At 40.5% G+C, this 138,276-nt stretch overlaps 1 long non-coding RNA gene across 2 annotated transcripts; it reads left to right on the top strand.

The window, feature by feature from the left end:
• Positions 1 to 21,785: 21,785 nt before the first annotated feature.
• LOC120398829 lies at positions 21,786 to 98,227 on the top strand. Of its 2 annotated transcripts, XR_005594730.1 has the most exons (9): positions 21,786 to 22,249; positions 57,993 to 58,172; positions 59,729 to 59,780; positions 67,798 to 67,909; positions 70,682 to 70,792; positions 73,116 to 73,232; positions 73,641 to 73,722; positions 74,401 to 74,554; positions 97,703 to 98,227. It is a non-coding gene; the product is annotated as an uncharacterized LOC120398829 (long non-coding RNA). The 2 variants fall into 2 exon arrangements; XR_005594731.1 differs by lacking the exon at positions 59,729 to 59,780.
• The last annotated feature ends 40,049 nt before the right edge of the window (positions 98,228 to 138,276 follow it).

Raw genomic sequence — 138,276 nt, 5'->3', positions numbered from 1 at the left:
CCCAATGATAATCCAGTTATTTTGTTATTGCAGTATCACACCATGTCCAGCATCTCTTTTTAAAGTCAGAACTTTGGGGGATGCCATTACTACATTAGAATGATATGCTGTATAAAGGGGTAAAAAGTGGGGTGGCCTTAGATAGACCAGAGTGGTGGGTTTTTTTACTTATGCTATTCTACTAGTAACTGTTATAAGATTAAATGTACTACTCATCCTACTTAAAGATGCTGTTGCTGAACTTGCTGGAAATGAACGTTTTACATTATGTCTTGGATTCTGGAGACTTTTTCTATAGAGATAAGCTGTATCCATTAGTTGTTTGACTTCTTGATCTGTCACTGGGCCAAGCATAACTTGGAATGGAAGAAATGTCACTGTGCAATGATAGCTCCATTATGAAAGATATTTTTACCTTAATCAACCAATTCTTCCTGCTGATAGAATGAGGGGTGAGGGGGATTCTTTAGTCTTTGCTGTAGGAATGCCAGTATGAATATGGGAACATAAGAAAAGTCTGAAAAACTTATCTCAGAAGAAGAAAAGAATATATGTATGAGTTAAGTTCTCTGTCATGCATTTACTGCAGGTGCCAGAAAGGATAGCATATTTGGCTGTTCTGACTATTTACATTGGGTCAGTTACGTTATTTATTTTTTCAAAGAGAACAGGGGGAAAAAACAAAGGTCTTTTTGTGCATAAATGTGAAATTAAAAAAAAAAAAAGAAATAGGCCTCTGCTTCTAACAGTTGTTACTAGGAAAGCCTGTGAGAGGCGTTGGCCCAGAATTTATCTGTAATAATGAGTATGGTATATCCCCATTGCTCCTTGCAGAAAATAAGGGAAACAATGAAGAAGATAGATGGTATGTGAATCATTCCACAATGTTTTCCCCAGTTTGAGTACTGGATACTAGCTCATAAGTCTGCAAAAGGAAAGGAAAAACTTTTGAAGATCTTCCAATAAAGTAAAGATAGTTTATTGAACTGCTTCTGCCTTTATCAAAGTATCTCTAACCTGAATTATGTCAGAGAACACATACACCATGCACTTGGGTGAGGGGTTGAGCGGGTGGGGCAGAAACAGAGAGAATGGGATGTCTTTAGATTCCCACACTTCTGGAAATTTTAAACCAATTATTGACTAATCAGAAGTGCTTTTTATGTCATAAGCACTGAGAACTCTATTGTGGCCTCAATCTAGGCCAAATGTTACCCTCGATGCCTCAGCCCAACCCCACATCTCTGGGCATGAAAAGCCACAGAAAGCCCACCCAAGTGGACTGTGCATATCTGAGCACTGCAGAGCTCTGTTCCAGAGTCTGTCTCTCAGTAGCACTGCAGGAGGGCTGGAAAGACTGATGGTGAGTTGGGGGAGGTTTAGCAATACTGATTAGTTGATCTGCCACTACAGGGATTGCAGTGTTGTTGTAGCTGTGTCGGTCACAGGACATTAGAGAGACAAGATGGGTGAAGTAATATCTTTTATTGAACCAACTTCAGTTGGTGAGAGAGACAAGGTGAAGAAGAGTTCTGTGTAAGCTCAAAAGCTTTTCCCTCTCACCAGCAGATGGTCCAATAAAAGGTATTACCTCACCGACCTCATCACTACAGGAATCCACAGGCCCGAACCCCCTGTGCAAGTGAAAGCAGGTACTGGGCTACTATTACAGCCAGGGGCAGCTCTAGGCATTTTGCCGCCCCAAGCACTGCAGGCAGGCTGCCCTCAGTGGCTTGCCTGCGGGAGGTCCCCGGTCCCGCGGATTCGGTGGCCTGCCTGCGGGATGTCCGCCGAAGCTGCAGGACCAGCAGACCCTCTGCAGGCAAGCTGCCGAACGCAACCTGCCTGCTGCCCTCGCGGCGACCGGCAGAGCGCCCCCTATGGCTTGCCACCCCAGGCACACGCTTGGCGTGCTGGTGCCTGGAGCTGCTCCTGATTACAGCAGTGGGCTGTAATAGTGGCAGCATTCAGTTTGTGCAAAGACTCTGTGCCAAACCACCAGATTAGGATTTGGGATTTTTTTCCCACCCTATCTTGGAATTACATGCACAATGCTCATTTACTATGCAAGGGAGAGGCATGAACATTTGGTTCACTGCATGTGAAACTCCCTGTGGCATCAATAGAAGTACATTGACATGAAACAAAATATGGTACAGGTGGCAAAGCGGTTTCTTTCTCCATGACCGCTTGTTTTCCTTGTGAGACACAAGCTTAGCTAAGCCTATACAGAAATGTAATACTATTATTTTACATTGTAGTTGCCATTTATTTCCAGAAGATGAAAAAAATTAAGAAAGTAGAGTAGGACACGGATAGTTCAGAAGTACTTCTAGAAAGAATCACTCAGTCTCTATGTGGCTCCAAGAATTCTCAAACACTTTGACTTTCCCAGATGTGGTATCAACTGGGAAAACATAGCAGTTGCTGGAAGAACGTAGAGGTTATCAAGCAATGCATGTTTGTATGGTTCAAGGAAAGGAAATGATGACAGAGCCCTATATTAGTGGGAGAATTTCCTCCCTTGAATATCCTGACTTTCATTCCCTTTTCCCAAAGCCTGATTAGTGATGGAGGAATCCAAGAACCATCAGCAATGAAGAAGGAAAATATCTTAAAAATAAACACAGTATAATATTAATAAAATTATTTCCTGTCAAATTTAATTTTAATAACAAAAAAAATGCCCAGTCGCGGTGGTGTTTTGTCATGCAGCTGTCTTTCTTCAATCTTTCCGCCTTAACTTTGTTTCTCTTTTCTCTTTTTTTTTCCATGGCCTTAATTTCACATTTTTCTTCTTTCCTTTTTTTGTGTGTATATATTTTTTTGCATTGTGTCTCGTTCCCATCCTTTTTCCCCCCCCAGATGATAACTCATGCTGCTTTTCCCATCTGCCAAGCCAGGAAATCTCTCAGTTGCCGCCATGATCTTCAATGTTAAATGCTCTGAAAACAGTATTTTTGTGGTTTTCATCAAGTAGAGGCATAGTCTCTGTGCAAAAATAGCTCCCATGAATGTTAACAGCCATTAAGCACAACATTGTGCTTTGGATCAAACCTGTAGCTGGACAGGAGCCACAGTTTTCAAGGCAGGGAAAGTGCAGGGTAATTAGACCCATTAAATGCCTCGATTCCAAACAGTACCACGGGCTCATCACTGTTGCCCATCTTCTTCAAAGGAAAGTTTTGTTTTGTTTTAAATGTTTCATTTTTAACCTGCTTTTGTTGGCTTTCTTAGACCTTCTTTTCTAGGAAAGGATGGTATTTCAGCACCTTCCTGTGTTGGCAGGAATACAGCAATGCTGAGACTAGGAGAATATTTTCTTTTGTGATAATACAATAAATAAATAAATAAAATACATGAAGTGTACCCTTCAAAATCTGAAACAGTTCTGGATTTGTGTTCTCTTGAATGCCAGGGAAACATGTTTCAGAATGAATTCTGTCACTCACTCTATATGGGGTAAATGATTTACAATAGATCCAATTGTACAATATGCAACACACAGAAGTGCAAGGAGGGATATGCCCAACAATCCAGACATGTCAGTGATCCAGGGTATCTGAGGATGCAGAAATCAAAACTTTCTTATCCAGCCATGGATGAAAATTATTTTTTTTTACTTTTATATGATTTAATAATGCCAAATAATTAAGACTGGCATAAACTTGAATTACAGAGCACTTTGGCCACTCACCGTCTCACTCCCTCTGGCCCCTAGCCTACCTTTTAGTCAAAGACTGTGTAGGACTGTGTAAACTACATTTCTAATGCTCCAAAGGTTCACCCCTTTTACAGGCCATGAACTCAACAGGAGCTGTGTAAATAGGCCTATCGGGACAAAACCCACCCCACATAATCACTGATGCCAACTCTGATTTTATTTTGATATTTGGTGTTTTTTTCTTGAAGCCCCAGCTCCTGGAGTTATGTGTATAATGAAAACTGAGATTTTCAGATGAAACTAAAGTTTCTAGCCTTCATAGTTGTGGAGAAAAGCTGAAAACGTGAACCCTAAATGCTCAAAGACCATAAGCCAGACAGACTCCAAATGTATTCTAATGATAAGTCAAGCTCATGAATTTTGAATGTCTGTGGTTAGCAAATCTGTAATATGAAGATACTTTTTAAACATATTTTTGCTGAAAAAATGGTATAAATATAATATTGCAGAGCAAACTGCTGCAGTTTTAATTTCCTTGTATAAAAGTAAGGTGATAGGGCCTGATATCTTTCCCTGAAACCAAATATTTACAAATATTCAAGCCCATAAATTTGAAGTGGAAACCGAATACAGAATGCAGTACATTTTCTGGTAATTTTATAGTCTAATTTTTAGTGGTTCCCTACAGAATGAATGCAGTTCAGAAGGCAATTTTATAAAGTACTTTGTGGATAACTATTATCTGCTAATTATTAGAAATTGCATGTAGTTGTTAATTGCATAAATAAATTGTTTTATCTGAAAGTCATTAAAAATGTTTGGTGTTTGAAGCATATATAGTTTTGATGTTCCTGTATAAAACATTTTAACTGTTTAACTCTAAAATAATGGCACAATGCTCTAAACCAATTTCATACATTAATGCATTAGAGGGGGAAAATCCCAAAATGTGTATTTTTAAAGTTTTTTTTCTGAGTGCTTAGTTGAACATTTCCATCCACACGTAGGATGTCGGCTATGTTTTGGTTTAAAAAAATACTGAAGCCATCCTCTGAATTGAAGTCAATAAGAGTTTTGCCTTTGACTTCACTGGGGCCAGGATTTCACCTTGGGAGTTTAGTACAGCCAGTTGCATAAAAAATCCCAGAGGCCTCCATTCCTTTCTGTGCCAGCCAGTAAAGCTGATGTGACCCAAGGGGAAGGCACACTTCACCCATTTAAAGGGTGTAGCCATGGCTGCTGTTGTGTGTGCTCCCCCAACACTCGTGGAATCATAAGGGTTGCTGTTGTGAATTTGGCGTGAGAAGGGTAATCATTCACTGTTTACTAATATTAATAGTATCAGAGGGGTAGCCGTGTTAGTCTGGTTCTGTAGAAGTAGCAAAGAATCCTGTGTCACCTTATAGACTAACAGACGTTTTGCAGCATGAGCTTTCGTGGGTGAATACCCACTTCTTCGGATGCAAGTAGTGGAAATTTCCAGGGGCAGGTGTATATATAAGCAAGCAAGAAGCAAGCTAGAGATAACGAGGTTAGATCAATCAGGGAGGATGAGGCCCTGTTCCAGCAGTTGAGGTGTGAAAACCAAGGGAGGAGAAACTGGTTCTGTAATTGGCAAGCCATTCACAGTCTTTGTTTAGTCCTGAGCTGATGGTGTTAAATTTGCAGATGAACTGGAGCTCAGCAGTTTCTCTTTGAAGTCTGGTCCTAAAGTTTTTTTGCTGTAGGATGGCCACCTTAAGATCTGCTATTGTGTGGCCAGGGAGGTTGAAGTGTTCTCCTACAGGTTTTTGTATATTGCCATTCCTAATGTCTGATTTGTGTCCATCAGACACAAGTCCATCAGCTCAGGACTAAACAAAGACTGTGAATGGCTTGCCAATTACAGAACCAGTTTCTCCGCCCTTGGTTTTCACACCTCAACTGCTGGAACAGGGCCTCATCCTCCCTGATTGATCTAACCTCGTTATCTCTAGCTTGCTTCTTGCTTGCTTATATATACACCTGCCCCTGGAAATTTCCACTGCTTGCATCTGAAGAAGTGGGTATTCACCCACGAAAGCTCATGCTGCAAAACGTCTGCTAGTCTATAAGGTGCCACAGGATTCTTTGCTACTTCTAATATTAATAGAAGTCACTAGAGTTGTTTGAAGATGTGGCAAAGAGGTTGCATTTCTCCATATGTGTAAGGAGGCAGAATCTTGCTTGCTTAGATACAAGTTGATAGGGCACTTTAGATATGAGACAGATAGAAATGCTGGATTCTAGAAAGATGTGTTGCAATGGAGGATGCTGGAACCTTCCCTTGGCCTTTAAAATTCCATCTACGCTGCAGAGAGGGAGTGTCTTTTATGTAGGAACTCATTGTCATTCACTGGAATTTATCCTGCAATAGTGGCATTCCCTGTAGGACTGCATGGATTTTAAAGAGCCAGGAATGTTTAACAGAGCTGTTGTTGGGAATATGTAACATGCCTGAATGCAGCAGGATTTAGACTGCTGCATAGAACCCAGACCAAAGTGCAGTTTAAAAATTGTGTTCACAATGGTTGCTGATGCTTCCTCTGCAGCTGCCTCCCTGGGTCCTTGTAGAGGTGCAGACTTACCCCTGCAGTGCCTCCTGCTGGTGACTTCGGGGAATTAGCTCATTCCAGTTCCGGAGTGCCCTCTGAAGGCCTGTGATCTGCCTGTCCTCTAGCCCCCATGTCACTCCCTGGTCCCCAGTGCCCCTTTAACTGGGGTGCTGCTCCCTGGTAGTACCCCACCAATCTGGGTCTCCCCTCCCTGGGGAACCCCCAACCCACTATCCCCAGTTCACCTCAGTTTTGGCTACTGCCCGGTCTCCATCTACCCCCCGTCCACTGGGGCAGATTGCAGTATCAGCCATTCATCATAGGCAAAGGGGTCTGGACAGGCTGCCCCTCTGCAAGCCCAATACCTAGGTGGGCCTAAAACTAGGCCCTGCAGCCTGGGGAGTTGCTGGCCTAGGGCTTCCCAGCACCTAAGGCCTTTCCCCAACCCTGCCTCACTCTAGGTCCCCTGGGTGAGTTCCCCAGCAGCCAGGCCTGTCTCCCTCTCCAGTCAGAGAAAAACTGCCCCCTCTGGCTTCCCTGGCATTCTTATAAGGCCCTGTTGCTCAGTTTGGGGCGTGGCCCCAGCTGCAGCCACTTCCCCCAATCAGCCAGGGTTTTACCTTGCCCAGCCCCAGCCCTCTGCAGGGTTTTTCCAACCCCTTCCGGGCTGGAGCGGGTGGTCACCCCGCTACAGTCTTCCACAGTGATTCTTATGTAAGTCACATTGCCACCATTAAAAATTATGAGTATTGGTAGAGCATAAGATAAAAAGTCATATTACAATTGATGTAATCTACAGTTATATGGGAATTTTCATAAACTATTACAGTATAGTGGTGCCTGCTAACACTACTATAATTAATTTAAAGGTAACATTTTCACTGAAACACCTTATTTTCAGGAGCTAATGCATATGATAATGCATTATTATTGATATTGATATTAATGTTAATCATTTTAAATATATTATTGCTTTGTTAAACTATCTATTTTTAGATACAGAAGATGGGAAGATGGGCCCAAGTGATACAGGTTAGATCCAAACTTTCCCTGGATCACAACTGCCAAGGTTTGTGCAGCTCCATGAGTGAGAGTTTTCCATGGTGAGAAGAAAAAATCATTAATCTCCCCAAATGGTCCATCTGAGCAGTGGGACCAGGCTCTACCTGAAGTTCTCTCACCAGGCCAGACCTACTCCAACTTCTTCTTGAATGGAGATTATTTACTTTCTCTTAATATAACAACTGTAGTGCAATCTCTTTATCATGAAAGTTGAACTTACAATTGTAGACTTCTGTACAAAAAAACCTGCATTCAAAAGTAAAACAATATAAGATTTACAGCCTACAAGTCTACTCAGTCCTACTTCTTGTTCAGCCAGTCGCTCAGACAAACAAGTTTGTTTACATTTGCAGGAGGTAATGCTGACAACTTCTTGTTTACCATGTCACCTGAAAATGAGATTAGGCATTCACATGGCACTATTGTAGTTGGTGTTGCAAGATATTTATGTGCCAGATGTGCTAAAGATTCATATGTCCCTTCATGCTTCAACAATCATTACACAGGACATGTGTCCATGCTGCTGATGGGTTCTGTTCGTTAAGGATCCAAAGCAGTGCAGACCAAGAAATGATCATTTTCATCATCTGAGACAGATGCCACCAGCAGAAGGTTGATTTTCTTTTTTGGTGGTTCGGGTTCTGTAGTTTCAGCATCGGAGTGTTGCTCTTTTAAGACTTACGAAAGGATGCGCCACACCCCATCCCAATCAGATTTTGGAGAGCACTTCAGATCCTTAAATCTTGGATCAAGTGCTGTAGCTATCTTTAGAAATCTCACATTGGTACCTTCTTTGTGCTTTGTTAAATCTGCAGTGAAAGGATTCTTAAAACGAACAACATGTGTTGGGTCATCATCCGAGACTGCTATAACATGAAATATATGGCAGAATGTGGATTAAAACACAGATTAGGGGGACATACAATTCTCCCCCAAGGAGTTCAGTCATAAATTTAATTAAAACATGTTTTTAACAAGCATCATCAGCCTGGAAGCATGTCCTGTAGATTGGTGGCCGAACCACGAAGGGACATACAAAAGTTTAGTATATCTGGCATGCAAATACCTTGTGATACTGGCTACAAAAGTGCCATGTGAACTTCTGTTCTCACTTTCAGATGACCTTGTAAATAAGAAGTGGGCAGCAATATCTCCCGTAAATATAAACAAACTTGTTTCCCTTTGCAATTGGCTGAACAAGAAGTAGGACTGAATGGACTTGTAGGCTCTAAAGTTTTATATTTTTTTGTTTTTGAGTGCAGTTATGTAATAAAAAATCTACATCGTAAGTTGCACTTTTGCAGGTAGAGAAAGGAGTGTTTATGGTTAATGCAGTAGAATGCTGTCCTGTGCAATTGAATTCTATCCCTGCATCTGCCATAGATTTCCTATGTAATGCTTGTCAAGTCACTTAAACCAAACCTTTCACAGGGACTCACTTAGGCTATGTCTACACTACAGAGTTAAATTGATTTTAGTTACATTGATGATGATAAACCACTGTAATTACATCACTTGGGCATCTTCACACTATGTTCCTTATGTCAGTGAAGAGCGTCCTCAGTTGGTGCTCTAGCACTGACAGAGAGCAGTGCACCATGAGTAGCTATCCCACTGTACCAATCGCCACCTTCTCCCGCTAGGAATTCTGGGATTGGATCGCAGTGCATTATGGGGGTGGATCATCACCCCATGATGCAGTTTTCTTTGTCCCATAATTCCAAGGGCTTCTGACTATGTTTTGCGGCATTTTTAAATTCCCCTGTAAACTTTGCACCCATCAACTCTGCCAGAAAGCATGGATCCTTCACTGCTTACGAGTCTTGTGATTAGCATTACGAACACAATGTGGCTGACCTGTGGTATTTCATGAGTTGTTAATCTGAACAGGAATCCATGCTGCCTGCCCTGCTGTGTGCCACGGAAAGAAACAATTCAAGACTGATGTTGGCATTCACAGAGCAGCTGCACATGGTGGACCATTGCTATTGGACTCAGGAAGCACATGCTGAATGCAGGTCTGGGATGATGAGCAGTGACAGAACTTTTGTATGTGCAAAGCCTTCTTCATTAACCTGTGTGCAGAGCTTGCCCCTGCACTGAAGTGCAAGGACACCAAAATGAGAGATGGGTGAAAAAGCAAATCGTGATCACATAGTGGAAGCTGGCAACTCCAGCGGTCAGTTGCAGATCAGTTTGGAGTTAGTAAGTCTATCATGGGGGTTGTGGTGATGCAAGCATTCAGGGCCATTAATCACCACCTGCTACAAAGGACTGTGTCTCTGGGAACTGTGCGTAAAATAGTAAAGGGCTTTGTGGCAATGGGATTCCCTAACTACAGCAGAGTGATAGATGGCACACATATCCCAATTTTGGCCCCAGATCATCTTGTGATGGAGTACATCCACAGAAATGGCTACTTCTCTATGGTATTGCAGGAGGTTGTGGATCACTGGGATCATTTCTGTGACATCAATGAAGGGTGGTCAGGGAAGGTGCATGACGCACTCATATTCAGGAATGCTGGCCTGTATAGAAAGTAGCATGCAGGGATTTTCTTTCCAGACCAGAAGACTCCAGTAGGAGATGTGGAAATGCCCACAGTGATCCTGGGATACCCAGTCTACCCCTTACTCCTGTGGCTCATGAAGTCTTACACTTAGAAACCTAGACAGCAGCAAGAAGTGGTTCAACAACACGCTCATCAGGTGAAGAATAATCGTAGAATGTGCATTTGGCAGATTAAAGGGTTGCTGGTGCTGCCTTTTTGGCAAGACCTCAATGAGGAAAATATTCGCATGGTCACAGCAACATGCTGTGCTCTGCATTACATTTGTGAAGGCAAGGGGGAACAGTTTCCCCTCAGGTGGAACGTTGAGGTGGATCACCTGGCTGGCCAGACACCAAGTCTATTAGAGGGAATCAAGGGGGACTATTCGAATCAGGGTGGTTTTGAAGTAGTATTTTGACAATGAGCACCAGTAATGTGTCTTTATATAATGCATTCAGACAGGCATTGTCACCTTGAAAGATCCTTGCAATGATTCCTGACTGTTAATTGTAGTCTGCAAATGTGCCGATTGCCACTGTGTATGGTTTCTGCTGCAATTACCATGTATAGGTCACAAATAAAGAATCATTGTCTTTGTAAGACTAACTTTTTATTAAACAGCAATACAAAGATTAACATTTCTTGCAAGGGAAATGACAGTGAGCAACATTCTCTGAAATGAGGATCTCACAGCTGTCTGTAAGTCCAACTGTCGTTATGGAAAATGTCCTTATGGTAGAGTGCAATGGGTACTGCGACAGGCTGGGAATATGCGATGAATGTGGTGGGGGAAGTTTGGGGAGGGCATGGAAGGCAGTTCTCTGGATTGCAGGGGGAGTCGACCATGCATGTGTTCTGCCTGCTGTGCAATCAAGGACCCGAGTATCTCTGATTGGTCCTCCATGAGCTTTATCATCCACTCCTGACCCACCATTATCCCCTCCTGCCTCTGTCTGTCCTGGCTATCCAATTCTAGTTTTTTGTTTATTTTCTCTCTCCATTCTGTGACACATTCAGAATACTATAGTAGTGGGCACCATAGAAAAGCCCATGAGGAAATTAAGAATCCTGTTTTCAGAACAGGTTCTGAATAGTGTTCAGTGAATAAAGCATGAGGCCACACACTGAAAAATGAGGAGAAAACAAAACATTGAATACCTAACCATTAAGTGAGCATTGTTCATCCTGTGCGCTGAATGAGGCAGGGATACTGTGGAAAAACTAACATATGGTCATATATTAAAGACTGTCTCATAAAGAGGGGAATTAAGGTTATACAGGCAACCTTAATTCTGGCATTTCCTAACTTCTAAGTGCTTGAGTTTGCAATCTTAATGATGTTATTTTAACATAGTTTGTGTGTGTGTGTGTGTGTGTGTGTGTGTGTGCGCGCGTGTGTGCAGACATGCATGTAATACAAAATAGTTCCAATGATTAATGTAATTGGTATGCATCACTATTAATTTAGAAAGATAGGTGGCTGTGATGAGAAGTTCTTTATACTGTATATAATGAATTTGAGAAGACTGGTTTGGATGCAGTGAGGATCATACTGAACTAACCCAAAACATTTTGTAATTTGGAGAACTTCAATTAGTATTCTTCCCCCAATGCTTATTAATTTATGATGACTTTGGAGTTTCCACTTCCTGATGTACCTGGTACCAAAAATAATAACAAAGGCTACTCTTGTATTCATGCTGGATATATACTAAGGTAGATTGGAAAATTCACAAGAACCTGTCATTATGAAATTTCTGTCCCAGACATGCTGACCCAACAAGTTCAGATATTTCAGAGGCTGTTCAATTAAGTATTTTAATATTTCATGACTATTAGAAATTAACCAATGTTTCTCAAGTTTTGAGCTGTATACTTGTGAGTGTGTGTGTGTGGGTGCGCACACGTGCAAACCAATACACAAGATATTAGCTCAGAAATGAATATTTTGGTAAATATGAGTAAGATTCATTTTAATAACAGTATTCAAGAGGGGTATGAATATAGTTTTCCCATGATTGGAAAATTTTCAGATGCACTTAGCTCTCATATCAAGGGTCTGATTCTTCTTTGATTTCCACTGGAATAAATTAGGAATAACTCAATTGAAATCAAGGAAGTTACTCTGGTGTGAGAGAAGAATTGAAATGAAATGTTGATTTGAAACAACATGCCAATATGAAATGTTATTTCAAAATGAAATCATGATGAAAAATATCATTTCAAATAACCATTGTGTTTCAAAATATTGATTTAAAACAAGATTTCACAACTAAACAGTTTGATTCAAACTGAAATGTCAAAATGGTTTGTTTCAAAAATGTTGAAATGAGCTATTTTTACCATTTTGAATTTTTTCCCTCTCATTTCTTAGTTGTCCGAAACTGCATTTTTTTGTTGGTTTTTTTGTTTTTTGTTTTTGTTTTTTGGTAATTCTACTATTTGACAAAAAAAATTACTCAGTTCTGCCTGGCACAATTATCTGTGCCTTTGTCACCTGTAATGAACTGCACATGGGACTACACCTTGAGACTACTAGGAAGTTGAAACTAGTGCAGAATGCTTTAGCCCACTGACTAACAGAAGTTACAAGTAGGAAGCACATTAGACTAGTACTACATGGTCTGCATTGCCTTCCAGCAAGCTTCTGGATAGAATTCAAGATGTTGATTTTAATCTATAAAGCCTTAAATGGTTTGAAACCAGTTTACCCCATCCCTGTGATATACAGCTACAGTTGAGATCAAAGAGCTGTAGGAAGGGTATTATCTGTGAGGCGTCCTTAGTTTTAAAACTCACTCCTTGCATTAGTCCAGAAGAGCCAGGATTTCTTAACCTTCCAGACGCACTGCAAAGCCTATCTTTTTTTCTGTCTTCTGTAAGATGCTGAGGTGGAGCTGGTTTGGGGTGAATATATTTGTGGGCACTCCTTTGTTCATTTTGTGATTTCTTAATTTATTGCCTAGGCACACAGAGCACAAGATGAGCTCCTATAGTTTCATTTTAGAAATGTGAAGAAATGAAATAAAAATATACATGTGTATATTTTCTCCAGAAAAGTGGTCATAGAAGAGAGTAGCCCATTTCTATTTATCAGCAAGTTATGTAAAGAATATTCTCTCCATTTTCCTCACACTACCATACAAACTCTACACCCATCCAATGATCTCCCTGCTATTTTGTGGCTGAACACTCTTACCACATAGGTAAGATTCAGCTTCCCTCTCACCTATTCAGCAGAATATTGTGATAATACCACCACCTGAGCATGGGCACAGGTCTCTTTCCATGGGTACAGGGAAGGAGTACAAATGTCATCCCTTTGCTCTTGCATCAAGTCCTATAATTGTAATTTATATTTAGGAAAGCAAAGATTTTGAATGATAAAAATGGTATTATACCACACTGCCCAAATTACACAGAATATTTCCAGAAGCTTCTGTAGCTTTAGCATTACAGCAGTCATAATATCTCTCTAAACTAGGTACCAAGAAAATCCCAGTATGTTTTTTATTCGTTACAAAAAATAAAATCAATGAATAACAAACATTGATTGGTTTAGAGAAACCACCTAATTTTGGTTTAAGAAATTGTCTGAGACTTTGCACACATTGTTGTTGATTCCAAAGTGAGACCTACTCTACATAACTGTGCAATGGAGCAATTTGTGGATGAACAGGGATTTACTGAAAGAATGCCAAGGTTTCTGACTTGCATAAAACACTCTGGTCACAGTCTTGCTGTACATGTTGATAAGAATCAGCCTTTGTGACTCTTTCTTATAGGACAAGGCTCTTTAGAGATTGTTGGATTGAGAGAGAAATGACAGATGTTTCTGCTCTTGCAATTGCGGAGTATAGCTTGAACTAAAGAATTGAAAATAATATTCAAACTGTGGACATTATATAAAGTCCTCCTTTAGAAGAGGACAGAAAAGTTTATTTGCCTAACAGAGAATTTGAACAAGAACCATTTCCTGTCAAAATAGACTGAGGATTTGTACAAATCAGATGATTATTGGCTTATTTAACCTAACATTCAAATATCACTCAGCTATCCTTCCTTCTACACTCACTCACCTTCAGGTACAGGCAGATTTCTAGACTCTGTAACGTAATAAAGGGGCTAATGGAGTTTTCTTGAGCAGAGGAAGAGACTACGTTGAAATAGTGCATAAAAGCCAAACACTCAAATGGGCAAACATGATTATGAATATGTTATTATCATTATTGCTGTAAATGTTAGATTGATATAGCCGAAAAGGAAAATTATAATTTAATTGGATGACTCTTGGAAGGATTGCTGTCAGTCATTGTACATGGGATTTTCAAAAGCCCTCTCAGCCTTGGCCTAACTGCTCCCATTGTCATCAATGACTGTCAGAGAGAGTGGCATTTTGCCCTGACTCCGAACTACTTTGTTTTTGCAGAGTATGGTGTGGCTCTGATCCATATTATTTTAATTGGGTTGCAGGTTCTTTTGGATTTGAAATGGGTGCAAATTTTCAAACAGGGCTTCTGGAATACACTCCCATTTACGTGCAAAACATATTTGTGTGAGTAAATGGGCATTGGAGCACAAAGGCTGAGTAGATGGCTGAATGCCTCTATAAACGTACAAATGTAGGTTTGGCAAAGGCAAGCAATAGTGTGTGCAAAACATATAGGCACAACATTAGAGACAGGTTGAGGCAACTTTAAAAATTTGCCCATCGTTACAATGTGCTGTGTTGGATTTAACTTTTCTTTGATTTTCAGAGGGGCGCACGCTGTAAAATTCAGTTCTGGATCTGAATTTTGCATACTCCAAAGTCCAGGAGTCTTCTGTTGATCCACTCCATTGGCCAGTGTTAGAACCAGGTATTAAGCTACTGAGTATCTCTTATTGACTTATGTGAATGTAAGGAAGGCAGATGTGGTTCCCTGAGCAGAGGGATCTATGCTCTGCTACCCTATGGAAGGATTCCTAAGAACAGCAAATCTTGAGTTGTTATTTACATTGTGCCATTGTTATTTACTTTGTTAACAATGCCAAAACCCAGGTAGTGGATGTTTGGATTGTAAATAGTGTCCATGTCCTCTCTTTAGACCAGGATCAGAACAGGGACTAATAAAAATCATGCCACCTGCAACCAGTATAAGTGACCTTTTGTATCAGATACAGGGTTTTATGACTGCTTGCCTTGGAATGAGAAATATTCAGGGGGCATTATTGTTGTTTTTCCTTCAAATAAATAAGTAGGAAGATATTTTAGATTTAAACCAAAGTTGTAAATTTAAAGCAACCTCTCTCAGTAATGAATTGTCAGTTACTTATTGATTTATTTAGCTACACATTCTGTAAACATTTCAGATAAGTGCATCTTGTCATGCTGTTCCCCAGCTCAAAGTAATATTTAAAAATAAAAAGGGAGTATGCAAAAGGTTCTAATCTAGGTGCTACTGTGTGCACAGAAGCTGCCACCAGCTCCACCCCTTGATCTCTACAAGTGCTGATAGGGCAGAGGCAGGAGCAGGGTTGCAGATTTGTTTCACTTCAGCTAGACGGCATTAGCTTATCATTTTAGTCATTTTTGCCCTTTCCGTCTTCCCCTGCACCCAAGAGGTCAAAATGTGAAAAGCACTATATAGTGTAAACATCACTGTGAAATAGCTAATTTGCCACAGTGGCAGGGGGTCTCATTGCTACTCCTCTACCTCCTTTTTCTTTCAAACATTTGACAGCACTTCCTCCTCCTGCCACCTCCTGACCTAAATCAGGGACACAACATGTGATCATTTGTTCATCAATTATGTAACAGCAGCAGGATAGGGGTTTGGGGTTTTGTTTTGTTTTGTTTTCCTATTCTTTCTTTCCTAATTTTATAAGCTATAATCATAAAGCAAAACAAGTACAATTTAAAAAACAAAACCCAACAATCTCATCCAGAAAGGAAGGATTTACAGTTGGATGGAGAGTGAGGGAGGAAGACTAAAAGAACTAATGTTTGTATTCCGAATCTTTTGGAATGTGAGTGCTTATTTTCCATGTGCAATCTGAACTCTGTTGAAGCAAAGTCTTCCTGCCAGCTCTCAGCCCTCTAGTGCCTGAGTTTTGTCACATCCACAGTTTTCTTTCTTTTCCTTAAGCTTTTATGTGACCCCCTAGCTCATAATATTCCACACGCTGAGTGTCAGCTGAGTCCAAACAAAGAGACCTTTCTACTCTGGCAGAAATTCGTTAAAGTCTCCGGCATCAGAATTTACGGCAGCTTTCTTTTGAAATGCTTGACATTTCCTCACAATTTCTTAGATATACTTGGTGGGTAAAGTGCGTCATCTTTGTTTGAATTTATCACACATAATAAGCCATTTTCTCCCAGTTTAATGTCATCCCCTCGGTAACCAAGAGGTCGGAGGCAACAACGCAAAAACAGCAAATTTGTCAATGGAATGTGTAAAGCTTAGTATAAATTTATCTTGTCCTAATCCCTTGGCCCCTTTTCATACCATGATTTTTCATATGCATATGAGAATTTTCAGAGTATTGGTTTCTCACACATTTCACTGCCCATGGACAGAACTGAAATACAGGCTGAGCTGTCAACTTCCATCAAGGCAAATTAAAAAAAAAAAATCCTATACAGTAAACTCTACTTCGCCCTCCCAGCTTCCCTTCTGTTTGAAAATGAACAGTGTTCCCTCTATGTTTTTAATTTGTGCAGCCCTCAACCAGATTCGCTATTGAAATAATAAATAAATAAAACCAGTCAACAACATTTTACTGACAAATTTATGTGAGCTTTGCTGAGGGCCAAAGACTTGGTTGCTAAAAACATGATTTAAACAAAAAAAAAGAAGGGGGCGGGGAAAGGAATCTTAATCTGTGCTTCAAGTCATACAAGAAAAGACTTCAGATAGCAATAAAACTTCTCTTTCTTTGGGGGCACCCCATAGCTGCACCTAACTGTTACTCTTTGGCATTTCAAAGTTAATAGCCTTGGTAGCGGTGGTTGCCTAACTATTTAGTCTTAAAATAACTTTGAAACTTCGTCCTTTTTTTTCCCTCAGAAATTGGAAAAAGGTCAGTACTATTATTAAAGGGATAAAGAGCTAATGGTAACACTTAAAACGAGCTATCCGAAAGACATTTACTGTAACCAGGAGTTACAGTAAATTTTATTAGTCTAATTTTGTGTGTTAAAGGAATATTGTGAAGTGGTTGAGGCCCCAGATTTAGGCTTGAGATAAAGGATTGACAACACCTAAGATAAATAGGAATGATTCTATGTATGGATTTTTTTTAATTGCAACAAAAATAGGATTTGGGGGCTTGACTGTTTCCTCACAGTGCGAGTAACCAAAACACAACCACTGTATTTGTACACTGGGTGTTGTATATGCGAATTGGAAAGTGAAGCTGACTGTAAACAGAAAGTGGAAAAATAGCCATTCTAGTTCTGGTGTTGCTGCTCAGGACCTGCATAAGTACAGCTTTGCTGATATGGAGCCCTATTAAATTCACAGAAAAAAAATTGGCATCATAAATATTTAAAAGTACATCAGATAGTGTACATTTTTTCACTATTAATAATATAAGGCATTATAACTAACAATGGTGATGAAACTTTTAAAATACATATATATTTTTACATTAACAGTTTCCCTTTAAATGAACAACAGCTGATTATTCATGACATGTTTATTTAGGTTTAACAAGCATGTGACAGATGCACATCTTGATACTTAACTGTTAAACCTCCAATATGTTTTGTATAATCACATAGTATTTATTATATGGTTTGCTATTAGGAAAGGAACAGTGAGAACAATGCAGTATTGTTTTTATTAGTGAGGACGAATGAAGATCAAGAGGTTTGGAGGTTGCAGACTTTATCGAAGCTCTCTGATCCTTTTTGATCTGCAAACAAGTCTGGAAATCTCACAAGAACTGGCCTTCTTGCAGTACTTTCACATTTTTGTTTGTGATTCTCTCAGGATCTGGGAAAGCAAAAGCATGCAACAATTAAAAACAATGGGGGGAACAGTTTAGCAAACCTCAAAAATCTTTGTTTTGTGTTTCTGATGTTTGACTGGCTTGGTTCTTATTTCAGCTGATCACCTGTTTCTGCTTTTCACCCTCTCACATCATAGGAGGCCTAGATGACATTCAGTGACATTAAAGAGCACTATATTTAAAAAAACAATGAAAGGAAATGTTTCTTTACGCACAGTACAGTCATTGTGGAATTTGCTGTCACTGGAGGCCATTGAGACAATTACTGGAGCTGGCAGTAGAAAAGGACTGGATAATTTTGTGACCACTAATAACATTTGTGGCTATGTAATCAAAGCTAATGATATGGTAGTCAAATCTTATGCTTCAGGGGATCAGCTGATTACCTGTGGGGGTCAGAGATGGATTTGTGTCCATTTACAGCATTGTGCAACTAACTGGATGCCTTATGGAGGTTTTTACCTTTTTCTGAAGCACTAGGTACTGGCCACTGGAGGTCACAGAATGCTAGAATAGACTGACAATTAGTCTAATCCATTATGGCAAATTTAAGTTCCTATTAGGGAGTGGCCAAAGAGGCAGTGTTCCAACTGGATCAGGGTAAGGTTAGGTTTCTCCTTCTTGGAAAATCTTTCTAGCCATTAATAAAAAGTATTATATTTTTATATCTAATTAATTTAATTGGATGGCACAAAATATTTTAAGAGATTGGCCTTTTTAAATTTTTTCTTGGGTTTTTAGAGTAATTTACATAGAACTAATCCTATTGCATTTTACCCAACAAGTTTAACGCCTATTAAATCCTTATTAAATTGTATATGATTTTTCAACAGAATAGGTTTATACCAAACCAGGGATGGATAGATTGGTTCAGGGTTTCAATTCAGCGAGATGTCCAGCTTTTCCCTGATAACTTGTGCAGGGTAAGTACCATACTCATTTTCATTGTCAATACAAACATCTACAATACAGTGACAATTTAAAATGTGGAGAGATCATTTGAAAATAATAATATGAATTTAAATAAAGAAAATGGCGCTGATTATACAAGGTGAGCAAGTCAGTGAAGAGGTGAGGGCTTGTGAGGTTGTGTTAAATAGTTCATCATTCAAGTTTAGTATGCTGCATGAAGCACAGTATGTGTGCCTCTGTGTTATCCTCTTATGAGATCTATATCAAATCTTTTGAGACATTCAGAGGAAAATTTTCAAGGCAGAAAATAGGGGTGCTAAATCTCCATGGGCCAACTGGAAAATACAGTGCTGCCCCCTCATGTCTTGGAAGGCAGATGAGTTAATTCATGATCACTCACATTTCCTGTGAGTTCATTTTGGTATATTTGGCATATTCTCAGACAATGAATAATACTAAGTGCCACACTTCCAAGCTGAGGTAGCTTGTCTGTAATGCAGACATGACTGAAATAATACTGTTGGAAACATTAAGGCAAATAATAATTATAAGGAAACCAGAGAGTTAATTTTAGTTAATTGATGCATTCACGTATAGTGATAGTGACCTTTTAGGAATGAGCACAATGATAAACATCTAACCCATTATAGAATATTAAACAAATACCTGAAGTTACTAGTGTCACTGGCTAGGACCAGCAGTAACCAATTATTACATGCAATGATGTGTGTGTGTGTGTGTGTTAGGTGGAGAAGGAGTTACCTGTTTTAAGCACTTGTTTGGTTTAAAGTCTCAGCATTTTTCTTTCTTTCTTTAGACCTTTGTCCTACCTGGTCTTGTACTATCTGATTTTCTCTTTAGTCAAACTAGAACTTACTTTTGCTGCATCGGCTTGTGAGCTCTTTTAAAAATATGAAGAGCAAAGCTGGAGAGGCTAGAACTGATAAAGTACCTCATTTCCTCCTTCTTACAAATCTCTTTCAACTTGATTAAATAATTTTAATACATCTTAAATGTCATTGTCTATATGTGATATTTCAGAAAGTAATAATTTAGCATCAGTATTACAGGCTAGCCTTTTGTATTCTGGAAATGGTTAATTTGCTGACACTTTCTCTTCTCCCCCAGGTTCCTGCCATATGATTGGGCTTAGAGGACCAGATTCTTATCTTATTTAAACTGGGGTAAATTCAAAGTAACTCTACTGAATTACATCGCTAAAATTGTGATGGTAAATTGACTCAAAGGATTGTTAGTCAAGCAACTGCTTCCCAGCACTTCTTGCACTGAGACCTGATCCTGCAATGTGCTGAGCACCAACTTAAATTAATGGAAGCTGAGGATACTGTGCACTACACAAGCCTCTGTTTCTTAAAACCATTGCAGTGTCCAGCCTCCTGGTCTTTGTGTTCCCTGAGAAACTTGCATTAAAGCCTTAGTAGATTTTAAAGAGGACATAGACAAATACTCTATTGCATTGCATCACATCTTCATTACAGCACATGCTATTAATGTCAATGTTGAGATCATGCAAAAAGTTATTGCTACTGCAGGACACAGAGGCACACATCATGAGAAAACTCTTTGGTTGAGCTATTGATGACATTTGCTGAAGGGTGAGTTCATCTTCAATGAGCCTGAGAGCTGAACTTGAACAAAATATTCTGAAGCATTCATTGCAGTGGGTTAGGATAGAGGAATACATGACTGACTGGTTGCCACAGAGGTCAAGTATTTACATACAGCAGCTGGGGGGGATGTACCATGACCTCATTGCTCCACTTGAGACCTTGTTGAATTCTCACACTTAGAGATAAAGTTCTTAAGACTTAGTATATGTTTTCTTTGGTCTTGAGCCTATTTGAAGTCAGAATTTTCTCCAGCAAGTTACTCATGGGTGTGCAGTTCTGTTGCTCATCATGAACTCAGGCAGAGTCTTAAATCTGTGCCAGTTACACTGAAATTGATTTTTCAGTAAAGACAGGGACTGTGGTATTTCATACACATAGTGGGAAGATTCTGTATATAAAGTGGGGATGTGCTGCCTCTGCAATAGTGTATTTATCTGTTCTTCATTTCTCCGTGGCAAGTGAGAAAATATCCACCATCTGTAGAAAGACTGTATTATCTGAATAGTCGGAATCATTATAGTTGTGAACAGCCAACTTAAATCTTCTCTAAAGTAGGTAGCCTATTTTTTAAAAAACAATCAAAGATTATTTCCCACAAAGGTTTTTCAGATTGCAGTTTAAAAAAAACAAACAGCTCAGGTTCTGACTTAGAGCAAATATGGCCAACTGGTGCCTTGGCTCCTGGTTGCAGCTCAATCAGGCAGTCATCATTCTGATGTGGTAGGATGTTGGCATTCTTCTTCTCAAAGACATCACAATAGGCACTGCACTGGGGGGGGGCAGTGCTGAAGTCAGCTCTAGTGGTAAATTTTATTAGTCTAATTTAGTGCGTTAAAGGAATGTTGTGAAATGGTTGAGGCCCCAGATTTAGGCTTGAGATAAAGGATTGACAACACCTAAGATAAATAGGAATGATTCTATGTATGGATTTTTTTTAATTGCAGCAAAAATAGGATTTGGGGGCTTGACTGTTTCCTCGCAGTTTAAATATATGTCTACAATGGTGAGTGAACAAGAGTCCAAGTACTTCTTGTGCCAGAACTCCTGTCCCATCCATATATAAACCCCAGAAACATGGTTTCAAGGCGTACATGGGGCAAGCACACTTCTCAAGCCATGGCACGACCCTGTTCCCATGCAGTTTGGAGTGTGGACAGAGATAAAGGACATGTTCTTTGTTCTGAGTTCAATAGTCCTCTAGTTCCGTTCTCACAATGCTCTGAACTCTGACTCTGGCCCAAATCTATAATGATCCCTGTCCCCCTGTTCTCACCTTCACAACAGTTTTCCATTTTGTTCTTCTCAACAGTACACGTGAACATGGAACGTGCTCCATGAAAACTGGTCATCTGAGTTTTGATAAATGGGTGGCTGTAGTGTACTATCCTCCATGACTTCTCCCACAGCACCAGGAACTTGTACCAGGAAGTTTTGGGGAGGCTGGCACAAGTGGGCATTCATGGTATTCTGGCCCACTGCCGGGAACAGATAAAGTACTTGAGGATCTGGTACCAGAGGGCAAAAAATGCCAGAAGTCACTCTGGGAGTGGTCCTGCAACATATCCATTCTTCAAGGAAATGGACCAGGTACTCTCCAGGGCTCCCAGTACTGAGCCTGAGGTCACACATGAACACCTCATCAACCCTGCCAGCCTCATTGTCTGATGGGGTGCTGATGAAAGCCAGGGCGTGCAACAGGCTGGATCAGGGAGGAGCAGACCCAGAAGACCTGAAGGAGGGGGCTCCAGAGGATGAGGAGCATGTTATCCTGCACCACTACCTGAGAAGCTAGTTCATCAAGCCCCTCCTAAGGAGCCAGATGTGGACCCCAAGACTCAACAGGAATAGCAACCTGAGGCTGGTGAGTTAAAACCCCCACATCCCTACCAATATCCCTTCCCTCCTTCTCCAGGGCTGCATGCAGGACGCCTTTCCTCCCTCCATCCTCCCTTCCCCCACCACCAATAGTCCCTGACCAAGACTCAATTGTAAATAGATTCCTGGCAGTGTCTGGTCAGATGTACCGACTGGACACTAAAAGTCCAGTCACCGTGAGGGTGGGAGGGAGGAGAAGTGGCATTCTGTTGCCCGGTGCTAAAGTGGCAGCTCCTACAGCAGCACGCATGTACCTCCTCGGCCCCTTTGAGAAGCATGGTTTGCAGGGCTGCAGCAGAGGATAGAGTGTGGGGGCCATGGCAAGCAGGATAAGGGGCTCCCAGTGGGTATGAAACATTCCCTGGGAGGGAAGGAATGCAAGCTGCTCTGCCAGATGGTGCTTCATCAGCCATGTTCTCAGGCAGGTCCAGAATAGGGAGGGCTCGAGCGGGTGGGGAAGATGGCTGCTGGGCAGGCAGCACACAGAGAGGCAGGGAGCTGCCATGCAGGAAGGCTCATCCAAGCTTGCCAGTGGGGCTGCCTGGCAGCTCCCAGTTGATCGCACCGCTCTTCTGACCTGCACTTCCAGGCGGCCTGCTGGAGCTGGAGTTTGCAAGTGTCTTGGAGCTGCTCATGCTGTAGTTGAGGGGTAGAGCAGTGAGTGAAGGGGGGACGGGAGGAGAGAAGCGAGCAGGGGGTGGAGCCTCAAGGGAAGAGTCGGAATAGGGGCGGGGCCTGGGGGAAAGAAGCAGAGCAGGAGGCAAGGCCTCGGGGCGGGGGAGGGGAATAAGAGGAGCAGGGATGGGGCCTCGGGGAAGAAGTGGGACAGGGGTGGTCCAGTTTTCAGACATTAGAAAGTCGCCACCCTAACTGTCACTTCAGCATTTTATTGCATTACCATGAACTACTATAAAGCTTTTGGCAGAAGCTATAGAGCAGAGTATCAATGAACAGCTATATTCCCCTATGGTCTGTGAGTTTGTCAGCCAACAGTTTGACAGTGAGGGAGGGGGTGGAAAGGTCCATTTTGGGGACAGGACATTGGTACAAGATTAATGGTTCTCCAAAGTTACTGCTGTTTTTTACTCCTTTCAAGATCACAAACTTTCACTTAATTAACTCTCCCCCCCACCCCCATTACGAATGGGAGCCATACCGAAAGGGGGCTTGGTTTAGTATCAAGGCAAAAAGGAGCAGGGGAACCTTTGCTTCTCTTAGGAATGAAACAGTGGTCCTCTGTCACAATGCAAATGTTTTCAAGCATTCCCAGGCCCTTTCCTACTTGGAGCCATCCTGCACAAGTCTCGAGCAAGGTAGCAGGTGAGAGAGCTGCTCTGGCCATTGCACAAACACAATGTCGTGTCCCTTTGCAGTGAAGAGGTGAGTGGTTAGTGGTCTTGATCAGAAAATTCATGGAACACAGTACGGTTGCAATGTCATTCTTTCTTTCCCTGTTTTTTGCTCCACTCTTGGCTTGAAGAAGGGGTTGGATTTCTGATGCTACAGGGGCTGGTTTGGGGAGGGGTGGGCATTTGTAGTGGTTCACTTCTCCATGCACGCTCCATCTGAAAGCTTAAAATGTAGCCTCTCCATTCAGATTGCCTCCTAGTCACATAAGCATGTCAGCAAATTGCTAGACCAGCAGAAACTCCAGTTGGTTTGTAAAGTTCAACAGAAGTGCAAATGTGCTTAAACACATAATTCAGAAAACCCCTCCATTCAGTGATATGTAGCACTGTAACAAGTAGCACAAATATCTCTCTGGGACAGATTTCTGGATCTCCATCAAAGGACTGGAAAGCCACCTCCCTTTTCCAGTCTGATATTTCCAAAACTGCTATGTCCTCCAACTGATGCCCAGCTTTAAAAGAAGAAATTGATAACCCTTAAAACAATGCCCAGAAGACTGGCTCATAGGCAATGAAGTTTTAACATTCTTTGGGGAGTGTGGTCCATTTTGTTTTCATTCACAGTTCCTTTTTTTAAAATGTTCAGCATTATACTGCATGTACTAGTTTCAGTCAATGTTAATTTCCTTTACTTATGAGTGGACCATTCATTTGGACTGTGGGGAAAGGATACATTTCCTCCCCTCAATTTGGGCCCCACCAATTGATGCCTTCAGTCATGTAACTCCAGGGGCAGAGAACTGCAAGGTCCTTTCTGTCTCTTCCAGAACCCATCTCCTTCACCTCCCCCCATCCAGGTATCTGTGAATGAAAGTAAGCCAGAGACATGTGGAAAGTGCAGTGTGCACAAAAATAACAGATAACTTTATTAACTTGGGGGGGAAATGGAAAAGGTGGACCAACTTCCTTATGGGTTTGACAACACAGAGAACAGGAAAAACAAAGTGAACTGTTCCATCATACACTGAACAGCTCTAACATGGCCACTTCTGGACCCCCACCCCTACCACCCCAAAACCATGACTGCTTTGAACCATGGGAGAATTCACAATTAAGAGCTGGTAAGCGTCCTTATCCCAGCACACAATCGCAGTGGCCAGAAACCATTTGTAAAATTCCCTCCAAACCCTTCTATCAACTGTTCTCAAGGTCCTTCAGACACTGAATAATCTCCCCAAACTGCAGTCTGGCTAACAGTTGTGGACATTAACCCAAAATGAAAGTGAAATTTAACTGGGAAGACACCCTCTGCAGAACAATCACAAACTAGAAGGTGTTATACATGTGGAAGCACCCTGCCCCAATTACCCATAACGAGTCATTACCTCAGTGACTAGCTAGTGACAGTCAGTGGTAGGGAAACTACACTGCGTGTTGAAACACAAATGAGTGGGAATGTTCCCTGAAGTTTTTACAGCAGCTGCAGGTGTGGTGCTTTGTTTGGGACCAGGCTAAGGTTATCCCCTGTAAACCCGCTGTTTCAAGATATAGGAACAAATTGCATTCTGGATTTCCCTGACCTACTGTGATCCAGCACCAGTATGAACATTTGCTGGATCAGGCTATCTGTAAAGGCTTTGCAAGCCAGTCTTGTCTTGTGCCCACTCTATTTTAAAGTACTCTTCTTTAGTCTCACAAATGTTATGAAAGGTACAGCATGCCACAATAATGTGAACAGTATTAGCGTCCAACTGACTGTGTAGAAATTGCCAATAATCCTTCAGCTGACCAAAGGTGCACTCCATTACCATCCTGCAGCTGCTTACTTTGAAGCTGAATTCCCATTTTGCCAGGTTGTTGATTTTGAGATTGAGTTTCATTAGCCAGGGTAGGAACAGGTATGCACGATCCACCGAATAATGTTTGGCATGGAGATGCTGTACAGAACCATGTAAAGTCCCTTCCTCCCACTTCAAGTACAGTCTTGATTCTCCTCAGCACCCTGACATTATGAATCTTTCATATGTGTCCAACGTTAGTGTTCATAAACCTGCCTTTGTGGTCCACTACGCCTTGAAGAACAAGGGAGTAGTAACCTTTTCTAATGACATATTCCCTTGTGCCTTTTGGTGGGCAAAGTATGGGGATGTGGATGCCATCAATGCTCCCCACCCGTTTTGGACACCTCATTGCCTGGAACACAGCTATAGTTTCTGAAACTTTGGTGCTGACACCCTCCCATAGATAGAGCTTTGCAAACCTGCATCACCACAACCCCACCAGTGGACTTCCTAGCCCTGAAGTGGTTTGTGACTGATCAGATGCTGTCCAGCATTGCCAACTTCCAGAGGGTGATAGCCACCCGCTTCTGCACCAATATGGGTCTCTGGAACTGAGTGTTCTGCTGCTGTAGAGTTGGAGCCACTCCACACAGAGCTCCATGAATGTCTGTTTCCTCAGGGCAGGTCCACACTACCACTAACTTACGTTGCTCGGGGATGGGAAAAAGCTATCCCCTAAGCAATGCAAGTTACAGCGACCTAAGCACTCTCTACACCAGCGCTATGTCAGTGAAAGATGCACTCCTGCTGACATAGCTTCCGTCTCTTGTGGAAGTGGAGTAATTATGATGATGGGACAGAGCTCTCCCATCAGCATAGAGCATCTTCATCAGATACGCTAGAGTGGCTCAGTGGCATTGGTGCCACTGCGCCGATATAGCACTTCTAGTGTAAACTAGCCTTCAATCTGAAGATCTTCAGACTTTGGTTGTCTCCCATATTCCCAAGACAATGTGATCCCACCATGCTATGCTGGTTCTCCTGGTGCAGAAGTATATTTTACAACCTTAATCCTGTTCCCATGGAAGTTAATGGCAAAACTTTGACTGGCTTCAATGGGAGGAGGAGACAGCCCTAAATCATTATCTGGGACATTAATTTAAAATGGGTGAGTTTCCTAACTTCATATCCTGTGTAAGGGTGTACAGCAAGGAAAAAAAGGAAGCAGTGAAGTTGTACAAATATTGGAGACTAATCTCTGCTTCATTTTTTATTCTCATGGGTTTCACTTTGAGTTTCAGGTGCTAACAAAACCCATAAAAAACTAACACCAACCTAATCCATTTCCCCTCAAATTAGAAGGTTCTTTCTGTAGTTAAGGCATTGGACAGGGGTTCATGAGATTGTAAATGAGAGTGATGATAATAACTTTCTTTATCTTTCCTTTTATCTTACTTATCTATTTAAATTGTGAACTCTTCTGGGTGGAACTATATCTTATTATATGTGCGGCAACTAGTAAGAGGTCCCAATTTCGGCTGGGACTCCAAGAATACTCCATCTTTCTCTTATGCCTCTCTGTTCCATGAGGAACACAGGGTCTTAACCACTGCCTTCCATCTTTACTGGACTTCTGCTGCATGCTGTTTCTTCCCATGTCATTTTGATGGCTTTCAGTTCTGCTTCTATTGTGCATTTCTATGTTATCCTTGATCTACCTCATCGCCTCTTGCCTGCAGAGTCCAGTCCAACACCTGTCTTATTGTGTTGTTTGGGTCTTGCCTCCATGTATGTCCTAGCCATTTCCATTTTGTTCCTTAATTACCTGTCCTATCAGTTTCTGTTTCATCCTTCTCCAGATTATTATTTTGTGTTTTTTTTCCTGGCTATCTGATATTGAGGATTTATTTACAGTGACTATTTATGAAAATATGGAGCTTAGATATTAAGGTCAGTGCCATATAGTAAAACTGACTTTACAATGGTGTTAAATATTTGAAGTTTAGTTTGGATTTCGGTTTCTCCAGATTGGCTTTAGAGTTACAAAGGCAGGTCTGGCTTTTGCTATGCTGGCTTTAATGTTTTTGTCTGTTCCATCTCTTATGCTTTACAATGCTGTTAAACTGTATGAAATATCAGACCTCTACTAGGTCAGTCCCAGAAAGTGATATTGGTATTTCTTGTTTTGTATTGATTCTCATAGTTTTAGTTTTCTCCATGTCTAGTTGGCAGCCGGTATCAAGTGGGGTGCCCCAAGGGTCGGTGCTGGGGCCGGTTTTATTCAATATCTTCATTAACGATCTGGAGGATGGTGTGGACTGCACCCTTAGCAAGTTTGCAGATGACACTAAACTGGGAGGAGTGGTTGATACGCTGGAGGGTAGGGATAGGATACAGAGGGACCTAGACAAATTAGAGGATTGGGCCAAAAGAAATATGATGAGGTTCAACAAGGACAAGTGCAGAGTCCTGCACTTAGGACGGAAGAATCCCATGCACTGCTACAGACTAGGGACCGAATGGCTGGGCAGCAGTTCTGCAGAAAAGGACCTAGGGGTTATGGTGGACGAAAAGCTGAATATGAGTCAACAGTGTGCCCTTGTTGCCAAGAAGGCTAATGGCATTTTGGGTTGTATAAGTAGGGGCATTTCCAGCAGATTGAGGGAAGTGATCATTCCCCTCTATTCAGCACTGGTGAGGCCTCATCTGGAGTACTGTGTCCAGTTTTGGGCCCCACACTACAAGAAGGATGTGGATAAATTGGAGAGAGTCCAGCGGAGGGCAACAAAAATGATTAGGGGGCTGGAACACATGACTTATGAGGAGAGGCTGAGGGAACTGGGATTGTTTAGCCTGCAGAAGAGAAGAATGAGGGGGTATTTGATAGCTGCTTTCAACTACCTGAAAGGGGGTTCCAAAGAGGATGGATCTAGACTGTTCTCAGTGGTAGAAGATGACAGAACAAGGAGTAATGGTCTCAAGTTGCAGACGGGGAGGTTTAGGTTGGATATTAGGAAAAACTTTTTCACTAGTAGGGTGGTGAAGAACTGGAATGGGTTACCTAGGGAGGTGGTGGAATCTCCTTCCTTAGAGGTTTTTAAGGTCAGGCTTGACAAAGCCCTGGCTGGGATGATTTAGTTGGGTTTGGTCCTGCTTTGAGCAGGGGGTTGGACTAGATGACCTCCTGAGGTCCCTTCCAACCCTGAGATTCTATGATTCTATGATTCTATGATTTTCAACCCTATTAATTGTGCATAGATCTGGAGATCATTGGTTTTGGCTTGCATATCTCTATGGCTATGAGATAGCAAGCTGATTTCATCAACAAAGTGAGGGTCCTCTAATTGCTCTGTTAAAACCCTGTTTATGCTCCCTGGTTGTTCTGTGGTCTCTCACTTCGTTCAATTCACTACCAGTAAAAAGATCATGAGTGACATAATACATCCCTGTCTGATGCCCATAGTAACCTCAAATGGCTTAGTCAGATCACTGTTATGTATTACTTGACATGTCATATTTTCGTAGCAACTCTGAATGATGTTCACAAATTTTGGAGTGAGTCCATAATAGTGTAGTAAAATGATTCTATCCACCACCTCAAAGGCTTTTTGGAAATCTATAAAATCATATATACCACTGACTGCCATTTGATCAACAGTTGTATGATGATACATAGGGTTACTATTTGATCTACATGTGATTTCTCCTGCTTGAACCCTGCTAGCTTTTGTTGTAACCTTGAATCTATTGCTTTCTTTATTCTGTCTATAATAAAACCTTACATGGATAAACAATTTTTACAATGAAATCTCCTTTGTTTGACAGCTTCACTCTATGACAGTCTTTCCACTCATTTGATACTTTTTCTTCTTCTTCCATATCTTTAGTAAGGGACCTATCAAAATGTCTACTTCATTCTTCAAGTCTATCTTAAGGCCCTCAGTTGGAATGTTATCTGGATTTGGTGCCTTTTGACTTTTTAACTGATTGACTGCCATCTCTACTTCTACTCTGGGGATAGGTGTTAGCTCGAGGTCCAGATCTTCCGTTTCCGCTATATCTAGGAAATTGGACATTGGCTCACCATTCAGTAATTAACTCAAGTGTATTAGTCACACAGTCCATAAATGTAATTGTTCTGATATCTTCATTGTTAAGTTGTCCATTGTTGTCTTGCACTGTTTTGTTTTTCTTCCTGACAACCGTTTAATGATGTTGTATAGTGTCTTGATGCCATTTTGTACTGCAGTGGTCTGTGCATCTCTTGCAATTTTGTCTATAATGTCTAATTTGTCTTTCCTAGCCTCTTTTTGACCTCGTTGTTCTTTACAGCATATTTCTCCTGGAGTCATTGTATCTGTGTTCTTTTTCTTACTTGATTTACTCTGTTTAATTTTGTCTTTCTTCTATTTTCTGCTGGGTATTCTCAGATAAATATTTGTTGTGATGTTTCTTCCTGAATCTCAGCATCTTTTCTCAAGTTTTAGTGTAAGTCTTATTGACCAATAGAGGAAAGTTGTCAGGATCAGGACATATGGTTATTTTACCATAGCAACATGTAGGGTGTTATTCTCACAGCCCAGTATTGGAATGCACCAAGGAAGAGGACAAGACATCTGATATCTACCCTAGTATAAACCTAGGAGGTGCCTTCATGACCCTGGGTATTTGGAATGCATTTGTTTAGAACAAAGAGATAAGGGGTACACCAAGATACCAGAAAAACAAGGTAGAAAGCTGATTGGTTAAATGTAGTTCAGATGACATATACACTGCCTTGTACTTGTAAACAAGTTGGGTATAAAAAGATGGCTTTAGGAGCATAACTCTGAGAGCACACCTTTTACATAAGGAGAATGTAATAACATGGCAGGAGATGGCTTCGCAGAGACTGGTATTGTATAGAACATTTTTCCTGGGCTATATGATTATTGGCTCATAGCAATAAACATGGCTGACATTGATTATTTGGTCTCATGAGTATATTCCATAATGAACCAAAGTGTGGTCAAGCAATTGACTATACAATTTATTAACGTTCTCCTTTACCCATTCCCATTTGACTTCTGCTGGTCTATTATCTTCATCTTCAAGCACCTGGTATCTATTTGCTAGCACAATTCTAAAACTCCTGTTGTGTTTTCATCTGTTTTAGTATGATGATGTTATAACATGGGCATCTCTGTTATTCAGATTTATTCTTTGTTCTTATTTTTATTTTCATTTTAGCTATTACTAGTGTGTGATCAGTTCTCACTTCTGCCCTGTTCCTGCTATACATCTCTGCTAAACTTCTTCTCCATTTGTGCCCAATTGTTAGATGGTCAGTTTGGTTCCCTGTTTTGTGATCTGGTGACCTTCAAGTTATCCTATGAATAGTACAGTGAGGGAAGTTAGTTCCTCCAATGACCAGGGCATATATGCCACAAAAATCAACAAACATTTCACATTTTTTGTTCATTTCACTGAATCTTTGTTTCCCCGTTATTATTTTCCTGCCAGCATTGTTGCTCCCTACTTTAGCATTCATATCCCCAATTACTAGTAGGACATTTTGGTATCTTGTCTATTATGTTCTCTAACTGCATGTAAATGTTTTCTTTTTCCTCTTGGCTAGCTTGATTTGTTGTAGCATTGCATTGAATAATGGACACTTTCTAGAACTTGGGTGTAAATTGTACTGTTAGAGTCCTTTATGAAACTAGTGTCCATTCTATCGGGCTTTTGGTTGCCCTTTTTGGTAGTATCAGACACATGCCATGCCTGTGTATCCTAGGCATTTGATAGCCCAGAATATTGAAGGATATATTCAGTTGACAACGTTATTTGTCCTGATGTTACCAATCTCACTTACACCTAGTATATCTAGTTTATATCTGTCTATTTTATATCAGAAAGAGGAAGCCTGCCAAAAAATCAGTGGGGCTACTGGATGGAACATCCAAAGAAGACAAGGCCATTGCAGAAAAGTTAAATGAAGTCTTTGCATCAGTCTTCACTGCGGAGGATGTGAGGGAGATTCCCACACCTGAGTCATTCTTTTTAGGTAACAAATCAGAGGCTCTGTCCTAAATTGAAGTGTCAATAGAGGATGGTTTGGAACAAATTGGTAAATTAAATAGGAGTCATCAAGACCACATGATATTCACCTGAATGTTCTGAAGCAACTCAGATATTAAATTGCAGAACTACTAATGGTATCTAACCTCAAGCTTAAATCAGTCTCTGTACCAGAAGGCTAGCAGATAGCTAATGTAGCATCATTTTTTAAAAAGCTCCAGAGATGATCCTGGAAATTAGAAGCCAGTAAGCCTAACATCAGTACCAGAGCAATTGGTTTAAACTATAGTAAACAACAGAATTACCAGACACATAGATAAATATGATATGTTGGGGAAGACTCAACACAGCTTTTGTAAAGGGAAAGCATGCCTCATCGATGTATTAGAATTCTTTGAGGGGGTCAATAAACATGTGGTAACAGATAATCCAGTAGATATAGTGGACTTTCAGAAAGCTTTTGACAAGATCACTCATGAAAGGCTCTTCAGCAAAGTAAGCAGACATGATATAAAAGAGGGAAGGTCCTCTCATGGATCAGTAACTGGTTAAAAGATAGGAAACAAAGGGTAGAAATAAATGGTCAGTTTTCATGGTGGAGAGAGGTAAATAGTGGGGTTCCCTAAGGATCTGTACTGGGACCAGTGTAGTTCAGTATATTCATAAATGATCTGGAAAAGGGGTAAACAGTGAGGTGGCAAAGTTTGCAGATGATTCAAAATTACTCAAGATTAATTACTTAAGTTCAAAGCAAACTGCAAAGGGATCTTCCAAAACTGGGTGACTGGGCAACAAAATGGCATATGACATTCAGTGTTGATATATGAAAAGTAATGCACATTGGAAAACATAATCCCAACTATACATATAAAATTATGGGTTCTAAATTAGCTGTTACCACTCAAGAAAGAGATTCTGGAGACATCCTGGATAGTTCTTTGCAACATCCCCTCAATGTGCAGCAGCAGCAAAAAAAATACTAACAGTGTTAGGAACCATTAGGAAAGGGATAGATAACAGACAAAATATCATAATGCCACTATATAAATCCATGCTACAGCTACATCTTGAATACTGCGTGCAGTTCTGGTTGACCCATCTCAAAAGAGATATATTAGAATTGGAAAAAAGACAGAGAAGGGCAAGAAAATGATTAGTGGTGTGGAAAGGCTTCCATTTGAGAAGAGACTAAAAAGACTGGGACTGTTCAGCTCAGAAAAGAGATGACTAAAGGGGATATGATAGATGTCTCTAAAATCATGAGTGGTGTGGAGAAAAAATTATTATTTACCCTATCACATAACACAGGAACCAGGGGTCACACAATGAAATTTATAGATAGCAAGTTTAAAATAAACATAAAGGAGTACTTCTTCACACAATGCACAGTCAACCGGGATTCAAAAAAGAATTAGATAAGTTAATGGAGGATAGCTCCATCAATGGCTATTAGCCAAGATGGTCACGGATGCAATCCTATGCTTTGGGTGACCCTAAGCATCTGACTGCCAGAAGCTGGGACTGGACAACAGAGGATGGATCACTCAATACATTGCCCTGTTCTGTTCATTCCCTTTGAAGAATCTGGCACCAGCTCTTGGCACAAGATGGGATATTATGCTAGATCTACCATAGGTCATAATAGGTTATAACATCCTTATTTCTGTTATTACTTGGACAGTTTTACCAGGCTTACGTAATTTCTGCACACTCCATGTACCAATTTTGGTAATGGATTTAGGAAAGAGCCAATTCATCAGCAGAGTAACTTCCTTGCAGGTTTGGTCACTTTTCATCATCATCGCTCATCTAGGTCTATTTGAATAGATTTGAGTTGGATTGAGTGTTTTGAATAGAGCAGTATTGCAGGTTTGTGTAACAACTTTGTTATTTACAGGAGCAGCTTCTTAGCCCCCATCCCTACCCACTACCAAGGTGGACTGCCTCTAGTATGGAACCTACCCTTCAACTTGTCTGGCATAGGTGACCCTACTAGAAGTTATGGTCCCACAAGCCTTCCTGCCACATCAAGGCTTAATCCATGGGGACGGCCAAGGACACTACTGAAAATTAAATAATAATAATATCATGTGAAACCACTGGTTTGCATGCCTTTTTTTTAACATGAAACTATAAATTTGACCTTTTTTTCACTTGACATCAGGTTGGACTCAGGTTCACTTGAGGGATTGGTTATCTGGCCTGAGAGATGAGATTTCAGTGTAGCCTGAAACCAGGCAATTTGGGAATGTGTAGTGAGGAGGTGTAGCCTCCCTCAGAAATAGACCAGGAGGGATCACAACCTGCCTCTTGGGCTGCAAAGCCAGGAAAGCCAGGCCCACCCGCCCCTCCAGAAGCTGAGGGGTGGAACAGGAAGTGGAAGTATAAAAGACAGGCCCTGCAGCTCATTTGGGCAAGGGAGACAGACACCTCTCCCCCCTCTGCTGGAGCCGGACATGGAGGAGGACCACTGCTGCCATGGGGACTGGCCAGAGCTTCCGGGGCTGCCACCTGACCAAGATGCAGACGAACTGTTGGAGCTGTTACTGACCACTGACCCCGGGAGATGGAAGATATCCACAGCATGCAAGGAAACTAGACTACCATCTGGTTGAGTGTTGGCCTAAGACTAGGTCTATGTGTGGTGGAGGGATCCCCACTGACCCAGTGGCAGACTACTTTACCACTGTTAGAGCCCTGGGCTGGGACCGGTGGAGTCAGGTGGGCACAGATTTCACTACCCCATACCATCCCACCCCTGGTGTGGCAGCCTCCCCACCTTAGGCCAGGAGGCCTGTGGTGGTCCACTGTCTGCTGAGCTAGGAGGCTAGACTGTTTGGTGCTCACCCCTGCCTGAGCCCCTAAACTGCCTTACCGCTCTGCCCTGACTGCAGTCCAGAGCCCCCTATCTATTTGCTGCCCTGCCCTGATGTAGGGTCCAGGCTTATAGATCTTGTAGTTCTGCCCTGACCATAGGCCAGAGCCCCTAACACTTTGCTGCCTCACCCTTACTGAGCGCTGGGGCTCATAGACACTGTTGCTCTGCCCCGACTGTAAGCCAGAGCCCTGACTGTGGGTGCTCCACCTGGGTCAAGTGGCCTGAGCTTTATAGACTGCTAATTCCCCTCCTCCCCCAATTGTTTGCAGTGCTAAGGGCATGATTGCAAGGACTATGGCCTCCCTTACAGATAGACCAGGAGGGATGGCCACGCTTGCTTACAGCATGTTTTCAGATTTTATTGCAAACATTTTGCAGAGCTCTAGCTTCCACACAAGGATGATCTTGGCATGGTAAAATCCCTGCAATGAGGGAGTGTTCATTGAATTGATTAGCTGCTTAGACTTTGTTCCTCATTGCCTATATTTATACCCTTAATCTATTTTATGTGTTAATATATTTTAAAACTGTGTGCTAAAGGGCTCTTTAACTGAGCAAAGAAAGACATATCAAGAACAATAACTAGAAGCTGAAGCCAGACAAATTCAAATTAGCAATAGGTGTTTATTTCTAACAGTGTAGGTGATTCACCATTGTAACAAATTATCAAGGGAAGTGATGATTTTCCAACTCTTGATGGTCTTCAAATAAGATTGGATGGCTTTTTGGAAGATATGCTTTAGTTGAAACACGAGTTATGCTTTAGTCAGACACGAGTTATTGGTCTCAATACTGGGGGGTAATGGTGACATTTAATGGCTTGTGCCATACAGGAGGTCAGACTAGATGATCTAATAGGCCTTGAGCTCTATGATCATATCAAGAATGTATTATATATTCACTTTGTCCCTGGTTCTGCTAGGAAACTCCTTGTCTGCCTTATTCATTTCAGATTTTACTTTTGTGGTAACAGGATTACTTTTGTCAAAGGGGAAGGGCAGAAGAAGTTAAGAAATGTGAGTTTCTGAGCTTCAGACGTCTTAGCGGTAAAGTGCGGGGGGGGGGCACAGAAGAGAGAGAATAGATGCTAATAAATTTGACCCTATCAGCCTCAGATTTACAGAAAAGAAGAAATTAGGAGTAATTAAGTGTTACGCTGTTTTTGTTTCTTAATCTTGGGAGCAGCCATTAGCCGGCATTTTTATTAAATGAAATGAAAACAAGGAGTGAAATAGGACGCTGAGAATAACCAACAAGCTTCCGCTCTCATTCAAGTTTAATAATGATACCTTTCTTTCTTCTCTGTGGTGTTGTCTTTCTCCTTTTTTTGAGTGTATGAAGGAGCCTAGGACAGAGAGCTAGCATCAATGTGATACCATGTTACACTAATATTGTTTAGCCCAGAATGTATGATGAATGGATTCTCCTATTGATGCTGTCAACTAGATTCCTCATAAATATTTCCTCTTTGGGACACTACCCTATACAAAGACTTTAGGTAATTAACAGATTAATAAAGAGAGAGGGGGAAAGTAATTTTGGTCATGTCATGTATGTTTAGTAAAACAGTTTTTCCAGGAAACAGTCTTTAAACTGTTAGTTGCCTTTTCCTTTTGCACCTATCATGAGATATATATCTTAATTTCAAGGATATAGCTTCCTATTCTCAACAGGGAAAGGAGGCGGTGGGAGGGAAAGATGGATTCATATCAGACAGCGGAAAAACAATCATATTTTTCCTTGAAGCCCTGAACTCCAGATATGCCCTCCCTAGCCAGCTGTATATAGAAAATATAGCTGCAAATGACCACCCTAGCTTTGTCAAATCTGCTTTAGGGTTTTGCCTTTTTATTGCTATTTGTAGGCTTTCCTTTTCAATATACTTTGACAGATGTAAATCGGATTATATAGGAAGTTGGCAAAAAAAAAGAATTACAGTAAAACAGAAGAATCTCCTATGCTTTACTGAAATTTTCATCAACACCCTTTCTCTGACTTTGTATACATCACACTTACAGTTTGCTCTTCATTGGCTGCCTGAATATATTAGTTGTTACAAAGAAAGAGCCTAAATTTAATTTTTAGCGTAAAATTCATACTATCAAATCAATGGAAATCTCATATTCTACCATCTCAGTAACCAAAGAAGTGGTTGAAATAGATAGTGACACTGATCTCTTCCTCTCTGTTAACTAAGTCATATAAAAAGTAATTTTTTTCTTATATGTGGTTGTCAGAGCCAAACCTGCACTCATATGGGCGGCTGAAAGGTAGACTGAGAAAGACGGGGAAAAGATATCGGACATTAAAAGTCAGAAAATGCCAATTTTAAATCCAGCTTTACAAAACAAAAATTGTTCCACATGCTGTGAATCTGGTGGAATTGACAATTACACTTTTTCACAAAAATATTGAAAAGTTTTTCATCTTTTGTGTGAGTCATGGAATTTGATTTAGGTACAAGAACACAAAAGTTATTAGGACCAAAAAAAATCAAATTCCAAGTTTCAGTAAAATTTGGTTTTAATGAGAACATAAAATAAACCAGTAATTGCCAGTGGATCTCTGGGACAAGAGAACATGCAGCTGCAGGATAAACAGGTTGGTTGTTAGAAGGGTAGTAGAAGGACATCTACAGAGCAATCAAGCTGCAGGTCCACTAAAAGCAAGTGAACTAAGTTAGAGGAGCATACTGCCACATCTTTTGATGCCACTATGCTATTCCCCCATTGCCTGTTTAAAAAAAAGTAGTCTCATAAAAATGGTAGAGGTTAAGTGCTTCTGAATGACTGTTTGCACCTTATGTCAACTTCCCCCCTCTTCTCAAAACACCCCCTGAAAGTCAGCATCTGATGTGTGAACCTTCTTCAGCCTTGACATGCTAGATATATCAGAGACAATTTGATGTATTTGCAATAAAAAGGAAACTGCAGCAAGCTTGGAACCAGTGAAATTTACTGTTGTGAAAATGATGGCATTTGATCCTGTGCAAATCTCTAGCCCCTGCCCCTATCACCCAGTATGGCAGAAAAACACTTGTTATCTAAAGTTTATGGAGGCTTTGGAAAGCATCGGTAGCATCTGTGTGCTGTAGTACCAGGCAGACCACTCTTTGTGAGACACCCCCACTGGCTAAGCAGCAAACCCCAATACATCTAAAATACAGAAAAGTTAGAACATTGGAGTGGTGCTGGATGAACATAAAATCTATTAGAGGCAAAAAATATATTTTTTTATGTTTTTTCTCCCTGGGCATTAAGATTAAAAGTGGGGGAAAGTGATTAAAAATTTGGGTAAAAACACAAACACCTTCGTTTTGGGGCAGGATGAATGTAATCAATGAACAAAATAAAGACCTTTGAAAAATACCTCTCTTTAAGTGAAATGTCCAGTAGTATTGTAAGCCTAAGTGGGACTCAGATCCAACCCAACTAAATCCCAGGAACAAGTAAAGTGCTCCCGTGCTCCTGGCTCCTTTCACTCCCAATGTCAAATCCCAACACTTTCTGGTGTTGCATTCCTCACTATTCCAATATAGCCACACATTGTGGGTCCATGAATCCTGCCTTAATGCTCCCCATAGGGGCAAAGCTATTCCAAGAGTAAAAGGAACAAGCAAGTTGGTGCCAAGAACTAGGGCCAGATTCTGCCATACTCATTCAAGCTGACTAGCACCTTAGGCAGTGGAACTATTGCAGATTAAGATGCTACTCAACATGAATAAGAAGGGTAGAATCCTAACTTACACTAACAGTGAAGTCCCACACATCTATCATCTTGGACTGACCACAGAACAAAAAAAGCTAAGCTAATAATGAATAACCATTTCAGTGAAATGCACTTTACTTTCTTTTCACGAATTCCCCATGAGCAGACTGAGCTTTTCATTGAACTAATCGCAAAGGTTCGAAATTATTCAATGAACAATTTCTGCAAATAATTTTTGGTAGCTTGCGTTAGAGGAGTTCATTGTGAGTCTTTGAAATTCAAGCTGTTTTCATGGGATACATTGGTTAAAAGACAGGTCTCCATTCTCGGACTGGATAAGTGGGCCTCAGAGGCTTTGACTTTCAGGCAACTACTTACATCCTTAAAGGTATGTACATGCTTAAGCAATTTTCTGAATGGGTGCTTTAGTCAAGTTTCTAGTCCAAAATGTTCACAGTTAGACTAATCCAAAATCTGACTGCATTAAGGGCACCCCCATGTTTGTGAACTAAAGCCAAGCGGGAGGAGGAAATTAAAAAACAAAAGTCAAAGCAGATCTTCCTAGCATCTGAGAGGAGTGTAGAGCAGAGTCTTCCAATCAACAGGCAGATCTAATTTACTTATTCAGTACTTAGATACTATAGTGATGAACCCTCAAGCAAACCTTAGATATTGTGACATCTTACTCGGATAGTCCCCGTTTTACCCCTCTCAGCCTCAGCAAGTGAGAACGTTGCTGCTGCTAAGCTGTGTGGCAGCTCCCTGACATACCAGATTGTCTGCCTTGCCAGCAAACTCTTCAGGAATGTCAGTCCAAATCTTGCATTGCAGGTAACAATCAGTGAGCCCAATTAGCTCCAGAGATGTCTCTCTGTAGGGTCCAATCCCTCTCGTGGACACTCACAGATGTTGCTAAATTCGCTGCCTCCAAAGAGACAGAATGCATACCAATCTGTTTGGCTAGCTGAGGACTTATCCCTCAATTTAATACACAGCACTGAGATGGTTTTGTAATAAAACAAGAATAAGTTCATTAACAAATAACAGAAATTGAAGTAATAGTAAGCAAGAATAAAAGAGACAGGTATGGTTACAAACAAAACAAAACACATTGTCTAGTGACTAAAACTTAATTAAAACCTGTGTCTAAGCAGGTTTCTCACTTACATTAAGTCTCCAGCAATTCTTGTCTTCCAGGCCAAAAGGATCCAGCTTTCATAAGTTCAGTGAGTGTTGTACTCTATCATCCATGAAGAAAAGGATAACTCAGATGTCTCTTCTCCCACCCATATGACCCAAAGTCTCTTGCCTCTGTTTCAAGAACCAGGAAGGTTTCCTGGGGTACAGATTCTGTCTTCTGGTGTGATCATTAAGCAGTTTTCTCTCCCACTTGTTAGCTTTGTTTAACTTATTGTAACAGAGTGGCACTCACCTGTCGCAAGCACCCCCTGGTCAACTGTGTGTTTGCACTCTCTCTAATTGTGGTAGGTCTTCCGTGAAGCAGCCCTTCAGCTATGTCCCACACAATCAGTATGTGAAACACAAACAAACCCCTTCTGGGGTAAACAATCCAACAGGGACCTATTCCAGTACCCCTCCATTAGTCTGTCTTCCCAAAGCCCTCCCTGTACTCAGTCCTTATTCAGTTCCACAGCCCCTTCTGGGCTAGGCTTCAAATAGTCCCTAGACCCTGGTGTGGGGCCCTGTCCCCATGACTTCCTCCCTGGAGATTCTTCGCTCTTTCTGGCCCCAGCTCTCCAGCTGGGCCAGTAACAGTTCAGTTCTCCTTCCAGGGGTGTATCACAGTTTAATATTTAGGCCACTTCCCTGGTGACTAATGCGGGGGACCTGGACCTGCCCCGTACTCCAGATCTCAGCCAAGAAACCCTACAAATAGCAACCACTCACTGCGTCCCTTTAACAAAACTGCATTTCTGTTCCTTGGGCCCCAGCACATCCTCAAATGCTTCACCCTTACAGTAGAGCAGAAGTCTTGTACTCAGTCCCAGTCAAGTGCTCCTTCTTGCTCCCCTAGTCACTGTCTTTTCTCGGACAGAGCAGTTCTGCTGCTCTTTCAGCCAGCCAGGAACACCACTCTTGCTCCTCTGGCCTTAGGCAGCAACTGACTGTCTCTAGCTCTACAGCTCCTTTTATATGACCCTGTATCCTATCTGATTGGCTGCTCCCTGCAACCTCTGTGATCAGCTGCTTCCCCCCGCAGCTACTGTAGGCATTCTGGAGGACATTTATACTGCTCCTTTCTGGGGAAGGGTGTTTTGGGACCCTGCAGCTTTCAGCAGGGGCTCTGGTACACCTCATCACACTATATGTAAATGTACTTCCACTGGTCTTGGCCAGTGAACAAGAGTCAGACATTCCTTTTTCTAGAGCAGGCAGAGGATTATGTGCTGCTTCCCAAACATAGCTTAAAAACATATTTCCAGCATATTCCTTTAACTCTTTGTATGCAATCTATACATACCTCATGTAGTGATTTTGGGGGGGGGGGGCGGGGTTCAGCAGGTCACCAGTTTACACAGACAACTTGGGCAAGATAATATCTTTTATTGGGCCTTTTTCTGTTTGGTGAGAGAGACAAGCTTTTGCGCTTACACAGAACTTTTCTTCAGGTCTCAGAAAGGTACTTAAGAGTGTCACAACTAAATACAAGGTGGAACAGATTGTTTAGCATAAGTACTAAATACATATTTCAAGGGATCGTACAAGATGCAGTCGCCCAATAACATCTCTCCAGTCATAGGGGGAAAGGAAAAAAGCTGGTTAGTTGTGTCATGGAATGATGTAAGAAGCCATAAATCCAGTGTCTCTATTCAGTCAGTGATTTTTAGTGTTTAGCAAAGTTATGATTTGAAGCTTCCAGGATCATCAGTGTTGTGCAGGTTTCCTTTGAGGATGAAGACTGAGAGGTCAGATAGAGTGATCACTTTCTAAAAAATCTTCACCCATAAGTGACAGGGTGTTTTTGTCTTTTATCGTTTTGCTCTGTGAGTTCATTTGCGATCATGGTGATTGTCTGGTTTCACCCACATAGTTGTTATGCGGCATGTTGTGATTGACAGGCATGTGAAGAACCCATAGATGTTGAAAGATGTGTTCTGGGGGATGTTGATCTTTGTATCAGTGGAGATATGTCTGCAGGTTTGCATCTGTTGTTCCGGCAGGGTCTGGTGCCACTTTGAGTTGGTGTGTCCTAGTCTGTGCAGAGCTTGCTTCTGATGATCAGCTTGGTGAGGTTGGGGGGGTTATTTGAAGGCCAGAAGTGGGAGTTCAGGAAAGATTTCTTTCAGGATGTGGTCCCCATAGAGTACAGGTTGTAGTTGTTTGATTATACCTCATATGGATTCCAGTGTGGGATGGTAGATGACAGCTCTTTCTGTGAAGTCGGAGGGGATTTTATTTCTGTATTAAAGAAGGTTCCTTTGGGCTATTTGGATGGCCCAGTCCATGACAAGATCTACTTCTCTGGTGGAGTGTCCTTATTTGGTGAAGGCTGTTTTAAGGTACATATCCCGGACTTTCTCTTCAGACTATATTCTATGGTAGCTGAATGCCTGGCTGTAAATAACAGATTTGTTGGTGTGTTTTGGATGGTTACTGCATATGTGAAGATAGGTGTGGTGATCCGTGGTTTTTTTGGATATAGTTGTCTAGGGTTCCATTGCTTAAGCTGATTGTGATGTCCAGTAAGTGGATACTAGTGTGGGAGTGTACAAGAGAGAATGTAATGGTTGTGGTTGTTGAAATTGTGGTGGAAATTTATATGGGAGTTAAGTTTGTCTGCCCAGAGGATGAAAATATCATCAGTGTATCGCAGATATATAATTGGTTTCATGGTACATTTGTCCAGAAATTCTTCTTTAAGGTGGCTCATTAAGAGGTTGGCATATTGGATAGCCATCCTAAAACCCAGGACATTTCCCATGGTTTGACAAAGTGTTTGTTGTTGAATATAAAATTGTTATGGGTGAGGATGAAATGGATCGGTTTGAGGTTGTATTGCGGTAGATATCTGAATTTGTCCATTGTCTTGTAAATATTTGAGGCAGGCAGTGATACCGTTGTTGTGGGGGATGTTGGTGTAAAGGGAGGTGACGTCCTTGGTGGCAAGGAGGGTAATATGAGGGAGGTTGATAGTTTTGTATAGCTTGTGGAGAAAGTCAGTTGTGTCCCCAGAGAGCTGGCCCTTTGTATGGTGAGTGGTTTGAGGATGGTTTCCTTCAGTAAGAGTGCTGTAGCCATATATGATGGATCTGCCTGGGTTCTCTTTTTTGTGTATCTTGGGAAGCATGTAGAAGGTCCAGGTTTGGGGGCAATTAGGTTGTAGAATTTCTCTTGGAGTTGTATGGGGAAGGATTTGATGATAACCTTAAATTACTGGTAAATGGTGATGTGTAAGGGGAAATCTTTTGAAGCACTTGGAGGAGAGGAAGGTGATCAGGAACAGTCAACATGGATTCACCAAGGGCAAATCATGCCTGACCAACTTGATTGCCTTCTATGATGAGATAACTGCCTCTGTGGATATGGGGAAAGTGGTGGATGAGATATACCTTAACTTTAGCAAAGCTTTTTATACTATCTCCCACATTATTCTTGCCAGCAAGTTAAAGAAGTATGGATTGGATTAATGGACTATAAAGTGGATAGAAAGCTGGCTAGATCATTGGGCTCAATGGGTAGTGATCAATGGCTTGATGTCTAGTTGGCAGACAGTATCAAGCTGAGTGCCCCAAGGGTCAGTCCTCGGGCCAGTTTTGTTCAACATCTTCATTAATGATCTGGATGAAGGGATGGATTGCACCCTTAGCAAGTTCGTGGATGACACTAAGCTGGGGGGAGAGGTAGATAAACTGGAGGGTAGGGATAGGGTCCAGAGTGACCTAGACAAATTGGAGGATTGGTCCAAAAGAAATCTGATGAGGTTCAGCAAGGACAAGTGCAGAGTTCTGCACTTAGGACAGAAGAATCCCATGCACTGCTTCAGGCTGGGGACCAGCTTGCTAAGCGGCAGTTCTTCAGAAGAGGACCTGGGGATTACAGTGGATGAGAAGCTGGATATGAATTAACAGTGGCTAATGGCGTATTGGGCTGGATTAGTAGGAGCATTGCCAGCAGATCTAGGGAAGTGATTACTCCCCTGTATTTAGCACTGGTGAGGCCACATCTGGAGTATTGTGTTTAGTTTTGGGCCTCCCACTACAGAAAGGATGTGGACAAATTGGAGCGAGTCCAGTGGAGGGCAGCGAAAATGATTAGGGGGCAGGAGCACATGACTTATGAGGAGATGCTGAAGGAACTGGGCTTATTTAGTCTGCAGAAGAGAAGAGTGAGGGGGGTATTTGATAGCAGCCTTCAACTACCTGAAGAGGGGGTTCCAAAGAGGATGGAGTCAGGCTGTTCTCAGTGGTGGCAGATGACACAACAAGGAGCAATGGTCTCAAGTTGCAGTGGGGGAGGTCTAGGTTGGATATTAGGAAAAAAACTTTCTCTAGGAGGGTGGTGAAGCACTGGAATGGGTTACCTATGGATGTGGTGGAATCTCCATCCATAGAGGTTTTTAAGGCCCGGCTTAACAAAGCCCTGGTTGGGATGATTTAGTAGGGGTTGGTTCTGCTTTGAGCAAGGGATTGGACTAGATGATCTCCTGTGGTCTCTTCCAAACCTAGTCTTCTATGGTTCTATGATCTTGAGTTCTTTATGGTAGGAGGTGTCAGAGTTTTCGATTGGCCTCGTTAACATAGTTATCATGGTTGAGGACTATGATGGCACCCCCTTTGCCTGCTGGTTTGATCCCTATTTGGTGGTTGGATTTCAGGGACTATATAGCTGTCCTCTTGGTGGTGGAGAGGTTGTGGTGGATGTGATATTTGTTAAGGATTTCACTGTCCATTTTTTCCCTAAAGCAATCAATATAATGATCAACAGTGTGCTTTCAGTCTCTGTGGGGTATCCAAGTCGGATGATTCTTTTTTCTTATGACTGTTGGTAAGAACGTGGTAATTGTGGGTTTACATGTGATACTTTATGACACTTTACATGACACCTGTGAGATATATATTATGACAACAGTATGTTAGGCAATGACTGTGTCAGGCCTGATGTGAGTTATAGTATGAGGAGATATAAAGCAAAATTACTGTGTTGTTATTGGAATTGGAGAAATAGGGTCAAGTTTTAGGAGGGTCAAAGACTGGTGTGAGACTAGAGGCTCAGAAATTCATGTCTTATTCTTGGGTATTGCTTGGAGATAAACAGGATGTGACACTAGCTTCTCAGTGAGCCTGTTTCTTCTCTGACTTTACACTGCTTTTTTACACAGGTGTACCTCCATTGACTTTAACATTGCTACTACTGGTTTATTCTGGTGTGTGAGGAGAATTAGCACTAGTACAGTAACTCCTCGCTTAATGTTGTAGTTGTGCTCTTGGAAAATGTGACTTTAAGTGAAACGATGTTAAGTGAAACCTATTTCCCCATAAGAATTAATGTAAATAGGGGGGGGGTTAGGTTCCAGGGAAATTTTTGTCATCAGACAAAAGACTGGTATATATACAAACATACACAGTATAAGTTTGTTTAAAACAATTTAATACTGTACACAGCAATGATGATTGTGAAGCTTGGTTGAGGTGGTGAAGTCTGAGGGTGGAAGAGGGTGGGATATATCCCAGGGAATGCCTTGCTGCTAAATGAGGAACTAGAACAGCTGAGCCCTCAAGGGTTAACACATTGTTAATGTAGCCTCACAAGGCAGCACAAATGGAAGGAGGGGAGACAGCATGGCAGACAGAGACAGAGACACACACTCTGTGTGTGTGAGAGAGATGCACATTGTCCCTTTAAGTACACAGACCCCACTCTAAATACATTGTCTTTTTAAGTAGATCAGCAAGTTGAGACAGCAGCTACTGCCAGCAAACTCCCTCCGTCCTGAGCCCTGTCGTGTCTCCCCCACCCGCTCTATGGAGACGGGGTAAGCGTTGGGCAGGAGCAGGGGGGAGGGACACCCTGACACTAGCACCCTCTTCCCCCCACCCCTTGCACGAAAAGCAAGAGGCTCCCAGGAGCAGCTCCAAGGCAGAGGACAGGAGCCGCATGGGGCAGTTTGGGGAGGGACAGCTGAACTGCCCAGCAATTGATAGCCTCCTGGGTGCTGCTGCACAGGGAACTTAAGGGAGGGGGAAGCTAATGGGGGGCTTCTGGTCCACCCTGGTTCCAAGCCCCCACCAAAAAGCTCCAACAGGCTGCTCTTTCTGCAAGCAGTGGACAAAGCAGGCGGCTGCCAAACAATATTATAAGGGAGCATTGCACAACTTTAAACAAGCATGTTCCTTAATTGATCAGCAATGAAACAACATTAACCGGGACAACTTTAAGTGAGGAGTTACTGTATGGTTAATAAAACTCTGTTTCGCTGGAATAATCATATCGTGCAGTCAAACATCTGAATGTATATTTGTAGAAAAAAAAAAGGTTTGCCACATTCACCCTATTCTAATCAGAACATAAAATTTACAAGGTCAAAAATACTTAGTTGGCTGCTAAAGTGAGAATGTGAGATTTGCATTAAATTTCAAACCTATAAAAAATGTATTGTAATTTTTCATGTAATTACATATCTTTCACATTCCCATTTAGATTTGATTGGACAAATTTTGCTCTTAGTTGATAGAATTGCGTTGACTTCAGTACCTATTAATATTAACTTATAACTTTGACACGCTGCTGTCAATATGATTTTAACTCCATATGCTTTTATTTTTTAACTTAGCATCCCAATGCCTTGATTTAATTTTATCTGCTATATTTAAACAGCATTCATTTTCAATATGATAGTGGGGGAGATGGGAACTGTCTTTACTTTCCAGGAAAATCCGGTAGCAGTTGCTTAGATAACTGCTTTGATATTATCAAAAAATATGATTATTATGTGTTATATTGCACTTGTCTCATAAAAAAACAGGTTAACCTGTAATCAAAATCTGTTCTCTGTAATTTAATTTCACCCTCAATTTACTCACCAGCTCCACCTGAACAGAGTTCTCCTATGTTTATTAATAGATGTTCTAATTGCAAACAATTTGCAACCTAGTGGCATGCAGGTGACAGTCAATCTGGGCAGCGTAAGTAATGCGTGTTTATATTGGGTCTAACATGCAGTATTATTTGTTATATGGAAAGAATCTGTTCATACAAGAGATGTGAGCTTCTTGTCAAGTTTACCAAAAAAACAGATGACAACTTTAATGTTGCAATCTAGCAACAGTTATGAGACGTGGGCATTTTAATAAGCTGCTGTGTTGTTGGTTTTAAATGCACTATATACAAAGAAGGTCTTTCATCTCTACAGTGAAAGCAGAACAAATCAATCCAAGCCCTAACTAGAAACACCACTGATTAAGACATCATAGTCTAGAAAAGACTGAGGGAAGAAAATCCATTTGGGTTTCTTGTGTAGATGTAAGAAGAGTCCCAGTAATCCTGGGATTACAGGAGATATCAGCAGTACATTGCAAAACCAGGTAAGGTAAATGCAAGCAATTACTTCTTCTATTCTCATTAGAATAGTAGCATAAGTTTCGTTAAACTATCAGGGCAACCAGCAAAGACCTTTTATTTAGATTTACAGCAATTTTTTTTAACAAAGCATATGGAGAGTTGAGAAATTTACATTTGAAGATAAGAATGGCTCTCTCCTTTATGTAAATACAAGAGAAACCTTTACAATGGCTGAAAAATAAACTTAACAAGGGATGTGAGTTCAAATTTTGGTCATGCTTTGTTCCTTTGTTCATGTGTCCTACTAATACTAACACTGTACATAATGAATGTCATGGCAAAAAAATACCATTTTTAATGTATCTACATTAGGATCTAACCAGTGGATGTCTGATCATCTCTAAAAACATTTGGTTATCTTTGAGATATGCAAAAAAACAGGGTTTTCTTCAATCTGGGAAAAACACAAATTATGGGTAAAGGCTAAAAACAATGAGTAGTTCATAAACCATTTAGAATTGCCTTTACTGTCAACATCAGGTGAAATAAATGTGTTTCTTTTAGTAAGTTTAAGGGTTTGGGTGGGCTGGTAATAAGGGAAATGTACATGTAAGGAAATTTTCCAGAGATTTTTCCAAAGGTACCAGAAACCTGCTAGCATGCAGCCCATTCTGAAAAAGAACCAAGACTAACTGAATTAACACTTCTGTGACTGATATTGATTGAACCATATCTGCAACTTTCCTTAAATAGATCTGTGCAAGTGTGTGCACACCGACATAGCTCTGCTTTTTGTGTTTGTGATCGTCTTCTCTGTGGCTGATCCACAGAGAACAGCTGCTTGCACCTGCATGCAGCTAATGGATTTAATGGATTTTAAAAGTATTTAGGCACCTAAAGATCCACACAGACACCTAAATACCTTGAAAAATCTGGCCCTTAATCCTTTAGCTCAAGTGGGAGAAATCTGTGGATTGGAGCTAAAGTTCCTGGGTGAAATCCTGACCACACTGAAGCCAATGGTAAAACTCCCATTGATTTCGGTATGCCAAGATTTCTTTCTCTGGGTTTAATATCTGCTGATGATACACCGTGGGAGCCATGACATGAGCACAAGGGAATATATTTACAGTCATGTTTTGTGCACTCATATCTGGTTGCGCATGCACAAAATCGGTGTGCATGTATACTACTAAAAGTGTTAATGTTGCTCCTTTGCCAAGGATAGCAAATTTTGAGGCCTATCATTTCAACCAGTTTGTCTGGTACTGAAGTTAGGCTTACCGGTCTGTAATTGCCAGATTTGCCTCAGGCTTTTTAAAAAAAATCGCTGTTACGTTAGCTATCCTCCAGTCATCTAGTACAGCGGCTGACTGGTACCTAGGACCACATTGCCTCCAAAGATCAGTCTGTGCATCAGCCTTCCTTTTCTGCAGCTGCTTTGCAATACAAAGAAATGTCAGTAAAGGTTTGACTTCCCCAGGAAGGGTTTTCTCTCCACTCCCCTTCCTCCAGCCCCAAACACACAATCCTCTTAACTACTGGTTAGACATAATGAGAGTTTCATCCAAAATATTTAAACATCAGCAATGTGTTAAATGGTGACTTTAAGATCTTTTAACATAACAATAAAATGGATAACGACCAAGGGAAGAAAAATAGCGAAACTAACAAGACATGCTAAATATTATGACCCCCCCCCTCCCCTCCTAATCCTTAGTTTATATGTTGTCTTGTTAGATTGTAAACTCTTTTGAGGATGGACATATCTGATGGTAAAACACCCTGTGATGAGGTATACAAACCCTGCACTAGGCAACATAAAGTTTATGAGTTTAATATGGGCTTAGGTGGTCCTGCCCTGCCATATCTCTGAGAGATGTCAGCCCTGGAGGGAGGAGCTTAAAAGGGGGAACCAACATATTTGGTGGCTGACCACAGTGAAGAGCAGACCTCCAGTCCTCAGCTCCTGGAGGGAAGGGTGACTGAAGGCAGGAGCTCCTCCCTGAAGAAGGCTGCTGCACAGTAGCCCCTCCCTGAAGAATGGGGGGGGGCAATGTTGACTCATCTTTAGAGGGGGATATTCCCCTATATTTGCCTGTGAACCAAATTGGTACCACACCTTCAGAAGGGCTCTCTGAAGGAGGATAATCTTAACACAGTGGAGGGATAATTCATTTGTACTAATTCCCCTTTTCTGTTCATTGACAACCCTGGAAAGGGCAGACTGGCCAGGGCTCAATCAGAAGGCTCAGCCTCTTATGAGTGGAATGCCTGGCCTGGTGGAACACCAGACATTGCACGGAAGAGCCCCAGATGAGTGCAGGGGTCTGGCTCAGGGCTAGGGTTTCTCTGGGGAAGAAACTTCCTGACACACCTACACAGGGTGCGCTTGAAAAGCTTTTGTTTTTTTTACCAGTGCCAGCAATATCCCCTCTTTTAAGAATAGTAAATATCCTTCAGACAATAATTTCTTTCAGACTGAAATAAACTTTTAATTGTGATCACTGTAGCATACATTTGGCACTAGATAAATAATAACAATAATAATAATTAATACTTAATAATAAATAATGTCCTCCTAAGCATTCATTTATTGTGTAGAATTTAAAATACAAATGGTCAAAGAAAAGGTGATAAATCTAACTGTTAAGGCTTAGTCCTCTACTAGCATGTGTAGGTCTACTCCTTGCAGAAGAAGACTTTTTGCTCACCATTTCTGCTTTACTTGTGAGATACTCAATGAACCAATGGCTACTGCATATGCCTTACTTGGTCTTTCAGCAATTGCTCAGCTCTTACACAGCCTGTGCTTACTAAAACCTGTGTAAAAGGAAACTGTGGCATGTAGAGTAGAAGAAGAGGATGTGTGTCATAACCTAAAGAGGGATAATCCAAAATTGACTGTTATGCAGCCATTGGGACAGCCAGTAGTTAACATCAGCTCCAGACTAGGACAACACATTTGTTGTTGGCTTCCATATTCCTCCAGAGCTGCCAAGTCTGGAGCCTGACTCAAGTGGTTTCATAAGTTACAGAAGTCACCAGTCTGATGAATTCACGGGGCACCATACAGCCATAGGTCATGGAACTCCTACAACAAACTTATGGCTTGAAGCAGACATCTGCCCCGTGATGTAGCGATTACCTGTGACGGTTGGTTTACCAACCTCTGCAAACAGTCTTATGTAAGAGATGTTGTTGTGAGGCTTTTTTAACTTAATGTTTCCTTCTTCCAAGCCTTCCTTCCCAGAATTTTGGTAATACTTTCTCAGCACTAACTCCTAGAGTACAAACCTGCCAAACGTCAGTGCTACAATAACACCAAAATACATAATATACAAGATCATATTCATTGCCAAACCTATATTAATGTACAGCTATTTTGCTGACAGACCTACATCTTTGGCAACAGTTCTGAAGATTTAGGATTAGTGAATGGTGAAAGCTGCACCAAATCACTATGGGAGTGGTCTTCTCCCTCTGAGGAGCCACCCACAGATCGTAACCTTTCCCGCAGCCAAATATGCAAGTGTCCAACCCAAAGCCCATTGAAATAAATGTCCATTTATCAATTTTTATTGGGCTTAAGATAAGGACCCAGGTATGTCTCTTTTTTTTTTTCCATTCAGGATGAGGAGTATTGTTTGGAACTTACTGCTGTGCATTCGGTGTTCCCTGCCCATGAGATTAGGCCCAAAGATTGGGTTTTAAATTACAAAAGATTTTATATCAGTTTGTTTCTTCCCATGCATGTTCTAATAAAAAAGTTAATTTGACTATATATGAAAAACAGAGCAGTAGTTGGCAAACATCATGAATAATGGATAACAAGTTGCAAATTAAATACCAAACAGATAAGCACCATCAAAGAGAGCCTGACTTTATCAAATTTTGTTATGCCTCTGGGGATAGACCAAATTTGCTCTGCCATATAAAACCATGCTATTAAGACGTCATTGTAAGATTTCCTTTTGAAAGAGATGACTTTAGTAAATGTGTTTTTCCCCTAGCGCAACTGTTCATACACAAAAGAAGCTTAAGAGCACAGAATGCATTTTACTAGCTAACCCTGACAAGCAAACCTCCCTACATAATCATTTTAAAAGTTTTAGAGTGGGACTGAAGCAATTTCACTTACAGAGATGTATTTCATGTAATTGGGGGAAATTGACAACTTGCTTGTAAACTTCTGAGATCTGCACTGAAGAAAATGTGTGTAGCTCTATTTTGGCTAACAACCAACATACAGCACACAAACTTTCTGTATGCAAATATCACTTATTCATGAACTATTTTATTATTTAGTTAATTTTACTCTAGTATGTAAATACAACTGGGTATATAATTATTCAAATATTCCCTCCAGGCCTCACTCCACTTTTTTTGTTGTCCCTTCATTGTGTCTTGTATGAATTTTGATTGTACGACCTTAATATCCTGCACTGGTTTGTACTGTAAAGGACCTAGCACATTTTTGGATACTGTAAAATAATAAATGGGGAGTTTGTACAAAAAGCCTGTTTTAGATAAGATGGGCTATATTAAACTATTTACTGTGATTTGCATCAAGGCAAAGAGATGTTTACTGTAACTGGAAACAGAAGTAGTTAGTGTTCTTGGCACCAACCAAACTATAATCTTACTTCATAAACTGTGGGTAATAATGCTTCTGTCTGTGCACATAGGACCCGATCCAAAATCCATTGACTGCAGTGGCATTTGCATTAGCCCCATGGTCAAGAACATCAAGACAAAATACTCCTGTTGGAAAAATATCAACAGCACAGGATGCAGTTTCAAAATTCATAACAGGAATACACCAGGACCTCATCATTTATTAATGGCAGGGCCTCCTCTAACTCCATTCATGACCTAGGTGAAGCTGGTGGTATCGCTGCTCCAGTTGTTTCCAAATTCAACTCAGAACCCATTTCACTGGGAGAAATAGCAAAGGGGCTGGAACAATTTGTATAGTGAGGGTGCTGAGAGTCATTGAACCAAACTGTAAACTTTGTATATGATGGAACCCACTTCAAGCCAGGGGGTGCAGCAGCAGCATCCCCAGGACCAATAGTTCCAGCAACTATGAGCAATAGCGCTTCAGAGAAGGTGTCACTAGACTGAGCAGGAGACTGAGGGTCATCCAACTCTGTATTTTCCTCTTTCCAGTCTTTGTTCCTGCTTCTCTCAATTCTTCTTACTTTTTGTCTTTTCTTTCAGTCTTTCCTTTATGTTTCCTTTCTCTCTTTTTTTTTCTTCAGAATTTGTCTCCCCTTGTCTTCTCATATCTTTTTCTTCTTTGCATATTGAAGTACTCCGTATGCTGTGCTGTGTCCTGTACAGGGAAACTGACTTGAGCATTAACTACCCATCTGTATGTATCGCTTCACCAAGGCTAGTTTTAGGCATAAGCAGCTACCTAATGCACCACAACAGGTAGCAGGTAAGAGTGCTTGCAGCAAAGAGAAATCTTCCATGTGTATAGGTTTGGGCCCATGCTTTGGGTACAACCTAGCTAAAATTAGTCAGTTTCTTTCTGCAGGACCCTCTTTACTAAAAGCTGACTTCAAAGAGACATTAACTAGTAAATCCTATTCAGTTTCCCTTTGCATCCAGCTCCAGGCTCAGTTCAGCCCTCACATGGGGATAAGTGCTAATGAAGTCACCTGTTGTACCCTTGTAAGGGCAGAATTGTCGAGACATAGTGTTCTAAATTGCTTTTTGTAGCTTTTCTAAGTATAGATATTTTTATATAGAAAATTGCCTGTTGGAATATACTACCCAGAATCCCTAACAGTGAATTGGGTGTGTCTGTGAATGGAGAATGCAAAATAGAGCATTGAGGTTTCCTACCAGCACATTTCAAGGTCTATTTGTTTTACAAAAATATATAAACATAAAATCCCACATGTGTACTATATACCTCTAACTTTGTATTCTGGATTTGATTTTCGTATTGTGCTTTTGTATATATTAAGCAGTAAAATCATCCTCTGTCTTATGACATTTCCTTAGGCCTTGTCCTGTTCTGCTCCAACATACATTTAAATTATACTTTTAAAATTGTAAATCATATTAGAGACAAAACATATATTTTTCTGCACATTACTCTGAAGTCTATTAGTATTAAAATGGCCACTGTTCACTCTTGTATTCCTGTATTTGTTTTACGTGCTAGACAAAAAATATATAAAAACATATAACAGCCATGTCAAGGGTGACTGAAAAAAAACATAAGGGAATAAAAATACACGGTTAACTTTGAACCTCCCACATTGCAACAGAGAACATTTCCATCAAGCCACAGGTGTACACCATATGCATAGGTGAAAATGTGATTATGAGAGGTCTGATGACAGTTCTGGCTCCACAAAGCATTCATCTCAATATAAACATCTGTTATGTATTCAACGCAAAACTGTGGAATATAGTGCTGTAATTGAGGTTTTAAATGCACAAATATCAGGAAATTCCAATTTATGGTCCCAACAGGAACTCAAATTGATCACATTATAAAAAGATAGTGTGTTCTATTAGTGGATATGATGTTAAGTTTTATATGTTAAAATACTGCAATGGAGATATTTGAGCTGAACAGAGCACATGGATTACTAACCTACCATGACACGCTTATTTCTCAGTTATGGGATTGCCTGCATTCTTACTGGCAAAGGGGTTCTGATTAGTATAATGACCACTGTTATTTGCCAATATCCATACTTCAAATCCCTGTTCTTTGATTGGCTATTTCTTATTCACAAACCAACAACAAATAAGGTCTCTCTCCAACTTTCGGTCCCTGTTCCTCAAACAGTTGTTCCACCCAACCTCCATTTAATTAAAAGAGAAGTAAATCAGCATCTGTGTATTTAGAACTAAGTCTTCTTCAAAGGGAGAGAAGGTGCTGGGGAAGACGTTAAGATGTCCTTGACTAAGGGTAAAGTGGTGGTGTATGGCAAATCTTCACGGTATTTTCCTCTTCTGACTAGCATCCCTAATCATAGGTAGAATTTTATCTCTGACTCTGACACCCATTTTCATGACTGAGCAACTGAAGATTTAGATGCAATTTATAGCAAATTGTAATACGATATACAAACTTTTTTTTTTGTTTTTACAATTTTGAAGTGCTACTGCCTAGTGGTTATGGCTCTATCTTCTATTTCACTGTGGTATATGAGTGCCTTCCATGTAAAACCAAAACCAATAGCAAGTCTTGTTAATACAAAACTTAGATGCAAAGTTAGAAAAGTGTGTGTGGACGGGGTGTTGAGAGAGAAGGATTTGTAATTGGCTGTAGCATGGAAAAAGTCTCATTAATGGGCAAAGGGAAGAGATGTGCCTGCATGAAGACAAATTTTCCTTTCTGTCTAGGACTACACTTCCTCTGGTTTCAAGTCATGATAAATGCTTTTAAACATTAAGAACTTTGTGTGACTGGTGAGCAATAACAGCGACTATGTCGCCAGTTGTTATTATTATACTTTATTATACATGGACCTTACAGTGCTGCTGATAGTTAAGGTTGCCAAACACTTTCCTTTACAAGACCCTATCATCAGTTGCTTATAACTCTGCCAAATTCAACCATCCGGGGTAAAATTTCCCATGCCATATATCTGCCTCAGTCTGAATGTTATTTTTAATTTTTGCAAAAACAACTCAGCCATTTCTGGGAATGAGGTACAGGGAAATGTTGTTCCCTACTAGACCATACAAGTCTCTTCAACATCTCTTTCTTCAGGGCTTGTTTTATTTCCACAAACACAAACTCAAAAACAGAACAAATCAAATTAAATTAGTGGGTATTAGTCATCGTGGGCCTCCTGCTTCAACCAGCTGGGAGGAGAGAGGATATATCTTTCCTCTAGGATGGTCTCCAGCATCCCCTTTCTCTTTCTAAATTTTCCCAGATTAGCCATGTGACAGTAACCTTTTACATACAGAGTGAAAGTCTTTACACTTTGCCAGTCACTTATGCGTCAATCCTGCAAACATTTACCCACATGTATAAGCCCATTCAATGTTGACTTGAAAGTTAAGCATATGCAGGATCAGGGCTTTATTCACCAAAGTGCTCAAATAAGAAGTTCCCCAGACTTTCCAAACACAAGTATGAGAAAACACTGATTAAAGGCAAGCTTTTCCTCCAGGAAGTTATAAGCACTCGATGATCAGTTCTTATAACCAAAGTGCCTTGGACTAAAATCTTACTGTCATTGCCTCAGTACTATAATTTCAGAGTTAGTAATAAGAGGAACTCAGTAAGACATCAACACCTTAAAGACATTATAAGTTGCAAGATTTTCAGTGACAGAACCATGTATATACGTATGTCTTCATATGTATGTAGAGCATAAGCCATAAGTGAGGTCTAATTAATCCTCATTAGGGTCTTTGTGGACTATTGTAATATTAATATTTATTAATAATAATAACAACAGGGGCCTGCAGTGAACCAGTGTCTTTTCTCCAGAGAAGATACTGTCTCAAATGGTTTTAAGATCTTTTGCCAAAAGTCTTAAAGACAATTGCTTTCTTTTCTCTTTAATTTATTGTTAAGAGGGAGATAATGTTAATATCAGGTTTATCAGTGAACATGAAAAAACAAATCCCGAACTATTTAGAACATCAACTGATAAAGGAATATCACCAACTAGGACAAAACTACAGGCTGGATCCTCTGTTTGAGTAAAGTGTAGCTCCCCTGAAGACAATGAAGCTATGGTGATTTATGCCATCTGAAGATCCAGCCCTATATTTTTATTTCAACATAACACTATACAAACATCTTAGGACAAATATACTTCATAAAGCCATACAGTAAAATATGTCAAATTTGCTTTTTCCTTTCATGAAGAATTTGTAGTGATATATTTTTAATCAAATCTTTAATAGAAAAAAAAACACTAATTTTTAACCCTTTCAATCTTACACTTAAACAAAGTCACCTCTCACCCTAGTTCGATCACAATGAAATCACTCTAAATTAGAGAAAATTTGACTTGCTGAGTATAATGAAATGTATCTTTATTTCCAAAAACATGTCTGGTTACAAATATAAATCCTTCCCTCTCCCCTTTCCACCTCCCCTTTTTTCTTTCTCTTTCACTTCTTTTATATAGAGTGAAAAGAATCCCTTAACCAAACAAGTGTAAATACGTTTACACTTTTTTAAAAGTATGTTTTCTAGTTTCTTTAACAAAGACGTATCTGTCTGCTTGAATGATTCCTTACTGAATATGAATGAGAAGCCCTTTAATAAGGTACGGTAATTAAGCTCTAGCAGCTCCCCTCCACTACCCCCCACCCATCAGCAGTTTCCCAGGCAAACAGCCATTGAATCAGATGATTGACAAACCAGACGCTGGACTTGTACTGTAGCTGATGAAAAACAATGGGCAGTGAGGCCGTGGCATCTGATGTACACATACATTTCAAACTGATCAAAGAGTCAGGATCCTGCAAGTTCTGAAATGTAAGCCTTGTTATAGTCACCCAGGAGCAGCACGTTACCTACCAGATTCCTCTTCCTTCTCCTGCTTGCCCTCAGAAGACCTTTCTTCATGTTTGTCTCAACATGTCTGATTTAGGCAAGTGCACACTGAATGTACATATCTCCTGCTCTTCATTCAGTGATTGGCTGCACAGGAGCTTGTTCACTCCTTAGGCACTCATGTGTTGCAGTGCTTGGCTCATAAATCTTTTTAATTGTTAAAAGTCTTTAACTATAGAATGGGATTCATTATCCATTGTGTTTGCCAAAATGCTATTTAATAAGTTGCTTGTTTTATTAACCCTGACAGAAAAGAAAACAGGGTTCTTTATCTCCAGCTGTTGGAGACAGATACGGGATTTGTCTGAGTAGTTTCCCTTAACACATTGCAAAATAAGTGTGTCTGACAGGTTCGGGGTGACTGGCCTATAGTTTGAATTGCACGCCTTCCCCTTCTGCTCCATCTCCCTGCTGAGCAGTACCTATCTCAGCAGCCTGAACATGTCTCTGAAACCATGTGCGGAGGATCATAAAAACACAGGCTTCAACTTCAGCCACATTGGAACTCCTGCACTATGATCATTCAGCACAAGAGATTAGAAAGTTACATCTTTGTTTTAATTGATTGTGGCCATAAGGACTGGCATTACAAGAGACCCCTTTGATTTTCAGGCTAAGATGTTCATTTTCTTTCTTTATAAGAATCAGTTCAATAATGCCTGGGTATGTATCACACTGTCCCAGTGCAACAATCTTCTCACTGGTATAGAAATATAGGTAATGATTTTTTGGCAGAACAGAAATGGGAGACTATATGGAAGGAATGTTGTCTATTTTAGTTTTGAAAGCATGTACCTAGGGAAAATGTACTTTATTGGAAGGGGTGGAAAGAAAATTAAGGAACTTAATTCATGTCTGCTAATTAATGCCAAAAAGTGAGTGTGGCTATATATGTATATTTCCAAAATTTATCTAAATAAACATGACTTCATGATGTCAAAATTGGCTATCCCTTTTTATTAAAATTCACCACTCCCTCTTTGACTTTTTTTGTGTGTGTGAAAAGCAGAGATAAATCCCAGTAGCACAATTAAAACACTAGCTAAATATTACTTTGTTGGGTTTAACGATAGATTACAATGTGTGCATAATGACCCAGTTCTAGTAATATCATCTGATTTAGTAAGGAAATCAGAGTCTGCCATATGTTCACCAATAAGGTCTCAGAAATTCTTCTTCTTGTTCTTGATGTCTCAGCCAACTGCTAGCAAGGAGGCGGTTTTGTCCTGAAATTGTATTGTTTTTGAACACCAAGCACATTAAAGTCATAAGCATGTGGCTTATTTTATCACACAACCTCTAGGAGTGAGCAGGGGGTGAATTAACAACCTGCCACCTGCCTATTACAAGTACCTTTATCTTTATGTATGTATGTATTCATGTTGCAAGTTGCAGACCAGTCTGAAAGCAGGCTTCTTGTTATCAACACAGGAAAACTATATACTGTAGGTTTTAGAACACTTTAAATAATTACTCATGATAAAAGCTATTTTGATATGGTCCTTAGTATGTTACTGCACAATTGGTATGATTATTTAATACTTACTACCAGAAAAAAAAAGATCAGAGGAAGGCTGTGCTGTGCTTGACTCATTCATCTACACTCTTGTTGTATATTCACATGAATTACATTGTATTTATTGGCCAGTATATCTTTATTGACAAAAGGCTAAATCCTGAGACTGGTTGAACACCTGCTGTGCACCTGCAATTCCCATAGACCACAATGGAAGGTACAGATGCTCATCACCTCTCAGGATTTGACTGTTGGATTATTTTTATATAAATTCCTGTTCTGTCTCTTGTCTGTCTTCTATTATGTTTCTCGGCATCCATGTACTATACATTTAATAGCATTTCCTTTTCTTTTGCAGACAGATGGAATTCTGAACTACAGCTTATTTAAGGACTCCATCCTGCAATATGCTGAGTGCCGTTGGCACCCATTTTAGTCCAGGGGAATAGAGGGAGTTTAGCATCTCTCAGTATCATCAGTAAACAAAATGACCTCTGAAATGACCTGGTATCATCACTGCAGCTCCAACTTCTGGCAGGTGGGAGATGGAGTTTTAGTGTGTTTGTTACTATTGCTTTTGTCTAAGTATTACATGATTCACTATTTCCCATTCCTTTTTATTAATGTTTGGGGTTTTCTTTTGTCTATTTAAATAACTTATCATATCACATAACTCTTCCAATAGCTCTTCCCATTGCATAGTTCTTAGATTCTCAGAGCCAAAATCCCAGCTGGCATAAGCATGTGTAACTCTACTGACATCAATGCAGTTGAAATAGCTTACTCCAAAAGTGAATTTGACCAATAGCCTATGCTATATACATTCTATTCTATCCTGGTTTCATTGTCTGAATGGCCATTTATTTTAGTGGGAGTAGAATTGTGTTATAAAATCCTAATACTAATAATACCAAACCTATAGCTATAAATATATACTTGTCTGTTGATGTTGATATGATTCAAGTCTGGAATGAGGGTAACTAGCACCTCTACCACTTAAAATGTTTATAGATTTTAAGGCCAGAAAGGATCATTAGATACAGGGGCGGCTCTAGACATTTTGCCACCTTGGCATGCCGTGGTGGGTGCTCTGCCGGTCGCCGGGAGGGCGGCAAGCAGCTCCGGTGGACCTCCCGCAGGCGTCCCGCGGTCCACAGCTCCCTTGGCTTTGGTGGACCTCCCGCAGGCACACCTGCGGAAGGTCCACTGGAGCCACAGGACCAGCGGACCCTCCGCAGGCATGCCTGCAGGAGGTCCACCAGAGCCGCCTGCCGCCCTCCCGGCGACCGGCAGAGCACCCACCACGGCATGCCGCCCCAAGCACGTGCTTGGCGTGCTGGGGCCTGGAGCCGCCCCTGACTAGATCATCTAGTCCAGGGATCATCAACCTTTGGCACGCGGCTTGCCAGGGTAAGTCCCCTGGTGGGCCGGGCTGGTTTGTTTACCTGCAGCATCTGCAGGTTCGGCCAATCACGGCTCCCACTGGCCGTGGTTCGCTGCTCCAGGCCAATGGGGGCTGCGGGAAGCGGCGCGGACTGAGGGATGTGTTGGCCGTTGCTTCCCTCTACCCCCATTGGCCTGAGACAGCGAACCGCTGCCAGTGGGAGCCACAATTGGCCGAACCTGTGGATGTGGCAGGTAAACAAACCAGCCCGGCCTGCCAGGGTGCTTACCCTGGCAAGCCACGTGCCAAAGGTTGCCAATCCCTGATCTAGTCTGACCTTCTGTATAACATAAGCCATAGAATTTCATCCAGTTGCTCCTGTATTGAGCCCAATAACTAGTGTTTGACTGCATTGTCTTGAAGTGAAAACTTAAAAAAATGGAAAATCCACCATTTCCAGGTACTTACATGTCAAAAATAGGACATCTGTACAGGAGTGTCTCCTGGCAGAACACACAGCAGTGTCTAATCTTTATACTTCCTTGGATACCTTAGGAGACAGGGGTTTCTTGTTTATATTTCTGACAGCACATCTCACTCAGAATCCAGCATAAAAAATTACCTTCCAGAAAAAGGCTAGCGTCAACTTGTAAAGAAATGTACTTTGGGGTGATATTAATGGCTTCTTCCCTCCCTCCCTTTTTCATAAGCATCTTAAAGACTGAAAGCATCTTTGGAGATTGTCTTGCCCCATCTTCAAAGGTAAGGCACCTAACTTCCCTTTCAAAGGGATTAATTTGAATCTCTGGACCTCTGTCCTTGCTTACAACCACGTAAAGAGGAAAGAATAACTGCTTCAAGTGCTGGAGCTAAGAAACCTGAATCATAAGTTCAATATTCTTCTTTCAAACTTGATATTTGTTCCAAGTACAGAAATATGTGCTGAGTTACAAAGCAATGCAACAGCATTTATCCTAACATGTCAGTGAACTATCAGCATGCACTTAAACCATCAAACCAAAAATCCAAAGCCATCAGTGAACAAATGGTTGATTTGCTGACTCCTATAGTTCTTTTTTGGCATCATGGCCGTTCACGGTGCTGTGAAGTGCTTAACTAATTTTCTTAACCATCTTTAACTACTTGAAGGCTGTTGAAAGCAATGGATAGGGCTGAATAGGACATAGCAGATGCTGCTGCTGAACTATCTATGTACTACATTCCAATATGGAGCCTCTGGAATGCAGCAGTGTAACAGTGGATTGACTAAACAAGTTTGACTGTATCCTGCTGAGCATAGCAAAGATTAGAGAATTTTACGTATATATTTTATAGACAGCAACCTTGTCAAGATGTGGCACAAGTGCTTTTTATTATACTACAAGCCTCTTAACTTTATCAAATAATATGTTTTAGTTTAATAAATCTAGGCTGATTGATGAGTAATTTGTATGTGGACCTTTTTGTGTTAAAGAGGGGAAAACTACACAGGATTCTGCTATTAATTAACTCCAGATTTTTTTTTAAAGCTTTATGCTGCTTTTAAAGCAGCAGAGTCTACAAAGAAAAACAATGCTGTATTAACGGAATAGCTGTGCAGTTTTAAATAAATAGATTGTTTTACATTTGTTGGCTGAGAAAGGATCAGTTAAAAACAGCTCTTCATTTCTCGGTTCCTTGATTGGCTGAATTTCTCTTTTGCTTCCAGATCATCATTCTCTGACTGCACCACCACACACACCAACCACTACAACCTAAACACATGTGCGCTCGCTCTCTCTCGCTCTCTCGCTCTCGCTCTCTCTCATTTTAGAGACAGCATCATGAAAATACCACAATCTCTTCCTTCATCACCCATCCCACCCTCTTTTCTGGTAGAGGGTCACTACTTCAATCTTAAAGCCAAAATCAGCTAACATTTAATTAAGACAAAATCACTTTATTATAGAATTATTATTGTATCCCAGAGGCCCCGGTCAGGTACCAAGACTCCATTGTGCCAGGCACGGCACACACATTTAACCAATAGATAATCCTCGCCCCAAAGAGCTTACTTACAGTCTAAATATGTGAAGTGACACAATAGGGGGAGAAAAGCAAACAGATGGGAGGGGCTGGGGGAAGGCACACAAGGTAACAGGGAGATTATGATTGGAGTAATAAACATCTGTCACAAGACACCAGCTGCCTAGTCTCTGTCAAGTGGTTTGTAGGCATCATGACAGATGTGAGTTTTAAGGAGGTGTTTGAAGGAGGCCAATGTAGAGGCTCTGTGTCATTTTTATGAGAGCACTTTCCATGTGTTAGAGATGCTTGGTGTCCTTACAAGGAATATATTTTTTAAAAACAAGTACATTTTTTAAAATTTCAGTATAGTCAAATCTACCATTTGGGTTATTCCAAACAGAGATTGAACATCTCTCCTTATTATCTCTGCTTTAAGTACTGAAGAGCTACAGACAATGAGCCAAATTCTGCTCTCATTTACGCTAGCATAAATCCAGAGTATCTGATTAACTTTTTTGCATTTTAACTTCACTGAAGTCAGTGGCATTGCACTAGTGTAAGTGGGAGCACAGAGGGCTAGATTCATTCCTGGTGTAACTTGTGTTTTTCAGCAGTGCTATTCTTTTAACACACACTGAACATTAGTGTGTTCCACACATATATGTGGCAAGAGCATGTAGAAATTTACATGCCACAATAAGATGACTTCCTCTACCATTGTGCCACAGTTTAGTGTAGTAAAATAATATAAACTAGGTCTTATTGACACAAAACCTAGACCTGATACTTTAGCTCTAAAAGTGAAATAATTGTGTATACACTATTTAAACTGGTGAGAAGCATTCTCCTTTGCCCTTACTCTCCTCACCTTTTTAGCTCTTTCAGCAGTGGCCAGTTAAGTATTCTGAGGGCTAGTCTACACTTACCTGCCGGGTCGACACGGTGAGTTCGACTTCTCGGAGTTTGAACTATCGCGTCTAATCTGGACGCGATAGTTCGAACTCCCCGCGCGCTCCGGTCGACTCCGGTACTCCACCACTGCAAACGGCGGTGGCGGAGTCGACCTTGGAACCGTGGACTTCGATCCTGCGGCATCTGGACGGGTAAGTAGTTCGAACTAGGGTACTTCAAGTTCAGCTACGCTATTCACGTAGCTGAACTTGCGTACCCTAGTTTGACCCCCGCCCTTAGTGTAGACCTGCCCTCAGTCACCAGCTCAGCCATCTTGGATAACTCATTTGTGTCCTTATTAAGGCCTCAATTCAGGAAATAACTTGCTTACGTTCATCCCTGGTCAGGAAAGACTGAAACACTGGGATTTATGCATGTACTTAAGTTTTTTTCCAGAATTGGTATGCTTTATTGAATCAAGGCCTAAATGTTAGATCCCGCCTCACTTCATTGTTAAGCCATGCCCATAACACCCACTTGCAGCCACACTGGCCATTGGGAAATTCCTAGTACGCAACCAAACGGCTGTCTGGGATAGTGCCTGAGAGGATTGTCCCTAGTATGGTTGCCCAAATTATTCTCACTTATGGGTCTTCTGTGTGGAAATGGAGTATTATTTTGCTTCAGGAAGACTTTGTTCCCTCGTGCTGTGCTTCAATTGCTCCCTTGTGCTTTGCTTCAATTGCTTTCTTGAGGTGGATCCTTAAAGAAATAGCAATCAGAAAGTTGCTAATTGCTTTTTTTATTTTATAGTGGCAGCTTTGATTTTATTTTCCTCTGGCAATAAAGTATTATTAAAAGTTGTTGGATCTATGGTTTTTTTTTTGCACTTCTAAAAATTTCAGCAAATGCTCAGTTAGTGTTAGTTTCCCTTCATGGAGGCACATGCCATAATAAAATAATAAGTCAAACAAATGTCCTGAAAATGCATTTGTATTTTGTACCTTTTTACAACTGAGCTGCAAGTTTTCTATCATTTTGGCAGGGCTGGCAAGAGGCCAATTCAGACAGCAGTTTTTGACATTTCTTTAACTCAATCCAAAATATAAATTCCTCTTAAGGAAAAAAAAGTTAAACTTTAAACCTTGGAAGGAGTAACCACATGACCAATTTACAAATCCACCACATGTAGAGAGCACTTTCAGTACAAGGCTCTCTTCACAGCCAAACCATTTGTTTGTTATATCAAGCTGTGTGTTATAAAACCTTATAGCAGAGGTGTACACTTTATATATCTATTTATTTTGATTACACAGAGCTTTGCAATATTGATTATCAAAAGTGCTGTATAAAACAAGTTGCTGATGTATATGGCAGAGAATTTGGCAGGGTAACTGTTTTACCTAGAAAATGGGCCTAACTTTCTTAAAACTAAGTCAGAAGTTAATAAATCTTATCTCCATCTGCCCTGAATTTCTTTGCTTATTGTAATAACTCTGATGTTTTACTAATTCTGTTTCCAGCTCTATCAGGCTGCTGCCTCTCTCTCTCCCTTTTTTACTTCTAAGTCAGTAAACTATGATGTATGTGTCTCTCCCTGAATAACGTTATTATATGATGCTGCTGGAGCACTGAATAGCTTGGCTGTGGACTGCTGAACCCTTTGAATGTAATTGTTTTAACACCATGAAATGAAGTAATGCATAAAATTGATAATAAACGGATATCTCTCTGCCTCTGCATGCAAATGAGCACTTAGCACCAGGGCACAGATGCCACCATTGTTTCCCCCCTGAAAATGACAAAGTAAGTGAAAATATCTACCAAAGGCTTAGAAAGTACGGTAGCTGAATTTTCATTATTTTTTAGATTTTCACAGAGTTGGGAAACCAAACTGTCTTGCCAACATTTAGAAAGGGGGCTGGATAATGCCTGCCTGTAATACACTGGAACATACAGGGACATGAGGGGTTTTGGAGGTTTCTTTTTCTTTTCTTTTTCCTCTTCTCTCTCTCTCTCTCTCTCTCTTTTTAAGATAAAGAATATAGTTATTAATGATTCTCTTTCAATTTCATGTTTTCAGTTTTACCATCCCCATTTTTGTTTTGGAAACAAAGACTGTATTTTATCTTGATGTCATGCTTCCTTCTCCACCTCTTCCTCCTCAAAATGTGCATCTAGAATCAATGTTTAATACCCATTAATCTGAAGTGAATATAACTATTAATACCTTGGATCTGGCTGTAGCTGTGGGTTTTACTTTTACTTGTTTTCTGGTTTTTACTTTTAGCTAACAAATATGTCAGGGCTATAAAACCATTACTTTACATTTTAGAAGTCTTAAGCAGGTTTTACTGGATTCTGCCTATGTCCAAATGAGAGAGGGTTTTTAAGTGTTATGGAAATTGATATATTATTTTGTGAGTTAATCCTTCCCCTCGCAGGGATTATCTGAATTCCCAATCATTTCATACAGAGATCCTGTTGGGAGAAAGAAAATCTAAATAGACAAAAATGATTACATTGATCATTTTTTTGCCCTTGCTGCTAAGCTAAGACAACAGTTAAAAGTTAGCTTTTACATGAGACAGGTATGTTGAGGAGAACCACTTATGCACTGATGAGAGATCAGCTGGTGGGTTAAAGTTTTCTTCCCTGTCCCCAGAAATGAGGCTGGGATGAGGTGAACAAGTTATTTTTCTTTCCCTCGTACAACAGAAGAGCTGGGGTGGGGAATTCTTTCTCCTCTACCTTCCAACGTCATAAAGAGACAGCGGGTAGGATGGCTCAAAATCTGTTTCTGTCTGTGGTATTTATAGAGTATCTGCCATCATAAGATCTGGGTACTGATTTTATTTGTGAGAACTGTTTAATCCTTTGACCAAAATCTTAGTTTATGAATTTAGACTGTGGCCATTGTCATTACTGAGATCCAGTATTGTTTTGTGACTTCAGAGGCTGTGAGTGTAAGTCCCAGTTGCTGAGATGACCAAAATTTTGGTAGGAAATACCACGGGTAGGAAGTTAGTTATTCTGGGAAGAGCTGCAGGAGCTGAAGCTTGTTTAACTGTACAGTCATAGTGGCACATAAACTGTTTGATAGAAGTAGGGATCTCTACAACTCTGTCGTCAAACATACTTTTGAAGAGTATGATTTGCAAAAAGTACTGTAACCCTTATGTTGCTCAGTGCTCTGCTGAAATGTTGCTCACAAGCAATTTTTTTTAAAACTGAAAGGCATGATAAGTGTATTTACCTTTAAGGTAGATAAGTAGTTTAAAGACTTTTGCCATTTAAAAGGAAAAAACATGAACATATAGGAAAAATATACTGGTTTCCAATACTTTGGTTTAATTTGATAAAGTTGTCTTTATTTTTATCATATGACTTTTCAAACACAGGTGTAGAAATTGTTCTCCTTTAAATACAGACTATGTTAAATTAAATCCTCCCACACACTCCACAAAAGTGGAGCTAGTTGTCTCATGAGAAATTCATAGACAATTATAACTGTAGGCTCAAAAATGGATCAGGTTTCCAAATTATTTCAATTCCAAGATCCACTGATCAAAGGAAGGATAGTAAGCCTGTTAATAGGTTACTTTCAGTGCAGAATGATTAACAGGAAGAAGAATCAGAATTCTAATGAGAACAAATGGTACTCGAGCAGGTTTGTGATGGGAGTCTAAATATCCAAAGACTTTCCTTTCAGAGTGGGCTGGCAAAAGACAGTATTGTTCCAAGAAGGATCCCTGAAAGTGTACACACATAATGGAAAGGAAAGGCATTTTACAAAGAGGATAGGTAACGTATGATGAGTTGAACTGTGTAAAACATTAGCAACAAATCGCAACCATACAGAACCTGCATGGTGAAGTATTGAGAGTGGTTCTGAGAAAACCTAGACTGATTTATACTTCAACTTAAAAGCCAGGACACACTTGTGTTTTGGTGTGAAACTCAGTGAAATTTGACAGTTTTTCTTTGAAACTTTGGGGCTTGTTCAAACTTGATCTTCAGAGTGAAACTCAGGAGTTTAAAGAACCCACTTCAATCAAAACAGAAAATGATTTTCACAGGAACAACTGAGAACCAACCACACATTAAAAGAAGGAATCTATTTTTATAAACATTGCTGATTTCTTTGTCTTGTTATAAATCAATAACAATCTGGACAATTTCTCAATCTACTCCAGGTCAATCTAAATCTAACAGGTGTAATCCAAATGCTCACAGGAGTAAATGGGAGGGTTTTCAGTGACTTCAATGAACACTGGAACAGTTCCAAAGAAACCTTCTCTAGAGGATACCAGCCAGTCTCCATGTAAATCTGCAAATACCAGTTTGCATTCACCAGTTTGCATTTCATTACCAATTCTGATAAAATTGGAACCAATAGAAATCGAATCTCAAATTCAAACTATACTTGAACATTTATGAGGTTCAAAAGAAGTCCCACTAACCCTGCTTGTTGTTTTCAAAATGTACTTATCTCATGCCTCTTGTTCTAGCCAGAGAAAGAAATACCAAAATACTGTTGGGATTAAGGCCATGGTCACATCATATTCTTCCTAGCTGCAGTAAGGAAATACTGGAAATCTTACAATAAATATTGCTTATTATGACTTTCATCAATATTTACCTATCGAACTATTTGTGCTTCACTTCCTTATACTCAGGAACAAGCTACATTAGTTGCTTCACCTTCTCACTAGTGTCTCTAATTTCTTCCTGAGGGATTGTACTTGGCAGGTGAACAAAAGCTGTTAGCAGAACGTGGACTTTCTTTACTTGTTCACCATGAATGACTATAGTACTTCCTGTGTCTCTCTTGTGTATTTAGTGGGTAAGCACTTTGGGGCATGGACTGTCCATTACCACATGTGTTCACTGTACCCTGCACAATGAGGCCCTAAATTAGAGCACTGCCAAAAAACAAACAGTAAATAACAATAATAAAAGAGTGGACAAGCTTCTTTGCAAAGCATTGTCACTAGCAGCCTGTAACAAATGAATACAGTCAAACCCAGTTAATCAATGTTTGTTTTGATGTCATATCAAGGTATCAAAAAAGCAGGCATTACTTATAGCCAATGGTATACCACTTACAGTCATTTCTCTGAGCCCTTTAAGTTGAATATCCAAAGTTACTTTTTATTATTTTTTTCTTATATAAGCCTGTGTGGAGGGTCAGGCCTGTGATCGCACCTGCACACTGCCAGGTGGGGCTATGTGGTCAAGTGGTCAGAGTCAATAACTGCCCCCAGGCTCAGGGTTGTGCAGCCCAGCAGCTGGAGTCAATAGCTACTCCCAGGCTAGGGGCTGTGCAGCCCTTCAGCAGGGGCCAGCAGCATACCTTCTCCTATGTCAATCCACCCAGACTGAGCCAGGCTGCTCCCTCTTATACTGGTGTTGCACTTTGAGCATGCCCAGTGGGGCCATGGAGGCATGGCTTCCTCAGCCCACAGTGAGGGGTTAACCCCCACAGTCCCAGTGCGGGGCATGCATGCCCTGTCACAGCCTGCTATGAAGAGTCTCCAGTAGCTTGGAGGGAGCTACTCTAGAGTCTTAAAAAACAAACAAAATCCAACAACAGCTGAATCTGGAATAGACTAATTGAAAATACATTGCTAAAAGAGCCAAATCATGGACTGAAAAGCATCATCTTCGGCCAACTTAAAGCACAGTGAGTTATCAGAGGCTGTGGCTTTCTTATTCCTATGTATATTACTGTGTACTTTTGACAGCATTGATAAACCCTTAAAAAAATTGTGGAACTAAGGTGCAACCAGGCACGTGGGTGAGTGGTTTTTGTCTATAACTTTTCCAGGCATATGGAGGACTATAAAATTAGTGCATATCTATGTGCTTTGTTTTCCAGGTGTATCATGAGTACTAATTCTACCACATATGGAGCTCAATTCTGGCTCAAGGGAGTCCTCTTCCTATATCTTTAGCTCTAGGGAGGAATACAGTATCCTGTGCATAGATGAGTGAGTAGCGTTATGCAGGACTACAAAGATGAGATGTGCTAAGAACCACCTTGGAAGAACGGATTAATAGGAGGCTGTAAAGAGAACTCAGTGATGAAAAAATGCAATAGTGCTTTGATAAGTATTATCAATTGAGCATAAAAGTTTGCAAAGCTTGAAGAAGTCTAGTGTATGTACATGAACAGCAGAGGAATGTCAGTGACTGAACAAAAGAGTTAATTGGGAGAATAGGCATAACTCCAATCTCACTTTGCAAACTGGGAATAATGATGAGAGACAACGGATGCAAGAAAGGATATGTTTATTGTCTCTTGAGGCTTTGAGTCTGCAATTCACCACATTCAGATGCCACCACTGTGCCTTTGCACAATGAATTGCAGGATCAGGGCCCAAGACCATAAGCTCTTCAGCACAGGGACTTACTAGGTGTTTGGATAGCACCTAGCACAGTGGAGCTCCTCTAGGCCCTTTTGTAATACAAATAATAAACAATATTAATAGTTTTCAAATTAAACCATATATTTGTGGGACATTTTCCCACTATTCATTCAGCTCTTCTATGGTGCATATGCAGTTGTTGCGCTTTCAAAAACTCTATGCTGAGTTAAAAAGAAAAGGGCTACAAGAAAAAATGGCGACAGTGGGAGAGATGATTTTTCTACATAATGTCATTGCTTCAAAAGTTTTGAAACCGTGGAGCTATTTATTCAAAAGTTGAACATGCTGGGACAAGGGAATTTTCAAACAAAGGGAGTTAGGACCCAAATCTCACAGATATGGAATTTAGAAAATCCTATGTACTACCAAAGCCTCTAGCAAGTCAGAAGCAGCAGGGATACAACCTAGAACCTTTTGCCCTTAATTTTTGAACCTCTGCTGCCTGAGCTGAAAGACCTGGTTCTAGTAACAAATGCTGTACCTGGCGCATCAATCTCTAGTTAGCTTAGACACTAGTAGAGGGGGACAGAGTGCCACACTGAGCAGGCATGGCTTACAACTATGCTACACTCACATTAGTTAAGAACACTTTCAGTAGCTTAACATTTAGGCACTGTATCTTTTATCAGTGATCCAGGTGTCATTTTACCTGCCAAAATATTGACATTAGCTGCAAAAAATAATCAGACAGGAAATGTTCACCCTAGGAAAAAAGCATGAAATTCTTTGAAGATCCGTTTAAGAAGGGGTAAATAATAAACTGAGTTTTAAAAATTTTCATATCAACAAAAAAATTTTAACAAAAGGAGTTTACTCTTAATATTTTAGCATTTTAAAAAAATCACAGGAAAACACAATGGAGAACATGATTTAATCTATACTGATTTAAGTTTTATATTCAGAGAAAAATGAACTTTGAATGAAGATCAGAAAATGAAGTCAAGTCCCATCATAATCATTCTGATATATGTTCTCTGAATATGTCACTCACCATATTTAGTCTTCGTTATTTGTTATAGATCACACATTATATCTTGTGCAATTAAATCCTATTAAAATAACACCAGTTATGAAAGCACTAAGGGTGGGATTTTCAAACCCCATAGAAGATAATGGATGGGAGCAGTATTAGGTCAATGCTGACCACTCTTCATAGATTTTAAGGCCAGAAGGGACAATTATAATTTACTCTGACTTCCTACATAATACAGGCCATAGAACCACACTGAGTAACTTCTGCATCAAAACTTTGATCTTGCATCATTGAAGTTAACAGGAGCTCAATCATTTGACCTCAGTGCATGTAAGATCAAATCACAAGCCTCTGTTTGAGGAATCTTTATTATCTTTTAGGTCTGGTCTACACTACGGGGGGGGAGGGTCGAACTAAGGTACGCAACTTCAGCTACGCGAATAGCGTAGCTGAACTCGAACTACCTTAGTTCAACTGACTTACCCGTCCAGACGCGGCGGGGTCGAACTCCGCGGCTCCGAGGTCGACTCCGCCACCGCCGTTCGTGGTGGTGGAGTTCCGGAGTCGACCAGAGCGCGCGGGGAGTTCGAACTATCGCGTCTTGATTAGATGCGATAGTTCGAACTCTGAGAAGTCGAACTCACCGCGTCGACCCGCGCGGTAAGTATGGACCTACCCTTAGAAAGATATCCAGTGTTGATTTAAAGACATCCACGGATAGAGAACCCTAGGTAAATTATTCCAATAGTTTTACAAATCCCATTCTACAATTCTTGCTTTGATAATGCTCTTGACTGAGAATCCAGATCAATAGAGTATAAAATAAAAATTTTTCTAGGATGTATGTTAATGTTATCATAATAAACTGTATGTACCTATATTAAAGACTGGGAGGAGCTCAGATACCACAGCAATGGGGCAACATAAGTACCATAGAAAGACAGTTGTTTGAGACTACTTTTAATGGAAATAAACTGACAGTGTTGGAGAATGAAAGTCTTTTTTATTTATTTGTATTAAAAATAGTGTGTATGGGCACACTGGTTTGAACAGAAACATATGTATTGTAAACTACTGAGCAAATCAGGTAAATGAGAAACCCCTTAACATCATGAATATTTGTCAGAATAAGCAGTACAGAGCTTTTGTAAGATACAAGGCTGCCCAGGAAACAGTGCTCTTGTGACTTAATTAGTCACAAACATATAAACTGAAACAGTTCAGTGTGGTATTATAATGGAGCTTTCATTTTATTGAGAATCAGTTCTACTTCCACAGAAGAAGACTGGAGAATATTGAAAAAATCCTTATTCTTTTCTGCTGGTTCCTTCTCATTTTTCTGCTTGGTGATGATCTTGAAGGAATATGTTCTTACGTCATTAAAGAGAGGATTTAGAGGCATCAGGCATAAATCTCTGGCTATCAAGATGAGAATTCACCTCAGAGGTTCCATTAGCATCTCAAGTGCAAGGGTAATATATTTTAATTTCATATTTAAGATGAAATATTATTTCTCACACATGGGAGCAAGAAATTATTGTAATCAGCAGATATTTGGTATAAAAATGAGGTTATTTTTTATGTTTTTTTAAATTTAAAGGACCAATTTATTATTCTTTTGGTATTCACTGTCAGCAATATTCCCTGTTCCTTTCTGCACCACACAAAGCCCTAATAAACAGAAGCCAGAAACAGACTGTAGGGTGCTTTTCCCATCTATGTATGTAAAAAATTGATGCCATGGGAGTCACTTATTATACCAGGCACCCCAGCCGTTGGATCCTACCCTACCTACATCATTAGGAAGAGGCATTATTGCAGGCACTGAGACACTGATAATCTACATTAATAGTCCTTCCTTTCCTTGATTAAAAGAAAAGGATGTGGAAGTGAACGGTGTCTGCTTCTAAATTTTAGACACAAGAAGTAGATACTTTTTATGAGGAAAAAGTTACGTGATATATTTACAATTCTCTCTACTTCTTCCACACTGATATGCCACAAAGAGTCTTGTTTCAAGCTTTCCTAAATCTATAGTGGACTTGCTGAATCAGAATAAGAGATACTGCTAGTACCCATCACTAAGGAAAGGCTTCAATTACAGCTACCTTCTCTGAAGGTTTATCAGTAAATGGATTACTAGAAGCAGGGTTTCTGGCTTGGCTGAAACCTAATTTTCATCAATATAATCACTATCCTCATTTAAAGTAAACCTCCCCCTCCTCCTCTGATTATATATAAAGATACAACCCTTTCAGGGTATCACCTGTATTTGCTTAAGTACTTTTTAAACTGCTTTGACTTTTGAATTTTGAGATTAAATATAATTTAATTGATGACTGTTGCTGGTTTCAGCCATCCTCTAGAAGTCTCTTAGAAATTAGAGCTTTCATCTCAACAAGAATAACTTGTGAAAATAATTTGTAATGAGATATACTTTCCCCTCATGTATATTCAGTCATTCTCAGAGAAGGGGATTTTATTGAAGCCACTTGATGCATCACTGTAATGGAATAAAAAAAAGGCAAAGTCTAATAAATCTTCAGCCCAGGGAGGAGATAGATTCAGTCTCACCTTATGTTGTTTAATGTACAACTCATTCCACTCTTGCTAATAGCTGAGCTGTTCCCAGCCAGTGAGGACTATACTAAACGAGCGTGACCATATGCAGCACCAAGATCATCCATAAACATAATTATAACTGATTACCTCATTTTCTCATTAAATCATATATACATTTATGACCCACCCTTAAACTGGTGTAGTAGAAGTCAGTCCTGGAAGAAAAATCACAGGTGACATGTACAATCATAATTCTGATATGTGATAGCCCCTCCTACCCATCCACCCTCCAACCCCCGCCAAAATAAAGGTCTTGATTCAGTCCCACTGATAGAAGGGGAGAGGAACTGCATCCCTATGCAAATAAGAGAAGTTGTACTCAGGGGTGAGTTTCATCTTTGAGCAAGGGTCAGCATCATTTGAATCTATGGCCTCCATCAAGGGTTCCACCAGGCACAGCCAGCCTTCCTGCCCCTGGTTATGGGGAAATTAGAAATGTGGAAGAAAACATAGTGGTTGTTTTTTTTTAAATAAATAAGTATCAAACTCTTGTGGTGATGGTCTCACAAAAACAAGGAGAGCTTTGGTTCAGCAATTAAATTATTTTATGTAAACAACACTGAAAATACAGCCTGCATTAACTGCACCCTGCAGATCTCTATTTTGTTAAGCATAAGAACATAAGAATGGCCCTACTGGGTCAGATGTAAGGTCCATCTAGCCCAGTATCTGGTCTTCCAACAGTGACCAGGGCCAGGTGCCCCAGAGGGAATGAACAGAACAGGTAATCACCAAGTGATCCATCCCCTCTCGCTCATTCCCAGCTTCTGGCAAACAGAGGCTAGGGACACCTAGCAGTCACAGAGCTCTTCATTCTGACCTGCAGGATGACTTTTGGTACCTAAATGGGAGATAAGCTCCTGTGAAAATCTGATTCCTGTTGTGTGTGCTGAACGCTTTTGAAGATCTAGACCACATTGTTTGGAAGACATACCTTTGTATTCCTAACCAGAACTTTGGAACAGCCAGAGACGTCACCCAGAAAATCCATTTTCAGTTTTGGACTGCACCAACTGCTTGCTAGAATAAGTTCATACCTTTTGAATGTTCCTCATTATACTTCCAGATTCATCCCTGAATTAATCCTTTAGCTCAAGTATCAGAAGCCTATGATGTGACAGTCCAGAATTCCACTGTAATTAACTTCTGATTTTTTTTTCTTCACTTCACCAGGTCCACTTATTGTGGGCTCATATGACTGCCAGCTTCTATATGGTGTTTCACTCTAGTCCACAATCTGTTGGTGATGTCTCTGAACTCTGCTCAAACATGTATAGGCTGCATAGAGGGGTAAGGTTAGATCTACTTTTCCTAATAAGAAATATTAAAAGCTCTCATTCTCAGCCACATCTTTGTGTTTGTTTTAAATTGTTTACAGACTTAAAATATTTACTCTGACTGGTACAATACATGAAGAAATCTCTAGGAGTAAACACAGCTATGGTACATTTGAAAATATGCTGTTATAGTTTCAACTGGGGGAAAATAATCTGTATTTTTGAGTGTATTCTCTTATGAGAAGTCTTTAAGCTGTTCTAATGTGGGCAGGATTGGGAACTCCTATGAAATGAGAGGCACCCACCATTAGCAGAATTCAGAGATGAATAAGAGACTAATTAGAGGGGGCATAGGAATACTTGCTGTGAGTGCTTTTAGCATTGAAGGCTAGATGACGACATGTGTTATGTGTCCATATAGGAGCAGAAGAACACTGGCTCTGTCACAGAGATAAATGGGAGCTGCCAGCCTCTTCCTCCCCGCAAACCCTATTTCGGAATAGGTAGGTAAAGAGGACCATGGAGGGGGCAGAGGCTTTGATCACCCCTGCCTCCCAGTGCACTGGTCAACACAGGTGGGCTGGAGCCAGGGAGTTGTCATTTGCTTTTGATAGTGAAAAATACATTACTACCCTCTCTGGAGCAAAGAGGAAGCATGGAAGGAATTGTGCCTCAGATGGATGTCTCTGAGGCATAATACTTTCCCGGGCTACTTCTTGGGTGGTACAGCTTGTGCATCATCCCCTTCCTCCGGGGTACACTAGAAGGCTAAGCCTATCCCTTAAAAATCCAAGCCATATACAAGACTTCATTCTATACTGTACACACTCACTCTTACTATGCTGTACATAAATACATTATGAACCTCCTGTGTGTCTGGAAAGGCATATTGACAGAATAGAATTCTACCCAATTACAGCACAATCTGATGGCCGATGATGCAGTTGGGGTGCAGATTCCAGTTCCAAGTCATGTAGGATTTCCTTTATCCATTAAACGAAATAGCTAAGGAATAGACTCTGCAGTGCTTACTCAGGTTGAGTAGTACCTTATTTGCAAGTGGGACTACTTACAGAGTATGAGACCACTCAGTGTGAATTAGGGATGCAAAATATGGCCCTTAAACATGTGCCATCTCTAGTTAGACTTTTCAGGATACATTATGTTTGCTTTCTCTCCAGATGTTGCACAGAGAGGAGCTGAAACTGTGCTGGACTGTCTGCTAAAATGCAGGAGGTGCCTATATGCATGATGATGTTATGAGCAACTCAGCAACAGGATGAAAAGAACCTTCAGAGCAGCAACCCATTTCCATGTCCAGGACCTGTGCCCTAGGTATAATATTGTGATATGGAGAAATACAAAGTAAGAGAAAAGTATTCCCATATGTCAAGGCTTTTAAAGATTTACATATTTGCCCTGCGTGGCTCACCTCTTGGTCAACAATTCCTGTGTGAACATACATAAAAGGCAGCCAAAATCTGTGCATAATTTTTTAAAAACAAATTGCACAGCTCAGAAAGAGTTCCCAAAACATTGTTGGAAATTTCATCCCTCATGTAAATCAATTATAAAAAACCACTAGCAGCAGCAGATCTCTTTTCAGCTTTAGTAGATGCCTGTAACCCATCCAAGCCTGCCAGAACAACCCCCCAAATTATAAAATAAAAATCATCCCCAAAGTGTTTTGTAAAGTTCTTGCTCCCTATATCTTTTTGCTGTTAATCTTCTTTGGTTTACTGGTGCTTTGCCTTTTGGATAAACAATCTATTTCCATTGTGACTTCCATTTGAGGATTCCAAAGCATTTTACAAACTTTAAATAATCTATCTTTACCACAACTCCATGTAATAGCTAATAATTGTCCTTATTCCAAAGATTTGAAAATTAAGATATAGAGGGGAGAAGGTGTCACATCACAGGAAAACTGGGATAGAGCCACATGTCCCGACCTATCCCTTATCTACTATGTCACATTTATTATTGATTGAATTATTCTTTTTAAATTTAAATTAGGTTAGAAAAGAGGATCTGTTGTATTGGGTTTGTTGCCATATGATGAAAAAGTATATTGAGCCTTGCTCCTTTGGAAACCACGCTGTATCACTTCTATTGTGTTCCCTTCTCCACGGATGGCAGTTACGTTTACATGCGTAGATTCATTTATAGATTTTTTTTTAGGCCAGAAGGGACCATTAGATCATTTACTCTGACCTTCTGTATATCACAGGCCATTAAATTGCACCCAGTTACCCCTCTGTTGAGCCCAATAGCTTGTGTCTGGCTAAAGCATATCTTCCAGAAAAGTGTCCAGTGTTGATCTGAAACTATCCAGAGATGCAGTATCCTACTGTATACTACTTTTGTTGGTAGTTTGTTCCAATGGTTAAACACTTTGTTAAAAAATTGTACAGAATTTCTACTTTGAATTAGTCTGACTTCAGATTCCAGCCATTGGTTCTTGTTATGCCTTTCTCTGTTCTATTAAAGAGCCCTTCTGTACCCACTATTTACTCCAGACAAAGGTACTTTTGTTGTAATCAAATTACCTCTTGATCTTCTTTTTGATAGTCTAAATAGATTGAGCTCTTCAAGTCTCTCGTAGGCATTTTCTTCAGCCCTTGAATTATTTTTATGGTTCTTCCAGTGGCAGATTTAATAGTTAGCAATGTCAGCAAATGCTGACCAGGCCCCATCTAGTCCAGCCCCCACCCCCATCTTCCTCTCCCATTTGCCAGTGGGAGAGGAACAAAAAGATGGGCCCTGGTGCAAGTTTTATTGTGGGAACCCACTTGCCATCATACGACCCACATTCAAATAATCTCTCACTTCCTCCATCCCTGCCTCTGCACCCACCCTTTGCTCTTCCATCCAGCTCCACACCATGCTGTCTTCTCCCTTCAGCCTGGGCCTTGCACCAGTGCTGCTGCCAGGAGATCCATCACCACTTCCACAGCCAAACTCAGAACTGCTGTCCTGAGAGCCAGAGCTGCGAACCACGGCAGCTGCTCCTGCTGCCACCAGAGTTAGAGTCAGAGCCTCTAAGAAGCACAGCATGTCAGTTCCTGCGGCCCACTTTTGAATTTGCCCAGGCAGTGGGAGGGGAGGAGTGGCCTCTGGTCAAAATGGAGACTCTGCCGTTGACAGTCTCACTAATCAGAATTTATAGCAGAGCCACCGTTTTTGATACCCCTTCCCTTGGACAAATTCAAATGTGGGCAGTGGGAACCAGCACATTGTTCTTCCTAGAGGTTCCAGCAGGCCAGAAACAATGGCAGCAGCCTGCACAGGGCGCATGTTGTGCAGCCGAGCAGCCCTGAGCCTGCAGGAACCCTCCAAGTACATGGGCCCCAGAGCAGCTGTACCAGCTATTCCTCTGCTGAATCAGTCACCATGGCATAGGGCCCTCTTGCTGCCTCAGGGCTGATGCAATTTCATGGTTAAATGTGTCTAACACTGCCTCTGGCCATCAGCCCCAGTTTTTAAAGGGGTCTCAGGAGATCCACACCCATCTGTCCTGCAATGCCTTTGCAACTTTCCACAGCATTTGAGCATGCCCAGGAGTGGCTGGTAGTCGTAAAAGTTTCCTACCCCATCCTGCAGAGATCACAGCCACTGGCATGCTCCAATGCTCAAGGGGCAGCTATTGGGAAATATAATTTGTTTCCATTGCCTTGTATCTATTGGGTTTCTGGGAACCGGGTGGGCGGCCTGATTGGGGTGTGGCCCAGCTGTGGCTACTTCCCCAGTCAGCCCAGGTTTCAGAACTGCAGCTCCCTCCAGGGCTGCTTTCAAGCCCTTCAAGGCAGGAGCGGGTGACCACCCCACTACAAGGCTGCATCCTTGTGTGACCAATTAAGTGTTTTCTTCAGCAAGTATGGATTATACCCCAAATATGTCTGAGCAGGGATATGATCAGACTAGTGTTATGGCCAGAGATTGTGGAGGATTGCAAGCAAATGGAGACTATCTTCCACACAAGGAAAATAAATGTTATGCACCGTACATCTATTCTCAAGCATGTCAGATTAACCTAGTTTTGGTGCATGCTGCTGAAGATAAGGCCAGCCCAGATCTGAAGGTGTTCTTTGCAACTTTGCAGGAAATACATAAATATTAAGGAGACTCTAATCACTGATGGGGGGGAAACTAGTGATTGAGTCTAAAAATAATTTTATCTTCAGACTCTTGCTCAAGAGAGTATAGTTTTGCAAAGAGAAGAGGATCCTGATGTATTTCAGGCCTCTAGAGATGTTGACAGGATTGATGCAGCAGATGCAATTGAACAGGCTGCTGAAGAATGAAGGAGACCTTTACATCTAAAGGCACTCTGCAAGACTAGATGGGCAGCTCGAATGGAAGCCACCAAGACAATGATAGTAAATTTTCAGAGTATAATTAATGCCTAGAAGATGAAACTATCGCTGAGCACAGGAGTAGTGGGGACACTTGTTAAACAAAAAGCAACCTGTCTTTGATGGATTGGATGTTCTACCTCAATTTGTTATGGTGGCATAGGATCTTAGTTATCATGGCTACAGCCTCTGGAATCCTTCAATCAACAGAAATTGATCTGTTCCAAGTCCTCCAGACATTTGAGAGCGCAGTGAATGAGCTCCACAGATCTGAAGAAAAGTCTGAGAAAATTATAAAAGACTCTCAGAATGGACGGGAAAGCAATGGATTTGAACATTCAAAGTATCCAAGCCACAGGAAGAGATGTGCCCACTGCATGGATGATGAATGTGCACTTGATTCTGTATTAGAAACAAAGGATAACCATCTAAGGAAATATTTAAAGGTCTGACTTAGATGTGGGATGATCAGGGAACTAAAATCTTGGTGCAAGTGATTTCAAGAGGTAGCTACTCTATTTGGTTTCCTCCATCCCAGGCAAATTCAAAATATAACTTTAGAAGAGTCAAAGGTGGAAGTTCTTAAACTCATGGGTAAATACTCCATATATTTCTTTAAACTTCATTCATGAGATTGTCTTTCAAGATGTATTGTTTTACAAAGGACACAGAGGTGTTCATTTTGTCAGATGGAGTCCAGAGCTACTTGAATTTCATAGTGTCAAGTTCTCCTGATGATGATTTACCAGAAATGGAAATGTTGTGTCAACTCTTTGTCACAATACCAATTGGAATGGTGAACCACACTGAGCATGTTAAGACATGTCAAAAATTAAATGCATTCAACACTATCACAGACATGGCTGAGTGACCTCAATCTCCAGGCAACTGAGAAAGATGAGACAGCAAGGCTGGAGCTGGACAGCATTATAGAACAATTTGCTGAAGAAAAGCATTGCTGTGGTGTGAGGTTCCGATAACTAGAAATATGCAAGCCAACACAATCTGCATGAGATTCCAGTATTGTTTATGCATAGGATTTGCCTTTTTAAACAAAAAATTGTTTAAAAAAGCCTGAAGTGATGTGAACATGGGGGGCTCCCTGCTGTATGTTTGCTGGCCCTGTTCTGACCCTTAAATCTGTCCCTGCTCTTTGCTGCACCTTTTCCAATTTTTTAAAATGTGGACACCAGTTCTGTAAACAATATTATTCACCAGTACCACTTACAAAGGTAAAATTATCTCCCTACTCCTCACTACTATGCTGTTTATATATCCAAGGATCACATTAGACAGTTTTCCCTCACAGCTTCACACTGGGAACTCATGTTCTGTTGCTTGTCCACTATGTCCGCTAAATCCCTTTCAGAATCACTGCTTTCCAGGATACAGCCCCTGTTCTTTAGCTATGGCCTACAGTTTTCCTTGTCCCTAGATGTATAGCTTTGCATGTGGCTTTATCAAAACACATTTTATTTGAATGCACCCAGGTTGCTCAGTGGTCCAGATCACTTTGGGAGAATGAATGCACTCACCACTCATGCGACCCCTGGTAGCTGAGCGTGATGTAGCAAGCTCCTTCTCCATCTAGTGTCCCCAGACCATACCCACTCCTAGTCTGCAGTGGATTCTCTTGTGACTTGGCCCTATTGCCAGGTCACTTTAAAGTGTCTTCATTTTGGGAGTAACAAACTCCAGCACAACAAAAACTGTCCAACCCCTTCAACTGGTCTTGGGCCCTGACTCTGGGCCCTGTGGTCCTCAACACCTTTCTGTCAGGGCCAGGGTTCATAGTGCTCTCCCCTAAAATTCCCCAACACAATCCCAAACTAAAAGTATAAACGTAAACCCTTAGCTGCCCTACTCAGGCTTGATCTTTCATTCTCTCAGCTAAACACAGGGCTCTCTCCCTGTAAGTCCAAATCCTGTCCTATTACTACCAGAACCTGCTCCACCCCAGTAGCTACTCTGAGTCTCTCAGGCTCTTGCCAGACTTTTCTACTAAAGAAAAGATCCCAGGACTGACTCTCCCACTGTGATTCCTTCATGAACCTCCTGGTCTTTTCACACTATAACCCCAGATAGTGGCTGCAGAATTCCTCACTCTCTACCTGCAGCCCCTTTCCACTCCAAACTTCCTCTCTTTATAGCCACTCCTCAGCTCCTTCCCAGTGGGGCTTCATCTCTAAATAAGCTTGGTCCACTCCCCAGGTCCAGCCAAGTAGTCTAATTGGTCTCTCAGGCCCCCATTAACCCTGTCAGAGCCTGCGTGGGGTACAAACCTCATCACTCTGTCTGACTGCTCTGTTTCCATTATTCACCACTAAGCCAATCTTTGTGTCATCTGCAAATTTTATCAGCGACAATTTTATATTTGCTTCTAGATCATTGATGAAAATGTTGATTAGTGTTGGGCTTAGTATCAATCCCTGAAGAACCCCACGAGAGAGACCCCATTTGATGAGTCCACATTAACCAAATAATATGAGATCTCTCTGTTAGCGAGTTCTTGATCCACTTAATGTGTAGTTTGTTGATGTCAGGCTAACCAGCTATCTCAGTCTCCCCACTTGCCCTTTTTGAGTGTTAGCACATTAGCATTCTTCCAGTCTGTTGGAATTTCCCCAATCTTTCAAAATTTATTTAAAAATTACATCAGCTGTCTAGGTATCTCCTTAGCCAACTCTTTTAAGACTCCTGAATACAAGTTATCTGCTGATTTAAAATGTCTATCCCTAATAGATTTTAACATCCTCCTTCATTACTGATGGACTGGAAAGAACATCATCCTAGTGTGATATAAGTCATCCTGCTTCTTTCCAAATACAGACCAGACCTATTTATTGAATACTCCTGCTTTTTCTGCACCATTAACAGTTTTACTATCTCCATCAAATAAGCCTATACGTATATTAGGAACATTTCTTTTGCTTCTAATATACTTTTAAAATCTCCTTATTGTTCTTAGCCCTGACAGCGATGGATTTTTCTCTGATTTCTCAATTTTCTACACTTCATAGCTTGGAATGTATATACAGTCCTATATACTTCCCCTCTTTTCCATTTGTTATATATTGCATTAATTTTAATTGCTGCCGTCACTTCATCACTAAACCAGAATGCCCCTTCAAAAGACAGGAGTACTTGTGGCACCTTAAAGACTAACAAATTTATTTAAGCATGAGCTTTCGTGAGCTACACATCATCTTTGGGCAGAGACCAATCATGGAAAATTTAACTCTTAAATGTGAATGTTTCAGAAAGCTATGAGCAACTGACAATATGTAATTGGAATGGAAGCTGTTTTGTAACTTTAACTATAATTATCTCCTGGGCACCCATTCTGATGGGCATACAAACTATTGAGATATGCAGGTGTTCATTTTCAAGAAAAAAATTGAGTTCTATTGGATTTTTTTTTTAAAGCTCCAAAGTTGTCACCTTTTTTAATTGTAGAATTATGGCTTTTGGTTTTGACCATGTAATAAACTTTTTAAAGAACTCCCAATTTTCATTCACATTTTTCTAACTTTTTCCTTCCAGTCAACTTTGCTCATAATTTTCCTCAGTTTTGAGAAACAAGTCCTTTTGAAGCTCCGTGTGTGTGTGCATGTGTGTGTGGGGTTGCCTATGGATCAGTGATCATGACCTAATAACATTCAATATGAGCAAACAGAGGGTGGTCCCAGTCAGTTAAATATATATATTTATATTTAACTTCCAGGCCAGTGATTAATTCATCTTTCTCCATCATAATGAGGTCCAAATTAGCTATAGATCATGTTCTGTGCTATATCTTTTGTGTAAGAAGGTTGTTATCTATAACTTTTAGAAACTCTACTGATGTTTTACTACTGTAAAACTGTAGACTACAGTAGTTCTACTTGCTCTGCAGCATGGCCTTTCTTTCACTCATGGTTTAGTCAGTGCTGGGATTTGAAAAGAGAAGCCATGCCACACCAATACTTCTCGTCATTGTGTGTTGAAGAAAAGGGCAAAAATGAGTAAATTGGAGCCTACCTACACACCCTTCTCTTCACCCCTATTCAAACCCATATTTTGGGGTGAGATCAAGTATTAAGCTAAATAGATTGATCTCCTCAACTCTGTCACCATAACTTTTTCTAATCCTTTAATCATCTTTGTGGTTCTTCGCTGAACCATCTCCAATTTTTCAACATCATTCTTCAACTGTGGACACCAGCACTGGACGCAGTATTTCAGCAGCAGTCACACCAATGCTAAGTACAGAGGTAAAATCACCCTTTTTCCTACTCAAAATTCCCATTTGCATCCAAGGTTTGTATTAACCCTTCTGGCTACAGCATCACACCGGGAGCTCATATTCAGCTGATTATCCGCCATTATACCCAAATCTCTTTTCAGAGTCACTGCTTCCCAGGGTAGAGTCCCCTCTTTGTGTTAGTATGGCCTACATTCTTCTTTCCGTCATATATACATTTAGCCATAGTAAAATGCATATTGTTTGCTTGCGCCCAGATTACCAAGTGATCCTGATCATTCTGTATCAGTGACCTGTCCTCTTCATTACTTACGACTCCCCCAATTTTTGAGTCATGTGCAAATTTTATCAGTGATGGTTTTATGTTTTCGTCCAGGAAATTAATAAAGTGTTAAATAGTATAGGCCAGGGCCAAGAACCAATTCCTGCAGAATCCCATTCAAAACACACCCATTCAAGTATTATTCTCTGCTTACAACTACATTTTGAGACCTAACCATTATTAGTCAGTTTTTAATCTATTTAATGTGTGCCATGTTAATTTTATCTTTCTAGTTTTTTTAATCAAAATATGATAAAGTACAGAGTCAAATGACTTACAGAAGTCTAATTCTGATCCTTGCAGATGCTATCCTGGCTCACTGTAATACTGTAAACTGGAATTTCTTTATGTGCTCTTCTTACTGCTTTCCCCTACCCACCTTTTCTTTAACTTTTCTTCCTTGTTGCATTATACAGTGAACAATAATTAACATAACGACCTCGGCATAGGGCATTTCCTGAGGATTACTGACCAGCTGGGCGGGAGCTGATGGCTTGAGGTGCAGCTGTGGGCTATAAACCCCAGCTGGCCATTAATCCTGAGGAAATGCACTGTGCTGAGTTTGTTATTACTCATACAAAATAGTTTTTACATCTTTTTAAAGTACCTTTGAAAGGAGAGTTTTCTATTTTCTTATCCAGTTCTGTGCATGTGACACTGATGCTTTCCTCACTTTGCACATGTGTACGAAACACTGTAGAGCATAAATTTTCAATTGCATTAGCCAACCAGATTATGCAAGTTTTTTTCCATAGTTGTTTAATTCATAATAGGTCTCTCAGACTGTCTCCCTCATTGCAAAATACTTTTTATTTTTACTAAAATATGTATCTGCGTCTCCTGATAAATTTGAAATTGTGCAAATACGATAAATAACAGTGAACTTTGTTATATTACAGAATGCTAGAAGTGTCATGAGAATCGAACACCTGTATTTTCAGTGGAAATAATTTTCATTCAGTAAAAACAAACATAGTTGTTTACCCACAATTGGTGGTTGGTTTTCCTTTATTGCCTAGTATAAACTCATCATAGTGTATCGTCAGCATAGTTTAGCTTTCTGTAGGTGAGCACCTACCTGAGTTAGGAACCTAAGTAGTGTTTTCAAAACTGATTTAGGAAGTTAGGTACTAAAAAGAGTCTTAACTCACTTCTAATACAGTTTTCAAATTCTCTTATCTTGGCCAAATCAAAATCATTATCCAACGGAACTAATTTGTGCATTTCTTCTATTGCGGACTGTGGCAGGCCTGGTACCACACCACCCCTTTGTGGCAGGGGTGGGATGGAGTGTCAGAACCTCACCTCTCAAGTTCATGTGCCCATTTTTCTGTGGGCAACCAGTTGCGGCCTAATGGCCTCCTTTCACACAACTTAGCGGCTAGAGTCCAGGTAACTCGCTCCAAGTGTCAGGGCAGTGTGGCCCAATGGCCAGAGTCCATATAAATTGTTCCCCACATTGGAGCAGTGCTGCCTAATGGCCAGAGTCCATACACTCACCATGGTGTGAGGTGGTGGTGGTAGGGGCACCCAGGCCCACCCTCTGCACCGGGCCCCAACCCAGGGCCCTGGTAGTGGCAAGTTCCTCTTGCCACCAGCTCAGTGAGGAACAGAGGTAATAGTAAGCAGGTACGGCCTGGTACGGAGTACCAGTAAAAAAAGGTGCAGTAGTGTACCAGCAAATAAGTGGAGCATTCAGTACTGGTTTACTTTCACCTCTTTTGGCTGCATAACAAAAAGTTCAAACTCAAAGCTAATAAAAGCTTGGGAAGGGAAAACTCACTGTCACATTTGTTTGTTGTTTCTCTCCCTCTCCTCCTCCAGCCAGGCTGCCCAATGCAGCTAGGCTCTGTGTTCCCCCGACCCTCCCACTCAACAGGGGCTGCAGGGGCTCCCCTCTAGCTTGTAGCAGGGAGCAGAGGGACTGGCTGAGCGAGAAGCCTCCCCAGGTAGCCTGCTGCCTGCATAAGAACAGTTTAAATTTAGCTGTTCACTCCGCGGTCTGAACCGCGGGATTAGGGGCTATTTCTGGCACCTTGTTAATTTCACTCAGGGTTGTTGGGTGGGGGTGGTGACCAAAGCCGGAAATAGCCCTGAATCCTGCGGTTCAGACTGCGGAGTGAACAGCTAAGTTTAAACTGTTCCTATGCAGGCAGCAGGCTACCTGGGGAGGCTTCTCCCTCAGCCAGTCCCCCTGCTCCCTGCTACAAGCTAGAGGGGAGCCCCTGCAGCCCCTGCTGAGTGCGGGGGTCAGGGGAACGTGGAGCCGAGCCATGTCAGGCAGCCTGGCTGGAGGAGGAGGAGGGAGGACGAGGAGAAAAATGTGACAGTGAGTTTTCAGTTTTTCAGGCTTATTCCAGTAGTAACGTTTTTATTACAGACAGTACTGGTGGTAGTAGTAATAGTAGCTTTATTTTCTATATCTAAGGCATGCAATGGAAGGGATCCATGAAGTATGTAGGAGAGGTGGGTTGCTTGTGTTTGGACTGTAGAGGTAAGAAATGTAACTTACGTCCACCCTAGCCCCGCCCCTTCCATCTGAGGCCCCACCCCTTACGGGGGGGGCAGAGTGGGACCCGTACCTGTAAGAGCTGTATTTTACTTTCACCCCTGGTGGGGATCCATCCACAACATGCCGTGCGTCTGCGTAGCTCTAACACCATTTGCATCTAAGGTTCCCCTGGGTCACTTCCTACCACAAATGCCAGGTTCTCCACTTCAGGGGGGTCCTCCAGTCTGTTCCACTCCTGTGATGTCCTCCATCTGGGTATCACGGTGCATCCCGGTTTGGCTGGCCTCCGGATCCTGGTGCGCAGGCTGTGCCTCAGGAGCTGGCAGCATATCTCCTTCCCCTCCAGCAGTCCACGCAGACTGAGCAGCTCTGCGGGCTTTTATACCTGTTCTCCAGTTGGAGCATGCCCAGCAGAGCTTCCGGGTCATAGCTTCATCTGCTAGGAAGGAAGGGTTAACCCCTGTGGTATCAGTGTGGGACCACTCCGCCCCATCACAAGGATTTTTTCCATGCCAAATGACCACTGTTCAGACCCCAGACTTTTGTCTGTATTGTGGTTCAGTACAAGATTACAAGACCTTTTGCAATGGGAAAAGTGTGTTTTTTTCATTCTCATTTTTCAATCTTTTTTGCTCAAGCCTTCAGAAGAAATCATTTTTGAGCAGAGACCAATCATAGAAAATTTAATTCTTAAATATGAATGTTTCGGAAAGTTATGAGCAACTGAAAATATGTAGTTAGAATGAAAGACGTTTAGTAACTTTTAACTATAGTTATCTCCTGGGCACCCACTGTGATGGGCATCCAAACTATTGAGGTATGCAGGTGCATGCTAGTGCTCATTTAATTTGTTCATTTTTTAAGAAAAAATTGAGTTGTATTGGATTATTTTTGTAAAGCTCCAAAGAATGAATTCAGGGCAGTATTCTGAATTTTCCTGCCCCTTCTGAAGAAAGAAGGCTAACAAGTTGTGCTCCCATGCAAAGCTCTCAGGGTAGCTAAGTAATATTGAATACGAAATCAGTCTATCACAGAAATCCAATTCATTAAGAATATGAATAATTATAGCCCATGTAATTCCACATGTCACACACATTTACATTTGGCCTGGTTAGTGCTGTGTAGTCTGTGTTTGGAAATTTGAACCATATGGAGCATGATACTTTTAGTTTGTATGAAAATTAACTCTGACATCTAACATGGTTTGTTTTCTAAATCTAACAAGCCTGAATGTTGCAGCTTAAATGTTCCATATGATTTGTTTACAGAAACCCGGTAATATAATTAGAAATTGACTTGAAACAAAATGCTCAATCAAATACTCCCTTTGGGGAAGTTTGGATTTGGATCCAGCTCTGACTTTTCAACCTGGGCCCAACTCTAAGCATAATGAGATAAATTCTTGGAATGGTGATCTCCCACTTTGTGGTGCAATTTGCACCTGCAAAACTTATTCCCCCATTCTTTTTGCAAGCATTTGCAGTGGAAATCTGAGTACAAACACCTCTATCTGATTTGCCACCAAGCAAAAATGTGGTTGTAAATGTGGGTGGAAAATATCTCAATATCTATATCTGAGTGAGCAAATCCAACAGTCTGGGGACTTGGAAATCTCTCAAACTGCTTTGGAGTTTTGCAAACCTTGTTTAAGCTCATAAATGTTTTTTCCTCCTGTAATTTTAAACTAACATTTTCCTCAAGGTAGAATCAATTAAAAACATGTTATCCTCACTAAGGGAATGCAGAATTAGACAGGATGCATGGAACAATAATTTCCAGAAAAGCACAGGTGAATGCTCTATATGCACTGTGATGGATCAAATGCTTTCCTCACTTTGACCGTCACCATCTCTTTGTTACTATGCTCCAGCTTTTTCAATTATTTTTTGTTTGACAATCTTGTCTCTGTTTTCAGTGGATCATTTCAGAAACATGAATATGGCATAATCAATATTTATTTCACTGCACTTTCATAGGTTTAAATGAGGGCAGAATTAGCCCACTGAATGTCAGTTGTGGGGTTTTTGTCTCCTTTCCTTTTCCCTTCTCTTCTTATTTTGTAGTCTCTCTGTATTAATTGTCTCTCTGCCCACTCTCTCCTCCATTTTCACACTGGATTTTTTTCCCCTCTATGCTCCTTTTTTTCAATTTCTCATAAATGTAACATGAATTTGCTAACACTGGAGATCTATTATGAACCTTAAACCTCAAAGCTCCCTGATCAGGTTCAAAAAATAGGCAAAATAAGTTTGCCCATCCAGGAGCTTCATGTTTGTTTCTCTCTGGCATGTTTCTAAGGAATGTACAATATCACACCACCCATTTAGAAAGGAGATGATATTTGATTGCCTTATAGCTCAGGAGTCCTTGCTAACTATGATACTCAAATCATATACTGAACTCTTGTTAGAGATGTTTTTAGATTAAAATGTTTTTTAAAAGGAGGGGGAGATAGAGGAAAGCAGGAGTCCTAATTCTTCTTTGTGGAAGACAAGATATGACAATACTGATTTTTGTTTTCTGTTTGTTTAGGCAATAACTTTTGAAGGAGGAAATAAAAATATAGATCCCTCACATAGATACAAAAATAGGAAAGCAATTTTTTTCCAGGGCGATGTGTGCATGTGTGTTCTTATGATAAAGCTGTGAAGTTTTTGGCTGCCCTTTTCTGGCTTCTGTTGTTTTCTGGGGGCTCAGTGGGATAGATAGTTTGTGCTGTGACAGGACATGCCAACAAATTGCATCACTTCTGCCTCGGTGGCCGAGGACAATGACATGCCATATGCCAATGGCAAGAAATGAATGGGGCTCATTTACACTGGCACTGGGTGTCTTCAGCCCTGTCAGTCTTCAGAGGCTATCCATGGCAAATTGGAAAGTCGCGCCAGAGCAGCAGCAGCATGAAGAGATGCAGCATGGAAAGCTTCCAGCATTCATAACTTTATGAACGACACTCAGCTTTCAAAGGAAAAAACCCAAACCAGACACTTTATACATGTATCCGATGCTCTGCAACTTAACCTTTCATTCTCAGAAAGAAATAAAATCACCAACTGTTTCTCCCTGTGCATTTGTACCCCAATACAAAAAATCTTTGAGTAAATTCCAGCTGCAAGGAGAAAACAAAAACACAGTAGGTGTCATGCTTCATGCATTCAAAATAGTTTCTCTACTCAAATAGACTGCCACAAAGATTTGCCCCAAAGTTGACCCCAGTGCCTCTGGCTTGCACTCCAGCAACAACAAAACTCATATTTGACCTCTGACCTTCCTGGCAACACATCATTTGTTTCCATGTGTTGAAGCAAGGGATGATGGGTGATGATTAAAGAGCAATGGTTCTGTTGACCTGAGACGCTAATGAGGATGAAATGAGAAGGTCAATGATCATCCTCACATGGCAAACCAAGACAAGTAGCTAATCTGTTGTTAATTGTCCTTTACATTTGTTTTAAGGGCAGCAGCAGAGATAGGTAGCAGTCATATGTCTCCCTTCTTTATAATCGCTGTAATTAGCATCATAATCAGAGTTAGGCACGCCTGGGGAAGCCTGAAACCTGCTTGGCAAGCAGGATCACATTTATTTATTTATTTAATTTGCATGAATTCAGGGCTAGTCAAAGATGCCAGACAGATAAGCCTGGAGACAGAAGGCTTCCATTCATTTACATAACAGGTACAACCCAGGCAGCTACAGTGCAAGCTTCTCTCCCTCTCTCCTTCCCCCAGGGTCTCTAACCTAGCCTGGAGGGGCCACTTCTGTGAATGACATGGTGGTTCAGTCTCCATGGCTATTCACCTCTTAGATTCTCCTGTGAGCCAGTTAGCACCAGTATTGCTCATTTAAGTGATATTGGGAACTGGACTCAGACAATCAAGTCTTTTCACAGGGACCACTGACCAACCACCAAACAAGGATTGGTCACTGTCAGTCTGGGCTGGAGTTCAAATGAAAAACTAGAGAGAAAAGTTCCACTCCTCTCATTTCCAGTCCCGTGAGCCATTCTCACATGTGTGGGTGTGTGCATCCACATTTCCTTGCAGAGTAGCTTTTCTAAAGGTTCCAAAAATTCACAGACATAGAGCAAGTCAATGGGTAAACCTAATTAAGCAATTAATTTGACATTTTGGGGCTCAACACTGTTGATACTTTTGGCATAGCTGGCACTATGAGGGGAAAGAGTGCGTATGCTGGATGTTTTATTGCCCTAATCACACCCTTTTCTATTACTAATTCATTTGATACATTCAGATGCAAAACCCTCAGAAGTGTTTGTTTGGGACCTAATATGTTTGCTTTCTAACACTTTCAGAAGGAAAATATATATTCATTATTGTAAATATTTAAATGAGCTGTTTGTTATTGTTTTGGTGCTTGGTACACACTCCTACTTTCACTTCAACAATTTCAAACAGTTCCTGACATATGACAGTCATATATATATATATCACAAACTCCAGGTTAGGTTTAAAATGAGACTGACACATTTATTTTATCCTTAATCTTGTATTTCACTTCCTCAGCCATGTATTGGCTTCATGCTTAAAGCATTTTCTTTCCCACTACTGCACTGTGGTGTCATTTTGGTGGGATTTCTTTTCGCCTTATTCTCCTCTTCACATCTAATGGGCTCATTCAGGCGGGCAATGAGAAGCAAATCTACTGCCCAAATGGCAATCAGCTAGTAAGCTAAAGCCTGAGAGCTTTAAAGTATTTGTCTAGTGAAGAATTTACTGCAGTGCTAATCATAACACACTCTTTAATTACTAATTTGGATTAAGCAGAAGGGTCAGAGGAACCATCTTGACAATCCTTGCCTATCAATGCCCTTTTCCTGCCAGTTAGTACAGAGACAATTTCAGTGGATACTGCCTCTGGTTCTTACACCTCCACTGCCACTTGCCTTCACCCTGTCTTATACAGCACATTAGTCACAAGTTACACGCCACATATGGCCATTGGGTTCAATGCCGCACCTTCTCAGGTATGAGTAAAACTGATTTATAGACTAGAAGAGAATCTGGGCTAGCAATCAAAAACAACACTTACCTTTTTTCTACTGTTTTGAATGGAAGTTTTGAAATGGATCTGTTTTTCTGTAAGCCTTTGGTACAACTCGAATAGCCATTGTAATTATGTGATTTGTGGTAGTCAAAGCCAAACAAAAGCAGAATTCCAGACTAAATGAGATGAACAGCTGTTCTGCTTCTATTGTGCACATGGAAGACGATGAGTTAAAATACTATATGGTTGAAATTGGGGATCTGATCTCAGTAGGTTAGGTGTATATGTTACAAAATGAATGACATTCCTTACACTTTCCACACACAAAAAAGTGCTTTTTACAATAAAATCTGTAATCATCTATCACAAAAATTTACATTCAGTCTTCCACTATAACCTGCTGGACAAATTCTGTTCTCAGTTACATTTGGTGTAAACACAGAGTAACTGCATTGGCTGCAATAGAGTTATTTTGGATTTATGCCAGTGTAACTCATAGCAGAATGTGGTTCACCATTTTCACATAAATTCTACTTTCTAGCTGAAATTTCCCAGACTCGGACTCAGTCCACAGGTGATTTTTATTTTATTTTATTTTATTTTGGAAACTCTGTTCAGCCACTTCTTGCGTTATGGGAGAATTTTTAAAAAATGATTTTTTCAGCTTTAAAAAGCTGCTATTCTCAGAGTTCTGTTGGGATAATGTGGCTGTAGGAGATTTTAATCCATCATTGAATCACGCACAATAAAACCTTCTTAAAATCTGCCATAATGTCAGCTACCAGAGAAAATTACTGGCATGCCAAGTATGGCAGATCCAAGCATTTTAGAGTCTCTGCAATATTTGCTGCATTCTGCAAATTCTAAATTGTGGTACCTTTACCCACTCTAAGATGTGCTTGACTCCCCCTCTAGTCTCACTGCCTTAAACAGTACCACTAGTAGAGCGATGAACTATCCAACATGAGTACGGTATCATCATCTAGTGCTCTTCTTCTGGCAGTTAACGACATATCTATGCTTCTTACTTTGAATCAGTCCTGGACATCATCTCTGTGTTTGGATAACACTCAGTTTTTCCCTCAATTCATACTAACCACTCAATTCTCCACATGTCACCCTGAGTCACCAAAAAAAAATTAATAGGGAGAAGGTTTCATATAAACACGATGAAGACCCTTTTCACACAATGGACATTGAACCTGTGGAACTCATTGGCATGGGATGTTGTGATGGCCAAAAGTATAAATGGGTTCAAAAAAGAACTGGATAAATTCATGAAGGAAAAGTCCATCAATAGCTATTAACCAAGATGGTCAGGGATGCAACCCCATCTCTAAACCTCTAATTGCTAGAAGCTAAAAGGGGAAGAGAGGATTGGATCACCCCAACTGCCATGTTCTGTATGCTCCCCGTGATGATCTGGTAACGGCCACTGTCAGAGAGAGGATACTCTCCTAGATGGATCATTGGTCTCACCAGTATGGCAGATCTTTTGTTTTGACCTTTCCTAGTTATGCCATACCTCTGTATTACTGAATACTTCAAAGACTGAAGTCCACCTTCTGAGTAAAATGTCCTCTTTATCCTAGGCCTCTGATTTCATTATCATTTTCCTTAATTCAGATTTTGCTCTCAAAGCCAGAAATCTTGGAACTGTCTTTGATGCTGTATTTTGTTTTACCTTCCACTTCTACCTTCTCTGCAATTCTGCTGGTCACCACATCTGAAACATTATCAGAATTCATCCTTACTTTTACCCTGCCCCTGTTGAAATCCTTATTTGTGGTGTAGTCACTCCCAGTCATACTAATATCATTTTCTCTCTTACGGTCTTCCTAAATCCCACAGTCTGAACTTCAAAAAGTCCAAAATATTGAGATGGGACTAAACACTGTTCTAGGAAATGGGAGCATATCACTCCCATCTTCTGGTTTCATTGGCTTCCTCCCCATCTCCAACTGCAAATCAAAACTTTCCTATTCACTTCCAATGTTCTGCAAAGACTTATCCCATTGTAGTTCTCTGATGTCACATCCACCTAATCGTCTGCCTTTTCACTTTGTTCTTTTAATGTCAGCCTCCTCTCTCACCTCTCACTCTGACTGCATAGTTTGAAGGTTGCTTTTTTCATTTGTGATGCCTCTTGCATGGTGCTCAGCAGTGAGATAGTGTTTCCCTGTGCTAATCAGTTACTGCACAGCTACCTCCTATTCTAAGGTTGAGGGAACTGTGATATCTCAGATACAACTGGCACCTTATAGACTAACAGATGTTTTGCAGCATGAGCTTTTTCGTGGGTGTTCTTCTTTTCATGCATGCATGCATGCATCCAGAGAAGATTCATTCACCACTGCTCAAAATGCTGCAAACTGTTAGTCTATATATGCTGCTTCTTTTGCTCTTCTTTGCTAGACTAACAGAACACACTACCCTCCCCTACTGATATCAGATACAACTGTTGGCAAATGCTGACATTTTAATGGCAACTTCTGTGCTAAGATTTCTCTCCTTCCCTTTAAGTCATTTTAAAATCACCTTTAAAATCTTCTCTGTCTCTTCAACTTACACTGACTCCAAAAACTGCTTTGTGAAGCCATATAAAAATAAAATGTGTTATATCCAGGTGTGTGCAGACAGGACAAATCTTAAGCCACTTTCAACCCTTGATCTAACCACAAATTATGTGAATCAACCACTTTCTATGTACAATGGAGCTAGGAAAAATGATGCAAAAAAACCCAACAACTCACAAAACATCCTATTTATTGACATTAGTTTGTGAATTTGCATGAGCTGTGTTCATGCCCTGTTTTGTTCACTTTTGACTAATCTTCATTGTTTGAGAATCCACGTCTCTCCTCAAGTGACACTGTTGCAGCTCAAACTACGAGGAGTCCTTGTGGCACCTTAGAGACTAACACAGGTATTTGGGCATAAGCTTTCATGGTCCCACGAAAGCTTACGCCTAAATAAATTTGTTAGTCTCTAAGGTGCCACAAGGACTCCTCGTTGTTTTTGCTGATACAGACTAACACGGCTACCACTCTGAAACCTGTAGCAGCTCAGTCACCTGAGACGCTTGAGATAATAGCGACTGGTTTAAACAGGAGGGGACTGGCATCAGGGCATTCTTGGTGAGTGGTCCTTGCCTTTGGAATAGTCTTCCTTCCTTAGCTCCTTTTGGTTCACAAGAGGTCAGATTCCCTGATGTGCTGTTTCCCCTGACTTTCTGATGTAAGATAAATTGGGTAATGCAGTGGAGCTTATTTCTGGAGCTTGAGGAGATGGACCAGTGAAACTTCTTTGTTGTTGTGGGCAGGCTTTTCAGGTGATCTGATTATCTCATTTTTGGGGAGGTTGTTTGTTTGGAATTATTATTTGTACATGCTTTGATTAACGTTGTGATTTTAATGTTTATACTGTTCCTAAATAGGTATAAATGGATATATATTTGAATAAATAAACAGCACATATGAATGATCAAATTTTACTGGCAGAAATGTACACAGGCAGCAATTTTTAATGTAATCTGTGTGAGTATTTGTTAGATTTAGATGCTGGAAGTGTTTGGGTGGGAAGTACTTATGTGGTCATCCAATCAGGGAACAGAAACAATGTCATGTTACTCATATGACCAATCACAACTAAAGCTAAAACTTTGAATAGTTGGGATATTCATTAAATAAAAGTGAACAATGAATACCTTTAGAAAAATGATAATCTGCTTGTGAATATCTCACAAGTAGAAAAATAGGCAAAATTTATCTAACAAATCACTTCTTGAGAATTTTTCACTCGAGCCTAATGCAGAGTTACTTCATGTCTTCATACACAAGCAGTAATTTCCTATGAATGTGTGCAAAAATTATAGGCCACATTTTGAAAATATAGGCCATGTTGTAGATACTTATATAATAAATATAAGCATCAGTATGCAAGTGAGTATAAAAATACTTCTTCAAGTATTGTTTGTGCATTGTAATCAACAGAATAATGTGTTCAGAATCAAACTACACCTGTTCTATGCCACACATCTTACAGGAAATTATAGCTTAACTTCTGTAACCAGAAGCAGAGACATGTCAGAAGCACATTAAGTAAGTAATCTGCCTGTTTTCTTTGACACAAATCAACTCGATTCTCAAGAACTCACACTGCAAAATATCACTTTCACACTTTTATTTGACAAGTGGCAGGGTCACAAGTTGTTAAACCTTTTGGCAGGAAACCCACATATTAAAAGAGAATTTGCATCTCATTGGATTTGATCCTACAAATATGATTTTCACAAATTGAAGTTTATTAAATGCTTCCTCGAATCATTGTAAACATTTTTTCATAACACATGGCTAATTTGTAGCATGCATTCTACTTGTAGTCAATCAGTAATCCTCTATGCAACACTGACATGGAAATTAGTATATCTTGCACAAGTTAGACGTTCATTGTAACTCAGTGTTAACTGTGGATTGGTACTGACAATATCCTCTACTCCATGGCATTGTCCTCGGTAATAAGGGCAAAGTTGCGTGCCAGTATAAGGGAATTATTAAAGAGACAGTTTTGGTAGAAGAGTTTTAAAGCCCAATCAAACTTCCGATGACTTCCCTGGGAATTGGACTGGATCCCTAATGAATAAGTAGATTTTGTATTCAACATTTAGCTACATCTAATTGTTACTTAATAGCTATAGTGAGACAGTACTCACTGTTTTTCTTTGGTTGTATATGGACACTTGTCACATATATATATAATTCAAGATTTACTGAGAATTCATTACTAATATAGAAAATAAGTAATTTCACTGGAATTATTCATTCAGGTCCAGAACTAAATAAATAACAAAGACTAGAAAATTCATTTATTCATTACAGTTTTATAGATTTTAAAATGTCACCCCATTGCTGTTTTCATAAACTAAGCCCATAGTTTGGATTATTGAGGCTGGACATAATTATTTGAGTGACTTTTATCTGTTGTTGTTGTTAGCTCTAGGTAAACCTGATGAGCTATAGATGCTGCCTACAGACTGACATCATGATGCATAGATAGAACAGAGATGTTTGGTCAGATTCTCTCAGACTGATGCTGCCATGTACAAAGAGCATTTGATCCCAGCAGCCTGAAGCACTGGACCCTGAAGCGATTCACTTGAGGGAGGGCAGGCAGACCCCTTGATAGCTGACATCCACTGAATTTTCCATAAAGAGAGGATAGTTTGAATCTATGTCCAGTGTCTCCATAGCACATCCCTTAACTCCCCTACTCATGCACAGGGGCGGCTCTAGGCATTTTGCCGCCCCAAGCATGGCAGGCAGGCTGCCTTCGGCGGCTTGCCTGAGGAGGGTCCGCTGCTCCCGCTGCTCCGGCGGACCTCCTGCAGCTGAAGGCAGCCTGCCTGCCGCCCTCGCGGTGCCGGCAGAGCGCCCCCCGCAGCTTGCTGCCCCAAGCACGCGCTTGGCGTGCTGGGGCCTGGAGCCGCCCCTGCTCATGCACTATCCTCATTCAGAGCACCCCATTTTCAGTGTTGCCAGCTGCAGGCACACCAGTGCAGTGAGTCTTTGCAACCTGGCTATAGCAGACTTTTTAATGCAGGGCAATCTCTGCCATGGTGTCTGTTGGCCAAATCAGGAGCCAACCCTGGGTGAATTTGACCCACTATGAATAAATTGATCTCACATGAGTATCTCATTCAGATAACACAAGAAAAGCCTGCTTCAATAATTCAACACATTAAAAGCCAGAGGTTTGATCTCTTTAAATTGCACTGGACAAGCATAACATAGCTAATGAAAGTCCATTTACCTGGCCTAGAACATATGGTACATATTAATTAATAATGTATGAGGTTTCTAGATGTTTTATGTTTTCAAATCATTGTACAAATGTTAATGTATCCTCTCACACTGTTCCTCTCCTGGAAGCCAGGCACCTGCCCTAAGACTTGTAGATCAGGGCATGCCAGGAAGGGAGGATGGCTGAAAAGAACAAGTTCATTTTAATATCTTTGTCCAAATGTTAAGCCTCTATAGCACCCTTTTAGCAAATCTTTCCCAGAGTGCTGAGTTTGAGTGTCAATAACCCAATAACAAGCGGGAGTGTAAGACCAATAAAACATAACCTGTAATCATAACCACAAAGGGAAAGAAATGAGGAGATACTGGTGCATTGTATTTTGAAGACATTTATCACCCTGGTATCTAAGAGTCTGATCCAAAGCCCATTGAATTTGATAGGAACCTTTCCATTGACTTCAATGTGCTTTGGATCAGACTCTAAATGTCACCCTGTTTTGGTCAGTGTGCATTAACAAGTTAGAAAGATATGCCTGCAAATTGCTATAATTATTTACTGAGCATACTTCATGTATGTGGAAAGAAACAAATAGAGAAGCAAAACCAAACAGGGTATGTATTCCATTGGCCAGGTTTTTAAAGGCTATTAATACAACATTTCTTGCCTTTCTGCAGAATGTATATATTTTCCTGCGACAAGCAACTCCATGTGTATGTGTGTTACAAGGTGGACAAAAAGACAGACAATATGGACAATGCCAAAATAGGAAAATAAGTTACATATGCAAAAATAGCTTTAGATTAGCTTCTTCACTCTGGGGAGGAAAAATATGGGCACATGATTGTTCTCTTAAACGTCACAGCACAGTATTTTTTAAACACTGCATGTATGATCTCTCCCTGTCATCCTCTCTCTTCACTTCCCTCCTCGTAAGTATCTTTAAACTGCTCTCCTATTTTCCCCTTGTTTTCTTCTGAAACTGGCTATGAGATCTGGCAGACTGTCCTTCCATCGGTGAACAGAGTCTAGTGTACCATTAATAGGGTCAGCCAATCAGAATGCTGGGATTAGCATATCGTACAGACAAACTTAATCAGGTCTACTATACAGTTAATCATGTGTACACTAATAGTTATGGGGGTTAACCATTTAGGACGCTAACTCTGTGTTCTGATTGGCTATGTTTCCTACCTGTTAACTTTCCCTGTTTTCCTTTTGTTTTTATTCCTGCCACCAAAATTTTTCACTGTTCAAAATGTTTCTGGAAGGTTGTCTGCGTAATTGAGGATTAGTCTTTCAATAATAGAAAGAAATCATAAGTGATTTCAAAAGTAACTCCTTTACATATACATTTCTCTAAAAATAAGGCTACTTGAAAGGAAAGTGTATTACTTTGTTTCCTCAATAACTATCCTTGATTTCAAGGGCGGTGAATACAAATTACAGTTTAATCACCAAATACGTTCATCATGGGGTTAGATTTTGAATTTGTAAACTAACTTTTAATAGCAAGGGATTTGTTTTGTATTTATTTTTGGCAGTCGAAAGCAGAACACAAGAATAAGATTGTTGGACTACTCACCATAAAGTATTAGAGTAAAAACGAGCAGCAGCCAAAAGTAATCCCTCTAGTCATCTTGTAATTGAGTGTTTGCATATAGTCGGGGCTATCAGTGGTGAACAACACTGAAGATTCCAGTCAGAGTGAAGGGTGGAGAAGCAGGGGAAGGGGGGAGGAATGAGAGAAACAGAAAAAATGAGCCTGCCAGTGGTTAATTGAGCATATAGATTCCTAATGTGTCAGGCACTGCCCTCTCAGATGAAGGATGATACTTTTTAGGACGCATCTTCCTTTGTTACCATTTTAAGACTAATGAAGCCTGCAATTCATGAACCTGATGCTGGACACTTACAGCCAGGGACATCAGCACCTCTGAAGAACATAAATTTGTATTTAGAGGTTTTAGATATGTTCGTATGTGGACATATAGTATTGATCTGTAGTAGAAGTATCCTTTAAATGTGTGTGTGTGTAGATAATATTCCAGACAAAAGCAGTTTTCAAATACAAACTGTGTTACCAACATCTACCCATTCTTCAGCTAACTTTTATAATCAGGCAATCCTGTGTTTGCCAGAACATTTTTGCACTTTTTTAGTGAACCAGGCCTGTTTACTTTTATAGTCTCGAAACATCAAGGATCCATTATACAAAAGTTTTTGGGTTTTTTTTTCTCCTGCCTTCAGGTCACTCGTTAATGAGCTGAGCACCAAGAAAGGATGGAATCTATTACAACGGGATATGGGCAGGAAGTTTTTCTTTATGGTTTCATAGATTTACGAAAGCGAGAGAGAAAGAGAAGTGATGATTATCAACCGTCCATTCAGATACTGTTCCTTGGAGATTGATGACTGCAGCTTGGACTTGATCAGATAGGAGTTGGGTTCCAGTTGAAGGAGTGACTGGACCCTCTCTGGCCCCTGGCCTGTATAATCTCTGACCTTCCTAACCTCTGCAGGGCTTCCTTTATGAGAGTTCCCGGCCAGATGGTCAAGTCATCAAAGCTTTATGAGCACAAACTCCTTTTACCACTTCACAGTTTCTTCCATCCAAAAAGCAGAAAGGGTGGAAGTGTGAGGAAAAGAGGCTAGAAGGTGTTAAAGATAAAAGCAAGACACAGAGGTACCTTCCTGCTGGATTCCTTGCATGTTAGTATGATGTGTGTGAGTATGATGCTTGCTGTCCATGTATATTATATGCAATTTTGAATTCCCAACTAGCATTGCGCATATCAGCAATGCTACCAGCATATGATATATCCTCCAGTGTGAATAGTTTATATGAAAAGCACAGAATTACTTCCTCTAGATGCAGTAAGCACTTGTTTACTATACTTCAGAAATTAAATATCATTCTTCTACATATTCTTTAAAAAAATCTTTTCTCTCATTATTTTTGCCAGTTTTCATCTATTATTTCTCTGTGAGTTAAAAACTGCAAAAGATCACTGCCTCTGATTTAAAAGAGCTGATTTGTAACAGCAGAGAGTGTTACCTACCTTCTCTGCCAATAGGTGACTTAAATTACATCAGGCCTAAGCACAGAAAAGTGACCTTGTTAACTTTATGAGAACTAATCTCCAGTTTCCACCTGCTTCCTGTGGAAACAGCCTCACTTACGAGGAAGTCAATTTTCAAGTGATCCTTCAGGAGGACAGTTAACTCAGTCACTAATTCCTGGATTTGAGGGTTACACTTTTCCAATTAAAGAACACACAGAGAACAGCAAAACCTGTAAAACTGCAACATTACTAAGACATGTTATAACAATTCTTTGATGTACAGAGCTAATTTTAGAGCCTTTGAAATCAATTCCTATCACTAGCAGGTAAAGTCAAAAATAGAAGACCCATGAATCTGGGTGAGGTCAGACTCCTTTACAGGTTCAGGTTGATTGGTTTGCAATAAAACCACTGAGATCTGCTAGTTTTTAATGAGCTTTTCTCTGAAGAGGTGAACTTGTACTTTCACTGGGAGGGTGCATTCCATGTGTCTGTCACAAAAGTTACTTCCAGGACTGGCTGTTCACCTACATTAAAAATCCTCACAAGGGTTCATTGCTGTTAACCATAAAAAGAAACAAAATATTTCATACTGGCTCATGGATTGTTCACATACTTGGGGCAGATCCTCAGCTGGTGCAAGTTGACAAGTCAGTTGACTTCAACTGCAGTCAGTGGCGCTATGACCAGTTAAGAGTCTACCCCATGGCTGGGAAGAGGGAGAGTCTTAAATACTCAGGATTTTTTTTGGCAAAGCAGGGATGACAAGTATTTTCAGAAGCAGCACCAATGACCTGCTGTGCCATAGAGGTGGTAGTCCGCTAGGAGAGTTTGAATGAAAAACCTTTGTCAGAAGTACATTCAAGAAGGTTAAAGAGTTCCTTACAAGAGTATAGTCCCAACACACAAATATCAGCCACATATGTGGGTTTGGCTTCAACGCTGATTATTATACATATTTGGTTTAGGTTTATGTAGACCCTTAAGACTTATGACTATACTGCCATGATCTAATGTAGCTCATTATATTAGAAACTGCTTATAACTTGGGCCATTAATTGCTCCCAGTCATGCATGTATTTTCCTTTGACATCACTGGGAGATGCATAGATGATGAATCAATCAGCATATGTCCTGAGTCAGAGCTGGGCAAATAATTCATAATTCATCATTTACTTTAGCCTTCACAAATGTCTTCCCATCTGAAGTTTGTTTTCCATGAAAATTCTGCAGTATTTGCTAAAAATTATCACTTTTTGCAAATATTCACCATTTGCAAGAACAGTTGCAGAAAACAACCCTAAAAGTGCTGAGAATATATATGGAGTAGATTAAAAAAATAATTGACTGTTTCCAGAATGTATTTTGCAATACTTGCCAAGATCTATCCCTGAGTATGAAAGATACTACAGAAAAATGAATTTTGTTGTTTTACACTAGATATCTTAAAAACTATATGAAGTTCACATTTAAACAATATACTGTTTCTGCTTTGATCAAAACACTGTGGTGAAACTGATTAAGCAAATGTGTTAAAAAATTATGTAAACATAAATCATGTCCAGTACTTACAGGATAGATATCCACTCTCTTGCTTTTATGAGCAATTGTCCTTTTCTTCATCTTTTAAAGAAAAGCAAAACACCAACCTGTTCAGTGTAGAATGTACAAAATCAGTAAGGAACTGACTTAGAACGGCAGAACTCAAGAAATTCAGAATTAAGGCTAAAACTCTGTCCTTAACTCACCCTACTGTGCTTAGGTATTATTGCACATATGGTATGAACCCCCCACTGTTCTGAGGCCCCCCTGATTAAGTCTGCAATACTGTACCTACACACAATGTGATGACTTACGGAGAGAATTCCAGCTTTAACTTTGAATATTCCGGTTCATGGAGACTGTTAATATTATTAGAACATAAAGTACTTGGTTTAATACCTTATATACGGTGCTTAAAGTAAGCAGCAGCTGCCATGGACTGGGTTCCTGCACATTTTTTTTTTAGTCACAGTGGAGCACCAGCACTTTTTCTGAATTAAATGAAAGTTTAGTCATTACAGATGATCTAGAAGAAAATGATGCAAAGAGTGAAACAGAAGACTAAAGGGAAATACAATCAGAGAGGGTGAAAACAGTTAATTTGAAAATCTAATCAGACCTGTTCAATGGTGCCCATATCTGCTCTACTGTACGGGGTCGCCTTCTCATTGGGAATGCTGCTTATAGAATAACCACTTATCAAACTTTTTTAAAAACTAGCTAAATCCTGGGGATTACATAAAAACAGAATAAGAACTTCAAGATTTGGCCCATTCCTAATATGGGGTTTTATTTTGCCACCTTTACCATGCAGAATATAACCTTGTTCCACCAGTAGACTTATTTTAATAGGACTACTCACGGAGGAAGGAATTACTCAGCGTGAGTGGCAGAATCTAGTCAATTATAATGCTATATTTACTGTTGAGTTGTGTACAGGACTGGATTGGCATTTCATAGCAGAAATTCTGGTGAATCCAACAGGTGATGTAGTTTGGTGTTCCACTGCAATGATATTACAAATGCCAGAATTTTCTCTTTTTGGACTAAATAAACGAGATATCTCAAATTTTGGGATTCCCTGCTAGTTTATAAATGGAAGGTCTTTGGAATGGACCAAATTCAGAGGTGATGCATAAGGTGGTGAAAGTCACACTGACTTAGACCCCATTAGGGCTATTCAGACCCTCTAGCATTCTGCAAGGGACTCTAAGTGGGTGTAATTTACAAACCAGTACCCCTCCCCCAAAAAAGTGTATGTTAAAGAAGCCCCCATCTTAGTTTAATGTGCACCTTCTTTCTGTTCCTTGGTTTGTAAGTTACACCCATTTACGCTTCCTTATAGATAAGTAAGAGTGGATCTAAGTAAGTATAATGGGGTCTTGAATAAAACAATATAGCCTCGCTTCAATACTTAAGGTCCAGATCCTGAAGTCCTTGTTCAGTGTGTACTTTTTCCCCATAGACTTCATTAAGAGTTTTTCTGAGGGCTTATCTACATGAATATTGAGTTCTCAGCAAACTGGAGTGTGAATCTATCCCAGACTAGCTTGCCACATAGTAACTGTACATGTAAGCCCTGCTGATGTGCACTAATACTGCATTAGTGTGTTTTAGTCTACTTCCATTTCAAAGCGGGTAGATCAAAGCACACTAACAAACTGTTAGTGCGCATCAACAGGGTTCACATGGAGAGTTAGTGCCTGGCAGGCTAGTGCACAAAAGATTCACACCCCAGCTGGCTGTCAACTAAATGTTCATGTAGACAAGCCCTGAGTAATAATTCAGTAAGGGCTCCAAGATTTGCCACTGCAGGGATTTTATGATGTTCAGTGTTATTTCATTTGAAAACAGTTATCTGATGCTTTTTTTTACATTAGATAAACAGGGAATATTTTTCATTGAGACAATCTCCTTTCCATTGCTTCGCCAGGTAGTCCTGGTGTATCCCGTGCTCCCCATTCAGTTTGGGATTTTTCCTGAAAATGCCTGTTGATCTTTTGGGTAGGTTATTTGAGCTCCCATCACAATGAAACAGTTCCACTTAAATACATAAATGCTGCAAATATCAGGCAAACATTTTCCTGATGATGATTTCTGTCAAATACAGCAATCTCTGTGGGAGCCCTGCACTCACACTGCAGAAGGGTTCTTAATTCATTCTTGGGGATAAAGGGTCTTTCTCGATGAGAGGGAGAGATTTTTGTAAATGTCTTTTTCAAAAAGTCTGACATCTAGGTAACATAAAGAGAAGTAGAAGAAAATGAACTTGGTGATGCTCTTCATGTAAAATATTTTAATTTCAAATCCCATTTTTGTAAGATTTTATGTGTAATGAAAATGCAATAGAGCACCAATGAGCACATTTGTGAGAAGAGAGGAAAGCAGGATCAAGATCTTTTGGTGTTATAGAAAATATAAGACAATATAAACCAAAACTAATGTGTTGTTTGTCTTCAGAAAATATCTGCAGAGTGGGGGCAGGGGAGGAGTGGGAAGGGGGGTAAAAGAGAAGACTTGAGTTGCACCTGTGGGGTTTTAGTAGGTTTATGGTTCACCAATTTACTCCTACATGGCCTGGATCCTTCACACTGGGATAAATTTCATGTTACAAAGACGAATGGAAATGAAGAGCTGTGTAATTATTAGTTTTGTTGCTAGCAGATCAATCATTTGAGATGAACTACTCACAAAGGTCACGTATGACCTTTCGGTTGGAATTTAACTGGCACCGCAGTTGTGATTTGCTCACAGCAGCAGTCCCCTGCTGGCTGTATTATAACAGTCTTGGCAGCATTAAAAGGCGGGCCTGCATTCCATGTCATTGGGACTCTTATAATTATGACAAATGACTAAATGTGTTATTTTCAGCAAAGCAATGGCAGTCAAAAGGGGTACTTAGAGTTTGTAAGAGGTGATGGCTGGCGTGGCTTTGAAGGCTTTTCCTTTTTTTTGACTTAACACAGACTGAATCATACATGGCCACCCCACTGATAGCTGAGCAGCGTGTGAAACCCATTTCACACGTCTGTGCTGCCTTACAGCTGCGATGCCCTCTTTTCATCCTCAACAAAACCAGAGCCGGTGGCTGCTGCTGCTTTAAAACAGGCACATGGTTTGCTGGGGGAAACTTTACTGGCTTTGTTTTAATCAGGGATGAATGGGAAATCCCAAACACTGAAGTGTATTTTACTGAAGTCTGGGAGGTGGCGGGGGCGAGGGAGAGGGAGGGAAGAGCGGCAGAGGAGGGAACAAAGCCCAAAAGGAAATGTAGTCCAAATGGTGTCTCTGACAGCAGAAAAGAGTCTGTCTGTCCATAACGGCAATAAAGTGGGAACAGTAAAAATGAATGAGAAATATCTATACATGTTTCTGGAAAGTAATCTGGAAAAAAACAAACAGCTCACCAGTGTATTATGCCTGCATTTTCTAAATGGTCCAGGAACTCCCATTCATCTCATTGGGAGTCCCAAGAAACTCCCACAGACAATTTTGAAAATAGGCTAGATTTTGAGAATTTAGTATGCAGCAAAGTTTCTCTGAAATTTGTGAACATCATTCAGTGCTTCTATGAAACTATAACACACCAAGTAATACATAACAGTGACCTGACTAAACCATTCAAAGTTACTAAGTCAGAGAAGGATGTGTTATGTCATCCTTTTTTTTTAACTAGTGGTGGGTTGGGTTAAGTGAAAAACCACAGGACAAGCAAGAGACATACAATGGACTTTTACACAGAAGTTAGAGGACCTTGACTTTGCTGATGACATCAACTTGCTATCTCATTCCCACAGAGACATACAAGCCAAAACAAATGATCTCCGTGTCTATGCACAATTAGTATGTTTTTTAAATACTGCATAATTTGGGCCACATAGCCTACAAGATATGGCACCCGGAGAAAAGGAGAGAAACCCAAATATATTACGTTAATTTACCAAAGGCCTGGCATGATAAGGAGACCCTTTTTACCACTCCTCTTGCTGCAGACCCCGAGTCAGGCCCCAGATCCCAATAACGGTAAGAACCAGCTCTGTCGAGATGGGGGGAGACACTAAGGGCAAACCAAAACATTCTACTTGGCCAGCTGATAAAGGCATTTTACCTAGGTGTTTTCAGCCCTTCTGGGACATACCCACTTGATGTATTATCACACTGAGAAGGAACCTGGACATACAGTAAGAGAGACTGCTTGAACCTTACCCAGGAGGATGTGAGACACCATAAAGATCAAACTCCAAACTATGCTGGACCTGGGTGTGAAGAAGGGGTCACACGGTGAATGGTGAAGCCCATAGTCCTTATCCCAAAACCTGCCGGCATGATGAGATTCCATAAGGCTAATGAAATTTCGAAGTTTGATGCATACACCATGTGCCTAGGATAGATGAACTACTGCAACGTCTTTGGGCAGCAAGTTTCATATATACACTTGCTCTTACAAAAGGTTATTGGCAGATTCCCTTCACTCCAGAGGGAAGACCACATTTGCCATACCATTAGGACTGTACCACTTTCAGATAATACCATTTGGGCTGCATGGGGTGGCAGCGACCTTTCAAAGACTAATAGACCAAGTCTTCTTTCTGCATGGGTGATACACCGCTGCTTGTTTAGAAAGCATAGTTATATATAGACAGGATATCAGCCATGTTACCACTGTATTTCAGTTGATCATCAGTGTTGGCCTGTCAACTTGTCTAAGTGCAGGATTGGGAACCACTAAGCCACAGACCTGGGATGTATGGTGGGATGTGGGCACATATGCCCACTTGTGGACAAGGTGCAGGCTTTGGCCAACTACTCAAGGCCCACAAACAAGAAGCAAGTTAGACATTTTCTGGATTTGGCTGGGTATTACAGGCTTTCCATGCTGTAGTTTGCAACTATTGCTCCCCTCATTGACCTGATGGGGGATGGGAAACCATGGAAGGTGCAGTGGTTCGATGCTTGCAGTAAAGCCTTTAGAACATTAAAACAGAGCTTATGCTGTGAATTGGTGCTCTTCAAGCCTGAATTTTTCAAAGGAGTTCATACCCCACACCAACACATTGAACGTAGTGCTTGCGGCAGTACTCTCGCAGATCTTTCCAGGAGAGGAACATTGCATATTGTACCTAAGCTGGAAATTATTTCCATGTGAAAATATATACTCAGTAATTGAAAAGGAGGCCCTGGCTGCTAAGTGAGCCATGGATGCCTTATATTATTATCTATTGGAGACCTCCTTTTTGCTGATTGCAGACCACACGCCCATCTGGTGGCTGCACACGATCCAAGACATGAACGCAAGGATCATGAATTGCTACCTAGCCCTACAACTGTACAGATTCCAGGTGTCCCACGGAGCCAACAAGGCCCAGAAATTTCTTTTCTCAGAGCATGGACACTACACCTGACAAGGATACCATGCCCATCACAAAACAAAACTTCCCAGGGTCATTTTTGAGGGAGAGGGTATGCGATGGGGTGTCTAATCCCTATGCTGACAGGGAAGGCACTTGGGAGGCTCTGTATGCTAACATAGCCTTGCCCCTCCAGCCCTGTCAATTGTGAATGGTAGGGAGGAAGCCTTTAAAAGGAGTACGCTGCAGTACAGAAAGGGGAAGTCCTGAGAACGAAGAGACTAGAGTAATTTCTGAACAGCAGGAGGAACCCTTATGTCAGAAGCCTTCCAGCTGTGCCAGGAGTTCAGCAGATCCCAAGGGTAAGTCTGATGTGGGAGAGGCTGACTTGGCCACACAGCCATAAGTATTCCAACAAAGCTGCTACCCTGGCACCACTGAAGTACAGACTTTTTTTCCCCCCTTGTTATTGACTCAGGAGGTGCTTGGTTCATGTTGACCTGAACTTTTACTTTTCCCCCACCTAGAAGTAAGCAGGCCCACAAAGGCCGGGCCACTACCATGACTAAGAGGCTGTGGCCTATACTAGGCCAGCCCTGTAATGGAAACTGGGCATGACGAGGGACTCCAGAGAGATTCTTTTTACAGGGCCTTAACCTATTCTTGCTCCAAGAGCTTCTAGGGCCTTGTTACACACTGATAATGTCCACAGATCCCATGGCAGCTTCAAGCAGCATGGTTAATGCCTTGGGAAACAATGCTATCTGATTCGTTGTGCTGTGGACTGTCTCTTCAATGGCTTCACTTAGCCCACCTGAAGTAAAGCAGCTGGCATTTAGCATGATTTGCAAATGGCACAGCAGTGGCTCAGATACATCCTTAACCACGTGTGTATTGCAGATGTTGGATTCTGAATTTGCTAGCCTGAAAACAGCAGAGTAGCAGCTGTTGAGGATTCCTGACAGAGGTGACAGGGAGAAAGGAATTGAGTCCTTTGACCCTGACCTCCCTTGTCAGCAGGCTGAGCACTACACTTTCTCTGCTACCACAGTTCTGAAGGCCTGCTATTGGATTCTTCACCCTTCTCCACAGTTGGGGATGCTGGTGAAGAGCTTGTTTCAACTGAAATTAGATGGACACTGCTTCTACATAGCACCTGCCAAAAGTTCTTTAATTCCTATTGCCTACAGCAGCCCTAGATTATTTCCTTTTCAGGGATCTAGTAGTAGAAGAGGAAACACTGGATAATGGACTATTGGCAATGTTCGTTGGGGTCAAATATGGTAATTCGTAGTCTGTCTGTGTAGAGGGTGAATCATTTTTATGTACTGCACACAATATATTTAAATACAGGGTGCCAGGTTTTCTATACTACAGTTCATTTTGTCACACATATATCCCTCAGTAAAAAATATTCTGCAGTGGGGAGGTGGTCTAGAGGCAATGAAGTACGCTGCTGTGTGGGATATCTGATAGCAACTACTTACACAGATATTCCCCCACTTCCCACGCCAGCAAGGACTGGGAATATTGTGAAAAGTCCCGATAATACTGTCATCATAAGTGATATTTCATTCCTACGCTGGTTGACATATGTAATAATATTGACAGACTCTAGAAATAAACTGCTGTGGGACATCATGGGTCACATGATTCAAGGCTTTTATGGGGTGGATTTACATGTACTAGTCCAATAGTATTTTCATTACAATGTCTTTCTTTTTCTGGGTTGATTTCCATGACACTCCAAGCAGCAACAATGCCAACAATGGAGGCAGAGGTGGCAATTGTCGAGTTCAAATGCAATTCTTGCTTCCCTCTCTCAATTTTTTACTTTTGCTTTATTTTGGGGAGAAGAGAACAGTCGGTATCTCAAAGCTTGTTTTCTCTCTCTCTCTTCTACCTTCTCTTGCATTGAGATGGAAAGAAGTCTGAAATGCAGTTTTGTTGTAAATAAAACTAAACCATAATATCATGATTTCATTCTATAAGTTACTTGTTTCTGGCCCTCTTTTTTCAGCGCCTGTGTTTGAATTTTCCTATTATTTCTGTGGTTCAAATTTTTGCATACTTTTTGCAAATTTTTGGGCTACATTTTCAATGTGTGCCTTTAGGCTTAGAGATGGTAGAAACCAACACACATTGTTTTTATAGGTTCTAGAATTTAAAGTCTTTTAGAGTAACTCCTAAGAATGATGAGAGAAAAAGAGAGGGATACTTTTAAGTATTTTTAACCTCTAGAAAGTGCTAAATGTGTCTTGATCAGCCAGACTTCTCCAAAGTCCCATTCCTAATTTCAGTATATTCACAATTCTCAGTAAATAGTCTATTAAGTAAATGACAGATAGTTTTTGAGGGGCTTTTTCTTTTGCCAGAGTTTACAGCTGTAGTGAACAGTTTGATGCAGCTCTAATTTCTAGTTATGACATACTGGGAGTGGAGGAGGTTGTCAATTTTGCTTCTCCCTTGGTGAGAGACAGGATGATTTCACACTTTTTGCTGCCAACCATTTCATCCTATTCTCTTGAAAAGCTAAGAATAATCACTAAATATTACTTGATAAACAGATGTGATCAACATTTTGGGAATGGCTACTAACTTACTCAGAAGGATTATTACCCAATAGGCAAAATCTAAAGATACTGGCCCAGTTTCAGAAAAGTATACTACTGTATGTTTTGTATCTAGGAAGCTCAGTGCACTTTGCCATAGTCTGTTTCTATACTGGGGAAAATTACCTATAGTAATGCAAATGTGCACTTCTCTTTTCCTCTAATTCCACATCCTTCTTTTCTGCTTAATCAATTACAGAAAGAACAAGATCAGGAAAAGAGCAAGGATCTTAAATGAATAAAATTGCACAAACAAAAAGACAACTGCTAGACAGCTTTCAGGGTACCTCTTAATTGAGAAGATGTGACCTTTAATATTAAAACAGAATTTGGAGTGTATGATGTAGCACAGAAGTTTTGTTTTCTAAAGCAAACAGATACAGGGATCAGTTATTGGAACTAACAACTGGCTTTAATTCCCTTTAAACATGGAGGGCCAAAAGCTGAAACTTATAAAGAGGATGCGTGAAGTGGACCAGCTGTCCAGGCCTTTTAAGCCATCTGTACCAGCATCTTCCCCCATTTGTCCTGGTGATTATTGCTTGATTGATGACCTGGTGTGTGCAAAGTGACCACCTGAAAGCTCTGCAGGCTCTAAGAGCGTGGTCAGTGCATATTTGACCCTTAGAGGCCATGGATCAAATATCAGGGTTATATGCATTTCAAAAACTTTGTTTTGATACTTGAAGGGAAAAAAAATTATTCACACTAAGGGGGACGAAGGAGATTAAATATTTATGCTTGAGAGCATCTCTGAAAGGATCTCAAGTGACTGCTGTCACCAGCCTCCTGGTCAACTCTTCTTAGCCTCAGTCCCTTCGTCTTTTCATCTCAGAAGGGTAAAATATATATTCTTCTGAAGAAGAATAGCGGAAAGGCTTTTTGTAGCAGCCTGTGAAGGGATTTTCAGTGAGTGGCCCCTTCTGAAGGAGAAAAGAGGGTTTCCTGAGAAGTGGGTTTTCCACACTGTAACCTGACTCAACAGGACTCTGAGCTGGCTAATAATTAGCCAGAAACACAGGACAAAGGTTTCATTTGCTGGAATTTCATACATGGTGGCTTAAATAATAGAGACTCCAGGGCCTTTGACCTCAGGGAAGAAATTAGAGGGAGAAAACTGGGAAATTTTTACTTCTTTCCTGTATAATAACATTACATTTTTTTATTTCCAAGACCCTGTTTTCTTGATCAAGTTATGTGGATCAAATGGAAAAGATTTAGGAAAGTCTATAAACTTTTTCATATATTTTATATTGTCTAAAATATAAATAAAATCACTCATCATGTTATATTATATAAAAATCACTCTTTAAATATGTGCAGCCTTTGGACACAAGAATAGTCCACAAACAGAGTCTGTTCATTTTCTTACTATATTTTCTTAGTAAGAAACACACAATAATGTACCTGTTCCTGTCGACTACTCCACACACACGTTTAGAACCGCTTTGAATTTCCACTAGGCCACACATTATTTTTTCTTTAAAATGTCCTCTAATATAATCAAATTTAAATTATTGTAAACATAATTTTCAAAGACAGGCTGTTTATCTTAATGAAAACATTAGTCTTATTTTAATTTATATTTTATTTGGTGTGTGTGTGTGTCCCCAAAAAATAAGAGGAGAACACTAAAAGAACACAAAGTAAAGGAATGGGAAATAAAGGAAGGAAGTGGATTCAGAAGGGAAATTAGTGCAACATGTTAGTTTCCATCCACTAGCAATTAACATGAGTCTTACTGTGCCACAAACTGTATTTAAATAATTTCATAGCTTTTCATTATTACTTTGTATTTATTTTTTTTAAAACAAACAGAGCACAGTAGCATCTAATAGTCAAACAGACAATTATATGTCATGTTTATAATACATCATTCTAAGCTTTCAGAATATATATTTTTTAAATATGGCTTGTGTGGAAATGAGAAAAGCGGCCACCAGCAGATGGATTGCAGATTTAAATTAACTTATATCGACTATGTGAAACTAATAAAATAAACTCATATGAAATTGCAATTGATGCCAAATAGGGATGAATTCTGGTGCCATTACCTTGTTCTGCAAGGTGTCCCACTGAAACCGATGGCGCTACTTGTGGAGTAAAGTAAAACACAATAGCTGAAATTCATCCCTCTTGTGAAGGGCCCACACAAGACATTCTGCTTCACTTTTGCCCTCATACCCCTCAAAAGGCAGGTGAGGAGCAGAGGAAGGTCAGCAGGCTGAGTGGTTGCAGGGGGATGCCCATGCCTTGCACACTGTGGAATTAGTTTGTATGTTAGAAATTCATTTTGGTTTAGGGGAAGGGCTACAGTGAATGTTTATATGGATCCAGTGACCCCAATACCCTCACATAGGGACGACGGAAGCCACCTCACCCCATTAGCTAGAGTGGCATATGGTTGGGGGTAAATTTCACCTTGCCTGCATAGGAATACTTAGGCTTTCTGCAGGAGGAGGAAATTTCACCCAGCATGAATGGCGGGGGAGGGGAATCCCATAATAACATTAAGATTTCTTGGCGTTTAACAGCCCTACAACAGTGTAATAGTTTCTAAGGGGGCCAATACTTTATGATGTCTGTGCTATTTATGTTATGCTTTTGCTTGGCACTCAGACTTCATTCTATAACTTTCATCAAAGCTAGCTGCATGCTATTATTTCACTGAGTTGGAGAAGAGTGTTTTAAATATGTGTGAAGATGAGACACATGTGGGATTGGGATTGAATTAAATTTTGGATACTCCCAGTCTTCATTAGTGGGATTTGGAAAATATTTTAAAAAATCATTATCTTGCAGCTTCTCTCCTCTTATAAAATAGCAACTATGTAATCCTGCTGGAAGTCAAGCATTTCCATCTGGTAAGGAGGGCTGTCTCAGGCTGGCAAAAGCCCTGGCAGTGTGACTCCACTGGATATGCAGAGTCGGGGATACAGAAGGTGGAGTGCTGGAATTCCTGCCCCCAGCATATCTGGGCTCTGGGGGCAAAGTAGATGATCATAATAGATTTGTAGATTTTAAGGCCAGAAAAGATCATTGTCATACTCTAATCTGGTATCCTGCATAACACAGGCAATAGAACCTCACCCAGTAATTTCTGCATCAAGCCTATACATTCCGGTTGAGGTGAGGGTTCTGGAACAATTTGTATAGTGGGGTGGCTGAAAGCCAAACTGTAAAACCCGTATATGATGGAAACCACTTCAAGCTGGGGGTGAGTGGCAGCACCCCCAACACCTCTAGTTCCAGCACCTCTATGTTGAGGTAGATCATATAGCCTGGAGAGGTATCCAGTCTAAATTTAAAGACTCCAAGTGATGGAGAATCTACTACATCCCTAGGTAAGTTATTCCAATGGTTATTCACTCTCACTGTTAAAAATTTGCACTCTATTTCTAGTCTGAATTTGTCTAGCTTCAGCTTTCAACCCCTGAATCTTGCTATATCTTTTTTCGGCTAGCTTAGAGAGCTGTCTACTATCAGAAATCTCTTCCTCAGATAGATACTTTTAGACTATGATGCAGTCATCCTCTCTTGAATAAACTAAATAAATTGGGCTTCTTTAGTCTCTCACTATAAGGCATGTTTTCCAGATCTTGAATCCAGATTTTTGTCGCTTTTTTCTTACTCTTTCCACTTTTTCAACATTCTCTGTGTAGATACCAGAACCAGACAGAGTATCCCAATAATGATCTAACTAATGTTGTATACAGAGGTAATACCACTTCTCTTCTTCTATTTAACATTCATATTCCTTTTGTATAGTGCTCATCTTTTTACCTGAATATCATGTGGCACTAAGTCAAATGTCTTCAAGTTTATTATGTTTATACACTTACCTTTATCAACCAACCTTGTAATCTCATAAAAAATAAGTCAAGTCTGATAAGCTCTATTTTTCATAAAGCCATACTGGGTGGCATCAATTGTGCTACCATCCTTTAATTCTTTACTGCTGTGTCTCATATAAGCTTTTCCTTGATATTACCTAGGACTGATGTCCAGGTAATTGGGCTACAGTTATTCCGATTACCCCATTTACCCCTTTTAAATATTGACACATTAGCTTTTTTCCACTTCTCTGGAACTTCCCCAGTGTTCCAAGATTTAAAAAAAAAAATATTAGTAGTTCAAAGAGCTCTTCAGCTGATTCTTTTAATACCCTAGGGTGAAAGTGTTCTAGTCCTGCTTATTTTAAAAAGTTTAATTTTAATAGTTGCTATTTAACATTCTCCCTAGTTAGTATTGGAATAGAAAGTATTTCCATCACTGTAAGATTTGAATACATGATCCTGCTACTTTCCAAATACAGGACAGAAATATGTATTGAATACTTCTGCCTTTTCTGCATCACGATTGAAAGTATTATTGTCTTTACCTAGTATTGAACCTATATCAGTCTTAGTTTATCATTTGTTCCTGCTATATTTAAGGAATTCTTTATTTTCCTTCATCCTCCTGACTACAGATTTTTCATTGATACTGTTAGCTTCCATTATCAATTGTCTGAATTTCATAACTGCCAATTTGCACTGATTGCTATCAGTTTCCACATTTTTCCATTCGCTACATATTGTGATTTTATTTCAATTTGCTACTTTCACTCCCCTCTCTTAACCAAGATTATTTTTTAAACCAAAAGTAGCTTTCTTACAAGACTACAGAATTGTGGTGTTTGGGGCATCTAAAAACGCATTCTTATGCAACCTCTAATTAACATTCAGATTTTTTACTTCCAGTCAGTTTTGCTCATGACACTTTTCATTTCTGGAAAATTAGCCCTTTTAAAGCACCAGAACCACATATTAGCAGTCAGGATTATATTCTGTTTACATAGTCATCCTTTTTGGCTTTAAAATCTAAAATCTATTATACCATTGGCCATTCCATGGGTAAGGGGATGAGGCCTGCCTCCCCACAAAGGAAAAATCCAATAAAAAGTTCAAGAGGGCATTCTCATGGAACTTTGCACATTCATATCTTTTCATGTGGGTACGTCTATGCTAAGAGGTCATCCAGGCCATTGGGTTCAGTAAATGTGCACAAATCCAATCTATATAGATCAGGACAAGTGGCAGTACCTCAAATAATGTAGCTCCTTTATCTAGTTCCTTTTCATTTCTTCCCTACCTCAAACATTTTAGGCATTATTTGTAAGTAGATAAAAACACCCACACATTTCCTCTTAAGCAATAATGAGTTTTGTGCATAGATCGCCTATAAACTGCTTTTTAAATATACACTTTCCTTGGCCTTCAGGCATTTGTTTCTTTAGATTTTTAATTTATGGTGTATCCAGTTGCATTAAATCACGACTTTATTTGACATGATCCATCATAAATGTTGAACTCCTTTAACAGGAATGTTTGTGCTATGATAAATGTGGATAATCAGTTTTAAAATGAAAAAGAATGAACCAAGGTGTATTCTTATGACTATTTAAAAATTATTAGCATTGTTCATCTCGCTTACAGACAAGTCAATTTGTGCTTGGTCATATAAAAATAAAATTATAGCACACAAAAAAATAGTAACACATTAGGTTTTACTCCTTTCTAAGAGGAGTGCATAATAAATTAATGTATTAAGAAGATAGTATAGTATACCAGACTGGATAACTTCTGCAGCTGTAAAATTCCAAGTGTGCTTGCTAAAGAAGATGTAGGTTTATTATGCTTGTCATGGAGTCTAATACAACAGATTGTGTTTGAACTAGACCTTGTATTTATGGACACCTGAAGTTAAAAAAAGCATTTGTCTTTTCGATAATCAGGGCCCAAAGGCCCAAACCATATGATGATTTGCAAATGAAAATGCTAATGTGTTTGTCAGGTTTAGCTGAAAGTGATCACCACTTCAGACTTTGATACAGAAAACCTTGTTGTTTTATTTTAACATTATACTGGCAGCTCAGATGATTGTCAGTGGGAAAGAAACTCTTTCATTTCTAGATTATTGATCTAAATATTGCCCAGGTCTGAAATGACCACAAACATTAACCATTTGTTTAGCAGTAGAACGCTGCTTTTATGGGATGAGGATGTGACCATAAAACAAGACATTTTATCCAGAGTATCTAGGATAAAATTATTAGGTTTGGGAGAGCTTTTATCAACACAATTGCCCCAGAATTCTCCCTTTATGTCTCCTGATGACTGTTCAGTGCCTTACATAAAATGTGTCAATGTTCTCTCCACACAGTAGACAAGCATTTCTATCACAACAGTCACCATGATTCTAAACTGGTACCAGACTAATACTATTCATCAGGGAAACCAAGAACTGAATATATAAGGAGACTTTCGTTCCTAGAGGTGTTCCCTCCAGAACAGCACTGAGGGAAAGGCATATTGGCAGAGTAGTAAGAGGAAACTGAGTGGTGATTGTCCTTGCTCTGTGAATTAATAAATTAATAAATAAATAAATAAATAAATACGTTCAAGTTCTGGTACTGTCAATCTGGCTTGAACATACCATGTTCTGGCATAAACTATCCAGTTATATATGAAAACTGGCCTACAAATTTACAGCTAGAGAATGGTAAAATTTTAGCCTCATTGAATGCTTTTAATAGTCTTTAATTACATGATCAAATGCTACTTTTTCTGTAGGACCACTACCTCTTTTCAATTCCCTCATTTACTAAACAACCTTGCTTTATTCACCATCCAACCTGTGCACTGAATGAGGCAGGGATCCTGTGGAAAAAACACTACATATTTTGTAGTGAATAATTTTATTCTGCATGTTTTCTAAATGTACTTACTGTTTTCCATATACCAAATACAATAATAATAAATCTTTGAGCATCGCAGCATCCTGAAGATCCAAAATTATTTTACATCTTCAATGTAGGGCATTCTTTACCCACCAGTGAAGTTAATTAATTCTGAGTGGAATATATTAACAATACTGAAGAACAGGTTTTAGAAAGTGAAGAATAACGTCTACATTTGAAACTACAGAGGGAATTTTGGTGGGTACAATGTAATCACCCAAATTGGAATTTGTCCAGGACACCAGGAATAACACTCCTACTCATACTACAAGTGCCTTGAGAATTAATCTTCTTTTAATTTAGATTTCATCCAGAAGATGGAAAGTTCTGCAACATAATGTCACTTAGCACTCAACTGGTACATTACACAAAACTTGCTTGAAGAAAAGAGTGCTACCTTATAAATCATCAGCACCTCTTCCTGAAGCATCCAGCCGTTTCTTGGTGGTCAGTCGTAAAAGTATTGACCAACACTAAACCTGCTTACTGAATGAAATGATGAGAGCATAGACCAAGGCAGGATGGGTGGAGGCCAAAATCTTTCATACCACTTTTTCTTAGTTACTCTCTTTAAACAAATAAACTTAAAATAGAAAAGCCTTGTCTGTAAAAACAAATTATTGACCACAGTGAATACTATATGGCAATACCAAGACTATGGATACACGTGAAACTGGGAGTGTGATTCTCAGCTCCATAGATATATTCATGCTAGCTTTCATTGACCTAGAGTGCTCAAAATAGTAGTATATCACAGTAGTATGAGAAGTGGTATGTGATGGGATAGGCTGCCTGTGCGACTGTGGCTACACTACTATTTTTAGTGCACAAATGTCAATGTAAGTGTCCTCAATAGGGCCGGGATTTCAACCAAATGTTTAAAAGGCTCAATACTTCTAATAGGACTATATATTTTTAAATGTGCACGCAAGCCAACATATGAGTGCACAATCTACATGGTGCATGCAAATGGACATTTGTGTAAAAGAGTCTTATGCATCCAAATGTGTGCATGCTAATTTTGAATTTGCATTTTGAGTTTAAGACAGTGGCTTTGAAAATATGGCTCTTGATATGACAGTAAAAAAGAGCAGCTATTTATCTCCATAATAATGTTCAAAGGGGCCAGAATAGTCTTGTCTGGAAGTCCCTGCTCAGCAGAAACAAGCACAATCCAGTGTATGAAAGGGGAAAAATTGAGGGGGGACAAGGGTTACTGCAGCCTTGGGGCTGCATTGTTGGGTGTGAAGCAGTACCCTGACTCTCTTTGACCTCCGGGGGGAATCATTTTCCCATTCTCTTCCACTTCCCTGAGACCTTACGAGCACATGGGGGTCTGAGATCTGGTTTTGTGCTGGTTCCCAGGATGTGGCCTATATTCTGGAAGATGGAGTGGGGTTTAACCTTCCTGGAAAAAATATATTTAATATTTTAATCATTAGAATCATAGAATATCCGGGTTGGAAGGGACATCAGGAGGTCATCTAGTCCAACCCCCTGCTCAAAGCAGGACCAATTCCCAACGAAATCATCCCAGCCAGGGCTTTGTCAAGCCTGACCTTAAAAACCTCTAAGGAAGGAGATTCCACCACCTCCCCAGGTAACCCATTCCAGCACTTCACCATCCTCCTAGTGAAAAAGTTTTTCCTAATATCCAACCTAAACCTCCCCCACTGCAACTTGAGACCATTACTCCTTGTTCTGACATCAGGTATCACTGAGAACAGTCTAGATCCATCCTCTCTGGAACCCCCTTTCAGGTAGTTGAAAGCAGCTATCAAATCCCCCCTCATTCTTCTCTTCTGCAGACTAAACAATCTCAGTTCCCTCAGCCTCTCCTCATAAGTCATGTGCTCCAGCCCCCTAATCATTTTTATTGCCCTCCGCTGGACTCTTTCCAATTTTTCCACATCCTTCTTGTAGTGTGGAGCCCAAAACTGGACACAGTACTCCAGATGAGGCCTCCCCAATGTTGAATAGAGGGGAATGATCACATCCCTCGATCTGCTGGCAGTGCCCCTACTTATACAGCCCAAAATGCCGTTAGCCTTCTTGGCAACAAGGGCACACTGTCTCATATCCAGTGACTCATATCCAGCTTCTCGTCCACTGTAACCCCTAGGTTATTTCTGCGGAACTGCTTCCTAGCCATTCGCTCCCTAGTCTGTAACAGTGAATGGGATTCTTCCGTCCTAAGTGCAGGACTCTGCACTTGTCCTTGTTGAACCTCATCAGGTTTCTTTTGGCCCAATCCTCTAATTTGTCTAGGGAAATTTCTTCATTCATTACTTAAAGTGAATGCTCCAGTCTGGACTAATTGCATTATTTGCAGCTGCAGTTGTTAAGGCTTGCAGCAGTATCTCAAATATGTCATGCAACATGTGCAAAAATGCACTACATTTGGGAAGAGTGATGTTTTAAATGGTTGTCTGATCACTGACCTATAAAGTCACTTTTTACCAGCAGTCACCAGACCCCAGTGTCTGAGATTCTGTGGTATTGTCTATTTGGCCACACTTTTTAGTGGACATTTTAGTACATAATTTGAGTGTTTTTAGAATACGGTTACAATGTAATTATACAGTGGTTTTGCACTTCATTATGTAATCACCAGTAATCTGTTGAACTGGAATGATAACTATGTGATCAATTTACTTATTATTACCCCTTTGGTGTTCCTCTTAACATATATACTATTAGAATCCAATGATAATTAAAATTACCAAAAAGTATAACTACAATTTAATTGCATTGTAATTGTAACATAACTACACTGTAATTACAGTAACCTTATTATAAAGTGTTGTTATTGTTTATTCTCTGTATTATGGAATCACCAAAGGTAGTAGGCTAGGCACTGTACAAAGTTATAACCAAGAGACAGTCCCTGCTGCAAAGTGTTTATAATCTGTGACCTACTCTAAGTATGGGGAAATACTACAGTATTTCACATGCTGCCTGCTGGCAACTATTAGTAAATGATGATATTTTAATGGCAAATTTAAATGGCAGATTTTCATCTTAGATTCCTTTTTCTGAAACAAAGACCACCAACTTCTATTCACATCTATTACCTTTTGATCTATGCTCGTGTAAGGCGGTCGCGGCTCTCTCCTCATCTGTCATGGTGGAAGCCCACACCCCCTTCGCTACGACACTTCCAGAGCGCTTCGGTTCAGGGGAAAATTAGCTCACAGTTAGTGTCCCAGTCAGGCTGAGCAGTGATAAGTCTATAGGCCTGGAGCCCTCAATCAGGGTGGGGCAACACACAGTTAATGGCTCTGGCTTGTGGTCTGGGAAAGCAGCGAGTCTAACTGCCTGGGCCCTGAATCAGGGCAGGGCAGTAATCCAGTAGGGGCTCTGACATACAGTCAGGCCGGCAGAGCAGTAGATAGTCTATTTGCCTGGTCCCTCAATCAGGGCAGCAGTCAGTTCAGGTAAGGGGCTCTGCCCTGCAGTCAGGCAAAGCAACAGTGGGGAGATTAGCTCTCTGGTGTGAGAGTCAGCAAACTATCTGGTACCCTAGTTCAGGTGGGTGCCAGGCCAATGCAGGCCTCCTGACCACAAAGTGGGGAGGCTGCCACCCCTGATGGTAGGGTGGCAGGGGGTAGGGGGACCCAGGCCCTCCCACTCCACTGCGTCCCAACCCAGGGCCCTAACAGTGGCAGAGTGGTCCGTCACTGGGTCAGCGAGGAAATCTGACCGCAACACTCTGGCTGTCTTGCAATCAGTCACACAGCCAAACCCTATTCAGCTTCCCTAGACTCCTTCCTACACTCCCAGTCGGGGTACTTGTGTTCTGGAGTTGTCATCAGTCTTGCTCAGGTAAACGGCAAGTGGCAGCCAAAACAGCTCCTCAGTGCCCTAGTGTCTGGCAGCTCTGGCAGTCCTTCTGGGTCTCCGGCACTGTAGCAGCCTCCATCCGGTCTAGGATCCAGCAGCAGGGATGAGATGTCCTGCTCCTCTGGCAGCTGTGCCCCACCTGAGCTAGAGGGCCGGCCTTTTATAATTCCTGCTCCGCCTCTCTGCTTCTGGTGGGATGGCCGTGGGTATCCTGGTTCTGCCCACCAGGGGGGTGGTTACAGCTCTCTCCCCATCCATCAGGGAGACACACCACGCCCCCTCGCTACAGCTAGTCACAACCACACTTCTCTGGGAAGTAGTGCCTATGGCCCCAATTCAGCAAAATTCTTAGGGATAAATTGACAAAGAAACGTAGGCATGGTGACACTAGGTGTCACCACACCTAACTTTTAGTTGCCTAGAAAATCATTGGGATTCACAAAAGCCAGTGCCTAGGTTCTCTGTATAATGAATGGGCACAGATAAGCACCTGAGAATGGGATTCACAAAAACCAGCATGCTAAGTAGCTCTTTGCCTACGCTTGCCAATGGAGAGGCCATGGTGAGGGGTTTGTCCTAAATTTTGCCCTTCCCAGGGAGGGACGAATCTGCTTGGGATTCTCAGCTGCATACCCTCTCTTGGTATCAGATGCCTCTGCCATTTTTGCAAAAACCCAGTGAGGGAAAAAGCAGAAGGAGCTTCCTCACTACTTTTGGCCAGTGCTTTAGGGTTCTCATCTGAGATATGGGAGATCCTTGTGTTCAAGGCACCCCTCCACCTGACTGGGGGAAGGAATTTAAACAGGGATCTGCCACCAGTCAGGTGAGTGCAATAACTATTGGGATATAAGATATTCTGATATGGGTCTCCTTCAGTCTCTCCTACAGAAGCTGTTCCACTTTTCCTTCCCTCTCTCCCCCACTATTTTGTCCAAGTTCACATAGGGAACCCAATTTGGTAGGTGAGTTCTGAGTACACTTACCAGCTCAGGCCCCACAGGCAAGTTACTGCATTGCTCTGAGGCTTAGATGGCCAGACACCTAAAGTGAAACAGCAGTGCACATGCACAGAGACAGAAACATGGCTGCCTAGAGAACTCTTACTGCAAAAGCTTAGATGCTGAGCAAGGTTAGGAACCTACAGCATTCAGCAGTAGCAGAATGGGGCTTTTGTTAATCCCAGGGAGACTTGATTCTGGGATTTAGGTCCTTAATGTAGCAGTTAAATGCTTAACTCCTCTTGTGAATCTAGCCCCCAGCACATGCTAGTCAATCTCCTACAAAGCATGTGCTTAAATCCCATTATAGCTAAATGTTAAGATAAATGGCAAATTAAATTTAAGCATATGCTTGTGTATTTATGAATCAGGACCTAAATGATTGATTTGCTAAATGATTGATAACACATAACATCTATATCAAGCACTATATCAAGGAACATGATGTCATCCCTTCAAATAGGTGTCAGTTGGTCAGTGTGGTAGATGCTAGAGTTTCCTCTGTGTAATTGCAACATTTCAACTTTTAGTTGTTAATATTTGCTTTTCCCATTTATTAGGGGGATATTACAGGGTTATGTCTTGAGGTGCTGGACTTATGCAACTAAATCACTATGTATTACAATGCAACTGATTCACCACTGGAAAAACTCCCTCTTTAAACTTACTAATTGAATTTATTTCAGTTGCATGGGCTTCACTATTATGGGGACAAACCAAAATATTTATGGGCCTTTTTTTGTGCATTTTTTTAAGCTAGAGAGGTCTGACAAAGCCAAATGGAAGTAAATAAGAGCTTTGGCATTTCTGCAGGATTCTTTTGTGAGCAGGGGCTTTTAAACAGTTTGTGAGGTAATCAAGGCAATAGTGGAAAATCTTCTGGCTTAAAAAAGAAGACTGGAAATAAAAATGTTAAATTTTGAGCAGAAAGTAAGCCTCCCCTATATTCAAAGTAAATGATTTAGTGATGTTCTCTTTACGTTAAATGAGGCAGGAGATCACAAACTAAAAACATTTAAATATGATTTTAAAATTAATTATGCTTCACCCCCATAATAGTATTTAAATTGCATTTAAATTGGTTATTCATGCATTGGGTTTTTTATAGTAAATGTATTTTGCCCGGAATCTAAGCGGATCTAGGACTGGTTAGCGAAAAACACTCAATATGATCACTGAGTTCAATGTAAAAGAATAACAGATATATAGTATGCTATCTTGTAATAGAGGATCATTAATTCTGCTGGTGATGTCAAATACTTTTTTTAATTACTGTGCTATATTGTTGCAGCAAGGTATTTAACAATCATTATATTCAAATTATATTTTGCTAAATGAAACAAAAAAGGAGAGAGAGAAAATTTTAATGTGCTTGGAAATATTACTACCAAAACCCCCAAACTAATAGATTAGTTTTGACAATAGTATAAGTTCTGCCATGAAAAAGCACAGTTTCAATTAATTGATAATAAAGTTATTCATCTAAATATCAACAGCAATGTTCATGGTCTTTTTGTTTTCTTTTGCTTCTTAGACAATTTAATTAAAATAGAAATAGCTAAATGGGAACAAAATGTTACATTCCAGTCCAGGGTCTTTCAAGAAAAGACACTGAAATAGCTCATGGAAAGCAATTTCTGTAACAGTCTCCCTTTGATGAAGGAAAATATCCAACCTTTCCCTGAGCCCATCAAAGGAAGATGGACCCATATTGTTAATTTCATTAGGTTAGAGATTCTCTGTCTGTTTGCTTTCTTCCATTCTCTCTCAGAAATAAAGATAAAGGCCAATAGTCCTCCTGTCTTTTCCTGATTTGCTCATGGGAACATGTGGATATTAACAAATCCACCACTAATATTTGGATTCCCCAGAATTGACAAAGGGACTGAAAACAAAACTCTCAGTCACAGCTGTGACTGAAGAATGTGGGAGTTAAGTGGTGTAAAAGTGGTTGTAAGCTACTTTTATGCTCCCCCAATCCTCAGGCCATCTGAGTAATCAAGCTGGTTATTGGTTAATTGTCTTGTCTATTTAGACTGTTAGCTCTTTGCAGAAGGGACTACTCCAGGGGTTGGCAACCTTTGGCACGCAGCTCGCCAGGGTAAGCACCCTGGCAGGCCGGGCCGGTTTGTTTACCTGCCGCGTCTGCAGGTTCGGCTGATCACAGCTCCCACTGGCCATTGTTCGCTGTCCTGGGCCAATGCGGGCGGCGGGAAGTGGCATGGGCCGAGGCATGTGCTGGCCGCCACTTCCCGCCCTCCCCATTGGCCCAGGACGGTGAACCGCAGCCAGTGGGAGCCGCGATTGGCCGAACCTGCGGATGTGGCAGGTAAACAAATCGCCCCGCAAGGGTGCTTACCCTGGCGACCCATGTACCAAAGGTTGCTGATCCCTGGACTACTCTTACCATGCACATGTACAGGCATTACTGTAGGCATGTAGGCATTACTGTAATACAACCAAATGATAATGTTTTATCATATGGTTCTGGAGTTTATTGTGAGTACAGAAATAAAAGAATTTATTCCATAGGTATCATGGCCATATATTAAATAGGTGAGATATATATTGTATTGGCTAACTGCATTATGTCTTCCACTCAGGGCTAGTCTGCATGAGGATAAGAGCCTACTGCTGTTACCAGCTAATGGATCAGGATGTGGAGGTATGTACTTCTGCTCGTTGACTATCCCAGGTTAAATCTCCACTGATGACCCAAAGTATGGGGGTTGATTAACACATGATAGCCTATATGGGGATTTGAACTCCTTTGGACCTCAGGTGCTTAGGATGCACTTTTCATGACAAAGGGGGATGTGCATCATTTGCCTGTGTCCCCCTCTTTTGGCTCATCATCACAGCTGTTTCCAGCTAATATAACTACTCTTTAAGCTAAAGTAAAAGAAGCCTGTGCTTTGAAATTGAAGATCCAGGGCATTATCATAGAATATCAGGGTTGGAAGGGACCACAGGAAGTCATCTAGTCCAACTTATTGCTTAAAGCAGGACTAATCCCCAAACAGATTTTTGCCCCAGATCTCTAAATGGCCCCCTCAAGGATTGAGCTTATAACCCTAGGTTTAACAGGCCAATGCTCAAACCACTGAGCTATCCCTCCTCCAATCCTTACTGGTGACCTGGGAAATGGTCTGTTACATTACACAAACGTACTGGAACATACTAAAGTAGATAAGTCTGTGTGCTCAGATGCACATACAAAAAATATATAGTATATACTTAGGTCGTCTACACACACCCGTATCGGTATGGTATCGATTCGATTTTTGATCGATATATATATCGCTCATCTATCGCGAATATATCTTTCTATGATCGCGCTCGATTCCGATTCCACCACCCACCGCCCGGCGGTGGTGCGTCGCGTCGACATGGGAGCATCGATCGATCCCGGGCGCATCGTATCGATAAGATATAATATATTCAGCCTACTTTTCTCACGCAGCTGCTTGCGTCGTGATCGATCGATGATTTTCTGTGTTTTTTAGACCTTAACCTGTGATAGAAATTCTCCCAATGTATCATTCTTGGAATTCTCCATTTGTATTCCCCCCTAAAGCTGATCTTACACATGACAGTGTTGAAAATTAGTTCAGACTCAGGGCGACCTGAAGTTATGAAACCACCCATATCTGCACATTGTCTACTGATTCTTTCCAATGACCTTTCGCTCCAGAGGCTTTGTATGCAGGAAGTAACTCAGTGTTAATTATGATTGATTTGCCATGCTCTTAGATGACTGTTTATATCATCCCTTGCCACCATTATGTGCTCGATAACCTTCCTGAGACCATTTCACAGAGGACTATAGTCTATCGGCTTATACAAAAGAAGGAACATTATTGTAATAGTGCAAAACTGGAAACATAAAGAATTTGGTACAACTACATTTTCACAAGAATAGTCATTTATTGTGAAATTGAATCCCAATTAACTTGATAATCCAGGCTGAAGTATGGTAACTTTGGTAACTTTTGTCAGAAAAATATAGAATTCAGAATGTATTCAATTTCCAATTCAGATAACAGGAGTTATTTGATTTAGCCATTGTGTATACTTTGCTTTCTTTCAGCAAAATCAGTCAAAGCTGAAGTCAAAGTTTAGTATTCAAAATTAGAGTTCTGTATTTTGGAAAAATTCTATGCCTTTATTATGGGTCAGATATCTGCCTCTGTTTTAGAAGTACTGTAAAAGGCATTGTGAAACATTAAAACAAAAAAAATCACAAACAGTTTTAAAGCATACAGTTTGTTATTGTTCTTTATAAATATACTATAATTAGTATGACATACATCAGGAAATATCATGGCTCTTTTTACAATATTGTACATCTGTATTTTTTTTCCTGAAAGTCAATTTACTGTAAAGGTATCATTTACCTTCCAAAATACCCTCACAGAAGCTGCTGTCAGAAATGATCCTTTAACAATGATACTGAGATTGACAACACATATTTTTTGCTGTCTTAATGTGAGCTCAGATAAACAATCATTGTTTCCATAAAGAAAAGGCTGTAGTCAAAATAACAAGCACGATAAACAATAATTAATAAAATTGAGTAATATACCCATAAGTAAAGCCATTGTTGCTCTATATTTTAGTATAGAATTCAGTAGCATAGTAGCTTAAATAAATGACAGATCACGCAGTGGGTTTTATTATTATTATTATTAAGTTATTTCTCACATCATTCCAGACTTTTGCATGAGGTGTTGTAGAACAATGTGATTGTAAAGATGGATGGTTCTGCCTGGGAATACATGCAAGCTTAGGGCCTGATCCTGAAACGTACAAAGTGATCTCAAATGAGAGTTGAAGGTGCTCAGCACTTTGTTATAATGGGCCTCAATGTTCTGACTTTACTAATTCTTTCCATCTAGATTGAAATGGACCCAAACCAAAATCCCAGAGGAGAATATATTTGAACTTTTGAAGAGGTACATCTCCAGTGTGCTTTATATATGCCTTTTGTTTCAATTTTCACCTATAAACAATCCTTCTTGGCCCAGACTAGCAGTTGCAGCATTTCAGGCACAGATGAAGAAGCAGATTCAGGTTATTGGTCACTAAAATGGTGAGAAGTGTTTGGGTGTTTCTTCATGGAGATGATACATGTAGTTTCCAGGGACAGCCTTACTCACAGATGGCAAGTCCTTGTGTCTTACTAGTACCATTGGGACTGATATACAGGGTCAAATCTTCATCCTGGTAGAGCCATGCAAAGAGGACTTACATCTGCCCCCAAACAGGTGGCAGGGGAATTCTCAACTGGCTTAAAGGAAGAGCAGCTCACAGCACATGGGTTTTTGGAGGCATACTGGAAGTGAGGAACAATGACAAGGAAGTATGTCAGGGTGGATACATGAAGGGAAGAAATTAAAGTGCTCCACATAATTGTTGAACAATGGAAGAGTGAGTCTTGATGGGACCACTCCCAGGAGGCTTAATTTAGAGCAAGCTAACCAATGCTCTAAATAGTATTTGGGGCCAATTCAACACTGGTGGCCCCAGCATCAGATGACCAAAAAGGTGGCTCAGAGCAATCTTTCCTGCTCAACATAGCCAAGAATCTAGCCCACTGTTTCTCTGCTGTGTCAAAATCTGGGCCTAACTAAAGTTAATGGGAATTTTAGCATTGATTTTAATCAGGCCAGGATTTCATCCAACATATATAAATTGTCAGGATTAGAGAAAACAGTACAAGGAATACAAAGTGACATTGTCTCAGTAAAACAACGAAATAAGATGAGCTATTTAAAAAAAAAACTTGCTTGTTGAAAATTTCTAAGATAGGAAAAAAGATAAGCAAAGCGTGATGGTGCATTTGGGTGTGGGTTTTAAAACCCAACAGTAGGCCTTCCTCAAGCAAAACTCCCATTTAAGTCACTGGGAATTTTGCCTGAGTAAACACTGAATAAAGTCTGCAGGTTTTGGCTCTAAGTTTGTGTTTGTTGTTGGTTTCCAGTGCATGATTTTTGCTGAGGTACATCACTTCAGTATCTAGCAATTTAGTTCATTTACAGAAATATGTAAATTCCAGCAAATGAGCTGTATTCAGGCAGGTATGTAGGTTGGTTTTTTTGTTTGTTTGTTTTATCCCCCCTCCCTGCCTCATTTTTCTTTCTTTCTTTCTCTCTCCCTCTCTATCCTTTGTTTGGCTTTAATAGGCAAGCTATCTCTGGCATTACTAAACAGATTGGACTCTAGTAGTATTCTCATGGGAGAGCAGAGAGTTGCATTTACTAATAGTGAAATTCCCAGCCTCCCTCCTTGCCCCCTCCCCTTTCTGACCCAGATTAAGCATCTGTAAAAAATCTTAAACAATTTCAGTGAAGCAGACCTGCAGTAGGGCCAAACCATACCTGATGAATCTATCAGTCTTCTTGCCCTGCTGTTCCCAGTGGCTATCAGTGTATTATTAGACCCTAAAAAAAAAATTCACTAGACTTTTTTCACATTCTTTCTCCCAAAGATTCCTGTGGTGGCCAATTGTAGGGCAATTCCTCAGCACCTTGGCCTTATCTTTCTGCTGGCTCATTTTGAAAACTAACTGCACATCTTCCTTTTTGGCTTATCATTTAAAGGCAGAGTGAACTTTATTCCCAGCCAGAGAAAATCTGTCCAACCTAGCCCCAAATACACCTGAGGTAGATATATGTCAGGTACTGGTAGGCAGGAACATGTTACTTGAATAGATCCTTCCCTGCACTGCTACATTATCCACTCATTTTCACTGCCAAGAACCATCATCTTCCCAACAGCTGTCCACCCTCTGGGCAATATGAACTACTTTCAGGAACTATTTTTATTGTTATTCATATAGTGCCATAAGTGACTATGATCCTTTACCAACCAGTTAAGAAGTCAGTTCCCTGTTCCAAGATATTTGTGATCTCCTTTGAACAATAGTCTTCTGTAATGGCCTTCCATGCCTAGTGCTAGTTGTATAATTATGGACATAACACCACAAAAGAGAAAGACTAATTGATTTAATATGATTAGATAGACTGCGGAGGAATATATAGGTATAAATCCAAGGTGCATAAACTAAAGAGTTTTAAAAGAAAATAGAAAATAATTTTGGGGTAGGTCCTCACCCGGTGTCAATGGGAGTAGCTCCATTGACATCAATAGAGCTATATTGATTTGCACCAGTGCAGGATCAGGCCTTTACTAGGTCTGTCAAATCAGTTTTGATTATTTACTATTTTTTTATCTTTTGTATCCATTGTAAGAGTGCTTTGTTATAGTTATTAAATAAGTAGAGTAAAGGCTTTCAGCTGAGAGCTAAGGCTGATGGATAATTTTGAATAAGACGAATTCCTAGTTTAAAATATATATAAAACATATATATGTATATATGGCTAATCTAATTTGTATTAGAGATCTCCTTTGTTCAACCTGGGGAGGAAGCAGGTTTATTTAAGCAGCGCTTTAATACTTTCATCTCATAATAGAAGATTTACAGATATGGATCCAAACTGGTGTCAACTGCCTACTAGTTTCATGCAAATTAGGAGATGAAGGCTCCTGGGAACAATGCAGAAATGCTTCCACATGACTTCCTCCCGCTGAATTGCTGATATAAGGCTCCACTACAGGGTGTAATACTGTCAGCAGGGAAAAGTTTCCTTAACTTCTCCCATCCCTTCTGAACAAAGTTATTACAGGTGATGATGCTAATTAACAAGTAGCTTATCCTTACTGACTGAAACAATCCCTGTTTTGGAGGTGCTGTACAATGTCTTTCCTTTGGTATGAAAAAACCCTATATTAGAAGAGCTGGTCTATTTGGTAGCCTGTCAGTCATTCTAGGGGATTACACATGGTCATATTTTTCTTTATGTATCATAAGCATATCTTTTTGAAGACTTATTGAAGCCATATGTTTACATATATAGATTTAGATATAGCTAGATATCACATATAAACACACGCACAGGTATTGTAGACATAGATTCATAGTATATTTTACCGTACCAGAATGCTGAAGTACCGAAGGACCTGATCCTCAAAGGTATCCAGGTGGTTTCAATGGGAGTTAAGAGCCTGAACGCCTTTGAGAATCTGGGCCTCTTTGTCCAAGTACTTTACCTATGTTGTTTTAAAGAGAACTTCCCTGTGGCATATCTGCTCACAATATAAGTGGACACCAAAGTTTAGTTACAAAATATAATTGCAGGTTTGTATGGTAAAACCTGTTATTTGACTTACCCACTCCGGATAAAAAAATAATCTTTCTATTTATTCTGCTAGTATTTTCTGGATGGCACCATAATATATTATGATTCTGTATACAGTCCACCTATTGTACTCTAAAAATGGAATGGTTATTTATAATTAGATCTGGTTAAATACTGTTCTAATTCAGTGCATGAACTACTTCTGGTTAATGAATATTCGTTCAGATTCCAAACAGCTGTTTGGTTCAACCATACCACAAAATATTTACTATCCACAAACATCTGAGGACACATGGTGGTTTTTTTTTTGTTTGTTTGTTTTTGTTTGTTTTAAATAAATGTTTCTTCAGATGCGCTTCACAGGCAAAATTCACCCATGTTTGGAGTGCCAATGCAATGTGTGCCACACTCCTTCAAAGGCCACCTGCATGCCCACACAGAGCTGTCCTTGCCACAGAAAGGATCTCTGCCCCAGCCCTGCATAGATCACAGTGGTGTGGTCTATAATGGGCCAAAGGAGGAGATGCAGATGTGCTTAGGCAGATCTAGTGGCCCCCATGTGCTACTCATTTGGTGCACGTGGACTGCAACTGCTGTTATACCCCATAGGCTGCAATCTTGGCCTCAGGAAGGCTATACAGTATCCCAACATCCTGGCCTTGGGTTGGGAGTGGATTTCACCATCCTGTTCCCTCTGAACAGAGCTTGAATGTGGATGGATTGGATTTCCCGTGTAGGAATGCAATGGTATGTATATGTCAACAAGATTATATGCTATTAATCATTCTGGAATTTATTCATTATTTGTAACTTGGTGGTATTCATTCAAATGTTTTGGTCACCCAGTCTGGGAACAGATACAATTCCACGTGATTAAGATGACCAATTACACACCAGAAATAACCAATAGCCACAATGAGTGGTTCCCACATTCCTCAAAGGTTGAAAGTTGTCTGCATAAAGAATTCAGTAACTACTTGAGAATAAGAAATACATACACAGGATTGGTTTGAAAAATTCACAAACAGAATGTAGCCTCTTTTTCCTAACAAATAATTTGACTAGCTCTAGTTTTGAGGATTTTTAATTTAATTTAAATGATGAAAACAAAAATTTAGAGAAATCTAAACAGCAATGGAAGGAAGGTTCTGACAGAGCGTGAGGGTTGGGTGGGCACAGTGGATTGATCGCCACCTTTTCACAAGCTTAAATCCTAACACGTATCCCATGTTAACTAGTGAATTTGATGGTGTCAGTTTAAAAAGAGTTGGAACACCAAGGTTGTTTGATATAAGACTTGAGGAAATGCGCTGTGCAAGCTTTCTCTGTGCCTGCTTATTCTATTCACATTCTTACACCACAGTCACCACCGCATTTATTGTTCCTTGTTTTATTTGTTTGTGTTGTGATAGTACCCTTGTCATAAACTTGCACAAACACACAACAGAAAGACAGTTCCTGCCTGAAAGAACTTCCTGAGCACCCTCCAGTTGTGCATTAAGTAACATGACCAACATCTGTCGCATCCTTTAATCCTCTGTCTATATTGGGCCTATAAACCAAGAGTAGAATCATATTTAAAAATTAATCTCAGGCAACCAGGTGTCTAATGCAGTTTGATTGGGCAGCGTAGATAGGGCCAGGTCATGTTAAAACCAGTTTATGGATGAGGTACGGAATTAGGTTAGAACATAGGGTTTAAAAAAAGGCCTATCCAATCAAACCATGCTACCTGCAACTATGTTTTATCCAAACTGAAAAACGTCCCCTAAGCTCTCTTATAGGGCTCAGTACAAACAGGGTCCTTGCCCAGTCTTAAGGAGCACAGTAATTTCATGAGCACCCAGTAGAAAAAAATAGAGAGAGACCAGCAGGGTATTTTTGGTGAACAGAAAAGCAGCAGCAGCCTAGCAGGGAATGTGAACAGTTTATTGTAAACACAAGAAATACAGTTTAAAAAAAAAGAAGAAGAATATAATTCAGTTCAGGCCTTTACTAGACGGAAAACTTTAGTTACTGCAAAATTTATACTGCCTTGTGCTTCCTGTTGAACATTTTAAAAGCAGTGGAAGGCGTAGCATACACCTTTTCTTGGATTTATAAATAGGCTCCCACCTCATATTAAAGGCCTGAGTTTAATTCGTTTAATATTCCCACCACTAACGATGCCTATTTAAGACAGCCTTTTAAAAGTTTGTAACATTAATTTAATGGAAAAATGCCAATACTGCTCTAAGAACTCTATTAGATTTTCTCCCTGTTAAATTAATGTTACTAACTTTTAATGGATGTTGTAATTAGATGTTATTATTAACAGGAATATTACCCAAATTAAAATCAGACCCTGAGAGAGAGACAACTTACATTTACAAGTGCATTAAGCATTAGTATCTGGACATTATACATACAGAGTAGTGGAGCCAGATGGCCTTTGCTTTGTTTTCCCCTGTAACCTGCTACAGAACCAGGCACACATATTTTTGTTAGCACATAATGTCTGCAAGAACAGCACAACTATTAATGCTCCCACTTACAAAAGGAAGTGATGGTTTCTCCACCAGCTCCAGAGAAGGAAAGGGGAGCTCCATCTCCCAATTTCACACTCAATTTAGAGGGTCACTCTCAACCCGGCCTGATTGGGTTCGGCAGTTTGAAATTGATTGTTTTGGTTGTAAAGCTTGCCTGCCTTCCTAGCCAATTTAAAAAAAAAAGCTGCTAAGCTACTACCTTATTATGAGCTAGACAGCAATGAGAGAAGGAATGTCATGAATTCAAAACTACTGAATCCAGTCTCTTTAGAACAAGGGAAAATGACAAAAGTCCCGTGTTCATTTAAGGTGTGCTAACCAGTTTGGCAACTTTCTCCTTGTGTACAGGGTTTTGCCTACCTGCTACGGTAGTGAAACGCTCACCCCACTCATGCCATCCATCCACCGCCAGAGATGGTAAGTGTTTGGGCTATATCTGAACTAGCTGACAAGCTGATATGCTTAACGGAAAGCATCCCTTTCCTCAAAAGCCTCCCCTTCTGATATGATTTTTTTTTAAATCCAGTTTCCAAAATAGCATGCACAAATCCAAGTTTTGGTGCACTTATTCTCATATTAACCATAGAGATGGGCCCAGTCTGAAAACTCAGGTCCAAATACCTCAGCCTTTGGGAAAGTTTAGACCCAGATCTGAACTTTGTAGCTCTAGCCCATTTCTAACATACCGGCATGTGAGCAGGGGCAAGTCTCCCTGCTCAATGGTTGCAGTCTGTGGCAGTAGCCCCGTCCAGCAGCTATGGGATAGGGGAACCCAGGCCTTCCCACTCCACCAGGTTCCAACCCAGAGGCCATTTTGAGCACCATAATGCAGGAATCCACTACTTGCGATCAGGCTAAATGCTCTCACCTAGGCTTCTTCCTACTGCTCTGCTCCTTCCCTTCAGGTTCCTTGTGGATGGTGATGGTCTCTGGCAACCTGGTCCGCAAGTCTCAGAGTAGGGAGCCTCAGCTCTGTGCAGCAGACCTCCCCTTGGGAACGCCTTCCTGCCGTAGTTCCTCTGCAGCAGCAAGTACAGGTCTGCCTCTCTCCGCCCATCATCATGCTGTTCTGAAGAGACTCCCTTTTAAGTCCCTCCTCCAACTTGAACATTCCCAGCAGGCCTGTCGGGGTGGGGCTTCCCAGGCCCAGAGCTGGTCCTTCACTGTTTACATTCCAGTTTGGAGTTTATCCACCTCATCACAAGGCAGCTTTAAAAAATATGGCTCTTAATTTTTTTGTTTTATGGGCTTGTTTTTAGGGGAAGCAAGTTGTATGTATGTTGGGTGGGAAATCTATGTCATGAACTAATGCTGGAGAAATGGCTACTAGCTATTTAGCAAACATGTGTGTCACTTCAAAAAAGACTCAAGAATAATGGCAATTAGCTACAAAATGTGGTGCAAAGGGGGAAGGCAAAGTTAAGTCCAACTGCTGAAGAAAAGAGACTGATGTTTTCAACAGCAGAACAATTTCGGTGTGTATCATCAAGGATGGGGAGCTTCTACTTATATCATGTTCTAGATTGTGCGTAATACAACTATTTTAACCAAACACAAGGCTATAAAAAAAACACTGGCCATTGTAGTTAACACCTATGACTATTACAGTTGATCCTTTTTCATCTGCAAGTCTTTCGGGTGTGACATTTGTAAAGCAATCTCACTTGCCTCTTATTCCAGCTCCAACAGACACACCAACCAAATAGAAATCCACCATCTGATCAGACACATAAAAAGCTTCAAAGGGTTTTGAATGTCCCTCAATAGCCAGTGGGGGTGGTACTTATTTTTTTAAAGCCGTTTGTAATGTCATTTGAATCTCAGTGATGAATTCAGAGGGTTAAGAATAGAGCTGGTTGAACTTTTTTATTCACAATCTTTTTAAAACAAAAAAAAAATTTTTTTAACGTCTTTGAAATTTTTGTAATTTCACCGAAAAGTGAAACCCACAAATGAATATTTTTTTTCAGATTTGGGAAGATTTTTTCACTTTTCCCTCCTTCCCTTTTCCCTCACCACCAGACAAAATGGGGGGGAGGGGAACAGAGAAAGGAGAAGAAAAATAAAAACTGAAAACCCAAAACCCAAAAACCAAAAAAAAGGATTTTGAATACTGAAACATTTTTGGATTTTCAGATTTTGTTTGTCAAAAAAACTCAGAAAATGTCATAATTTTTCAGAAAGATATTGAGAAAACAAAAACTTTTAATTTCCCCCCAAAAAATATACTTACCATTTTCCCAACCAGCTCTAGTTAGGCATCACCAATACTCCAGATATCAGGGGATTGACAGGAAAATGTAGTTTTATAACAAGCAATCTATCAACCAAGGAAAGATGTATATCATACACAGCAATTGCTTAGTGCCTGTCATTGCGGATTTGCTGGTCATATCAGGGTGAAACATGATAGTTCATAGGTGAAGCTAAAACTGGAGAGCTTTCCTACTAATCTAATTAGCTCATCCTGCCAGCAGACTCAGGATGACAAGATCAATTTACACTTGGTTCATGTTTCCAAGGTTACTGCCATAATACTGAAACTTTTTGAAAAAAATGAAACTTGGAATTCTGAAGAAAAATTCTGCAGAAAGGATTAGTTTCCATGGCACATTCATGGACCAATGGAATTGCAGAATATACAGATCCTAAATACAGCCTTTGTAGAGAGAAGGACATTAATCCCAGACCAAGACTGCCATTGCACTTTTTATTAATAGTTTCTGAAATCAATACCAAATGTATAAAGTATGAAATATTACTTTTTTAAAAAGTTCAGTCATCTCCTAAATTATCCAAATATTAAAAACACAGCAAACTGGCAGCTTGCATCTAAATTTTCTGATTATAGCATCCATGGGCATGCATCAGGCAAAATTTACTTTAATCTTTTATAACCATTCATTATTATTATTTTACTCACAGCTATTAAATTAACCACTATAAAGTTGTAAATTGAACAACATCCAGAAATCAGCCCGAGTCAATGAAAAAGGTCTTCTTTTTTGTTTTGTTAACTTCCATCTCTCCAGCATCTATATTTTTGCAATGAATAATGTGCCAAAGGAGTCTTCACATTCCAAATACTGAATACTAAGTAAATGATCAGTAGCCAAAGTGCCCCTGTGTTCACAGTCTCGTGCATTACTTCAGCTTCTCCTATATTTTGGCTTGCCTGTCAGTGACAAGGCTGGTGTACAGAAGAGCGAGAGGATGGACATTCTGAGGAATGAAACTACAACTTTGGCTTTTATAAGTGATACATGTTTATATACGGCAGGTGAAGAAAAATAATTTCTTTTTGTGTTTTTTCATCGGATACTGTATTTGTTACTGTTGTGTCTCAGCTCCTGCATCTTATGCTCTGTTTTTTGCTTTTACTTCCTGGGTTATCTACAAAGACTCCCCTGTTTTTCTCTTTAGATCATCCACTCAATGATGCTGTATTGAAATGACCTTTAGTCCTGGCTAAGGACAATTGGACTCTGTTCCCTGTGGACCTCAGCAATGTTTCTTGTGGATGAGAGGGACGGGGGTTGCCATTGAATAGGATGAGGTGAATTGCTCCCCACACCAAGGGGTGGGGTGGAGTGCTACAGTCTGCAGTGCTTACAGAACAGCATGGGAAATTGATCCAGATTTATGGAACTCTCTACCTGGAGAGATTAGAATGATCACAGACATCGAAACCTAATGTAAAGCTCCTCACTCTGCCTTCCTCAATAAATGGCTTCAGAAGCATGCACAGGCACACACAAAATACACACATACACCAATTCTCTCTCATACACAAGTATGCATACATAAATACATCAAAATTTATTAATCGATTTCAGGCTTTAAAGGAGGAAAGAGCAAATGAAATTGTTATTTCTATTTTTAAATACATGGGAGACACTCAGACACTGTTGTGATGGGCTGAGTAAATCTGAGCTAAGACAGATCTCTGGCCAATTAACACTTTCTGTCTCTGAATGTATTTAGCCCAGGATATCAGTCTTACTTCAAAATAGAAAGCACAGTTGAGTAATCTCACGTTACTGGAGCTGAAAATTACATTCAGGCAATGAATATAGTCTGAACAGGGGAAAATGTGGATACCTCACTGTGATATTCTCCCTTACCTCCATTTCCCTGGGAGCCAGCAACCAGAAGGATCAAAGAAATGATAAAAATAAGAAACCCCTACAAATTAATTTCCCCCCCTTTTTAAAATTTCATCCAAATGCCAAGCTGGCTGTGAATTTTTTTGCAGGACCCTTTCTTTCCTCCCACTACTAAGGGAGAAGATTTATGTAGGTACTGAAGTGAACCTAGACAATTCCGTAAACTGGATGACCTTTGAGCCTGCAGGGCCTGATCCTGCCCCCCTCTGCAATCAGTAGTAAAACTCCCATTGACTTCAATGGGAGCAGGATCCGATCCTCAGTTTATGGGCTCTGTTAATATTAGGTGACATGTTAGACTGCAAGTAAAATGCATGAGGATCAAAGCAGTCAGCCCTGGTAAAGAAAAAGGTGTTGATGTGAAGAAAGAGTGACTGGAGCATCCCACACATTTGTACTGGGGCGAGGAAACGTGGGAGGAGGTGACTTCTCAGAAGTGATACTGTGCAGGCCCCTTTCCCTACAACTTTAGTTCACATGGACTCTATGCAAAGACTAGTGTGACAAAGTTCCTCCTCTACCTTGGTGGGCCCTGCACTTATTGGCAGATTTGCTCACCTCAGTGATCTTCCCCACAGTCTGGAACAACTCCTCCAGTGTCTGATCAGGAGTTGGGAGGTTTGAGGGGAACCCGGGCCCACCCTCTACTCCAGGTTCCAGCCCAGGGCCCTGTGGATTGCAGCTCTCTATAGTGCCTCTTGTAACAGCTGCATGACAGCTACAACTCCCTGGGCTACTTCCCCATGGCCTCCTCCAAACACCTTCTTTATCCTCACCACAGGACCTTCTTCTTGGTGTCTGATAACACTTGTACTCCTTAGTCCTCCAGCAGCACACCCTCTCACTCTCAGCTCCTTGTGCCTCTTGCTCCCAGCTCCTCACACGCACTTCCTCTCCTCTGGCTCCTCTCCGCCTGACTGGAGTGAGCTCCTTTTTAAACCCAGGTGCCCTGATTAGCCTGCCTTGATTGGCTGCAGGTGATCTAATCAGCCTGTCTGCCTTAATTGGTTCTAACAGGTTCCTGATTACTCTAGTGCAGCCCCTGCTCTGGTCACTCAGGGAACAGAAAACTATTCATCCAGTGACCAGTATATTTGCCCTCTACCAGACTCCTGTACCCCACTGGTCTGGGTCTGTCACAGTAGGCATGGCTTCAATAGTGCCTCATGCACTACCACATACTCCCTGCCAAAGAACAGCAGCTAACAGATACCAGCTCAGACGATAAGAGACTATATTACTCAAGCCTTAGATAGAGTTTACCACCAGCTTTGGGCTGCATTCCCAAGCAACCCAACTCCAAGAAGACCTGGTCCCGGTGTGCCGTGGGCCGCTACCAGCCTCACACCGTCCATGGGCACCTCTTAATGGTTTCACGCGCCGGGGCCAGGTCTTCTTGGAGTCAGGTTGCTTGGGAATGCAGCCTAAAGCTGGTGGTAAACTCTATCTAAGGCTAAATACTGTCATGAGACTGATAGTCAACAAGTACCATAAGGGAAAGTTGAAAAGAACTTTGAAGTGAGAGTTCAAGAGGGTGTGAAACAGTTAAAAGGTGCCCATGGACGCTGTGAGGCCGGTAGCGGCCCTGGGCGCACTGGGACCAGGTCTTCTTGGAGTCAGGTTGCTTGGGAATGCAACCCAAAGCTGGTGGTAAACTCCATCTAAGGCTAAATTCTGGCACGAGACTGATAGTCAACAACTACCATGAGGGAAAGTTGAAAAGAACTATATTATCCAAATCTCTACAGTGCAAGCCAAAGTTAATAAGCACTCCAGTGCCTGAATAGGATGCTATGTTATTAAAGCTCTGACTCTAATAATGACTGGAAACAATGGCGGGTGAACATACTTACTTTAAAACCAAAAATTGTCATGGGTTCTTCTTCCCACAGGGAAATAAAATGAATGGATAATTCACAGAAATTAGGGACAGAAAAGACCTGAGGTCATTAGACATATTCCTCAGGATTGCTTCCCTATATTCAAAAGTGAAAACAGAATTATGCAGCAAGATATAATAAATACAAGATAATTGAGTGCCGTGGAGTTTGAAGCCATGGATTATTGATCTGAGGAATGGAATATGTCCCAGGTTCTCTGAGGATTGGATTGTTTGAGAACACTAAAAGCAGCAAAGAATCCTGTGGCACCTTATAGACTAAGAGACATTTTGCAGCATGAGCTTTCGTGGGTGAATACTCACTTCATCGGATGCAAGTGGGTATTCACCCACGAAAGCTCATGCTGCAAAATGTCTCTTAGTCTATAAGGTGCCACAGGATTCTTTGCGGCTTTTACAGATCCAGACTAACACGGCTACCCCTCTGATATTTGAGAACACTGCATTTAACCCTGATACATCACACTTATTTCTTCCCTATTCACACATACACAAAATAGAAATTCCCTGGGTGAGATCAGGAGCCACTGAAGATAGTTTTGATCCCCTTTAAGGCATTTCTAGCCATTTGAAATGAGGCAATTTTTGACATTACTATGAAGGAACAAACTCAAGTTTGACAGGGCTGGATATAAACAAAATTTGAGTAACTGGTGAAGAACTCAATGTTGTTGTACTTTATTAGCCATTCACTTCACTATAGGTGACAACCACTGCGTCCGAGAATGCAAGAGCATATCCTCCACTGCCAAGGACCAGCTAACACCCACAGAGTCACAGAATGGAGAAGTCTGTGTACACCAAGAGGGAGGAAATGTATCAAAAAGATTTTTGTTTTCATTCACACTGTGACCTAAGTAACGTCCTAGTTTAATGTTTAACCTCAAGGCCATTAACTTGTCAGTGTGATTTCTGATTTCAAACCTTATAGTAAAATACAAGAGCTAGGAAGAGCTTAGATGGTCTTATTAATTGATATTATAAAGCCATTGCTGAAATGTAACCCTTTAAATAGGGGCAATGAACCAAATTTTAAACTTCCAAAGTTCATGGAGTGTTTGAATACAGTGTTTTAGGTTATTTTAAAAATTTTAATCTGAATTTGGAAAAGGTTGGAAACATGGAAAATTGTATTTTGCATGTTAAATCAAAGGCTGATATTAAAGTGTTTGTAGCAAATTATCAATATAAGGAAAATGACCTTATCTCTCATACTACCGTTAAATCATTGACATACTTTTAAACAAGCACATCCTGAACCAAGACAAGTATTCTCTTTTGATATTAATATAATCTAGCTTCTAGTTTTTGCAGACTTTTAAGATGAAGTTACTTCATTTTATTTTTACCATTCATTAAAAATGTAAATACGATATTATTAGCACAGCTGGTAAAGCATTTTTTCTAAATGTTTATAAAAATTTTCTCAGCTACAATTTTGCTGTGTTTTGACCAGTTTATAGAATTGGTGGAATTTTTTTCAAAATGTGGATGAATATTTTCAACCAGCTCTAGTTATTAGAAGGTTTGAAATCTCCATGTTTAGGGAAAAATGGCTGACGATTATGATAAAAGCATTCCTTTAATGATCACAAGCTGCTCTCTTCACTTAGAATAATAATGCTAAATAATGCCATCGTATTTAAAAACTGCAGATTACCAAAGAGGAGGTTGTACTACAGGTGTTGATGTTGATATCCAGACGCATGTGAAGAGGTGATTGCTATCAAGTAGTGATTAATAATGACCCCTTGTGTCCCAAAGGATTGGTAGGTTTGGAAATACCTGGATTCTAAATGAACTGGTCATCTTGGTTTCAAATGACCTAGGGCACAGAAGA

This window comes from Mauremys reevesii, linkage group 2, assembly GCF_016161935.1.
Source record: "Mauremys reevesii isolate NIE-2019 linkage group 2, ASM1616193v1, whole genome shotgun sequence".
NCBI lineage: Eukaryota > Metazoa > Chordata > Testudines > Geoemydidae > Mauremys > Mauremys reevesii.
Note: the sequence above shows the minus strand (reverse complement) of the source record. Positions and strands in the feature narration are given on the sequence as shown.